Source organism: Dipteris shenzhenensis, chromosome 4 (assembly GCF_047967505.1).
Source record: "Dipteris shenzhenensis isolate YYH24624 ecotype China chromosome 4, Dip_SZ_1.0, whole genome shotgun sequence".
Taxonomy (NCBI): Eukaryota; Viridiplantae; Streptophyta; class Polypodiopsida; order Gleicheniales; family Dipteridaceae; genus Dipteris; species Dipteris shenzhenensis.
In genome coordinates, this window is record NC_141599.1 from 7527158 (window position 1) to 7671336 (window position 144179).

General features: G+C 43.2%; 1 protein-coding gene and 2 pseudogenes across 2 annotated transcripts; 2 read left to right on the top strand and 1 right to left on the bottom strand.

The window, feature by feature from the left end:
- Window positions 1–7582: 7582 nt before the first annotated feature.
- LOC147902406 (uncharacterized) lies at window positions 7583–8152 on the bottom strand (annotated as a pseudogene).
- Window positions 8153–12255: 4103 nt separating this feature from the next.
- Window positions 12256–69094, top strand: LOC147902407 (indole-3-acetaldehyde oxidase-like). Of its 2 annotated transcripts, none has more exons than XM_087373462.1 (11): window positions 12256–12405; window positions 12505–14406; window positions 14654–14913; window positions 15248–15457; window positions 15562–15780; window positions 15885–16853; window positions 26728–26823; window positions 26912–27010; window positions 54844–55033; window positions 68604–68838; window positions 68930–69094. In XM_087373462.1, the coding sequence occupies exons 1-10, from the start codon at window positions 12261–12263 to the stop codon at window positions 68816–68818; spliced, it is 4305 nt and encodes a 1434-aa protein (XP_087229588.1). In that variant the 5' UTR covers window positions 12256–12260; the 3' UTR covers window positions 68819–68838; window positions 68930–69094. The 2 variants fall into 2 exon arrangements, with proteins under 2 accessions (XP_087229588.1, XP_087229587.1); XM_087373461.1 differs by having other exon boundaries at window positions 68933–69094.
- A 66241-nt stretch (window positions 69095–135335) lies between these two features.
- Window positions 135336–137656, top strand: LOC147902408 (dammaradiene synthase pseudogene; annotated as a pseudogene).
- The last annotated feature ends 6523 nt before the right edge of the window (window positions 137657–144179 follow it).

Below are 144179 nucleotides of genomic sequence, written 5' to 3' on the forward strand. Positions count from 1 at the left end.
CTTCCTTTTTTGCCTTATCTGCTAGGCTCCCCATGTCAACTAACAACTTAGCGAACAATTGTGTTTTGAATTTTGGTACCAGATTAAGAAGCTGATTCAATGTGATATTAATCTTCACCTTGAGCAGGCTGTGAAACAATTCTTCTTGTTCCCCTATAACGTCCTTTTCTGATTTCTTAAGCACACCAATCCTCGACTAAGCCTCTTTGCAATCCCCTTTCTTTTTCAAAATGTCTACTTTCTAGCTTTCATCTTGCATATCAGATACCTCAGGTTGTACTATGCTCTCTTTGCGGTCAGCATGATCTTCCTTTGGCTCTACCTCAATCACTACTAGATTTGCACACTGAGGTTATACTTTGTTCTCTATTGGTTGTACTGATTCACCCATTTTCACTTGGGCAGGTATAGGTTGTGTAGTGTCCATCAATGCCCACTTAACCTTTTTATCTGCATTTACCTTATCCAAGGCTTTAAGAACCTCATGTCGAACTTTCTTCTGCTCATCCCAATCAATTGGGTGTTTGCATTTGTTCGCCACTAGCACTTTTTCTTCCTTTGGAATTGCCCCTTTGGACCTTGTTACAGACAGTGTTGTCGGATCATTTTGTCCTTCCGACATGTCACTCTCTTGCCTACTGACATCCTGAGCAGTCACATAAAGCATCCAATACTGGCTCCATACCCTTCTTCTTTTATGCTTCTGTCTGCTTCAATTTTCCCGATCCTTCCTCTACCCCATTCTGCTTAAGCTTCTGCTTAAGCTGTATTATCATAGCATTGGCTTGAGCTAATGGTGGATGAGGTGGATTTTGCGTGTGTGATCATTTTTGGTATTGAACAATCAGGATGCCCCTCTCATTGAGATGTTTACACCAGAGTTCACATCCTAGACCTTGCCTGTGTCCAACTTTTCCACAATATGTGCAATTATGTGCATCATTACTTATATTGGCTTGTCGAGGATTATTTTCCCAATTATGATATGCTAGTCTTCTCATCTAGTTAGCATTCTCATTTACCCGTACTTGATTGGCTACAGGTGGTTGTGCCACTGCTACAGCAGCTTCCATGTGAGGAGTCAGCTGCCCCTTATAATTCGGATTGTACTAGCAATTGGCATTGTCATGATTCCGTTTGAGGCAAAACTCACATTGAGCTTTCTCAAATGAACCGGCTTCTGATAGCCCCATACTTTTCAAATGATTTTTTATCTTTTTCTCTAGCTTTTCATCCCCTGAGGAAGCTTTTGCCTTTTTCTTTGACTTGGAGCTCCCCTTGGACTTTCCCTTCTTGGATTCCTTTTTCCTTTTTCTCTTTGACTTCATGTCCTCATCATCTGAAGCATCCAAATCATCTTCCTTGGATTCAGAATCCACATCATCCTCTTCACTATCAGTATCAGAGTCCATCTGAATCTGTGTTTGAATTTGAATCCTCTGCATCCTTCTTTTTCCCCTTCTTTGATTTGCTTTGGTTCATGCCAAATCTCCGTTCTACACATTGCGCAACTATGACCATGTTGTCAAAGTCGGCCCCTACCAATGTATCCCTTCCCGCCACAGCACTTCTCAATTCCTTATGTAACCCTTTGTAGAAGTAATCCCCCAATTGTTCCTCAGTCGGTCTTTGAGTGGTGGCTAGCCTCTAGTTCAAATTTCGAAACTTCTGGGCATAGTCTTCTACCAACAGATCCTTCTGTTTCAATTGTTTAAGTTTCTTGAGGATTGCTTCTGGTGTCTTCTCTTGTCGAAATCTTGACAGAAAAGCTTGTTTCAAAGCATCATAATCCGGAAAGTGATTCATACCATATTGAATGAACCAACTCATGGCCTTGCCTACCAAGGTTGCTACCAATTGTTCCTTCTTAACTGCATCGCCAAGCTTACCTTCGAAACCACTTGCTACCCATTGAGTCTCAAATCGCCCAATGTGACTATCAGGGCTTTTGTCTTGCCACTGAATTTAGCAGAGTAAACTCTGGGGTTCTGCATGTTGACTGTTGGATTGATTGGAACTACTGGTTTTGCTCTCTAGTTTGCTGGAGAGTGGATCAAACAATTGTCTTTGCACTCCTACATACGACCCAACTATTGCGTGGTACCCAAAAGTTGCCCGAATGAAGGTTTTTGATGGAGACCATGTGAGATTTTCTACATTAACTGCATCTTGGTATTCTGAACTTCCTCCAGAACTAGTGGAAGGGTCTTCATCACAAGCTGTGTTACCAGGAACCTAGTATTCATCTTCCAAACTTGGAGCAGTTTCATAGAGTTATGGCCTCTGCAAGAAGAGATTTTGAGCCTTCTAGGACCATCTCTGCATAGCATATTAGCATGCTATCTCTACCACCCCTCAAGCTTCATGTTGAAAGTTGACCTTGAAATGGTGTGGATGATAAGGTTTACATCACTATGGATGCTAAGTCATTTTTTAAAAAATTGGATACCATTAAAATAATGCAACATAATTCCCTCTAGTTTTTTATTTTATTTATGATGCACAAGGCAAAAGAAAAATGTCTTTTCAAAGTAATGCAAAGTTGGGGTAAAAAGACAAGAGGTTAGGAAAAGCATCAAGAAATGATGGCTTTTGGTGCTACTACCATTTGTTCTAAATGAGGAATGGGTGTAAAGAAATAGAGATTCCACTCCTAGAGGCAAGAGGTGATAAAGAAAGGTAGCTGCAATGGGCAATAGGAGGCTAGGAGGCAAGAAAGGCACTAACAACTTTCAATAAAGATTTTATATGTTTAAGAAAAGGAGGAGAAAAGTTAGACTTTTTGGTTAGATTAATTGAGCTTTAATTAAATTTATGAATTGATAATGTCTCTATAATCGATGGTTTGCTCGTTTTTTGTTGCTTGATTTAATTACTTTGCTCGGTTCTTCTCGCTCGCTTTTTCGTAATCCTCGTTTTCTACCATGGCTTTGAATTCTTGAAATCTGGAAAACACTTTAGATTTTCTTTCAAAAGTAGACCCAACAATATCTGCTGTAGTCGTTGCTGAAAGTCAAGTAGTAAAGTGAACCATTGATGTTGCAGGTCTGGGTATAACCCCATACATCTATATGTATCAAATCAAGAATACCTTGTGCTTGAGGGGTGCTTCTGCCAAAGTTGGTTCGCTTTTGTTTGTCGAAGCCGCATGCTTCGCAAACTTTTCCAAGAAACTGTAGCTTTGGAATCTCGATTTCCATATTATGATTCCTGAGATCTAGCAAGCTCTTGAAATTGACATGACCATATCTCTTGTGCCATTTTGCGGATAGTGGCATTTGTTGCAGTTGAGCTGACATGGCATGCTTATCTGGTACAGTAGCTAGCATTCTATACAAACGTCCTTCCTTGACTCATTTTCCTACTAGCTAAAATCTTCTGGATTTGTCTCTAATAGTGCATTCATCTTCATCCAAGATGACTCGGTAGTTGTATTTCGTCATTTGACCTACTGAGGACAAGAGGTTCTTGCTAAGCTTCGGAATGTAGAGTACATCTTTCACAATCCTTTCGTACCAGTGAAATTGTTCATAGGGATAATGCCTGTCCCTTGAACAGGATTTGGTGTATTATCTACTATTTGTATAGATGACATTCTTTTGACCTTCTAATGGTTTCAACTCTGTGAACCATTCCTGATGATTTGTCATATGAGATGATGCACCGCTATCGATGTACCAAGGATCTTGATCTGCTTGGTTGACTTGATAGTTGAAATCCTCTTTTGGATTGCAATCAATGTCTAGGTACACTATATTAGTCTTTTGCATTTTCCTCGTTTGCAAGAAACATATTCCCATGTTCATTTGCAAAATGACTGTGATTAGAATGTTCACCACAACGATGATTTCCTATTCCATGGAAATTCCCTCAATTGCTACTAGATTGACTGCCTTGGTTGTACTACTTCTTGCGGCAATCTCTTTCATAGTGTCCAAACTTATGACAGTAGTTGCACTAGATGTTTGACACGTTGGTGGATGCATTCCCTCATCATTGGAATCTTCCTCAGCTGGAATGATTTCCTCTTTGCTAATTCTGATGTTGCTAAGGATGATGTTGGTGCTGATGCTGACTTTGCTGATGCCTTTGTTGCTGATGATGACCACTTGTCTGGAATGGTCTACCTCTACCTCTCCTTCTATCTAAACCTATGAATGCCTAATCATTAGAATGACCTTTGCATCCATGAATGGTCTGAGTCCTGAGTTCTTCACCAAGACTAACTGACTAAAGTCCTTCTAGTGTCGGAATTTGCCATTGGATAGCAATACTCTAGACTAGAGTCTTTATCCCTCTCCTAGTCCATTTAGGATGACTTCAACCATTTCTACGGGATTCATGGTCTCTCCTACTGCCGCGAGTTGATTGTTGTAGTCTTTGATCCGGAGTACATAAGCATTATCGGTTTCACTGCTGTTGTGGAAACTCTGGTTGATTTGATATTTTAGTGTGAGAATCCTGGAACTATTCTTGGACTCATAAAGAATTGCGAACATATCCCATGCTTCTTTGGATGTCTTAATGGTGTTGAGCTATCCTAGCATGGCATCTTGCATATTCTGCTTGATCAGATGATATGCATACTTATCTTTCTTATCTCGTTCTGCCTATGCTCAGGCAACAGCAGGGTCTACTATTGGTGCAGAAACTATTTCTATAGCTAGAGATCCCACTGTAGATCCCGTTGTTGGTGCTATGACAATAGGTGGAGTAGAGCTACTACTGGCTAGATCATCCAATGGTCTAGGTGTAGATCCATCGACATACTTCCATTTTTCCTAAAGTACAAGAATGGTTTCCATTTGGTATTTCCATGGGCCATAATTGGTGTTGTCTAGCTTAGCAGGTGCCTCCAGATTGAGGCTGCTAGTCATAGACATGGTGCAAGGAATGTACTCAAAGTGTTGTGAAAAATCACTGTCTGAATCAACTGCAAAAACACTGACTGTAGTGAGTGAAATCTGAACTGTCAGTCAAGGTAGAACTGCAATATATATAATCCGATCTGAATTACAAGGCTTGTGGCAAATGATGCCAAGAATAGCCAAGAGGCTTTACAAGGCTAGAATAAAGTGCACAATGCTATGAAATAGCCAAATAGGTTTTATAATGATGGCATGGGTGTGTGAAATCAAATCATGTGCTATCTGCCCAATTGATCAATCAGCAATGCCACTGAACATTTTGAAGTCTGCTCTCACTAAACTGATGAACGTCAAGTTTCAGGTAATGTGATGATGTGAAACCGTATGTGAGTGTAGGGACTGACTCCGAGTAGGAACTAGTCAAGAATTTCGGGCATGGCTTGGATTGGCAACTTGAAGAAATTCAAAGTGTCTCCTCTATGGCGATCTAGTCTACTCTGATCTAGATCTATACCAATCGTAGATCGATGAAACAACAGCAAATAATTCATTTTCTTTAGTTCTTTTTATGTGCTGGGTCAGATGCATCGATGTAGAGGCTGATGTGCATGTAGGAAGTGGATTTGTTGACGAGGCTCAGAAGTGAGTGATACTTGCATCGAAATGCACACATGATATAATGAGCGCATAGAACACAAAAAAGTGAGCGATTTTCCTTTTTGGAATGCCCTCAAATTCTTCTTGGATCAAGAGATACGACTTGATCTAGGCGGAGGGACAAAAGGAGTGCAAATGTGCTCAATGATGACATGGCAGTCAAGGTCACATGCAAGGGTTTGCATGTGGAGAGGTGTGCCAGTGAAGCACTATATGATGTGGTAGGTAGGTGCACATGTAGTGTGTGCACAGTGTGCCTGTGAGGGGGTGACTATGCCTAGCAGGGGGTTAGTGCCATGTGGCATTGTGATGATGTGATAGTGCTGAGGTGGTAAGATGACGTGGTAGTCAGTGGTGACATGAAACGAGGCCCGGATGCTCACGTGGCAGGCAGTGACATGGTAGGATAAGGTGACACGTGGATGCTGATGTGGTACCTGTGGATAAGGCTACCACATGGCCATCTATTGACCAACCCTGACTAACCGAATCGTGGTTAGTTTAACAACTATAGTAATGCCTTATCTGCCACGTGGCCTCGGCTCTAGACCTTAAAATTTGTTGTTGATGCAGAGTACTAATGAAGCGGCTACGCTTTGGAGGTCGATGTGAGCCGATATGGCGATGGCATAGCACTGGTTGGAGCTTGCCCGTGGCTAGAGTAGAGTCGGTAGTGCAGGAGGCTAGTACTTTGTAGCTTTGGAGAAGCTTGAGCGTCATGCGTCAAGGCTAAGTAGAGATAGTGGAGCATATCGCCAACGCCGGTGGAGGTGCTTGGGCGCAGTCCGTGGAGTAGAGGCATTGGAGACCCATCCGTTGATGAAGGAGCGCATGCAGGAGACTATCATGGAGGGCTCTGCAGTGTAGCTGGAGGAGAGCAGCAGCCCGTGAAGGTTGCCTTGGAAGTGGATGCCTCTCTGTGGAGCATTTGTGGATGAAGGAGCTCAGTGGGAGAGGTCACGATGGAGCCGCCTTATTGTGAACATTGGAGGCTAGGCTTAGGAGATGCGGGTTATATAAGATGCCATGAGGAGGCCGTTTGTCGTAGGAGATGGCTATGGACTGCATAGGAAGTCTCAGGGCTCGTTGCAAGTTGGAGAAGAAGGCAGCCAGTCGGGCTACTAGGCACTAAAGCTCGATGGAGAAGTAGCTAAGTAGAGGCAACTCATAGCTACTAACCATTGCTAGCAAAAGGTTCTTGATGAAGCTATCCTCTGTGGGAAGCTATGGCAGTTGTGGGAGGCCACCTTGGAGAATAGTCTACTATTTGAAATTGAAGAGTCAAAGCTTCTTCCAATGTTTGATAAAAAGGTCTTCTCGTTGTTGCTATTAGGAGCTTGCAGGGTGTAGAAACACAGAAGCCAGAGAACCAATAGGGGGAGTAATCCAAAATGGTTGAAAGAAAACTCTCTCTTTCACACAATCTCTCGACAGAAGAGATGTATCTCAGATCTCTCTTTCTCTCAATGAACTAAGAATTCCTCTCAATAGAACAGAATCCCTCTCAATGAAATGAATAGAAATCTATCAATCCTCACAAAGAAATCACTCATGAATCTCTCATAAAATGTATGGATGGAAATGTCTCTCATGAACGGAAATTCTCTATCACTCTACGGAAGTGAATGGAATACTCAATCTCTCGATCTAACCCTTTTCTTTATAGCACTCTATAAGTGTTAGTATTATTCACATATGATCACATGATGTTGAGTGTGGTCTCTCAACATTGTTGACAAGCATTGTTAACCATCACATGTAACGCTGCCATAACTAGCATACATCAAACTGTGTCACACTATTAACTAGCATGTCCAAGACTTTCATACACAGAAAATTAAGTCTAACTAGCACACATCAAATATTGTCATACATTGCTAGCTAGAACACTTCTAAAACTATCATACACTGTTAACTTTTAACTATCATATGGATCACTAGCTCATTTTGTCAAAAATAAAATTAATATAAAAGATACACTACTAACTAGCACCTTGCTAAGTAGATAACTTACAAACAAGGCATCAAAAGTAGTTTTAATGCTAACAAGATTCATATCAAATCCCAAAGGGCATGCTATTATAGATTGCTTCGTAACTTTCAGGGGTGATTGTGTACACTTGCCTTCTTTTTGGCATGCACTCCATGGGTACATTGATGCAACGTATAAGATTTAAAAGTACGTGGACAAGGGGCTACTTGTTATCTAGTTTGAAGGAGTAGGAATCCAGTTGCTTGTAGTACAGCCCTTTCACAACATAGGAACCTTTATTGATCACATTCTTCCATTCATCAATGTACCCCTTTTCTACCTTCTCCTTTACTTCCATGCACTTAATAAGATAAAAGTCTACATCCTCAATATTGGTTGCTGCATCTGGATTTATAGCAAAAGTGTCAACAACACACAAAGCACTACTTAACACATCATAGTGCCCTTCATACATGACACTGTCATATCCATTCACCTCATTTGCATTGACCTGAGCATCATTAGGTAGTGGCACCATAGTGTGATAAGTCCAGGGCTACACGTGGGACTTGTTAATGCAATGGTTCCATTGTGAATTCCTGAATGCTTCACATAAACATGTCAATGATCTTGTTGTCAAGATAGTTGGATCCATTGGGCTATGACCACAAAATGAATGAGTGATACTTTGAAATACTCTCATAATTCCACTTCACGTCTCTGTTCACATCTACCTGTTTAATCTCCCAAACACACAATTGCAATCCCTTTCGTTTGAATGATATGCTATGTTTCTCTTTGAGAAGAAGTCTCATAGAAAAGTAATCACATCAGCTACACACTTCAAGATGGGACTAGTGGGCTTTAACTGCTCATTTGTCAATGTTCTCCTTACCACAACTCTAGCACCATCATACTCTCCCTTGCCATGCATTGATCCAAACAAGAACGATCTCATCTCCACCCCTATTAGTCCGGCATATCTTGCAACAGAATAGAACGGCCTGGCAGCCTTAAACTGTGAGGCTACACCATCTGACCAAACCCACTGTATTTTTGGAGCAACACCCTATTTTTGTAGCCAATCATAATGCAACATAAAGCAATACTGGACAAACAATGTGTTGTGCACCCTGTCATCTGGCATGAAGAAATTGACTATTTTTTTTATTTCCCCTACTTGGAGATAGTACATTATGTGTACAAAAATTGTTATCTAACTTGACTGACAGTGCATGGATTGTATCTCATTTTGCTCCTCGAATGCATAATTCTCTGCAAGATCTACAACAACAATTGAAACAACCACAACATCAAGAAATTGTGTGTGTAGTTCTTGAATCGTTCGGCTTGCCAGTGGGCCACTTAGCTATCTGTGATAAAGACCTTGAGCTTGGACTTGCTTAGTATCTAACCATGCTACTTATCATACAATGCTTACTATGTCACCACGCTATGTAATATGTATCATATCGTGCTTGTTATTACACCATGCTAGTTATCATAATTTAGGGCCAACCATTTTTGCTATAAGACCATGCTAGTTAGCATAATCTAGATCCAATCATGCTTGTTATAAGACCATGATAGTTAGCATAATCTAGGTCCAACCATGCTTGTTATAAGGCCATTCTAATCAGCATAAACTGGTTCAAACCATGCTTGTTCTCAAACCATGATTATTGTGTGACCATGCTATTCATCATTTCATGCTACTTAGTAGATAATATAGTAAATGGATCATGCTAGTTAGCATTATATAGTTATTGGGCCATGCTAATATCAAACCATGCTACTTAGCAATGTCTACTTAGAAGGATCAATTGCTAGTTATCAGACCCTTCTAGTTAGCACAATGTAGTTAATGGGCCATGCTAGTTATCAGACCATGCTACTAAGCAGCATCAAGTGCTAGTTATCAGACCCTACTAGTTAGCATAATGTAGGTCAGACCATGCTTATAATTAGACCATGCTAGTTAGCATCACAAATTATCAAACCATGCTACTTAGCAACCAATACTTGGAAGTGTCAAACACTAGTTATCAGACTGTTCTTGTTATAATACCAATCTAGATAGCATAATGTAGTGACTACCACATGCTAGTTTACATACCCTCCCTATTAGTACACCATGCAACTTGGCATTATGTGGCTACTGGAATATGCTAGTTCCCAATTGTGATCCAAGATATCACAATATGCTATGCTATTTATTATAAAAAGTAGCATGAGTTAGTTCTACAAAATAGCATAGAGTTCAGAGTAGCAGAACATGTTCAGGCTTAATTTTACGACATGAAGGACTAAGTAGCATGCGTTACTCCTACTAAGTAGCACAGAGTTTAGAGTAGCAATATACATGTATATATGGTGACAGAAGCATATGCACGTAATAGAACATGTGTAACTCACAATGCGCATTAGCTAATCACATCACGTGCAAATGAAGTTAGTTTAAAGAGATTGATTATCTGAGGCTCATCGAGTACGTGCATTGGGTGTTGTATGTAAATTTTTGTCCCCATGCACTTTTTACAAGCATCCTTCTTGTTAGAGGATGCATGCATCTTATCTTTCCAACATGTGGATCTTTCATTTCGTATGTCATTGCCCTGCATCTTATTTTCTTTTGGCATGTAGCCAATGAGAATAGTTTATCACAGCATCATGTTCCACCCATGTTTTTGCCTTGTACAAGTGATGGGGGACTCCAAGGTCCCTTGAGATTTTTGCAATAGGCATGTTTTCCTTTGAATTGAGCATCATGGATAGTGTTGTATTCTTGAAGAAGAATGCCTCTCTACAATCTGATTGCTTGACAAGAGCTAATGTGTTTACACACATTGGAAACAATAGCAATTTGAATAGTAGCCTCCTCTAGTGTAGATTTTTCCTCTCACGATAGGGTGTTTATTAATTAGACTTTAGATTTCACGTCTCTCTTCTGTGACAGTACCGGTAGTCCTGTCCTTAAAAACTTTGACAACTATAGGTGGAGGGTTTTAGCTCACAACCCTTGCTATTAATCGAAGCAAGCATCTCAATCTGCTCTTGACCACTCTCGCTGAAAGTATCGGATTTCTCTGAGCTGTTGTACTCCAAGCTGCGCGAAGCGACCCGTCTCAACCTGCCTCTGCCCAACCGTCTCGTTGTTCCTCTCAAGTGTAGAATCCTCCTTTGAACCAAGGTCAGCAAGATCGAAGTCACGAGAGGCTTTCGCCGTAAATCCTCCTTTGAACCAAGGTCAGCAAGATCGAAGTCACGAGAGGCTTTCGCCATAGGATAGTAATTCAAGCCTGCGTATGTTGGGATATTGTCTTTGTCCTTAGGCATGTGACTCTTTGAAGCCCATGTTGCTACGATCAGTGTCACACTCATTCCGTCGGCCCTCGTCCGCTACAGTAACTTCAAGCCCTGAATGGCAAGAAACTTCTCGTACCTGTATGACTGGGGGCTAAGGGCGTCGCTTGGGCTCTGACATTTCCCCCCCCTTGAACTGGGGATCTTCGCCTGAACATCATTTTCTAGAACAGTATCATCCTTGTTCTTTGTGTAGCCCTTGACACTAGGAACATGGGAGCCAACATTAGTGGATACCTTCTCGTCGTCGTATTCCTTGGGACTGATCAAACTAGAACCATCTTCGCTCGGGCGTACGTGTCCGAAGAAACCTTTCTGCTGCATGGGAGGATAAGTGTTTCTTCCTTCGACCACTTCTTCGCTGCTGTAAGTCGCATTCTTTGGCTCTCCACTATAGATATTGTAACCTTCCCCCTAGAACTTAGGCTCCTCGATTTCGTCACGCTCACGATTTAAATCAGAAATTCTCATTTACTTGAGCTCCTGGCCGACCTCTTCAAGGTTGTGATCCTAGTCTTCTCTATGGCATTGAGCCATGTAGCTAAGGAGAGAGACTTTCGGTGTGGGATTGACAGATGGAAGCAACAATAATCTATAGATTACATATAGTTGGCTGACTAAGGTTGGCTGAAGTTCAAGAAAGATGAGTTCGCTTGCTAAGGGGGATATCAAGAAGATGAATAGCTCTCGACATCAGGGAAGAAACTACACGAGTGACATTGGGCAGGGAATGGCTATGAAGAGATAGAGTTACAACGCCATCAAACACAGGCCATGGACGCGTCCACTGAAACCAAAAACTCCTTGCCATGCACATTACCGCTCCCCCTGCCATGCACAATAGCTCAACCTCTAAACATAGAGAAGAGACGTGGCTTTGGATTGACTATGGTGGCAGACATGCAGTGGTGCAACAAGTGCACCAATCACGCATTTCCCAACAAACGAAGCAACAAAAAAATGGGGAATTTCTGCTTTGCACAAAATGGATCGATGCTAGTAGGGCTGGAGCACTCCTAGTGGCATGGCAGTTCGACATCCCCGGACGAAGCCTTAATGCTGAGCTTCCGGCTTCCCCTAAGAGAGGACTGCCAACCCAGCAGGCTAAAAAGTGAAGATTCAAGCCCAGCGTTGGAATGCTGGACTGGTGCAGCCGGTTGATGGCTTGAGAGACTACTACCTCTCTCACCACAGGCGCGTATGCAGAGGCATCGGAGGCAGTTTGAAGTGGTTGCAGACGGTGCAACCGAGATGGGAGATCTTGTGTGTGTTATTACAAGACGCAAGTGCCGTGAGACGATCTCTTGGCCACGTGGTGTTGTGTGTGCCACCTCCATTTGATCTCTTGGGCTAACTTAGCCAACTGATAGGCAGAGCTGCAGAAACCAGCCATCGCGACCATGCACCATGCTTCGTCCCGCCCCCTCGTCTTCTCCCTCAATGGCTCCCCCGTTCGCCTCCCCTCCCTCGACCCCTCCCTCACCTTGCTCTCTTACCTCCGCCTCCACACTCGCTTCACCGGCACCAAGCTCTCCTGTGCTGAAGGTTGCTCCACCTCTCCCATATTCCTCGTCCCAATTCTTCTCACTCTCAGCTCAACAGTTACGCTTCTGATCATCTCTTTCATGTTTCGTTTCCTTGCAGGTGGATGTGGCGCTTGCCTCGTCCTCGTCTCCAGATATGACGTTTCCTCCCGCCTCATTGAGGAATTCACCGTCAATTCTTGCCTCACCTTGCTTTGCTCCCTCGATGGCTGCGCTGTGACCACCATCGAGGGGCTCGGTAGCTCGCAGACCGGATTCCATGCCGTGCAAGAGAGAATTGCCGGGTTCCATGGCTCGCAATGCGGTTTCTGCACCCCTGGAATGTGCATGTCCATGTACAGCTGCCTGCGCCGTGCTCAATCTAAGCAATCCGATGGAATTATAACCAACGATCACTCCACTACCTTGTGTACTACGCTGCCCAACCTGTCTGTGGAAGACGCACAGAAGGCCATCGTCGGAAACTTGTGCAGATGCACGGGCTACAGGCCGATACTCGACGCGTGCAAAAGCTTCGCTGGAGACGTCGACGTAGAAGACCTCGGCATAAACACATTCTGGACATCGGCTAAAGAGGCCGATGTTAGCCTTCTGCCTGCGTACGCTGTGGGGAGAGATCCTGCCTTCCCGCAATTTCTTATCGAGGAGCTGAATTCCAGAGCACAATTGGCTTCCTGCGACGATGGACCGGCTCTCAAGCCAGCTCCCCTGACTGTTAAGTACATGGAAGCAGCTCCAAACGGCGAAGAAAGGCTCTGGATTGAAACTCCCACGTTAGAATCCGTTTTCGAAGCTTTGCGACTGCATCAGGGGAGAACTGAATTGAAGCTGGTAGTCGGAAACACTAGTGCCGGGTACTACAAGGATCAGAAGCCTAAGGTATACATCGACATCAGCCATGTTCCGGAGTTGCTAATACTTCGAGAGACGAACAATTCGATAGAGGTAGGATGTGCTGTGAGTATCGCGAAGCTGATCGATGCACTGGAAAACAAGTCGCGTTCTGCACAAGCTGCCAATGCTTCAGTGTTTCGTGGAATCGCTTCGCACCTGAAAAAAGTGGCCAATCCTCATGTGCGCAATCGCGCCAGCATCGGCGGTAACCTGATCATGGCTCAACAGTATTCCTTCGACTCGGATGTAGCGACACTCTTCTTAGCTGTGGGTGTGACTCTCAAGCTGAGAGGTGCCAATGGAAATCTCTCCTTTCTGAGAATGGCGGATTTCTTAGAGAAGGGTTCGCTAGAGCCAGGTGTAGTATTGGAGTCGATTTCTATACCTTTATGGCGTAATGAGCAGAGTTGCCAGGACCTCTGCTCCAACACAGATGAACCGCTGCCTAACGGCCACGCCAACGGCGATCAAACACGCGAAAGATTGGCAGATTCAGTTCTTGTTGACAGAAATCCTCAGGATAATTTCTCCACGACGCGCTCGTTCAAAAGTTTCAGGGCCGCCCCGCGTCAACTGGGAAATTCTTTGGCACTTCTCAACGCTGCTTTCCTTGCAGACGTCTCTGCAAATCAATCCTGTACAAAGCATTCGATCATCGACGTAAAACTGGCGTTTGGAGCATTTGGACAGAAGCATGCCATTCGAGCACGAACAGTAGAAAGATTCCTTATTGGTAAAACGATGAGTTCGGACGTTCTTCTCGAAGCCATCGAGATGTTAAAGACTGAGATAGCAGCTCCTTTGAAAGGAACAAGGAAAGCGAGTTTCAGGTCTAGTCTGGCCGTTGGCTTCTTATTTGATTTTTTCCGACCAATGTTACCGGAGATGCCGACGCGCTCCTTGGTCAATGGTGCACTCAATGTTTCCCACGGAGATGATTCCAACGCAGTGGAGTTGAACGGCAGCAATGCGTCAAAGTGTGTTCCTGAAGCCTCCCAAACCTGCACGGACCGGATTTACATATCCGGGAAACAAATTGTACCAGCTTGTGACGAGAACTCGGTTGGGAAGCCGATACAAAAGTCAGAGGCTAAAATTCAAGCAGCAGGTGGATACGGCCTATGTTTTCTTTACTCTAAGGCTTAGCTCTCTTCGGGGCTTTTATGGCTCTTCCTTTCCTTCGAAAACAATAAGCAATCACTCTGTTTTCCTCCAATGTATCCCACTCTGGTGTTTGGATCGCTTATCAGCATCTTTGATGCAGGACTTTCCTGTTCGCTAATGTAGAACCAGATTATCAGCTTGTTTGCGCATTGTTTCATCGATAGTTGACGATGTGATTGATTTTTATCCAGGAGAGGCAGTCTACGTTGATGACATTCCTTCTCCAGATCATTGTCTCTTTGCAGCATTTGTTTCAAGCGAAAAAGCTTATGCGAATATCAAAATTTTTGATCCAAAACTCGCACTTGCATCTCCTGGTGTAGTAGCATATATATCTGCTGACGACATTCCCAAAGGAGGGGCAAATGTTGGAGTTGCAGCTTTTGGTGCACCAGAAAACCTTTTTGCAACAGATGTGACTGAGTACGTCGGCCATCCCCTGGGTGTCGTGGTATCCACTCGATCCATCTTCTCGTTCTCAATACGTATGGTAGAATTTCACGGCCGTCAATGGATTATAAATATGCGTTTTGAGCTTCTCGGCCTATATAAAACAAGAACGAAAAGAAATTAAGCACAGGCAAAAATACCAATTGGGAGGAAGGTGTGATACGTACGGAAATATTAGGAAAACATTTTCTGTACTGTAAATTATAAGAGGAAAGAACAATCTTGTTCCACATAATTTCCCTATATGCAGGACCTTTAATTTCTTAAACTGCTTAAATATCTCGCAAAATGCCAAAGGTCCAGAACAACGTTCGTGCTCTGGATTGGTTTTCCAGGTTGCAGATTCTCCACAACATGCAAAAGATGCTGCAGAAAGGGTAAAAGTGGAGTATGATTTGGATAACCTGGGATCACCTGTGCTGTCTATCGAAGATGCAGTGGAAAAGAATTCTTTCTTTCCACTATTACCTTTCGTTGCTTCAAAACAAGTAGGAGACATCGATAAGGGATTTTCTGCAGCAGATCACAGAATTGAAGAGGCTGAGGTAAATGAGTTCCTCAGAAGAAAGTGTCCACTCTGATTTCTTTTGGTAACTGCTTTTAAGCGTTCACTGGTTGGGGCAGAGCAACTAACACTTGATATTTATAGGTGAGGACAGGGTCACAATACTTTTTCTACATGGAGACCCAAACAGCGCTAGCCATTCCAGACGAAGATGACTGCATGCTGCTTTATAGCTCATGTCAAAGCCCTGATTTTTTACAAACGCGTATCTCTGTTTGTCTTGGTCTTCCAGCTCATAACATCAGGATAATAACAAGAAGAGTAGGGGGTGGTTTTGGAGGGAAAGCCTTCAGGAACATTACGGTAATGAGAAATTTACCTCTCTTAAATAAGACGTCTAATCTTAGTATTATTTTTCGAGAGACTCTCCAACAGGGTCTCCTCTTATTTGACTTTTGGAGTCTCAGGTGGCAGCAGCATGCGCGGTCGCAGCATATAAGCTAAGACGTCCTGTGCGGATGTATCTGGACCGTAACACTGACATGAGCATGATGGGTGGACGACACCCAACCAGAACAATTTATTCGGTTGGCTTCAGATCTGATGGCACGGTGACTGGTCTTCAAGCTAAGGTTTTTATTGATGCCGGCTGGTCAGAAGACCTCAGTCCGTTCATGCCCGTGGCCATTCATGGGGGACTGCAAAAATACAACTGGGGATCCCTAAATGTTCAGTACAAAGTATGCAAAACAAATCTATCCAGCAAAACAGCTATGCGAGCACCAGGTCATCTTCAAGGATCATTCATTGCTGATAGTGTGCTTGAGCATGTTGCAGCCACCTTGGGTTTAGATGTGCACACAGTGATTGAAAGGAACATGCACACACTTGACAGTCTCAAAGTTTTCTACAGTAATTGTAATATTGATAGCTCTGAAGGCCACACTCTACCCTCAATTTGGAGTACGCTGTCAAAGCGTATGGAAGCAAGAGAAAAAACTGTTTGTAATTTCAATCTTACCAACACATGGTTCAAAAGGGGATTATCAATGATACCATGCATATACAATGTAGAGCAAACGCCCAAACCTGCAAGAGTAAGTATCTTTGGGGATGGTTCTGTGGTGGTTGAGGTTGGAGGAATTGAGATAGGGCAAGGCTTATGGACCAAAGTGAAGCAGACAGCTATATATGGACTAGGCCAGCTGTGGCCAACAGATAGAGCACTCTCAGAGTCATTGAAGGTACGTGTGGTGCAGGCAGATAGCATTAGCCTGCCACATGGGGGAATGACAGCAGGCAGCACTGCCTCTGAAGGAAGTTGTGAAGCTGTAAGGCGCGCATGTCAAATACTTGTCAGCAGGCTTATGCCACTGAAGGCAAAGAAGGAACAAGAGTCCTCAGGTGGCATTTCTTGGAACGAGCTGATCAAGGCGGTATGTTTGAAAGTTGCTATTAAACCTAGTAAACTTTTGCACTATGTTATTATTAATCATCTTGTGTCATAGATTCCCCATATAAGTTCTTGAAAGAAAACAGGGTGGAGGCTCACCAGACTGTGATGCCCTGCCCTCCACACACATACCAAGGTAGGAATAGATGAACGCACAATCTTAATTACTGCAATGGAAAATGCCAACACTGGAAGTACCAAAACTGAAATGCAGCACCAACTGCAACATCAACAATGAAACCAATACATAGCAAATCCTATTAAGGAGGTGTAGGGGTGAACCCACCTCGGGGCTTCTCATAGCGGCCAGGCCTCAGTCTCATCCTCTATGGCACTGACACGTCACACAGTATACACACATGCATATATCACATAAGTTAGACCATTGATTTTGTGCCATGTGGCACCCATCCCCTCCATCCATGGTGGGAGTATGCCATGTCGTGTAGTCATTAAAAATCTCTGACCACTAGTCCATGACATAATATCATCAGTGTCTAACCTAGGACCTCAAGTTTGACTACCACTCTTTTGACCTTCAAATAGTCCTAACCCCAAAGCACCCCAAGGGTGATTTAAAATGAAGTAAAATCCATAATTCGCCCCTAGCTTTTCCAATACTTTCGGTGGATGAACAATGGATTAGGCTTTGTACCCATCAGGTTGGAAAAATTCTCGCTTCTTGGTTAGGATATTTGCCACCTGATCTTTTTGGATGTATTGCATCAAGTATTTTCTCCTTTCAGGCTTATTGAGAAGATTGTCATGCATCAGATTTCAGGTGGACTCCAAGCTGAAATGCACTTTGCACAAAGGCTAGTGCATTGGAAGCACGAAACACCTTGCATGATATGATGACGGTTGTACCTTACATATTCAATTGACTACTGGATTTGATAGAGGTGTCATTTATTGATGGTAGGGATAGATATGATGGTGGTTGTACCTTACATGTTCAACTATTGTTAGAGCTATGATGCCTAGAGTTATGACAAAGGATAAGCAAGCCTATAACAATGGAAACCTGACATCTAAGGAGAATACACTTATGTGAATGCTGGAAATGCAGCCCAGACATGCTACGCCTCTCCCTAGTACACAGCCGAATCATACTTCAAGGCCATAGAAGATGCCTCCATATGCAAGAAAAAAATCTTGTTGTTTTAGGTGATTACAGCTGCAAATTTTGTGGGGATGGTGGCTCAAATAAAAACAGCAGCCCACTTGATGGAAATGTTTGTATTGTCTTCTTACTACAAGAGTAACATGGACAGCTGACCATTTTCGGCCTAAAGCAAATGAAGATCAAACAGGATCTGGCATTTACCTGTTCCATCCAATTCTTGCTCGGTCTACCAAAATAGGTTCAAACAATATGTTTGATTATTTTTTTGTCAGGGGGTTGGACTTTGGTCTACCCAATAACAAGGAAACATTGTGGGACCATGCTTACATGACTCTAGCAGGCCTGATTGGGTCTTTGTCATATTCTTTGGTTGTTCGGAGGCTAGGTGCACAATGACTCCTAGCAGGCCTGATTGGTCTCTCTCATATTCTTTGGTTGTTCGGAGGCTAGGTGCACAATGTTTCTTTTTTTTTTTTTTTGGTGGGAACTAGGTGCACAATGTTTCAACAAAGACATCATCTTTGGAAGACATCCGAAAGACATGTATGCTAGCATCCAACTATTGGAGCCCTATGTTATCTCATATGGGAGAACTCTAGATCCATGGAATGTTGGGGAATTACAACAGCTTGTGGAGCTGTTTGAGACAGCTGTAATGAAGATGATTTTCAGTTCTTCACATTTGGTAAGGACAGCATAACCAAAGATGCAAGGCAAAGACAGCTCATTGAAGCTACCTTGTGGGGTATATGGCAAAGCAATCAATGTGTCCCATGTGGAGAAAAGTGGACAGCAAAGCACAATGGGGTGTGCAAAATAAAAACCATGGGGACATCCGAAACTTACGTGATTATGGAGCTTTGTGATGATGAGCATGCCAAGATGGATTATCACCCACATGACCCAGCGATGCCACAACACCCAAGACAAATGTATATAGCACATTTCCTTTTGACGCTGGTGGCATGCATGAAGGAATATGTCCTGTTTACCTCAGGGTGCTAGCCATCACTTGCAATTTTGAGGACAATTATTTTTGAGGGATGGATTGTAATGAAGGCCAAGTTTGGGCCAAGTTAGTGAGGGTTAGGGCTAATTTGACTAACTGAAGTTTAGGCCTAGAGAGGGTAAAAAAGGAGATATATTGGAGGGGCCTATATAAGTCCACCTCCCCACCCTTTGTAGACACTTTTGATGTGACATCTAATCCTATCTCTCTCCCTCAAACCCCCCCCCCCCCCCCGCCTTCCTCCCTCCGCCCTCAACCTTGCCTTCAGCAGCTCCAACCTCAGCCTCACCATCAGCTCCTGCTCTGTCACACCATCTCTGCTTCACACCCACACTGCAGTTGCGCCCTTTGGCTGCTGCGCCATCTCTGTTGCCACGCGTCACCACGCTACTGCTACTGCTGCCTCCGCGGGTCGCCTTGCTGCTGCTGTTCATTGCACCTATGGGGCCTTGCTGCCACCGGGCCTCCGCTAGGCCAGACGCCTAGTTGCAGGCACCTACGCCAGGGCTTCCAGCCTTTGTGAGCTGCTAGCTTGCGTCAGGGGCTCCAAGCCCCCCCATGAGCTGTGCCAAGGGCTCCAGACCCCCCTCCATGAGCTGCTATCTGTGCTAGAGGCTCCAGGTCCCCCCGTAAGCCCTATTGCCGATGCCAAGGACTCGAGACCCCCCGTGAGTCGTTGTTGTCTACACCAAGGACCCCAGGCCCTCCCTCGAACTGTTGTACCTACACCAAGGGACCTTGTGAGCCTATGGTCGATCACATTTGACAAGGGCCTGAAAAAGACCTGCAAACGGAAACAAACGGGGGGGAAATCAGACCTGAAAAACGGGAAAAATTCAGACCAACAAACATGGGCTCCAAGTGAAGAGATTCAAAGCCGCAAGAAGGGGTTAAGACACCATCAAAGTTGCCAATATGGGGACAACGGAGAGCTCACCGGATCAGAAAACAAGAGGTGAGAAGGACCGGAAGTATAGCCTCATTTGGACGAAGGTGGAGAAGATTGAAGACCCAAGTGTTAAGGCTTGCATATCAACACTCAAGGAAGTATGCAATGTTGGGGTAAAGGCACATTGCCACCCATTAAAAGTTATGACCCCTATGATTGTCTTAAGACAGTCATAGGGTGAATCCCTAATCCTAATAAAACCTTAGAGTTTGTGGTGTGGCTCAACACTTTTTACACACCCACACTTCTTGTGTCTCCCTCTCCTAACGTTCCACCTCCTCTCTTTCCCTCACAAGTGGTATCAGAGCCACTCTCTCACTCCGGTCTACCCCTCCCTCTACCCCTTCCTCTCCCCTCGGGCCTCGTGCCCTCAACAGCGAGCAGGGCGTGGCAGCAAGCCAGGGCACCCGCCGCGCGCAGCAGGTGCGCGAGCACCCATAGCTGCAGCAGCAGCTAGCTGCTACCCGCTACCCGGCGGCCGCAGCCTACCAGGCGGGCGCAGCCAGCGTGCAGCACCGGCCGCGCGCAGCCAGTCGACCGACTGCAAGGCAGCAACCGCGACCAGCCGTACCGGCTGTACGGACGCCGCGACAGGTACAGCCAGCCGTACCGGCTGTACGAAAGCCGTACCGGCTGTACGGACGCGTGCATGTACAAGCAGCCGTACAGGCTGTACCCTCAGCCAGAATTTCGACGATTTTTTTTGGGGATCCGTGCCCTCGTAGGTACAGGGTACAGCAGGTACTCTTCGCAGGTACAGAAGGTACAGCAGGCACATATTTTTTTTTTTGGGAAGAAGGAAAAGAGTGAGAGCACTCTGTCCTTTTGCGTGATACTTGCAAGTACACGTAGGTACAGAAGTACAACGAGGTTTTTTCTAGATGCATTCCTGGAATTTTTCAGTCCTAAAACTGTGTGTTTGAGGTACAGCAAGTACACTCGTGTCCCTCGTGCTTGGGGTGACTACCACAGTGTGTGGTGGTTGCACAGTTATTTTTCGGGAAGGTCAGATGCCTTGATTTTGCAGAGGTCTTTTATGCTTTTGCTGAGTGCAAATCTCAGTTTTCGGGTGACAATTTCATAGGGCTTTTGCCTGGAAGTGTATGCAGTGTATGCCTTGAGGCAGTGTGGAGCCAGGGTGCCCACATTGGTCTCGTTTTCCGTAGTGTATCAGTGACATTTCTTTGCAGGTCACAATTTGTGTACGACACTTTGAAAATCTCAGTTGAGCCACGCTTGGCCAGGGTGCATCGAGTTTACTCGGTCCCTAACTGTCCATCGTTGACAGTGCTCAAAAGATCTTCTTTTCGGTGTTTGTACGTTGGGATCTGTGTTGCCACTGTGCACACAGGCAGTTTATGCATTAGTTTGTCAGGTGAAAGTGCCAAGAGAGCGCTGTATTTTGTATGCTACCTCAGTGTTGAGGTGTTTTTTCACTTGGTACAGGTGTCAAATCAAGGGGCTTTTGCCCAGATTTTGCTTGTGAGCACTTGAGTTACTGTTTGAGAACTTCAGATGCCTTTTACCCTTGGCAGAAGGGTGATTGTTTGGGATTTGTCCCATACTTTGTTGCAGGTTTTGTGACAGGCTGAGGTGTTTGGAGCCTTTTTCAGTGGACAAAACAGTGTATGACAAGTGGTTTATGCATATAAAATCAGTGCAATACCTCATCTGAGGTGGGAGAAGTGATCAGGACATCAGTGTTTTGTGTTTCGTCAGATGATGATGCACTTGTAAAGCACTTGTGGAACAGCTGCAGCATTCTGTAGTTATGTTTTATGCCTATTTGAGCACGGTACAGTGTGTCAGAAGGTACAGTGACTGGAGGGAAAATTTTCTGTTTTGCTGCAGATTTTTTGACAGTAAAAAACAGCACTATTGTGAGTGCTCCTGGCTCTTGATAGAGCAGGTTTTCTGAGAAATCAGAATTTTATTTAGTCTTTTTTTTTTTTTTTTTTGACTTACAGGGAGTCAGGCACTTTCCGTATCTGATATGGCATCAGGGGGAAGTGAATCTTCAATACTGAACATAAAGAAATTGGAAGGGGCACACAATTATGCATTATGGGCAGAACAGTGTTTGAATGTACTTCTGCTAAAGAAGATTTCTAAGCCCATAAAGGTGAAGGGTGTCAAGCCATCTGGGATGGCAGATGATGAGTGGGAGGAGCTTGATTTGTCCGCAAGGGCGGCTATCATGCTTACTCTCACTGACTCTCTTGTGTTCAATGTTCAGGTAGAAAAGACCTCTTATGGCCTATGGCAGAGGCTAGAAGAGTTGTATGCCCAAAAGAGTTCAGCCAGTAAGGTTTATTGGTTGAAGAAGCTTGTCGACCTTCGCATGAAGGAAGGTACAGCTATGACCTCACACTTGAGTGAGTTCAATGCCATCTTTACACAGCTTATTGCACAGGGGAAAGTCTATTAACGTCCACGGAAGACCAACAGGTCTATGGGACAACAAATACATCAATTTAGGGAGGGCACATCGCAGCTACCATAAAGTGCAAAAGCATCTCTATTTATTTAGAGTAGCTACATCTAATAAAGCATTAAAAACATGTAATCATCCATACATCAGTTTAAGACTCAGAGTATTTTGGCATGGATTTGAATTCTTTGATATTTGCCATGCCTTCATTGTATATTGTCCATTTTCCATTCTTCCTTGCAGCTTTAACCTTGGCTAATTTAGTCGCCTTGTTCTTCAGCTGAGCTCATGTGAGCTCCTTAGCTATCCATACCTTTGTCCCTTTCAAATTATGTGATTGGAGAAGAATCTTGGTTCGTAGTTTACGTGACTTGAAAGTGATGATAGCATTTCCCTTGGAGTGTTTGATATTAGTTGCTACCTCATCATTATCATCTTCATCATCATCCTTCCATTCTCAAGGCACAAGCCTTCATGAGGCTAGTGTCACATGCACCCCTGGACTTGGGTGCAAAGTGACACACTGGTTACATTGACAAGTGCGTAATAGTTCCCTAATAGGAGATTTTGTCGTATGTTGTGACACTTTTGAGACAGTCAGGCACAAGCTACGCAAGTCATTCTCTCAGCCTTAGGTCAAGTCAGAAGATCAGTCCTTGTTCACTAATGCCCACTAGAGAACCGTAGGGTAGTGTTTCTGTCTTAGGTTTAGGGATAGGTTTAGGTCCAGCCTAGGATAGGAGCCCTTTTGGTCCCCCTTAGGGCTGGAACAAGTGAAGAGAATGGCAAGGGAAGGGCTTCCTTTATAGGCTACCCTGCACCCCTCCCTAGGCTGCCTTTATGGGGCCTAGGGCTGCATTTATGGGGCCTAGGGCTGCCTTTATGGGGCCTAGGGCTGGCATTTATGGAGCCTAGGGCTGCCATTTATGGTTGCAGACAACCAACCCCAAAAGCCTTATAAATAGGGGGCCTCCAGGCCCTCTTTCCTCATTCAGTTCTCCAGCCTCCTACAGCTCCTCCTCAGCCCCCTCTGAAGAGCCTAACACTAACCACCAATGGCCCTCTGACCAGCCTCAGCCTTTGGCATCAATTCAGCCCTTTGGGAAGGTGTTCATGCAGCGCATCAGACAGGAAGTCGGGACAGCGAATGGAGTAAGGTTTGGGGTCTATTTCAGCAGCTCTTTTCAGTTATATTACAGTTTTACACAGCTCATTCTCAGCTCTTATCTCTCAGCTCTTTTATAGGATCTATCACTCCTAGCTTTCACTCTCTCACTCACGCAGTAACCCTACATCCTGGTGAACAGCACAAGCCTCTCCCTTGCCTTGCGGAAGCATCATACATCGTTAGTGTGGACAGCATCAAAGTCTAGGTATTGGTCGGCGTTGCCTCTCAGGTCTATGGGTATGCTATACGTGTGCACAGTGAGCTCTTTAGAAGTGTGTTTCCATGCTCTCTCGAAGAGTGTTCTTTGTTTTTCTTAGTTCTCCAAGTATAAAGCAAATTCTCCCCTAGTTGGGGGAGGGGGCCCTCAGTGTGGGTACAGGGACCTAATCGGTTGTCAACTCTTCTCTCTCTCTACCCTCATCTCCTTTTTCTCTCTATGGTAAACAACGCTAATTCCTTGCTAAAGGTTTAAAGAAGGTCTTGCTGTGAATTACACGATCAGATTACCCTTGCATGTTACAGCTAGTCCTAAACTCTAGCCTCGTCAACTCCTGGGCGACTTTATTTTATAAGAGTTGACTTTGGTAATATGGCCTAGTAGAACTAGAACCAATAGGCCATACTAGGGGATAAAGCAAACACAATAGAAATATCGTCTGGACGATGGTCTACATACTAGTCACTGGCAAAGCCCACAACTTTGACTATCTCTAGGGTCGTATGAAAGCCAAAAGCAGGATCTCCAATCAAAACTTGCCACATGATTGCCCACTGAAGCTCTCCATTGTCCCACAAGAGATTTATGATCTGAATTGGGCCTGAGTAAGCACCCATTTGCTTGATACATTCATGTTGTTCCCCATCTACTAGAGGCCAACTCTAGACGGATAGTTGCATCCATCTGAGCAATCCTCCTACCATTCCATTTGAAGTGACTAGTCAGTTGAAGTCTGCGTTCTTTAAGAAGATGCTTACAATCATCCCAAGAGCCCAAAGAAGAAGTAGGAATCTCTATCCCACATGAACCACTACGAGGCACCAAGAAATCTATAACCCTCATCCAAAATATAATCATTCCACATCATCGGTTTGCTTGTCAATCTCATCGTGTAAAACTGAGGGAAACCCTCCTAATGAGCACCCAAAGCTCTGCCAAGCTTTGACACAATAGCCATAAAAAGTGAAGGAGGAACCTTGATGTTTTCATAAGGAAAAATCCACCTCGTATTGTCCATGTGCAGAGGGAGTGCGAGATCTAATGCATTCATGAAATACATATTTCTAGGTCTACTAACCTGGTAGAACTCCCTTGACCACAAGCTGCAAGGCAAAGCTCCATACTACTCTAGGGGCTGTATTTCTCAGTTTAAGAGTCCTATCAAGAAATGTCTTTAGAGCGGACTTGATGGGTCTATCGATAAGAGAGCTAGAGTGGCTTGGGAGACCTTGATTCTTCTAACCCAAGAGGAGGGTTAAACATTATTGGAGCTAAGCTACTGAGATGAAGACATGTCTAGGCCAACCTAACAGCCAAAACAGGTAATTGAAAGACCTCTCTGGATCCAAGTGAAGCCAAAACCAGCCTTGCAGGGGAATCCTCATCACTAATCCAAGAGCCAAGGATTTAGACCAGTTAATATGTTTCCTTGCTGCAAGGCAAAACAAATCCAAAGCTGCCTTGAAAGCTATAAGGGTTTGAGGAGAGACATCCAAATAAACTGCTGTGTCATCTGCAAGTTTACTATCTAGAAGCTTCTGAGGGGGAGTGTCAAGCCAAGGATGTCCACCTGAGATATGAGGAAAAGACTCATAGCCTCTACCACAAACAAATATATGAAAGGAGCAAGACAGCAAGACTCATATGGTAATCTGAAACTCTCTCCTCTAGCACCTTTGATAAGAACCTATCTATGGGCTGATATGTAAAGAGAGGATGCCTCTCTAATTCATAAATCGAAAAAATAAAATTGCAATGGCGCTTCCTCTATGAAACGCTAATCTATAATTTCATAAGCTTTCTCAAAATCCAGAAGTAGAATAGCAAGGTCTCTAACCACTTTGTCGTGCTCACTATGTGGCCTCCCAAAATGAGAAGATATTATTAAAGATGATGCACAAGCTAGTATGTGCGTCATGTATTAAGTTAGGAAGTACTGTCGCAGAGCAACGAGGATCTGGATGGGAGCTCTCAGGATCATGACCCGTATGTAGAGTCTTAAGAGGGACTACACTTGGGGGATGGTGGCCTGGTTGACTGAGGGAGGACACGCGTTTTAAATTGATGAGATCTCCCTAGCCTACCTAATACAAAGTCAGAGCATTTAGAGGATAGCGCTCCATGAGGCAGTCCCTCTTGACAACCTAGCTCCCCTTTCTTCTCCGGAGGACAACGTTTGGGAGGTGGTAGCGAGTATCACTGCGTGGAACATTTGGGTGGCTCGCAGTAGTCTCGTGATGGGTGAGCATCCCGGTTCCACCCTCTGCTACCATGGTCGCCATCGGCAGGATATCACCTACACTCTACGCTCCACCTAGGAACGTGGGACTCTAGGCTCTAGAGCGACTATTGAGAGGCGTGCTCGATTCTGCAAGGCTTGGCCTATAGGAAATTTCTACATCTTCACTCCGCGAGGGATTCGCTGGTTGTATAGTCCCCCCACTTGGCTATTAGCCCCAGTACCAGAGATCCCCTAGGTAGTGAGCTGGGTTTCTCTGGAATAGGCCGGTTTTTCTTTCAGCCTTTTTCGGTTTTGCCATACTCAGCACATCCGGGGCTGCTTTTTTGTATGAAGTCTTTCAAGAATTAATAGAAGGTTCCTTTCTTAGGGGAAAAAAAAAAGTTAGGAAGTAGAGACTGCAAATGAAGGTGGTTGCCTTTGCTAGAATTTCCTCTTTGTCATACATGGAGTCTTTTTTATTTGGCCTTCTAGCTTTGTCATGATTGAATCTGCCTATGTGTAAGGACATGTGTCTATGCATTGGTCCACCACTACATACTTATGATGGTGATGGTGATGTTTGTCTAGTCCTTGCTATGCATCGTAGAGTTTAATGTTTTTCAATTTTGTGGGTGACTATCACCAAGGTCCAACTGCATTGTTTGTTATTTGGGTATATAGCTCATTCATAAAGGAACCTAAGAATTTGTTGATGTCATATTTCTTGATTTTGTAGGCGAAGTTTGCTCAAATTGATTTGTCAGCACAGATTCGGTGGTTTCCAGAGGAAAGCACGAAAAGATATCTCAACTATGGTGCAGCAGCAAGTGAGGTATGAGGTTTGAGGATCTTCTTAGAGGGATATCATCAAATTTTATCAATGATGCTGCATTAGATTATGTGTTCAATTTCTGCTGCAGGTTGAGGTCAATGTTCTTACAGGAGAAACAAGGTTAATCCAAACTGATCTTATCTATGACTGTGGAAAAAGCTTGAATCCTGCGGTTGACATTGGACAGGTGGTCTTATTTTCCTTTTTTCTTTGGAGGATGCCACAAATGTTCTATTCAGCTTATTTGAGTTTTGATATGTTGCCATTCAATCAGTGTTTTACAATCAAGCTCCATGCAAATATTGTATGAGCAAGATTTAATAACTTACATTTTGGAAAAGATTTCATAATATGCCCTGCAAGATTGCTTGAATCAACACAGGGTAGCACATTCAGAAATACCTTGCTTGCAATCAACACAGAGTAGCACATTCAGAAGTTTCTAGATATTTTACCAAACTAAGGTGCTACATACAGCAGGTGCCTGCCTTAACGACCGTTTGAAACTCTCTCTCAACAGCACAGCACAGCACATAGCAGTAAGGGGCGGCCCCTAGTACCAGCTCGCGGCAGCGGGAGCGCTAGCAGCAGCAGCTTGTCTCGAACTCAGGCCACGCAGGAGGGGGCATTATCAGCCTAAGAGAGGTACAAGAGCAACTTATCTTCAGCCCCCAGGCTGAGCTGAGCCCGGGGCTCAGTCTGGGGTGTTAGAGACAGCAAGAGGGCCCCCAGTTATTCACAAGCCATCATGGAGTCCCCAAAGATGAAGACATTTGTTTCAAACCCTATCAGAAAACCCTCCTACTCCAACATCGCAGCAACACCGAGCCCATACACATTGCATTACAAGCGAAGGTTGGCTCAGACCCACAGGAGCAGATATATTTTCTACAACAGGAAGTAAGGGAGCTTAGACTTATGGTTGCAGCTCTCGGGAAGAAAGTGAAGGAGATGGAGAACAATGGCAAACAAGACATCATACAGGAAGTACTACAGATACACAAGGAAGAAGCACCTGCACCACAGTTGGTAACCAAAGTCCATGACATGGTTACAATGAGGTCAAATCGATCAAAGAGGAAATCTCAGCAACGAAGGACAGCAAAATCAACAAAAGTGAAGTATATGGAGAGGTGTAAGAACAAGAAAAAAGGGCAGCTAATACTAGATGTCTACGCATTGGCTGAAGATTGGCATGAAGGGAGCCTGGCAGAAAAATTTGATAATATTATAGCAGCAACCCCTCAGATTGAATGGTACTCAATTACTAGAAAGCAAGAATTAGGATTCTCATGCAAACAAACAAGTTGACAGGCTCCAAGGTATGGATATTAGAGGAGCTCACCGCGATTCAACTCAAGATGAAGTCCATAGAATTTATCAAAGTGCAAGACGCTCACAAAGAAGGGAAGTGGGCTGTCTACAAAGATGGAAAAGCACTTATCAAAGATTTTAAATCCAAACCCAAGGACTCTCAGTTTTAAACTGATGTAATACAGGCTAACTATCGCACCTAGTATAATGTAGCTTATCTACAATAACTATGGAAGTGGTTGCATGCACTCCCAAGAGACTCTCAGTCTATGACTGATGTTTGGTGTTTACCCTTTTGGTGTGTGTGCTTTGTCTCATAGTCCCGCGAGGGCTTTTGAAGACGTTAATCTGTGTCTGTCTCTCTCTCTCTCTCAGTTATAGACTTTTGTTACATACTTCTATGCTTAACCACGTATCGCTCTTAGAGGATCGAGCAGCCCAGATCACACGCACTCTCCATGAGGCCGTCCTACATACTTTCTTACACACCACTCGATCCATGCACCCTCCCACCTTGGCTTAGTACTCTGCAATAGTAGTGTAAGGCTTTACTCGACAACCCCGACTTGAAACCAAGCATCACCTTCTGACTGGAACAGAGATGATACATGAGTACCACCTTCTGGTTTGCCGGAAGAAGCAGGCTTTCGTCCACCTTAACGAGGAGGAGTAAATAAACATTTTGTTTAGTAACAACTCTAAAGACTTTTGGCAAAGGTTCCTTGAGTGGCGAGCCCCATCTCACAGACATCAAAACTTGGCACTCCTATGCATGCACGCTAAACTATGTCCCCGTCGACCTGCCAGCACCTGATCTCTCACAAGTACCATGCCCCACTTCATGCACACTTTTCATAGCCAGAGGTATCAAACACACAGCCCTAAAGCTTCACAATGGTCGATCCAAAGATCATGAGGGCCTATGCACTGAATTCATTGCATATGGAATAAATACCTTGGCCCTGATCTTAGCGAAGCTTTTCAATGAAGCAGTTTGCACAAGCTTCCCACTCATGGACCCTCAACACCATCACTCCCATTCACAAGGCAGGAGATCCCATGAGCTCAAAAAACTGGACCGTTATGATTGGACATGAGATGTGTGAGATCTATGCATCAGTACTTGACATAGAGGTTATCCTAGTCGCTGAGCTTCAGGGACTTAGAGCCGTGGGACAAGTGGGCTTTTGGATAGATCATGGGACCAGTGGGTGTCATTGAGGAGGACATGGCACAGAGACAGAGGATCTATTGCTGCTTTGTTGATTTCCACAAGGCTTTTGATATAGTGCCGAGAGCGTGACTCATCAGACATCTACAATAGTTGGGATATGATTAGGAGATTACCTGGGCAGTCATGGCACTTTATGAGAGAGTCTCGGATAGGGTTCGGATAGGTGCAGGGTAGATAGAGGAGACCACAAGTACCATTGGGATCAAACAAGGTTACCCGTTATCTACTAGTCCTTGACAACAAGGTAAGAAAACTGTTTCTTGAGTTTTCTTATACTTTCCCATGTAGTGGTTTCTGCTGAACGATTTGTCCACTAAGCTCCACTTTACTAAATATTCTTGAATACCTGTATAACATGTGTCCTTTTCTTTAAGATGAAGAATTCTTTGTGGTTCATGTGAAAGCATTGGAGGTTTAATTCTATAAGTTCTTCTTCTATCAGACTTTCACATTCAAGCAATCCCTTTTTTTAAAATGAATAGCGTGAAATATTTGATACACTTTACTAGCTCTATCTAGAGCATTCTTAATATTCTTCCGGGCATGCCTCAACATTTGATGCATCTACTAGAGATAGTCTTTGGCCACTTGTACACTTTCTTTCTCAAGACCTATACATGGTGGAGCTCTAGGCTCAAATCCGTACATTAGGTGAATGCTTAAGTTCTTAACGCTATCATTAGCAAACTCTAAAATGGAATGTACTCTTTTTAATTTGTTTGCTGTTATGCAACATATCTTTCAATGGTCCAATGTTTGATTGACCCATTATTGCTGCCACATTTTCCTTGGTATGAGCCTTGTAGGCTAGATTTAGTCCCTTGAGGACATTTAGTACTGTGAATCCTATCTAGGGTTAGGACTTTTAGTCTGAAGATAGCCCATACAGCATATGGCTGTATTTTGTACTTTCACGCATTATCATTCCTGCAAGTGCACTTGTTTTGTCCTCCTTGTACTGCCACTCAACAGGGGTACAGAGCAGCTCCATTGTCATGGAATCTCCCATCACTATCAGCTCTCATGCTTAGCCTTGCGCTCTGCAAGTTGACATTCTGGTGGAAGGTGTTGCTGTTGCTGTTTCGCCTCCATTCTAGAGGAGCTTCTGTACATTTAGACTTCAAAAACAGCTGCCATACCTCCCATCATTGGACTCTCCCAAGGCTATCTTCCTTTCTTGCAAAAGGAGTGCTGCCACACCACGGGTGTATTCCGCCATTTTTTGTGCTCCTCATCTCAAAAAAGGGGCAGCAACTCTCTGTACCACACCCCATTTTGGGTCTATTTCCTATTGTTCCTACCCTTTGTGGCTACATTCGCAGGTCTTCTTACTGCTCTTGGTAAAAATGCCACCAGTTTTTGAGTCGTGCTCCAAAATTGCTGCTATCTGTGGAGGTTTTGTTGTAGTTGCTATGCCTACTGAATCACACCGCCATCTGCATCACGAGTTTCTGTGTGGTCATTTTTTTGAGTGGAGCTACTATCTACTGCAGGCCTCCTTCAAACACAGAAGCATCATCTGTTTTCTCCAACCCTACCCCTCTGTCGCCGCCTGTCCATACAGTCAGTACAGATTGTACAGAATTTGATAGCTCTTCTTGACAGCTCGACAGTTCCAGTACAGTTCCAATCCGTTCGCCATTTCTGGTCCAATTTGTACACATGCATCTTGCATCTGTACATTGTTAACTTCGTGATTTTCAAAACTATCAGATTTTTGTCTCTTTTGACTGCAAGTTGTAGTAGGGATTTGACTGGTACAGTTGCATTTGGGGTTCCCTTGCATTTTCCCTTTATGTTGGCACATTTGCCCTCTAGAAATTTGGGGCTTTTGTATCTTGTACTCTGGCATTGGATCCTCCTACCTCGAGGTTTTCTTTTCAATAAATATTGTCAAAATCATGGGTAGAGTTGTGCATTTGGAGTAGTGGTTCATCCAGAAACTTTCTGTCAGATTTCGCCTGACCTTTGTGTCTATTTGCAGTCATCTCTTGCCTAACATTTGCAGACATTTGAATTTAGATTTTGTGACAGCAACTGCCTTTGGTGCAATTAGGAGAGACCTCTAGCAGAGTTAGCGTGGGATCCAAGGGAGTCGTCTTGGCTAGCTTCCACTACTTCAGATTCTTTTTTCCCCTTTTTTGAATATTGGAGAAGGACTGGATGTAGGATTCAGTAGAGAAACACACACCATATATCAATTTGGAGGCATCTGCTAAGCTAGAAAACTACAATTATGGCACATGGAAATACCAAATGGAGATGATTCTTGTACTTCAAGACAAATGGGAGTATGTCGATGGGTCTACACCAAGACCATTGGACAATCTAGCCAGCAGTAGCTCTACTAAAACCTATTGCCACAGCACCAACAGCAAGTTCTACAATGGGATTTACAGCTACACTAACAATGTCCGCACCTGTAGTAGCAGATCCTGCCATTTTTTGAGCATGGGCAGAATGGGACAAGAAAGACAAGTATGCATATCAATTGATTAAGAAGAATATGCAAGATTTCATGCTAGGACAGCTCAACATAGTCAAGACATCAAAAGAAGCATGGAATATGTTCGCAGCTATCTAGGAGTCCAAGAACACTTCCAAGATTCTCACAGTGAGAAAGCAAATCAACCAGAGTTTCCGCAACAACAGTGAAACTGGTGATGCTTACATACTCAGGATCAAAGATTACAACAATCAACTCACAATAGCAAGAGAGACCATGAATCTGGCAGAAATGGTTCAAGTCATCCCGAATGGACTTGGAGAGGGATACGAGAATCTAGTCTAGAGTATTGCCATCCAACGACAAGTTCTAACATTGGAAGAGCTCCAATCAATTTTACTTGGTGAAGAACTTAGGATGCAAGCCATTCACGCACGCAAAGGTCATTCCAATGATCAAGCATGCATAGTTTCAGATAGAAGTAGACATAGAGGTAGACCATTTTAGCGAAGTGGTAATCATCAGCAACAAAGTTAGCATCAAAGTCAGAATCAACATTAGCATCATCCTTAGCAACATTAGCATCAGAAAAGAGGAAGCCATTACAATTGAGGAAGATTCCAAGGATAAGGAAATGCATCCACCAACGTGTCAAATATTCAGTGCAACTACTTAGTTGTTTAGCACTGGCAAGCACAGGGGATTACTGAGTAGCTTATGTTGAGATTTTGTGGCGAATCAATAGAGTTAATAAAGTTTCATACTTTCTTTGGCTTACCATTCACAAGGGCATTCTAGTGGGCTCATGGTTATAGTAGATGGGGAGACCCTCTCTTTGTATGAGATGCTAGCATGCAAAGAGGTATCCTACAAGCATTGCTTGTGGTTGTTCTCTTATATTACATGACATGGGGAGCAGCTCTTTGGGGCAGAGGGTCAGGTGCTATGAGTATGAGGCTGGTCACCACGCTCTCTTCATGCAGCATCATCTGAAACGTGGTCCTACAGATCATAGCATCATAGATCCATAGGATTTGTTTTTCATACGTATCCCAACTCAGGTTACTCTGCCTTCGTAGATTCGGCTTGGGAGGTGGTTTCTGTTGGGATAACTATGGTCAAGGGCTTGCTCTATGGTGCATGTGTGCATCTAGGGGAGTCACACGTGTATGTGTGTGTATTGTAGAGGCACATCTAGTGCTATGATGTATCTAGTGTGTGACCTAAGTGATGATGTAAGCACAAAGGCCCCCACATGGGAGGTTCCTTCGATTTAGGCCAAGCCCACTGATGTAGGGGCTGATTGCCACTGATGTAGGGAGGGTGCCTATGATCTAGGCCACTGACACGACCCCGCAGGATCTGACCTTATCACTGACCTAGAATCTCATCCTCAATACAACCAGAATCATAGCGTAGGTGCCTCGATCCTTTCGACCACCCCCGAGCACGTGGGCTACAGCTTGACTCATCCATAGGCTCATATCTAACCCATGCATCCCATACCACCTGAGCCCGTTCAGAGGACCTTCGATACACCACCTATGATCCGCCATGTAGATGGCCAGAGTCCCGGCTTGGGTCCAAGCCCCATCCATCAGTTAAGGAGCGCTCAACTGATCTACACAATAGCACTAGCCCTCCCTCTATATAAAAGGAAACCCGCTATAGATAGGCTACGAATAGCTCCCTCCATATAAAGCGAGGAGTATATATGAATCAATCTCTATATATAGCAATCTCGGCTAAAAATAGCCATCCAACCCTATGCTATCCCGTAACCCATGTTCACTTGCTATCCAACCCTAGGTACACCATGCACATGACATACTCCCCTTCCTCTAAGAACTCACTCCTGAGTTCACTAGAAAGCCCGAAAACTCTCTGTGAAGATGAGTCAATGCCCATAACTATACTCTGACTATCAGTTTGAGTGTGCTATACTTTCCATGAGATTCCAATCAAAGAGAATCCAAGGCCAAAGCCATAATCTTTGATAACCAACCCAAGGAAAGTAAATCTCGCAATCTAAACAAGGTTACGTATCATCGAGTATTCTCCTCAAGAAATCAAGTAACACATGAATCCACAGAGTTAGTTCCATTGACATATCCATATAAAAGCATGGTAAAATCCGTACCTCAAGGTAAAAGATTCTATCAACCTTATCTATTGAGTTCCAATTGGGAATTTGCAAAAAAATATTCACCATGCTGAATACCCTTGAACTCAAAAATCTTAGGTTGAGATAGAGGAATCATTGTTCAAACAATCCCATCAATTGAGCCCCTCGAGGTCAATTTTTGGGTTGCAGTTTCTATCAACCCTCATGTCCTGAATTAACAGAATACCCTTGTAATTCAAATTCTTGGGTTGAAATACATGACAGACTTTCCATCGCAGAACAAATAGATATCCGTTCATAACTCATGATGGAAGAATCTTCATGGAAGTATCAATGGGCAAAATCCTGACCAAAGATATGGCCCCTTGATCTATCCTCGAAATGACCCCTACATGAGGATAATCAGTAAAAATTCAATTGGCTATATCCAGTCAATGGTACTGTTATAGACATGTATATAGTCAACCATCATAGGAATAACATCCTTTGTGATCCAAAGACTACGGAAATATACAATCCAAAATCTCTAAAAATAAGATCCACTATCGGATATCCTGTATAAACTTGTGCACAATAAACCACTCCTATCACAGGATCATCCAATTCTTAGGATCTCTTATCTAGGAACACCAGGTTCCAAACAAGGCATTGACAGACCATCATCAGAAGAGATGTGGTAACCCTCCCCCAGATTGAGTCTTTACTATGGAGCTCCAGGGTTGAACCCAAAAAATACATGGCTTCTCTCAGGGTAAAGAATCTTAGTCAGCCCTCGTAAAAAATCTAATCAGGCTGCCCCTAATTCAATTCAGCCTACTTGTATTTCACCCTAGAGGTCCTTGGGTATTATTTCACGCTGGGTTATACCACCACATCAGAGAATCTTAAATGTAACATACCTTAGTGTCCCATACCACCAAAGTATACTACAAATAAAAAATCAGTGGACAATATGAGTAAATCAGGTAGCCAATCCCTCTTCAACTCAAATGATCCCAGATTGAGTCAGGGTGGCTAATCCATTCTCAATCCTTTTCTTAGTGTGATTATATCACCCCCTTGTGTTACAATACCCCAACCAATAGGTCAAAGAAGAAAACCAATAGGTAGCATCCCTAACAACTCTTGAATCTTGACTATCGATGACCTCGGACTAAAAGAGTGAGAATCAGAATGACCCCGCCTTTGGACATGATTCAAAGAAGGTATCCAACAAGACTCATCTTGGTCTAATGAATAAGAACCTTCATATGTCGAAACGGTAACTCGAAGAAACGCCATAACTCACAATCACATCGAGATCAAAACTTCAAATAGAAACCAAACAGGAATCTATGCACCAAGATTCGAGAAAGGGAAATCCAATTGTCTTAGTTAAGTCCAGTTTAAGATGTAACAAAGTCTCAGGCATCCTCAATGTACCATATATCTAAAAAACTGCAAGATATATGAAACAAAAGTACACGTTATATAATTTGAAATCAAATTATAAAGCCACTAGTTACAAATCAAACCCAAATTAACCAAAACCTGGTCAATTTAATAATAAGACAGTTTACAATTCATACAAAATTGGGAAACATCTTGAACCAAACATGGTTCAAAAGATCCAGTCTGGCAAAAAATAATTGGGTGTCGGTCAAAATTGAGGATTTCAACCTCTTCATCGCTTCTCTCAATAACTCGGAAGCGGTACAAAGACTCTAAAACAAGCTGTCTACATTTAGAACAGCATGAGCCTTCTTCAATATATTTCTGGTACTGAGGGGTTTTATAGTAGTGAAGAGCTGCCCAGAGTTCATCCATCAAGGAATCCATCTCTCGTAGCAGGTCATGAGGTCTATGAGGATTAATCTCCGATGTAGCCTCATCCTCCATCTCAATAAAATAGTAATCCAATGTACGTGTCTCATTACTTTGATGTCCTTCCATGGCTGAAAAATATCTCACACGGGAGAGGGACTAGAAGAAAAACAGCTGCATCCGAACACGTCCTCTTCACATGTAGCAAAAGATAATATGGTGCTGCGTTGAATCAAGGAAGAAGGTGGGTAGAGGACAGCAAGAAAGATGGTAGAATCTGATAGGCTGATCTCATATGGAAAGAGGGTGGGAAATTCGCCTTCATGCGCTGAAGTGCTGAAGTGAGAGAGAGAGAGAGAGAGAGAGAGAGAGAGAGAGAGAGAGGAATCCCGGGTATATATATAGCCAGGAAGAGCCATCAAATGCTAGGCGAATTTAGGGTGGGTGCTTGATTTAGAGCAAGTGCTTTCCTTGCTAGAGAAAAACAAAAAAGCAACCTGCTTTTTAACCAAAAAACAGTCTCGCTTTTAATAGTTCCTGTCCCGCTTTTCTCCAACCAGCCAAAAATAGCCAAAACGCGCTAAAATTAGGCCATACGCTCCTTTCCAAAGCCAAGCGCCTGCCCCAATCATATCGCCCTTGTCTCTGATGCCCAAATCTCCTAGACAAGCCGCTCTCCGGCTTATGAACGCCCTCTCTTTCCTCCTTCTCAACTACAGGAAATCTAGGTCTCTAGGGTAGGAATCTCATCCTTGAGAACCTAGAGGGAATTCTTTCCCTAACCAGCCCACTCTTCCCCACACAGCCAATCACATCAACAACCCAAGCATGGGAAGTTATAGGTCAAAAAAAACACATACTCATATCTCTTGCTGAAACATCAAGTCTTCTCATTGCCTACCCTTCTCAGGGAATCTCGATTTCCAAACACACAGCAACCGAGAGAGAGCACACAGCCTATGGACTTCTATTTCTTCCACAAATCTCCCAATCATGAGCGCACATCATCAGCCAACGATTAAGCCCATACATGAGCGGAAATTCAGATTTGCAAGAGCAATCTCAAAAAGCATACCCAGAAGACATCTTTTGTACATAGCTCGCATTGAATTCAATTGTGATAGGACGGCTCTGATACCAAATGACACGACCCCGTAGGATCTGACCCTATCACTGACCTAGAATCGCGTCCTCAATACAACCAGAATCATAGCACAGGTGCCTCGATCCTTCCGACCACCCTTGAGCACGTGGGCTACAACTCGACTCATCCAAGGCGTCCCATACCACCTGAGCCCATCCAGAGGACCTTCAATACACCACCTATGATCCGCCATGTAGATGGCCAGAGTCTCGGCCTGGGTCCAAGCCCCATTCATCAGTTGAGGAGCGCTCAACTGATCTACACAATAGCACTGGCCCTCCCTCTATATAAAAGGAAACCCGCTATAGATAGCACAATGCTATGAATAGCTTCCTCCATATAAAGCGAGCACTATATATGAATCAATCTCTATATATAGCAATCTCGGCTAAAAATAGCCATCCAGCCCTATGCTATCCCGTAACCCACGTACACCTGCTATCCAACCCTAGGTACACCATGCACATGACAGCCACCCTCTTCCCATTTCTATAAGAGAGAGTCACCTCTCTCATAGTCAATAGAACACTCATTTCTATATCTCATGTGCTCTCACTCCTTGCCATGATGCATCTCTTTTATCCCACTAACCTCTTCATTTGGTATCAGAGCAAGGTCGATCCTACCTAGCTCCTAGAGTCACCTAGAACCCAAGATTTCATCTTCTTCATCACCTTCATTTTGTTTGAGCTCTCTTATGGCCTGACCATTGGAGGCGCCATATCTCAACATCCGACCGTTAACTTTTAGAACGCTTCATGCTGTAGCTTTATTCAGTTAAGGCGCATGTCTTCACCGTTGGGATCTACGCAATTAGGCTTCTGCTGCCTGTTCTGACACTCAGACTTCTCGACGAAATTTCGCGCAATTCAGCCTGTTGGAGCCATATCTCGTCAATTCCTCTGAGGGCATGCTGGGTGTCACTCTTGGGAAGGTGCTGATGAATTTGGTGGGCAATGGTCCATAGAATGCTGAGAACAGAGCAAAAGACCAGTCGAAAAACGTGGGATTCCCACAAACAATGCAGCCCGTTTTTTCGCCTATCCTCTCATGAGGATCTTCTTTGATGTTAGGCCTTTCATTTGTCTCTGAAAGCCCCTTGAATGCCCCTCTCTATAGCCTCAATTGCACCCTCCAGCTTCAGATTGTTCGGTTTGGGGGAAACAGTCAAAATATGGTCAAACTTTGACCATCCCAGAGGTTTGACCAGTCAAAAATTTTATTCTATAGCTGTTTGAGCTGGCTGCACTAATAGATCTCTGTTTGACTAAGTATTGACTCCGAAATGGACTCCACAAATGTCATGGTACTTGTCATTTATGGTGGTGATGTTTACATTGTCTATGTTTGAGTGCCATTTGAAAAGGGATAGTTATCATTTTGAAGATAGGTGACTTGTGTTGAGAGATACTGGTTGTAAGAGTATAGACACTGCCCTTGAATTATATATCAAGTGGTAAGACCTACTCAATATCATGTCTTCAGAAGGTGAGGAGTTGCCCAAAGGTACTTGTTCATAAGTGACATATATAGAAAATCATCACTCTACCCTGACCTTGATGTCTAAAAAGATTGTATTAAGTGATGAGCTTAGATGTGGCCATAGCTTTGGACAGAAATATATTATTTTGGTGTCTTCTATATCTGGCTGGTTCATTGTCTATTGATGAATCTGCACGTCTATTTGATGCACATTAAGTTAAGAAGTCTGTGATTCCACACACCCCACACCACACTGTGTGAGCTCTTGGGCTATTCTATCAGTCTACCCCTTGATGAAGAAGCAATGACCATATGATCTATAAAGCCTATTATTGAGCCATTGGATGGCCCTTGATTCTAGTCAGCTAAGATGACATCCAAATCTCCACTTCAATCAAAACTGCAAGCCATCAATCATTATCCCGGCAATGTGATCTTGTCACCACACAGGCTCGTTGTCATGGTTGAACCACAACTGCCTCTACACCCGTATCTCTACGTCTCCCAATTCAGATTTATGAACTTTGGTTGAACTCTTCAATGCCCTCTTTCTATGCTTCTAAAAGAGGATTCTCTTCCCTCTGGACCTTCTTCAAAGCTGTCTTGAGTTCTAGTTTGCTTGCGTTGATGTTCAAAAAAAAACTATTGCCCCTTTTATCTTGGAAGCGTCTCCATGATACATTCTCATTTTTATTTTTATTTTTAAACGATCTTCATGTTTACAAAGTATTCTCTATGTGCACACATTGTTGTTTGTGGAGAAATGGAGTCTCTATCCATTCGTAAAACTCAAGGCATTAATATAAAGAAAAGGCAACTTACTCCAAGAATTCAAGGCATGGTGGTGTTATCACTACACATATGATCAAGATGATATGTTGTGGTACCAAGATAAAACTTGGACACTTCAAGAAGATTATGGAGAATAAGAAGTTCACCATCTTGAAAAAAAGGGAAGTACAATGGATAGTCCAATATGAAAAGGTCCTTGCTATCACAGCATTGGGACTTGGTGCCTCATACTTTCATCACATAGATGGGTGTGAGACTTCACATGAAGTTTGGGTACAACTTGAAAAGGTATTTAGTGCATAAATTTTACTCAAAAGTCTTCTAGATGAAGAGTATAGTAACACTTTTGCATCCAACTTGGTGGATATTGAAGCTTCTCTTTTGGAAGAGGAGAGAAATGGCTCCTACTACAACTCCAAGGAAAATGAAGCATATCTGGTTGAAGAAAACTCCATCAGCAAAAGAAACATCCAACTTTGTGGTAGAAGACAAGGACTTCGCCTTTTGAGCAACTTGTCTTTGAATTTTTGTTTATCATCACTTGGTTAAATTTTGAGGTTCTCTGCCTGGAGTTGTACTCCAAAAAGAATGTCATGTCTTTTGTAAATCACCTTTGGTCACCATACGATGTAGGTCATGTGATATGTGTTTGGTCTATCCTAGTTTTGTAAACCTTGACCCTTGGGCACCTTTGCTAGCATGAGATCCTAGACATAGAATTATCCTTGACCACCATGAGATGGCATGAGAAACTATGAGTCTAGATGTATCCTTAACATTGCAAGAGGAAAACCCTTGAGGGGGGGTATGTTGGGATAACTATGGTCAAGGGCTTGCTCTATGGTGCATGTGTGCATCTAGGGGAGTCACACATGTGTGTGTGTGTGTTGTAGAGGCATATCTAGTGCTATGATGTGTCTAGTGTGTGACCTAAGTGATGATGTAAGCACAAAGGCCCCCACATGGGAGGTTCCTTTGATTTAGGCCAGTCCCACTGATGTAGGGGCTGATTGCCACTGATGTAGGGAAGGTGCCTATGATCTAGGCCACCCTCTTCCCATTTCTATGAGAGAGAGTCACCTCTCTCACAATCAATAGAACACTCATTTCTATATCTCATGTGTTCTCACTCCTTGCCATGATGCATCTCTTTTATCCTACTAACCTCTTCAATTTTCAGTATTACATTTGATGGACGTGGTTTTCAAGATGTGCACATGTTTTACGCAGCCATTCGTACATTGTGGTTGATATACTGGCTTCTATTGGGGGGGATCTTATTTTCACCATTAGGAGTCAGTGAGAGAGATTATTGGGTCCTCTGCAATAGCTCAAGAGAGATTGAGCTCATTCACGAGGACCTGAGATTGCTCTCTATTTTTTCATTTGAACCACTTGGGATGTCATGGCAATTTAGACCACCCCCTTGGCTTTCTATAATATTTGTAGAGGCAAGGGATCGAGTTGTTACACTCACACCTCCTACATAATTTATTTTGAATGGAATAAATTGCCACTTTTTATGAAGACTCAATTATTGTAGGCACTCATCTATGGCATAAGAATTTGGGCATCTCAACTATGGTAGCTTGGTTAAGATGCATTCATAGGACATGGTGGTAGATCTTCAAAAAATGCATGCACTTTCAAAGCACATTTGTGAGATATGCTTATTGGGGAAGATGCACAGTTCTTCTTTCCCAAGGATGGGACGGTCGGTGCATCCCACAAATTGCATCTGATACATAGTTGTGTATGTGGTCCCATGAGGACAGCATCATTGGGGAATTTTATTATTTTCTCACATTTGCGGCGACTTCACCCGCTATACTTGGATCTGTCCCTTGAGATCTAAACCTGATGTCTTTGCTTGCTTCAAGTGAATACTTGCCATTATTGAAAATGAGAGTGGCCACAAGTTGGTCACACTTCACACCAACAGGGGGGGTGGGAGAGAATGTCCCGTGAGTTTGCTGATTTTTTAGCAGCTCATGGACTCATCAATTAATCCACCTCTCATACACACTGGAGCAGAAAGGAGTTGCAGAGTGGATGCCATCATGTGAGCAAACTACTTGCTGAGTAGAGCACTGTGACATGAAGTTGGGGGTAATAAACTTCACGCACCTCTTCACTTCCTGCTGCTTTCGAACTGACTGACAAAGATATTTATCATTGATAATGGGACATTAGAAAGAAGCTTTTATGCCAAGATACCACACCATACTTTCCTCCCTCAGATGAGAATGAAGATGGTAACATCCCAAGTGATGTTGTAATCAAGCATAGGGGGAAGGAAAGGATCAGCAGAGGCCATAATCTCAGCGAGCCGGTCTGCGCCAAAGAGAAGAGCGATACGTTGTTGAAAGAAGATCTTGTAGCTCAACATGACATGAACTAATATATATCGAGGAGTTTGAAGGGGCTGATTAGGTCCGATGGGTAGATTCCGAGGAAACATTGCACCTCCTTCATAGACACCTTTACACTTAGCTCAAAACACTCTACAAACTGTCATTAGACACAGAGGCCTATAACTTCCAGTAGAGACATGATATCAGAGATTCAAGCACACAAAGGGATACGCCTTAATATGGGCTTCGCGCTGATATAAGTTTCATTGAAAACAGACAGACGGTTGAAGAGATATGGAGAGTTTACTGGAAGGGGGTAAAAACTGTCATGAAAACAGACTGTCAGACACAGAGACTCATAACATTTTGCAGCAGTATATGATTCAAGATCTAAGCACCTAGAGACATGCGCCTTAAAGAGAGCTTCGCGCTGATATATGTTTCATAAGAAAGAGAAGCGGCCAAAAAGTTATGGACAGTTTACTAGACGGGGGTAAAAACTGTCATGAAAACAAACTGTCAGACACAGAGAATCATAACTTTTTGCAGCAGTATCTGATTCAAGATCTGATCACATAAAAACATGTGCCTTAAAGAGAGCTTCGCGCTGATATAAATTTCATTAAAATCGGACTATCGAGCAGAAAGTTATGAGCAAAATACTAACAGGGGGTCAAACTGTCATGAAAACTGTCCTCCACCCATGCTAATTTCGCCTGAGCAGGATGCTCCCTCAAGACTCCACCTTCACCAACGATCCACCCCTCATAGATTTTACCTAGAAGAGGGGAAGAAGTTTGCATGGTGGCTCAGGAAACAGATGGACCATGTGTGCACAGTGAGCAGCCGAATAGAAAGAACTTTTAAGGCTTTGAAAGAAAGAAAAGGGAAGAGACACTCAAGAGAGAGAGAACCTGAAGTGACCTTCATTACAAATAGAGTGAGAATCCACTCCAACACTACAAACACAAGGCAGAAGAAGAGGTTTCATACATACAAGAGGGAGCAGAAGCTCCAAGACTACTCATAGAGAGAGAATAAACTAGAGAGAGATGGACTCAAGAGTCTACATAAGAGAATATCTACAAGAGGGAGAGAAGGCTCATGGAAGAGGCTTGGGGAGACTAGAGCTATAGCAACATGAGGCCTAATGGTGGAAGAGATTGATGAACAAGGGAGAGGAGGGCTTCTTTTATAGAGATTTTGTTATCCTCCTTCATCCATTTACAATTGCTGCCTATAGATTCCTTTCCCCATCAATCACATAAGCACGTATGTCTCCATCCATGTACTTTTTGGCTACTCTTGCCATGTGTCCCATCACAAGATGCTCAAGACTCTTAAAATATTGAGAAAGTCAAGAGTCTCCTCACATGGAGCCCATAGGGACCCTCTCTTTTCCACATGTCCACATCCTCCTTATTCCACATAGGAGTTCTAGAAGGATTTCTCTTGACTTCACACTCCTCCACATGCCTTCCACACACTTGGCATGTGGCCTCTCTTATATTATTGGAACACATGGACATGAGCGCACCTCTTTATATGACTCACTCTTCCTATTTTCTAAAAAACTCCATAATATCCCATACACAAATAACTCTCACCCCATACCAAGGTATTTATAATTCATGGCTATGGTATTTACAATGAGCCATTCCACTCATCCTCTCCATCCCATACAATATCATAGAAAATAGAAATAAGTGAGAGCCGCTAGGCTATCACTTGATACTCAAACTCTTATCAAACATAGAGAAAAACAATACCAATGCCAAATTAGAAATATCAATTTTTGGCGTCACAACACCAATGAAAGTGTTGAAGATCATTATACCCTATGAGGCATGGACAGGCTGTAAGCATTACATATACGGGTCTGTGGTTGTTTGGCATATGCTCATGTACAAATTCAGCTCCAGCACAAGTTGGAGGATAAGGCAGTAAAGTGTATTTTCATTGGCTATAGCTCAGAAAGTAAAGGCTACAAATTGTACTAGTTACCACTGGAAAAGTCATTGTCAGCAGAGATGTTGTCTTTGTAGAGCAATCAGCTTTGCCTTGGCTGGACTTTCAAAAACAGCCTGATGTTAGTGCCTCAGGTATCTTTGACACATTGCTGCCCCTTTTCAAGTCCGATACAGATTCAGACTAGAAATTGGAGACATTAAATCTCCCTGCTGCAAGTCATTCTTAGCTGCAGAGTGCTGAAAACATTCAACCTCATATGCCTTCTATTTAGGACAGTGTTTCTGAGCAAGAGGTATTCGAGGAAAGGGCTGTTATTAGGCAGCACAAAACATTCCAGCAAGCACTGTAATGAAGAGCCTTTATGCCACAAGAATGATTTTGAGATGAAGGAGTTTATGGATTCTATGAACTCAAGTTGGCCTCCATTCACCATAATGGCACATGGGGGTTGTGTGATTTGCCTCTTGGCAGCCATTAAGTTGGTCTACAAATTGAAATGGAAAGCTGATGGCAGCATTGACTGCTACAAAGCCTGTCTTGTTGCCAAGGATTATGCTTAGCACAAGGCATTGACTTTGAAAAAACTTTTTCCCCCACTTCATGCATCACTATTATGCATTGTGTCGTTGTTGCAATTGCAGCTCATAGGCATTGGGATGTGCATCAACTCAACATTAAGACTGCCTTTCTCCATGGTGACTTGCTTGAAGAGGTATTTGTTAGTCAAACTCATGGTTTTAACGTTAAGGGATCTAAAAATAGCGTATGCTGGCTGCACCTTATATGGATTGAAGTAGGCACCCTGGGTGTGGTATGCCAAGATTCAAGCGCATTTGATTCACCTTGGTTTTCAAATATCCCTATGGAAGCAACACCGTATGTCCAAAAGTTGACAAAACATGTGTGCCTTAGGATCTATGGAGCACTCTAAGGTGGATGGAACCTATGTGGAGACATGATGAAGAGAGTGCTCATGATATGTACCTCAAGTCAATTAGGTTCCAAGATAGATTAGCTTGGACTCATAAAGAGAATCTTGAGATAGTGCAAAGTGCTTGATTGATATTACTTCAAATGAACCTCCCTTTTATAGGTGAGGGTACTTACATCCATTTGCTTGCTCACATGTGGGATATTTCCTCCATGCCATGTGGCAACTTTCCCTTTACTCATACCTTTGCTCTACAAGTGCTCATGGCACCACAACTCTCAATACCTCCCCTTGGTGCCATAATCCTTTGGCTACTGCAAGGTGGTCAGATGTGAGTTACATTCCATCACCTCCCCTTAGTGCATGCATTGCTACTTAAGGTGGTCAAGTATGGCTTTTACATGTCAATACCTCCCGTGGGTGCTTTTATAGCCACTCTCAGGTGGTCAGGTTTGATTTACAACATTTAGGCAAGGTTGGCAAGGTTTTGGTTTCTCAATACATTCCATTGATGTCACCTTTTGGCTCATAGCTTGATGACAATGGCATTCTCTTCTTTGCTTGGTGTAGCTTCATGCATGATGCTTTGTTCTTCCATGTGCCTTGGTGCTTTGTGTGTGGATGCCATGCTTCCTGCTATGGTCATCTCATGCACTTGTGCTTTTGGCATGCTTATGACAATGATATGTGCATTCATGCTTTGCTTTTTCATTTGTTGCAAAGGTATTACCAATTGATTTCTTTCAATATTGGCAGTGTCTAATTGCATAGTCTAATTGCATACAATGATTTTGACATGACAGGCGCGTAGAGCTAAAAAAGACGATCACTTTTCATTTTTGGAGCATGTGCAGATTCCTCCTGGATTGCAAGTTATGGCTTGTCAAAGATTCTGTGAAGAAGAGAGCCTTTGATGATGTGGCAGAGGCTGTTCCCATGCTACACTCACACTGTGCTTAACAAGGGGCTCTGTGCTTCGGAGGCACTTAACTAATCCTACCCCTAACCATGGGCCTTAACCATGGTTTAATTTAACCACACCAACCTTATCGGCCACGTGGCATAGACTAGAGCACTGACCAAACCAATCTAACCCAGGGTTGCTTTGAGCTAACCCAAGTCAAAGACCTATCTACCACGTGTCAAATTATGGTGAACCTTAGGGGAACTTTCTAGAAAACACTCCGTGATGGCGTTGAAGCGGCGACGCGGTGGAGATCATCTCTGCTACACGAGGCAATTGCAAGCATCTTCGGAGTTGTAGACTCGTTGGTGCACTCGGTGAGGCTTTGAGACATTGGCAGTGCATTGCACGAGCACTGTTTCGCTGGAGCGATGTAGATGTAGTCACCTGCAACCTTTGTTTCCTGTTTGTTGGAGCGCAGCCTGAGACAGCTTCTCCTTTCCCACAGCCTCATGCATTCTCTGTGAATTCCTGCTCTGGGTCAACTTCTTCTTCAAAAGACATACTATCTCTTCATTCTCCACACCTCCTTTGCTATAGGCCATGGGCTCCTTCCTTGTACAGGCCGAAGGGCCGTCGGGAGTCTGGTTGAGACTGCGGAGATGCAGGTGCGCCTTGCAGGAGAAGGCCTTCAACAGCCGCTGGAGTTAGACGGCGGTGGTGGGAGCCTTAAGCTCAGTAGAGTTCGGAGTTGTAGCAGCCCGTTTGGGAGCCGATTGCTTAGTTGATGGAGAGTTGTCCCGTATGCAAGCCGTTCTTGCTATGCTGGGATGTAGGAGCCGCTGTTTTGTGCGCTTTGAGTTGTTGATGGAGAGTCGTGAGGGGCTGCTAGCAGGAGTCGGAGTCTTGGCTCTTTTCGTTGGCTGGCACAAGGGGGGCACCGAGACCTCAAGAGCTGCACATCTGTGAGCCTTGCAAATGGAGTCGCTCTTTCAGGGTCGTGGGAGCCCGTATGTTGTCGAAGAGGCTGTTGAATGAGAGAGTTGGAGTCTGCATGGACTGTCGACTATCGAGGCTTGGCTCTACCATGGAGTTGATGGATTTAGTGGCTGATAGCAAGGTTGAAAGCTCTCAATGATATTTCTTTCTTTCATTAGAAGAAATCTCTCTCACATGAATCCTCACAAAGAAAATACTCAAGGGACTCTCTTGCTCTCACAGAATAAGGAACACTCAAGCTCACAATGAATCTCTCATGAAGTGGATGGACGAAAAATTTCTCTCTCAAGGGACGGAAATTTGTTCTCAATCTAAAACTATAACTAACCTAGGAGAAAAAACATGAGCTCCAAAGACATGCCTACAACTAATCTAGGAGACTAGACCTAGGCTCTGATACCATGACAAAACATGTGTGCCTTAGGATCTATGGAGCACTCTAAGGTGGATGGAACCTATGTGGAGACATGATGAAGAGAGTGCTCATGACATGTACCTCAAGTCAATTAGGTTCCAAGATAGATTAGCTTGGACTCATAAAGAGAATCTTGAGATAGTGCAGAGTGCTTGATTGATATTACTTCAAATGAACCTCCCTTTTATAGGTGAGGGTACTTACATCCATTTGCTTGCTCACATGTGGGATATTTCCTCCATGCCATGTGGCAACTTTCCCTTTACTCATACCTTTGCTCTACAAGTGCTCATGGCACCACAACTCTCAACAAAAGTGTGGCAGATTTGCTCATTCTTATTCTTATGTGGATGACATGCTTACCACCAGGCCATCTACTCAACAAATTGCACCTTCAAGGCTGATTTGCAGCAGTCTTTTGCGATGACAGATATGGGTCAGTTGCACTATTTGTCTTGGCATTCAATTTTCTCACTTTGGGGGGGGATTTAGGATGAGCCAGTCTGAATATATTGGACAGCTCTTGTAGTGCTTTCAGTTTTGAGGATTGTGAGCCGGTTTCGACACCTTTGGAGCCTGGCTTCTGTTTGTCCTTTGAGGATGGCAGTGACCATTTGATGCCACTCTCTATCAAGAGGCTGTTGGTTGCATGATTTATTTGTGTCATATTCAGCCTGATCTCCAATTTTCCAATTAAGCAGGTTTATGCACAAACCTAGTTCACAGCATTGGCATTGGCAAGTCGTGAAACCTGTCTTCCATTATTTGAAGGGCATATAGAATTTGGGAGTTGTGTATGATGACGAGTCTTCATTGTTCATGCATTTGGGAGTTGTGTATGATGACAAGTCTTCACTATTCATGCATGCTTTCATGGATAGTGATTGGGCCGATTGTTATGACACATAATGTCGCACATGGACAACTGTTTTATGCTTGGGACTTCATGCATTTCTTGGTTCAGCAAGAAGCAGCCCATAGCTGCTACATCTAGTTGTGAGGCTGCTGAGTATAGGGCATCCTTTACAACTAGTGTGGAATGTGTCCGTCTTCATTTTCTACTTGTAGATCTTGATGTTTTTAGACATCTTCTAGTATCATCTACACTAATAGCCATGTTGAAGGCTTGCTTTTCTAGGTTAAACATGAGCGTATTTGATTATGCGCAATCGGATGGTTAGATAGAATTGTTGGGTGGGAGTGCAACGAGTATGAAACAAATCAAGTGTACTTGAATGAAGGATAATGCATGAAAGTTCAACATACATCCATATACTATATGGCCTATCTTAGGACTACGTGTTTTAAGTGTCTTCAAAGTGGATAGGCCTAACAGTGCTAACAATACTAAATGTCATAAAGGGACTAAATCTAACCTACAATGCTCATACTAAGGAAAATGTGGCAACAAACACCCCTCCATGGTATGGCTAAAGTATCAAGAAAACGTCGCAGGAATACCTAGAAACTAAATCATGGATGCACATGTAGGATATATCAACCTACGATAGCATAGGGATAGGAGTTTCACGTAACAAAAGGTACCAAGTATCAAGCTTGCCAAAAAGCCTCAAACTTGAGTCACGGCGGTGAAGCCTTTGTTGAGAGACCTACCAAGTTATTATGCATCGGGACACAGGATAGTTGTATGTCTCCAACTGAGAGTCGCTCCCTGACATAATGATAGTGAACCTCTATGTACTTAGTATGTGCATGAAACATGGGATTGTTCGCAATAGCCAAGGCACTCTGGATCATGACTTCTATGTGGTTGTGATAGATCAATAATAAAATCCCTAGAGATGCTTTTTCATTTACTAGATGGAATCTCTAATGGATGCAGCAAACTGCCTAACATAAGGTGTTTTGCCTAAACATCATAATTCTTTTGAATTCCTGAATGCCTTGCACTGGAACTATCATTACACTCATATAACAATTTAAATAGTAAATGAGGGAGGGAGGAGGAAACTAGCCAAGATGCACACTCATGCTTTTATGAATTTGTTTGAAAAGTATGCAATCATATGGATCGTTTACATTTGCACTATGATGAGAAAGGAGAAAGAAATAAAGAAAGAAAAGACCGAAGGGTCTATGAGACTAAAACTTTCATTTCTTCTATTCTAGTTGATGTGACAGCCTTTAGCTTCAACTCTTGTGCTTGCTCCCACGCTCACCGCACCTACAGTGGTATCAGAGCGGGCATTACTCACCCCCCTAGCACTCCTCGGCCTCCCCGAGCCTCTCCATTTCTCTTCGGGAGCTGGTCACTTGCTGGCCGACTCTTTCTACAGCTCGTTTTTGGGTTTGTGAGCAGTTCTAGGGACTTCAAGGAGCTTCTCGTCGTAGTAACTTGGCTTCTCCAGATTTCCTTTGATAGGCGACTTCCCAGGTGGCTGTTTACAGCACTTCAAAGTTCTCCACCAGCTGGTTTAGGCCTTGTACCTCTGTCTTTTCACCTCGGATCACTTCTACAGCAAGCGTCTTCAAATTGCGACCTGTCTAGTGCACTCTCCAGGGTTCATCTTTAGTTCGAAGCTTTTTGAGGCAGTTCCAGCCACCCTGTAGCTGCTCCCTCACTTCGACATGCTGCTGCTGCTAGGTACGCGACTAGCTGGATACACATTTCCAGCTTGCAATTTGCCCAAAGCTCTACTTCGTGGCATTTCCAGGTGGCGAATCCTGATCTACAGCAGGCATCTACTCCACGTGAGTTCTCCAAGAGCCTCTCTCGTGTGGTCCAGCCTGTTCTCAATAAGATCTGCTAAGTTTCAGCCCCCTTTGCTGAACCTACTGCATTTTGACAGTTTTTGACTATCAAACCCTAATTTCCAACAGGGAAATTTAGGGCTTTTGACATTTGGACCTTCAACTTGTCAATTCAACACTTTGGGCAAGCTTGGCAACTGAAATCCTTCCAAAAATTAAAGTTTTCAGTCCAATTCAGGTTCAGGACTGTCACATTGTGCCACATCATCACTCAAGGTTCTCAAATTTGGGGCTTTTGTGTTTGGAGCCCAATTTCAGCTGGTAACTCTGTTCCTATACCTTGCTGTACATATTTTCAGTCTATTTGCTCTCTCTATCTTTGCATTTGAGCAAGAAAAGGCACCGTGTTGCCTTGAGGCCCCGTGCTGCCTCCTGGAAATATCTATTGTTGGCTTACAAGTATTTGGGATAGCAAGATATATTTTTGCAGTTGAAAGCCTTGAGGCTATTCTTTGGTCACTTTGTCAGTGCATTTCTACTTGTACTATTTGCAATGGCTGGGAACAATCATGATTTATTTGGCATTCTTCATGAAGATGATAAGTTGGATGGCACCAACTATCCGATGTGGTCTTATCTCATGAACATATTCTTGTTGCAAGGCACTTTTGGAATATTCTTTCTGGGGTTGATCTGAGGCCAGCCTTTCTACAGTGGCTGTCCCTACTACTAGTCCCTCTACAGAGGGTACCCCTCCTGATGCTTTATCCTCTAGCACCCCCGTTGTTGCTCCTCCAACTCAGGAACAATCAAGATGGGATGCAAGAGATGCAAATGCACATTCCTGTATTGCTTTGTCATGCAAGAGAATCATTATTCCACACATCCGATCATGTAAGACAGCAAAGGATGCTTGGGACAAATTGGCTTCTCTTTATCAAATTTGCAATGAGGCACGTGTTGCATATTTGAGAAGGCAATTGCAGGAGTTCAGCATGAATGAAGGTGACTCTATGGATGCATACTTGACAAAGATCAAGGACCTCATGGAACAACTTGCGAATATTGATGAGGTGGTGCCAATTTCTCAGCTTGTCAGTACCACATTGAATGGACTACCAGATACATATCAAGGGTTTTTTACAACCCTTCTATTAGTGGCCATGGGTAATCCAGACCACTACTCATTTGATCAGTTAGTCACTTTGCTTTTGCAGGAAGAGCAAAGTCATGCTAATAGGCAAGCTACTATTCCTGATCATGCATTTGCTTCATAGCGGACATAAAAAGGCAAGGCTTCCAAGCCTATGGGCAAGCCTAAATATGCGCCTAACAGTGGCAATTCCTCCAATGCATCTAAAAATACAGCAAATAAGTCAAAGAAGAAAATATGCAACTATTGTCGCAAGCTAGGGAATGAAATTTCAGAATGCAGGAAGCGCATTGCTTCGGGAGAAAAAGAAAGTAGGATTGACAGTCAATGCCTCACATGCAATTGAATCCCACGAGCCAGCAGATGCCTCACATGCACATGCTCTCCAGGATGATTGGACATGGGCTGTCCATTGCTCCTTTGATCCCTCCAAAGTTGATGCATTCTTTATTGCTTATGATGCTCAGTCTTGGAATTTTGATAGTGGTGCTTCCAAGCACGTCACATCTTGCAGACAGTTGTTTCATTCCTTAGCTAATGCACCTCGAGGGGGACTGTCACATGTGCTAATAATGCCTCGTATGCTGTAAAAGGAATTGCAGATGTGCAGCTCACATCCATTTCAAGCCATCCTATCACTTTGACAAATGTTCTTTTTGTGCCTAGAATTGAAGTCAACTTGATTTCAATTTCAGCAATTGCCACTTCAGGTTTCAGAGTGGTCTTTTATGGATACAGATGCCTGGTATATGATCTTCGTGATGACAATGCCATAGTTCTCACTAGCACTTTGAAAAAGGGGCTTTATCACCTTGATGATCACTCAATTGCACTCTCTATTGAAGCATTTGCTATTTCAGATTCACAACTTGCTGAAACCCATCTTTGGCATGAGAGAATGGGTCATCTCAATTATAGAGCTCTTGCCAAGTTACATTCACAGGGCATGGCAAATGATGTACCTCAAACTCACACAGTTTCCAAACATGTGTGTGAGGGTTGTCTTTTGGGTAAGATGCATCGGTTTCCTTTTCAAAAGAATTGTCCAAAATTCTCACAAAGGAAATTGCAGCTAGCGCACAGTGATGTCTATGGCCCAATGAGGACAAATGCCATTGGGGGGTACAAATATTTCATGACTCTAATTGATGACTTCACAAGATATTGCTGGGTATATGCTTTAAAAGTCAAATCAGAAGTGTTCTCATGCTTTCAGAGGTGGCTGAATATGGTTGAGAATGAATCAGGATGCAAGCTTGTCACCGTCAACATAGATAGGGGGGAGAGTATATGTCAAAGGAGTTTGATGCATTTTTGTCTTCACGAGGCATTGTTCACTCATGCACTACTCCTTACACTCCTCAGCATAATCCTGTTCCTGAAAGGAAGAATAGGTCCACTATGGAGATGGCCAGATGCATGCTTAAGGCCAAGTCCTTGCCCAATAAATTTTGGCTTGATGTAGTGATGTGTGCCAACTATGTGCTGAATAGATCACCTACAAGGACATTGAAGACTGTTACACCTTATGAAGCATGGAAAGGCAGGAAGCCTTCACTTTCACACATGAGAGTTTTTGGGTCTCTTGCATATGTTCATGTACCATCTCAGCTGAGACATAAACTTGATGATAAGGCTATCAAATGCATATTTATTGGTTACAGCCAAGAGAGTAGAGGGTATCAGTTATACCAACCAAATACTGGGAACACTATTGTCAGTAGAGATGTAATCTTTGCTGAACATTCGGCTTCTCCTCTTGTGGACTGCAAAGCTAAGCCAGAAGTTGACATGTTTGATGCCTTTGACTCTTGGTTACCTCTGCTTCCCTCAGAGGGAGACTTTGACCAGCAACATGAGCCTCCTGCAGGTCTTCCAACAAACAATGATCAGCCAGCACCCCATGCTGATTTGCAGGTTTCTCTGCCAGCACAAAATGATCCCACTATTCATGATGCAGTGATTAAAGAAAGAGTTGTCAATAGACAGAAAAAGGCAAGTCCCAGATGGCTTCTTAACACATTGAGGGACAGTAAACATGATCAGCCTCTTGCTGCCCGGACAAGATCAAGGAATAGACAGATGCATAGTCACTTTCTTGAGTTTGCACTCCTTGCTACAGCTTGCAATGAAGAGCCTTTGTGCCATAAAGATGCATTTGACAGCAAAGAGTGGATGGATGCAATGAGAGCTGAGCTACAATCTATTGCCAAAAATGACACATGGGAATTAGTAGATCTCCCTACCGGCAAGCATGCCATTGGTACCCGGTGGGTCTACAAGTTAAGAAAGAAATCTGATGGCAGCATAGATCAACACAAAGCCCATCTTGTTGCAAAAGGGTATGCCCAACAACAAGGCATTGACTTTGAGAAGACCTTTGCCCCCACTTTCAGGATTACTACTATTAGATGTGTTATTGCCATTGCAGCCCATCACCATTGGTAAGTGCACCAGCTTGACATCAAGACTGCCTTTCTTCATGGGGATCTGTAGGAAGAAGTTTATGTGACACCACCTCCTGGCTTTGAGGTTGTTGGTTCTGAATACAAGGTATGCCGGCTGAGAAAAGCTCTTTATGATATGCTAAAATTCATGCACACTTGTTGTCCCTTGGTTTTCAGAATAGCCCCACAGAGCCCACTCTTTATATCCGTGGGAGTGGATCTGATTTTTTAGTGCTGATTTTATATGTGGATGACATGTTGATCATGGGCCCTGCTACTCAGCATATTGCAGCTTTCAAGGCTGATTTGCAGCAAGCTTTTGAAACGTCAGACATGGGACAGCTGCACTATTATTTGGGCATTCAGTTTGCTCATGTTGAGGGGGGTATCATGATGTCACAGTCCAAGTATATTGGACAGCTCCTTGATCGTTTTCAGTTTAAGGATTGCAAGCCAATCTCTACTCCAGTGGATGCTGGCTTCAAATTTTCAGGTCATGATGGGAGCCCACCATGTGATATCACTCTTTACCAGCAGGCTATTGGATGTCTCATTTACTTATGCCACACCAGACCTGGCTTACAGTATGCATAATCCTAGCTCAGCAAGGTCACATGCCCAATTCACAGCATTGGCAGGTAGTGAAGAGAGTCTTCAGATATCTCAGAGGCACTTAGGATTTAGCCCTCTTCTATGGTGATCAGGGATTACTTACCATGCATGCTTACACAGATAGTGACTGGGCAGGATGTTCCGACACTAGAGTGTCACATACCGGCAACTGTTTTTTGCTTGGCAGTTCATGTATCTCTTGGCTTAGCAAGAAGCAACCAACAGTTGTCACATCCAGCTATGAGGCTGAGTATAAGGCAGCCTTTACCGCTACAATAGAGTGTCTGGCTTCGCCAGTTACTTACAGATCTTGGTATTCACCAGCCATCCTCCACTATGGTCTGCATTGATAGCCAGAGTGCTTTGGCCATTGCGCGTAATCGAGTGTTTCATGCGTGTACCAAGCACATTGAAGTTCACTATCATTATGTTTGAGAGCGGTTGTCAGTAGGGCACATAGAGTTATCCTACCTTTCCACAGAGGACAACATAGTAGATATGTTTACAAAGGCACTTCCTTGTCCCAAGTTCGAAGTCTTCTGATAGGCTTTACACTTGGTTCCCTTTGTTACATGATCTGACATACCTTGTACATTCATAGGTGGCTATATCCTTTTGGATGAACATGTGCCACCATGACTAAAAAATACCAAGTATTCTGAGACGTTTCCAGAATACTTCAGCCCATACCATTGAGGGGGGTTTGTAGGCCATCTTCTCCCGGTCATAGTGATGCCCTATGGGCCCTGGTATGTATCCTATAGGCATAGTTATAGGCACTTTAGTCCTAGGGTCTATCTTCATGTACTTTGTACTTTCATTTCTTCTATTCTAGTTGGCGTGACAGCCTTCAGCTTTGACTCTTGTGTTGTGGGCCCTGGTATGGGTCCTAGGGTCTATCTTCATGTACTTTGTACTTTCATTTCTTCTATTCTAGTTGGTGTGACAGCCTTCAGCTTCGACTCTTGTGCTTGCTCCCACGCTCACCGCACCTACAAATTTTATGGGATATAGTGATTTTAAAATGGGTTGGTGTCATGATGAGTGGATAAGTCAATTTGATATGGCATTTGTAGTTGCAACAAAGCATTTCTCCTACCAGGGTCATGTTTTTTTAAAGGTTTATTTGGCATCCAAGTTTGCTATACTCACAGATAAAATTGATATCATATTTATGTGTAGATTGAAGGCTCATTTGTGCAAGGAATTGGATTTTTCATGACTGAGGAGCATGAAGTGGATAGCAATGGAAAAGTAATTACAAATGGCACTTGGACATACAAGCCTCCAGCAATCGATAATATACCACAACATTTCTTAGTAGAGATCTTGAATGGAGTGGCTCATCAAAATCGTATACTTTCATCCAAAGGTCTCTTTTCTCTATGTGTGTGCGTGTGTGTGCACGCGCCCCCCCCCCTCTTTAAAAAAACCACACATGTAGGCAAAGGTACATGTATGAATGGCACACGTGCAAATACACATGCATCCATGCACACACATTAAAATGAATAAAAAGTGGTATGCATATACATTGGTGTATTGCAAATGGTGTGCATACAAAGATATCTATGTATTTTTATATGTTTTTGTGGTGGGTGTCTGTCCCTCTATCATACACATGGATAAACCATTCATACACACACATTATTCCCTTTGTGTAACTTCATTAAGTAAAAGTACTCATGCTAGATTTCAGGCTGCAGATAATGATGAATGAGGATTGAGATTGCCTACCTTTCTGTTTTTAGCCTCAGTGTGGCCTAAGACTAAGTTTGTGTATAGTTTTTGTAATGCTAGGAGATATTTTGCTCAGTGGCTAGAAGAACCTAGTTAACCACCACCACTCTAGATGCCAAGTCAAGTTTAGCTGAGCTCCAGAAAAGGAGCTTTCTTCTGATGCTCTCCAACATTGGAGCAAACTGTTGTGAAGGAGAGATGCCCACCCCAACCTGGCAGCCCAAATATCTGACGAAGACACCCCTTTGTAACCAAGTGAAACCAATATCATTATCCCAATCCGGGGTGCCATCATCGCAAATCCAAAAACCATTGGATTTATGCCAATTAATGTGTGCACCTACAGCCGTGCAAAATAAATCCAAGGCTGTCTGGAAGGAAGTGAGTGTCCTGGGGGAGGCATCCAAAAAAACAGCCGTGTCATCTGCCAACTCACTATCGAGGAGCTCTTCTTCCCAGTGGAGAGGAAGCCTCAGCCCATAAATATCAGCTTGAGATCTAAGGTAGATACTCATAGCTTCCGCCACAAACAGAAAAAGAAAAGGGGCAAGAGGACATCCCTGGCGGACTGATCTATAGATCTGAAATCTGTCCCCTCTTACCCTCCCAATAAGCACCTGGGCTATGGGCTGATCTGTACAGAGAGGATACTCCTCTAATCCATGCATCTGAAAAACCAAAGCGAGATAGAGTACCCTCTAAAAAATCCCAGTCTACTCTGTCGTAAGCTTTCTCAGAGTCCAAGAGTAGAATGGCCAACCTCTGGCGGCTCTGCATGGCCCATTCTGAGGCTTTCCAAAATGAGAAAATATCATCGAAAGTACTTCTGCCATGCACAAACCCTGTCTGCGTGTCATGAATCAATTCTGAAAGAAAAACCTGTAGCCGCAGCTTGATGGCTTTCGCCAGAATCTTGTAAAAAGTGCCCAATAGAGTGATGGGTCTCCATTGTGACACTAGATTCCTATTACCCCCCTTTGGGATGAGATGAATGAGACCATCTGTAAGTGAGTCAGGCATCTCACCAGAGTCCCACATGCCCTGCAGGGCTGATGTAATGTGATCACCAATCTGCTCCCAAGAAGTAATAAAAAAAGAAGGGGTAAGTCCATCCGAACCTGGGCACTTGCCCTTGTGAAGGGCAAGTAATGCAGTCTTGAATTCTGCATTGGTGAAAGGTGCATTAAGAGGAACATACATCTCATCCCTTACCAATACAGGGATACACTACCAAACAACCTCTCTGGCATCATCTATGGCCCTGTGCCCGGATTTGCAGTAAAAAGGGATGCAAAAAAATCTGAAGCTACACGCATGACGACATCAAGATCTGATTGTAACACCCCGTCTGAGTCAACAAGCTGCGAGACACTATCTGTACTATGTCTAGGCCCATGAGTAGAGAAAGTGTTTGTTAACCCTGCCACCCATTTGAATCCAAAAGGATTCCCGTGCATGAAAGGCATACTCTGCTCTCTGATCCAACATCTCTGATCCAACAATATCTGTATATGAGCCCTTGCTGCAGCAAGGTGCTCCTGAATCCAAGCATCTGTGGGCCTCTTCTGCTCTTCCCTCTAAAGGGACGCTAACTGCTGGCGTATACAAATCTCATGTCTCTTGGAATCAGCGACTGTATGATAATAGTTACTAATTCCGAATAAGGCTGCAGCTACCTGAGATGGGCGGGCAACTCCACCCTGTATGTGAGTAACCCAAATCTGTAAAATATCCTCTGTGAGGCTCTTCTCTGCATAAAAATCATCCAGAATCCTGACACTGGCAGAGCGTCCTCTCTGATGAGGCTCAAGAATGTGCAACACCACTGGAAAATGATTTATAGGTGGTAACCCGAGTGGAAATGCATACAGATCCGCCTCTGTCAAGTGTCCAATCGTCTACATAAAATCTGTCAATACGTGCATGGATGGGCATGTGTACTATCCTGTTCGACCAAGAGTATAGGAGTGATTATGGCATAACATGAAAGGCATCATCAAACCAAGTGTCCCTACCACTGTACTGAAAGAGAAAGGCATCCCAAGGTGCCCTCTCCAAAGAATGAATTCCACCCTGTCTGCCTCCCTTTTTGTCTCATGGCAACTCAACCATGTTGAAATCGCAACCAATGATCCAAGAATCTGCAATGGGGGCCCAAGAGAGTAACTCCTTCCAAAAGGAGACTCGCTCCCCTCTATTGTTGGGGGCATACAGATTGAGAAGACCAATCTTATGCCCTCCAATCAAAATAATGATCCATTGAGCTCTAGAGGGGGAGATAATACCATGACCAGCAACCAAGGGTAGAATAGAAGGAGAGACCGAAATGCAAGTACCTCCCCTTGTGCTCATAGCAGGCGACCAGAAGGTATGTCCTGAAAGAAGTTTGCCAGACTTAAAGCAATCATCGGCATCCAACTTGTGTTCTTGGATAAAAAGGATATCAATAGCACCTCCAGTGACACCTGGATGAAGCTGATTCTGGATTAGCTACCTACGGTGATGGTGTGGAACTCCACCTAGGCCTTGTATGTTCCAGCTAACTATCCTCATGGATAAGAGGATACTGGGTGGAAAGGCTTACCCGACCTAGTAGAGAAGACCAGCTTTCCCTAGGCCGAAACACTCCTGCTGAGGGCAGGAAACTCAACAGGTGAAAGGATCCCCATACCTGCTGAGGGGGAGGCCTTATCAAAAGGAATCCCAATGACCGGGACCCCTAAGGTGGAGGGCACAAACTCCTCCTCATCCATGAAAGTCACCGAATCTGCTAGTGCCAAAAAAAAGTTCCTGAGAAGCAGGTCTGGCCGAGGAGTGCGAAGAAGACCTGCACTCGTGGAAGATGGAGAAGGACCTGCCAGGCCTTTATCTACAAAACTAGAGCTGGGGGCTGAGGAGGCCTGTGGCTAGGCTGAAGAGGAATCTGGAGTCCTCATCTGTGCATACATTCCCTCGGTCGACCTGACTAGTGCAGGAATAGTCTGTGGGGAAGAAGTATCGGTAGCCCCTCATGATCAGAAAACAAAGTGACTGGGGCTGGTACTGGTGCATCTAAAGGCCCAACCTGATGTGGAACTGTAGTGTCTGGGGCTATAGCAACAACTACCTCTAGAGTCTGGATGGCGTCTGTCTGAACCGGATCAAAGGTCTCCTCCTGAGGTAAGGGAGCCGCTCTGATCTCGCTCTCCATCGTGGTACTGGGTGTGTTGCAGGCTTTGGGCGCCTTGCTGCCCCTGGTGGTCCTGGGAGGCACAAAGCAGGGCGCCCTGTTGCTCCTGGTGGTCCTGGAGTGCGTGGTACAGGGCGTTGGGGGCAGGTGCAGTCGGGACAATACGTGAAGGAGCCACACCATAAGACCTCTTGTGTCTTTTTCTCTTCCTTGGGCAATCTCTAGCAAAGTGCCCAAGGGTCCTGCAAATCCTACATTGGTCCTGTCTACGTGCAATCTCGACTCTCTATTGAAAGAGAGAGCCATCTAGACGTTGAAGCATGATGTGGTCATCTAAGATGTTAGGATTAGAGACAATGACCCTAACTCAAGGCACCTCGTCCGCTTTGACTGTCTCTGCTAAGGAAGAAGGCATGCCAAGAAGGGGGGGGATCTCAGTGACCACTTCGAATGTGGCTCCGCGAATGTGGCTCCGATAGTATCAAGAAGTCGATGGTACACCTGAGGAAGACCAGGAAATCTAATGAACATTGATGTGATGTGACGTGACTGTCCTCCTTGACCGGATCGAAGCCCAAGGTATAGGGCAAAAGAAAAATCCTCCTTGAGCCCAGAGGATTACCTTTGAGAACTAGCGCTGTGGACTTGTGGGAGTCGAAAACCACTTGGAAGAATCCACGTCCCAAAAGTCGAATATCCCTTAGGTGTGGGGCGAGATCTCCTGGTAACGCTGCCAGCATCCAGTCTCTAGCCTATGATCTGGAAGGGTGTGACCCAAAGATGTGGGTGAAAAGTGATGTAGAGCCCTCTGGTTCCACATCTTTCTTGAGCTGATGCAACGCCAATTCAAACACTGAAGAAGCTCCGTCCGTGAAACTGCTGCCCAGGACGCCCTGGAATAGAAGAGGAGGCCGGGGGGGGGGGCTGCGGGGGGGAAAGAGGAGAGCGAGGGTAGCTTGCGGGGGGGAGAAGGGGGCGGGGGAAGGTTGCGGGGGTAGGCTGCAGGGGGTAGAAGGAGGTAGGCTGCGGGTAGAAGGGGGCAGGGGAAGCCTGCGGGGGGTAGAAGGGGTGGGGAAAGCCAGCAGCAGGGGGGAGGAGGGGGGCAAGGGAGAGGAGGCAGGAGGAGGCGGAGGGGAGCTGCGGGTTAGGAAGGGAGGGGGCAGGGGTGGGGGAGGGGGCTGGCAGGGAGGGAGAGGGTGGGTGGGGGAGAGGAAAAGAGGGGGAGGGGGCGGGGGCGGGCGGGCGAGGGGGCTGGCAGGGGGGAGAGGGAAGGCGGGTAGGCAGGCAGGGGGGGAGAGGGTGGGCGGGGGAGGAGGGAGGGGGCGGGGGTGGAGGAGGGGGGCAGGGGGGCTGGCGGGTGGAGGAGAGGGAGGGCGGGGAGGAGGAAGGGGAGTGGGAGGGTGAGGGATGAGGGAGAGGGGGCTGGCAAGGAGAGAGGGAGAGGAGGAGCAGCAAGGGGAGGGAGAGGGGGGGCAGCGAGGGTGAGGGAGAGGGAGAGGGGGCTGGCTGAGAGAGGAGAGGGGGGGGCAGCAGCTCACGGGGAGAGGAGCGGCTCAGCAGTTCTCAGTCTATATTTCTGGATGTGCCCAGTGAAAGAACTAGTATGAAAATGATATATAGCTGTAGAAATTCTTTTATCACGATGTTTTGAGGTCCATTCCTCGGATGTGTTGAAGGGCCTGCATCCATTCATGGTTCATCACCTGGCATCCCATGATTGCCTGCTCCTGCCACCAGTGTGATTTCACATTGGTAGGCTTCTTTCCTGTAGAAAAAAACCATCTAATAGAATCTTTGAGAAAGTACAAATTCAACAATCCACGAGGCACTAAAATGAAAAAATTTGCTGCCTGTCCTGCAGCCCACCTCTTAGAGTCTCAGCTCACTGCCTAGAGTACCCCACAAGTGGGCACCAACAGCCAGGGTGGACGGGTGTATAACCGATGGATACCTCATTCCATGAGAATATAAAGCCTGTAGGCTTTGCAGAAACCCTCACACCTTTCTGCAAAACTGTAGGCCTTGCAGAAACACACACACCTTGCAGAAACCTCGTTTAATGAGCATATATAATGTAGGCCGCGTTTCATGAGAATATAAAACATGTAGGCTATGCAGAAACTCTCTTCCTAGAGTCCTTTGTATCCCATTCCCAGATGAGATGAGGTTGGTGGCAGGTCCCCCCCCCCCGCCCTACTCCGCCTGAATAACAATTCTGCTTCAGGACATTCATATATACCAGGTTGTGATGCTGAAAATTACCTCTCAAAGGTTGTCCTTTGGCAAGGGCTCTGGGCAACATTGCAAAACCAGATCAATTTGGTATGACCTTAGGTGGGGATCTGCTGTTCTACCAAGTGGCACTCCCTGGGTAGGCTCTAGGTTGAGGCCCCTGGAGTCGAACTATACTTGTCTGTTGATCTGAGTGGCATATGAAAAGGCCTACACTTTAGCATCCCATCTTGGATGACCAAACCAAGGGTCCGACTCAATCTCTTGATGCGGATGGCCCTCCTAGAGCCACAAGTGCCACTGAAAGAACTCATCCACTACGGGGATGTGGGTCAATGGCTGGGTTGTGGGAGAATGGCCTAGACCTTACTCCATCTCCCAACCACTCTGATCCACTTTCCAATCCAAAGAGGTCAAGGAACCATTATTCTGAGGATCTGGGTCGAAGTGCAAGTACACAATAGAGAGTAAGAATTTCAATTCTACTATAAATCTGAGTAAAATGTTTCTGTTTGTGATGCAAGTATGCAACATGTACTTTCTGAGGCTAAGATAACACTGTGCGATTACCTCAAAAACACTTTTGACAGATTTTCTACTGGCAATCTTTTATGTTCTGTTGGCAAGCGGATTGTAAAGAATGACTTTACATGTCCAATATGCTTCCAACGTTGCCTCCACCCAACTCTTCGCATTGGAAAGAGTTCAATCTGCAACCATTTTTGGACTGGCTTGATCGACATGCTGAAATGGTGCTCACCTGCCATGGCTTGAGCAGGCCAAAAGGAATGCTGCATCCAATAGCTTGTCTCCTGCCACTCCTCACAAGAAGGCGAGTAAGCTTCAAGAAACTACTTCTGTTTCTGTAGGTTAGAGCTGACAATGAAAACAATAGCTTTTTGTTTTCCTCCTGCTGGACATGGACTAGGAATAATGTAGCATGACTAATCGTCCACCATTGCTTTATGTTTGACCCATTTTATGCAGTAAGAGAGTGGTGGCATCTTTGCCCAATCTTGAGTTTAGAATTTTCAATTGGATCAAGTCAATTTCATCAGTAGTGTCAAATAGTCTAACCTTTTTTATACCAACTACAAAATGTAAAGAATTCCAGATGAATGATGATTATGAGGAAGGAGATTTGAAGGCTGCCTTGGAAAACTTATCTGATTCCTCAAATGTAGCATATGCTGGACCAAGGGCTGTGAGCATTGAAGATCTAAGATAATTATAGATAGGAGGGGTGACTATTATATAGTGCTTCATGTGGGTTTGACCAGTTGTATGACTACAAATCCTTTAGAAGTGGTATTGTCAAGCTGATTATAGATCATATATGAGCCGTACCATTGAGCTGGGGGCTCTGCATGCCCTCGAACCCTGTTGGGTGCAGGAAGCAATGGAACAGGAGTGGAGTGCGGGAAGCAAACAAAAAGCTGGAGCAAAACGTAGTACTGCTCAAATGGATAAGAGGAAAATACAAAGGGTGGCCTATAGGCCCCCCAAGTCAACCATATGGTGGACCAGAGAAGTCAACTCATAGAGTTGACCTGACCTATAAGGCACATACCAGGTTTAAGTGCTCACAAAACCCCCTCCATCGTATGGCTGAAGTATCCTAGAAATATCTCAAGAATACTTGGAAACTACATCATGGTTGCACATATTTGTCCCAGAGGGGTATAGCAACCTATGATATGTACAGAGTGATCCCTCACGTAATAAAAGGAGCCAAGTGTAAAGCACGTCGAAATGCCTCAAACTTGGGCCGTGGTAAAGCTTTCATGAAAAGATCTGCCAAGTCCTCCTCTTTGGGAACATAGGACAACTGGATGTCTCCACCAGATAGTCGCTCTTGAACATAGTGATAGTAGACTTCAATATGCTTTGTGCGCGCATGAAACACTGGGTTTCTAGCAACCGCCAAAGCACTCTGGTTGTAGGTGTAGATCATAGTAGAGTCGGGCTGAATGATATCAAGATCTGCAAGTAACTTGTGAAGCCAAATGCGCTCTATTGTAGCTGTGAAAGCTTCTCTGTACTCAGCCTCATGCAATTGGATGTGGCAACTATAGGCTCCTTCTTGCTGAACCAAGAGATGCATGAAGCTCCAAGCATAAAACTGTTGCTGCTGTGTGACACCCTAGTGTCGTAACATCCTACCCAGCCGTTATCCGTAAATGCATGCAAAATAAGTAGGGCCTTTGAACCATAGAGTAAACCCAAACTATGCGTGGCCTTCAAGTATTGCAAGACCCTCTTCACTGCTTGCCACCATATGCAAATTGTATGCCCAAATAATAGTGTAACCGACCCATATCTATCATGGCAAAAGACTGCTGTAAATCAGCCTTGAAATCTGCAATTGTATCCATATCTGGCCCAGTGATAAGCATGACATCCACATATAAAGTCAGAATTAAAAATTCTGATGCACTCTTTTGGACATAAAGAGTGGCCTCAGTTGGAGCCATGGACTGTCAAAAATGCATGTATCTTCGCATACCATGCCCGGGGTGCCTGCGTCAAGCCATATAGGGATTTTTTGAGCCGGAAAACTATATTTTCAGAACCTAATTGTTCAAAACCAGGTGGCTGAGTGACATAGACCTCTTCCTGAAGATCACCATGGAGGAAGGAGTCTTGATGTCCAGCTGATTAACCTCCCAATGCCAATAGATGCCATGCAATAACACACCTGATAGTAGTAATGCGTGAGGTGGGAGCAAAGGTCTCCTCAAATTCAATGCCGCGTTGTTGTGCATATCCCTTTGCAACCAAGTGGGCTTTGAGGCAGTCAACACTACCATCGGCTTTCCTTTTCACCTTGTAGACCCACTTTGTACCTATGGCACGCTTGCCTGCTGGCAAGTCACACAACTACCAAGTGTTGTTTGCATGAATGGATTCAAGCTCAGCCTTCATGGCATCCATCCACTCCTTGCTGTCAAAGGCATCCTTGTGACATAAAGGTTCCTATTTGCAAGTAGTAGCAACCAAAGCTACAGCCAAATAGTTGCCATGCATCTCTTTATGCGCACCTCTAGTGCAGGCTCGCAAAGGCACAACTTGTTTGCTATCCCTAAGTGTGTCCACAAGCCATCTCAGGACTGATTTTTTTTTTAAACGACAACACTCTCCTGTGCAACTGCCTGCTCAATAGCATGATCATCAACTAAAGGCTATTGGAGGAGGATGTGCACTGGTAGAAGTGTATGGCACAACACTTTGCACTGAATGCTTTGTATTTGTGGGCGAATGAAAGAGAGGCAACAATTTGAGCGAATACAACATCCCTACTGACAATGACCTTGCCCGTGCTTAGCTGATACAACCTATATCCCTTGCTCTTTGTGCTATAACCAATGAATATGCATTTTACAGCTTTGTCTTCAAGCTTGTGCCTCAGCTGAGATGGCACATGAGCATAAGCCAATGACCCAAACACCCGCATATGAGAAATTTAAGGTTTGCGACTGTGTCATGCCTTGTAAGGTGTGATAGTCTTCAATGCCTTTGTGGGTGCCCGATTGAGCACATAGTTGGAGCACATGATAGCATCCAACCAAAACTTATTCGGCAAAGACTTTCCTTTGAGCATGCACGTGCCAATTTTTCCTATCTCCCAGCCCGTTCTACTGCGGAGTATAAGGCACTGTACATTGATGAATAATACCTCAAGCTACCAAAAATTCAAAGAATGACATGTACTCCCCTCCCCCTCCGTCAGTGTGTAGAGTAAGGAGCTTGTGCCTTGATTCTTTTTCAGCCATGGCAAGCCAATGTCTAAAGCATGGGAACACATTAGATTTGGCCTTCATGCCATATATCCAAGCGAATCTGATGTAGTCATCCACAAAGGTAGAAAAGTAAAGGTAGCCCCCAAGAGATGTTGTCCACACTGGCCCGCACACATCAGTACGCACAAGGTGAAGCCTCCTAGATGCATTAATTGTCCCATCCTTAGGAAATGAGAAACGGTGCATTTTTCCCAACAAGCATCCCTCACAAACATGTTTAACCAATGCATGCATGGGTGGGAGAGCAACCACCATGTTTTGTGAATGATTTTAACCAAGCTTTTGTAGTTGAGGTGACCCAACCGCGCATGCCATAAGTGGGATTCTGAAATTATAGATTCAGCCACTAAATTCGCCTCTATAGCAGGCTGTTTGTCATAAACATCAAGATGATATAGCCTAGAAGAAAGAGACCTAGTAAGTACTATCATGTCATCGTACTAGTTATACACGGCACATCGATAACCATCAAAGAGAACCTGAAAGCCATTCAAGGATATGGCTGCAATGGATGAGGTTCTTCTGGATATCTTGGACAAACAAAACGTCCATGAGCGTGATCGTATCACTTGAAACTAAAGTGACCTAGACCTGGCCAATCCCTTTTCATGGGATATGATGCTTTGTTGGCACATGTCACTGTGCCACCATGTGGAGCAGCCCCCAATGTCTCAAAGAGTGATCTGAAAGAAGTGATGTGCTTGGAAGCACCACTGTCGAAGCACCAATCTGACTTAGAAGCTAAGATAGACAAGGCTGTAGCATGGTTCTCTGGATGGTATTGGCATGTCACCATGAAAGCCCACTCATGGTGAGCAATGTTTGCTGCCTCATGACCATGATTTGGGGCAGTAGCAGTAGTAGTGACAGCAAGTCCCTGTTGCTGCTTTTTCTTTTCAAAAGCGATGCGCTTGCGACATTCAGAGATGTCATGTCATGGCTTCCTACAATAATTACGGCATTTGCTGTTTTTCCTCCAGCAGTAGATGAGCCTCCAGAAGGCTTGCGTGTGTTGTAATTTTGCCCGTTCTTTCCCTTATTTTTGTGATTAGCGACAAAAGCCTAATTTGCAATTTGAGAGGCAGCACGATTTGTGCGATTCTGCTCCTCTGGTAGGAGAAGGGAAACAAACTGGTCAAAAGTATAAGTGCTGGGATTGCCCATGGCAACCAACCTTAATGTAGTAGCAAACCCCTGGTAGGACTCAAGGAGTCCATTGAGTGTCATGGACACTACCTGAGCATCTGAAATAATTTCATCCACATTAATGAGCGGCTCTTCAAAATCCTTGATTTTGGTGATGTATGCATCCATGCTGTCCCGCTCTTTGATTTTGACATTCTCCAATTGCCTGCATAAAAAGCAACACGTGCCTCATTGTGATCGTGGTAAAGGTTAGCCAAGATGTCCCATGCAGCCTTCGATATCTTGAAAGACCGAATGTGAGGAATGATGTGTCTCTTGACTGAAAAAGCAATGATAGAATGTGCTTGGGCATCTCTACCATCCCATCTGGCATGGTCAGGGTGTGAGAGGAGTGGCTGGAGTAGTAGGAGAAGAGTGAGTAGATCTAGAGGTGGCTGTAACAGCTGCACTAGCTATAGTAGTAGCCGGAGTGGGAGCCACAGAGGGAGGTCGAAGGTCTGATCCTGAGACAATACCTCAAAATTTTTTGGCAACCAGCAAATGTTTTACCATGTATGACCACATGGGATAATTGGGTCCATTGAGCTTGTCTTCAGCGGAGAACATACCATCCAACAATGAGCTAAATGCACATGCTATCCCCAAAAATATGACCTGCAAAACAATCTCTATCCGGTCAAAGGACCCCCTACCAAAGATAGCTGTCCTTCAATAATATCAGCCCAAAACAAGGGGCAAATGTCTGCAAATGTATCCAATGATCAATTGAGCTATAAATGTCCCAAATGGAGGCTGTGTCTCAAGTCTGACAGGACAACAAGCCAAGTTCAAGGGGCAAATGCATAATATACCCAAATTTAGCTGAATAAAGCAAATGTCACTGCAATGGACAGCAAATCTGGCAAAAGCCTCAAATTCTGAGAGGGCAAATATGCCAAAAAGAGGGCAAATTGAAAAAAGTCCCAAATTGTGCTGCAAGTTGCAAATGTGACTCAATGTGTTGTAATTCCAAGCCAAATGTGACTCAATGTGCTGCAATTCCAAGCCAATGTCAATGTTCCTGCATGCAATGTATACGAAATGCCCAAAAATGGCTGTACCAAGCCAATGTCACTGCAAATTTCAACAAAATTGACAAAACCCCCAATTTCTAGAAGGGCAAAACTGTCAAATTTGGAGCAAATGACCAAAAGTCCTAAATTGTGTTGAAATAAAGCAAATGTGACAAAATAACCTGCAAATCTAAGAATATCCTGCAATCTGTTAGCAATAGATCTAAAATCCCCAATGTCAGAGTGGAAATGAAGTCAAAATAGGGCAAAATACTGCAAAAGCCTCAAAATTTGACCAAAAGGAGCAAATGTCACTGCAAAATCTGCAAATGTGACACAAAAGCCCCAATTTCTAGAGCAAAATCACCTCAATGTCACTGCAATGTGTGCAAACGTGACATAAAAGAGGGTGAAAAGCTTCAAATCCAAGTGGACCAAGAAAATCTGAGTCAAGAGGGAGAGAATCCCAGCCAAATGGTGCTAGAGCAGGTTGGAGCACTTGGAGGAAGGCCCGAATGACTCAAAAGAGTTTAGAATTGACAAAAAACCTCCAAAAACAGTCCAAAAATGCTCGAAATCAACTTCTGACAAGTCATATAGATCTTGGCAGCATCGCGCACCTGTCTGTACGGACAAATTTTTCCAAGATGAAATGGTGTGGGTAGGGTTGTTTGTATGCGAGCAGCTCAAAAATTTCAAAAAACGTCAAAATCGTACCTCAAAAAGTCAAAAAACAGCCGTGGGACTGTTTTTAAGCTCAAAAAACAGGTTTCTGGCAATGAAATGAGGCACCGGACTGAGCTGGAGCAAAATGGCAAGTAGGAGCAACGGGAGAGCATGAGGGAGGTAGGTAGGAGTAGGAAGCAATGGAACAGGAGTGGAGTGCGGGAAGCAAACAACAAACGTAGTACTGCTCAAATGGATAATAGAAAAATACAAAGGGTGGCCTATATGGCCCCCAAGTCAACCATATGGTTGACCAGAGAAGTCAACTCATAGAGTTGACCTGACCTACAAGGCACATACCAGGGCTAACTGGTAACAAACCCTCGCCTATGTGGGCTGCCGCCCCCCAGACACGCCTGCTGCTTGGGGGGGCTAGCGTCCCTTCAAACCCCCCCTCGAGGCTGCTATCAAGCTCTATCCCAGTGGAGTAAATATCAAGTCCAATAGGCCATCTCATAACCATCTGGTCTACAAACAAAGACCCCTTCCAATGTCTACATTGGGGATCCGCCTGATATCGGCTGCCCATTATGGCTTCTCCTCATATGGGTGCCTTGACAACATTGGGCACCCAGAATACTCGCGGGTAACTTACATGAGAGGTGGACATTCAGGCTAGTTCTAGCACCTACCCACGGAAGTCCCGGAAAGAGAACTCAAAGTCAGCTTCAGACCTGAACTTACTCTCTGGATCCATGGTGTCTTTGCATTCCGGATCCAGTTTGGTCACATGTTCCAGATCCATTCTGGTCATACTTCCTGGTCTAGTGGTAACTGTGAATTTCAGATCCGTTGGTGTCCTGGACATTTCCAGATTCTGGATTCAGTTGTGACTGTGCAATCCGAACCAATCCAGACCCGTTAGTATCCTGGACATTCTGAATTCTGGATCTCATGTTGAATTTTCAGTGAACATACTAATTGCTTTAATTCAACAGCCTTTGCATGCTCTTCATAATATACTTCTTCTAATTTTTTAAGGCCATTAAATGACTGCATTGGGAAGTTCTTAGTTATCTTAAGTCATGGCATATTGGTTCTAAATTTGCTACAATTAATCTCTGCTTCTTGTTATAGCCTCTGGAGAACCTCCTCTACTCCTTGCTGGTTCAGTCCATTCTGCCATAAAACGTGCAATAGAAGCAACAAGGGAAGATCCTTTCGCTGGTGAGAGATACACTAAAGGGAGGTACTTGAGGCTAGATCCACCAGCGACAATGGAGAAGGTGAAGAACCTCTGTGGACTGGACAGCGTAGAGCAGTATTTGAAGTACCAGATAAGCAGAGCTTGACCATGCTTGTCCCTGAAAAGGTATAAACATGGAATTACATAGGTGTTTCAATCCAGTGTTCAAAAATGTTAGTGATCTATCTCACACGCCATACTTGGATCTTTTCTGAAGCAGCCTGCGTTATGAATCGGTCCTTCATGTCAGCAACATGACTCAGATTGTTGCACAGCCTGTGCATGGGAGTACAAAATCTTGTGCATCACTGCAGCAACGTGATAGTACCCTGTAACACTTTGATTCAGACATAGAGGAAGTGATGTGGCAATAAGCAGTGCCCAATTTATCCCAAATTCAAGAATGAAGGAATTTCCAAGCTCCTGAAGTGAAATGGACACCAAAAGCAGGTAATGATTGCCTCTACAAAAGATTTCATGTTAATAATATAGTTACTGGTTTCACAAAAAAAAAAAAAAAAAGTGTGTGTGTGTCCACTTTCTTGTCATATAATGAGGTTTTTTAATATTTGTAGTAGTTTATCCCTTTATTTGGGACTGCTTTTTGTAATATAAAGGCAACTAGTTTTCACCCAAAAAAAAAAAAGTTTGTATGTGTGTTTGTGTGATTTTGATCTTTTCTTTGTTTGGGTTCGTTATTGGGCACTCAGGACTTTATGGATAGACAGGAATTGTAAAGTCTTTGGTGATCCCACATTCTCTTTGTTTGCTTTCTTCAAGCGATCTTTGCAACGATCTTTCTTTGATTGCTTGTAGACTCGATACATGGATCATGATGTATATTTGGCATATATAGAGATTTTCAGCTGATGTATTTTAGTGCCTCGTTTTGAGGTGGCTATTCTTGTAATATAAACAATCCTGGCTTTCACTTTAAAAAAAAAAAAAAGTGTGTGTGTATGTGTGTGTGTGTGTGTGTGTGTGTCTCAGAGCCAAATTGCTAAGAGAAATGATGCACACAAACAGAGGCAAGCTGTGACCGTGAAGTAGTCCATGATCCATCAAGCATAAGCACTCTGCAAATTTCTGTTTTGATTCTCCTCTGATGTAAACTTTTGAAAAATTCTTTGGAAGAGCAACCTTTATCTGTGAAGGCTCTTTGTCTTGCTCTAATCTCCCATTTTGCCAGTTTCCTGTGATCATTTAGTTTAAGACAATGTCTGGCCTGGCATAGTGTTGTTTGCTCATGCATGGACAACGAACGATGATGACTGAGTTCAGTGAGGTCTTGACAAGTAGATTTGGCTTGAGCAATGGTTTCCCTCAGAGTCTTCATGTAAGACTTGCCATAAGCTCTAATCACCACTTGCATTTTAGAAATAAAAGAATCCCAGGCACCATCAACATGAAGATGGCTGCTAGAGGAAAGACAATGAGCTGCTTCAGTAACCATTGCCTTGAAATCAGCATGTTGCAAATAACTATTGTTTATGATTAGATGTCTCCTTTGTGGCAATCTATCATTTGGCATATTATAAAAAGATAAGCGCAGCCATAGCGGTGCATGGTCTGAATGCACAAAGGCATAGTCAATCCACATTTTGCATGTGAAATCCCCATTTTGTTGGGGAGCGACACTATACCATCGGTCGATCCAGGCATGCCTGATAAACTGAAAGAGCATTATGTTGAAAAGTGTAGCCCGGTGACAAAGGCTGCAATTCCTTCCAAAGGTCAACCAGATCCAAATGCAAAAGTAGTTGAGACCATGCATGCCTTTCAGGAGATAACATATGGTCATGTCTGGAGGTGTTGTCTCCCTGTTGTGGAGCATTATTGAAATCCCGACATATGTAGGCATGATATCTCCACGGATATTGTTGCATGGCATCCCAAATTGCAGTTCTTTCTCTAGAGGACTGAGGTGCATAAACTGAAGCAAATTCAAACACCTCTCCTCTAATAATGCATTGGAGAACAAGCCATCTGCCTTTGTTGTCATTTAATGCAATGGCTGGTTGAAGCTCATGTTTGATCAGAAGGACAACCCCTGAGAAAGAGTGCTCCCCAGCATAGAAAATGTCATATCCACAGTGGTGTCCTGTCTTGCCTGCATAGATATGTTGGTTGTGTTCTTGTAATGCCACTATGTCAGGCTGAAATCTGTTGATGTACAGCCACACAGATTTCCATTTCCTACTGTCACACATGCCGTGGACATTAAGTGTAAAACATTTGATGTGAGCAGTCATATATACAGGCATTTATAGTAATGTAACAACTATGTACAGTAGGAAAATTTATGCGGTCAGCCTTGCATTTCTATCTCAGGGTCGAGGCCTCGCCCCTGAGAAGAAGTAGCCGCCTGAGAAGTAGACAACAAAGCAGCAACCTCTTCTTCAGGGAAGAGTGTTCTGCTGGCTGTTACTGCAGCCCATGTAATCCCAATGCCTGAATTTATCTCTGGGGTATTTCCGCTAGAAGATGCACCATTCCAAGTGCGGGGGGGTGAAATTCTTCGAGCATAAATAACTTTTCTTGGGCTTTGCCAGCCATCAGTTGAAGGTTGCTTTCCTTTGGTCGAGGATTGAATAGCAGGAGGTGAATGTGAGGTGAGATTCCCATTGGGAGCCACTGGAGCTTTGCCTTTATCCTGACTCCCAGAAAGCTGTCTACCGCCTTTATTTTTGTTGGCAAGTGGAGTAGGAGCATCTTTAGTAGACATGTGAACTGGCAAGGTGGCATGAGGCATTTTATGTTGATTCATTGGACACTGTGAAGCCATGTGTCCAAACTTTTTGCATTCAAAATAGGCCCCTGCAAATAAATCCCATTTGAGTTTATAAAAAGCACTTCCCATGTTTACATTGTTCACCGTGACTGAATAAGAGTCCGGTGTGGGATTATCAGTATCCCAGAGAATACAAAATCTGTTTGAGTTGCCATTTGGCCGTGGTGGGCAGACCACTTTACCTAAAGATGCTGCAATTTTAGGCAAAAGTGAGGCCATACATTGGGGGAAATCAACAACTTCAACCCAAACTGGGCATCGGTGTCGGATTAAAGCCTGAAAGTCCCTTGTGGGAGACCATGGCAAGACATGCACCATTTGCTGCCCCAAAAAAAGAGGTGAATGTTCCAAAAGAATTTGTCTATGGATCTCATCCACCATGATGACCTCAAAAAAGCCCCTGGCTGCATAGTGTACTTTACGAACAAAAGAGCCAGCCAATGTGCGTGTCAGCCAGTTGCCTATCTTTGCAGCAGGTGGCATCCGGCCTGGAAAGAATAATATGACTGCATTCTTGGCATATTCTCTGACTGGATCCACAATTTCATCGACCTCAACCATGAGGCCAACTGAAGGAACCGAGTCTTTCCACTCTTTTCTCGTATCTGCAAATCCTTCATGCATTACATCATATACCAGTTGAGCCTCAAGAGTATCATGCATCGGGTCATGCTGACCCTCAACCTGCTTTTGCTTCTTGCAGGGAGCCGAGCGCTCCTTTTGAAACGTTTTTTCATATGAATACTCTGCCATGACCTTGTAAAAAAAGGGAGCTTGAGAATGAAGTACCTGTAAAAGGGTAGTGAAAGCCAAAAAAACCAGTCCCAAAGAAATATCATAGGAAGCCCACAAGAGAGGAGAAGGAGAGTATAACTGGTAAGGAGAGAGCAGAGGGATAAGTGAGATTTTGGTGGAAGACACAGGACTGCTAGGGAAGACACCGGAGCAAAAAAACCCCAAAAGACTGTACGGCAAGAGGTACCAAAACTGTACGGACGATGATGAGTTGTGCTGTAGTAGATACGGGCTGCACGGGGGGGGGAGTCTGACTGTACGAGAAGGCCGAACTGGTACGGAATCGTACAAACGTACGGACGTCGTACGGCGACCGTACAGATGTACGGACAAAAACTGCGCAGAGTTCCTGGCAAGAACAGGGATGCTGACAGAGGGCAGGCGAGCTGAAACGGTACGGAGATGACAAAAGTGTACGGAGGCACAAAAAAAGGCTTCGGAAGAGAGAACGATGTCGACGCACACACACACAGAGTTTGGAGCAGGATTACACAGGTTGCGTAGGGGCGAGCGGACTGAGCGTACGGTCTGTCCGTACTGACGTACGGTACCTTACGGTAGCCGTACAGGTGTACGGGCAGAAGGAGGAGCTGTACGGAACTCTGTCTCTTGACCAGATCTCCTCTCCAAGCTCACACACACACTCTCAACAGATTTTGCTTGCACGAAATTTACTGTTGCAACATGTTTCTCCAATCATTTCCCCTACTCAAGCTTTGGAATTGGAGGAACCCTTTACTGAGAGGGAACTGTCAGATGCGATCAAATCATGTGGCAGATGGAAATCCCCAGGATGGGATGGTTTAACAGTTGAGTTTTTTCTTGCATACTGGCCTATTTTGAAGCATTCATTGCTATATATGGTGAATGCTGCGTGGCAAAATCAAAAAATGCTGGATACATGGAAGAGAGGTCTTGTTAAACTCCTTCCCAAAAAACAAATTTGTGAGTCTTTGGCAGACTGGAGACCTATCACTCTTATGCCCGTAATTTACAAAGTCACTACCAAAATGATTGTTGATCGGCTAAAGGGGTTTTTACATGATGGGTTGCATCTTGCTCAATACGGCTTTGTCCCGCGTAGGCATATCACAAATAACATTGCTAATGCCTACATTGGAATTGAATATGCCAAATACACACAGCAGGATGTTTTGTTATTGCAAGTTGATATTGCCAAAGCCTTTGATACTGTTCAGTGGGATTTTATTTCATCGGCTATGCAGGCATTGGGTTTTGGCACAAAAATGCAGCAACTCATCAATTGGCTATATCAAGATAGTGAAGCTGCCTGCATACTTTCAGGAGATATTTCTCCATCCTGGACTCTTGCTTGCTCTGTCAGGCAAGGATGTCCCCTGAGTGCTTTACTGTTTGCCATAGCCACTCATCCACTGCTTCAATATCTGGATCACCTCTTGGACACTGACCAGTTGCACGGTTTGGAGATTCTTGGCAGTTGCAGCATGATTGCTCAGGCATATGCTGATGATTCATTCTTTACTCCAAAAAATACTCGGGCTGATCTGTCCATGATTATGCATGCTCTTTCTATATATGGATTGGCTGCTGGCCTTCGGGTAAATTTTCAGAAATCAAAATTGCTGCCGTTACATGCACAGGAATGGCACAACCTTCTGTGGCCTGGGAAAATTGTCCCCGCTTCTCAATTCATTCGACATCTTGGTTATCCTCTAGGCTGGGGACTCGGCTGGGGACTCACCCGTTCACAACAAATTGATTGGGTGCTAGTAAAGTTAAGGGCAAAACTTGAATATTGGAAGCTTGCAACTTGGCCATTACATGTTCGTCTGCGAATCACACAATCCATTTTGATAGCATACATACAATTTTATTTGCCTCTCACTATGTTCACTAAGGCAAATCTGGTTTCATTTATGTCAGCTATCATGGAAATTTTCTGGCGTTCAAAACATGGCAAGAAAAGTCTCAGATTACTCTCTATGCATCGTCTCTGTTCTCCAAAGATGCACGGGGGCCTGAACATTCTCAATATTCAAATGCATTTACTTGCTCACAGAGGGAAAATGATGATACAGTTTATGCAAGGAGATCAGCCTTGGGCTTTCATGATCCGCTCTCTCTTATTACATCTTCATACATCTGCCTTTGGGAATTGACAGCCTACTCAATGGGATTTTTTATTTGGCTCTATCCAAGGTAAGATCAGAGGATGCCCTTTTGTCTCTCGTCTACTTCTTGATTGGAAACACATTCTATCCCACTTGGAATGGCATGGAAGGGACTCTCTCTCGGGCAACTCTTTGAGGGTAGAGAATATTTTTTGGTCTAAAGTATTTCACCCTCCTTTGGCCATACAAGAGCCCCGATGTTCTTATTTTCTCTCCTTCAAAGGCATTTCATCTGTGGCAGATGTACTTCAGGATGATGGCACAGTTTTATCTTTTTCTATGACTGCTCGCAAATATGGCTTGGGAGCTCATTATCGTCCTTTATGGCATAGAATTTCAGCAATGCTCCAACCGTACTTGCCGGTACCTCATTTGGAACTCCAGCATCGGCTTGAGGATTGGATTTTACGCTCTTCTTCCTTATACGCCCGTCCTTTGAAGCTCTCACATATCACAGTGTCATCACTGTATAAAGTGTTATTACCTCCACCTTGGATTTCCCACAGAGCAAATACTGTTTGGCATATGGATCGTCCAATGAAGTGGTGGAGAAAAAGGCTGCGTCTCCTTTGGCATTACAAAGTCCCTCTTCGACAACAGCTTTTCCTATGGCGAGTTCTCCTTGGTATTTTTCCATCCGGACAGTTACTCACACACAGACATATTGCTTCAGCTGTTTGTCACAGATGCCAGCACTCTACTGAATCAGTGTTTCACATCTTTTGGTCCTGTCCAAATACTTCTGATCTCATTGCTCTCATCAGACAGAGGCTTCGACAGTGATTTCCTACTGTTACTTTTGGCAGATTTTTCTGGTTGTTTGGCTTTCATCCACAGAGAAGGGTTTTGATTTATTTTTTGTATGGGTGCGCTATTGGACACTATGGACTTTATGGATGGATAGAAATCATAGAGTCTTTGGTGATCCACTATTTTCATCCTTTCTTTTTTTTAAACGATCTCTGCAACAATCATTTTATGATTGCTTTCAGACTTGTTTGATTGATCAGGATGTGTATACAGCTTATACTGAGATCTTTAGTTGAGTAGTAGCTACTTCGTTTTTGAAGTAACTATGAATGTAATTATTCTACAGAAATAAAATATTTCTTCCCACAAAAAAAAAAAAAGTGTGTGTGTGTCTCATTTGCTTTGGCATTGCCCGTCTTCTCGGAACCTCCTTGGGAAAATTTCAGATCATCTTCGCCTCCGTTTCCCGAGTCACATATTTGGGAAACATTTTTGGTTATTTGGCAGATTTAGGAGGTCTTTATCTCAATACTCACTCTTTCTCTCATGGGTGAGATATTGGGCTCTTTGGACAATCTGGGAAGAGCATAATTTGGCATACTTGGGTCGCCAGTTTCACAAGTCATATGAATCTTTTAGATCCTCATTGCGGCAATCTTTATATGATGCCTTCCAGGAGGGTGATATACATGCTACCAGATTCTGTTAGATATCAATGCTCCACTCTCGTGTAACTACATGGAAACCAGCTAACTCTACTTGTAAACCCCCCCATATGAGGAGAAGGCATTCGAGTAGCTCGTTTATCCGATAGGTCTTGGTTTGGACATCAAATGGGGGCCATGTGTGGCCTGATGGCTGGACGGCTTTAGATAGAGTTGGCACACTGCCAACTAGGCTACATGCAAGTGTGGGAAGGCATCCCATGACTGACCGCACTGAGAGTAGATGGAGCATGTCTCAGGGTAGCCCACTCTTGGGTTGCGGGGCCCGTTTGGAGCCCCAGATGATCCCGGATGGCTCTGGGCCGAACGGATACCATAGGTTGGTTGCTCTATCCTGTGCCATGGTTCTATCATGTGGTCGATGGCCTATTTCGGGACCGACCTCTAGTCAGCCATTTTGGGCAGACTAGGTCAGTCTCTCAATTGGGTCTAACCGACTATGATTGATGGCTATATAAGAGCAAGCTCGTGAAGCCCATAATCATCACTGGCTACAGCAACCCTGATTCCTTAGCATCTAGCCTCCTTCCTCTACTATTTCTAGCATGCCATTGAAGCTTCTCACACAGGAGTGCACGACTGGGAGGCAGCGCCATCTATTGTATCAGTTTTACAGTAATCAAATTTTTGATTCTCCATACTATCTGCTTTTCTCTCTTGCATACGAGATCCTGTTATCTGTTGAGCATAGACGTCGTATTGTTTTCTTGCAGATTCGCTGGTTTAAACAGATCTAAAAATATTCAAAATATAGTTTAAAAATAGATGAAAATAATTTGATCAATCACATATAATTAAAAATAGATTTAAACAGGTCTCCATAGGTCTTAACAGATTTACACAGATCTGAAACATATTTAAAATCAAAATGAAAAACCAACTTAAATTGACTCGAACTAATCAACAGGTATAAACAGGTTTGCTATGGTATCATAATTCATATCTTCAATTGTAAGTAGTTTTGTTTATAAAAATTGATTTCTTTTCCAAATGTCCTTAAGGGATGTCTTATCATATGAGAGATACAGACCACAAATTGGTTTTGAATTATAGATTATCCAATTTTAAAAAACATATTGATTTACGAGGCACTAGATTGGTGGTCTAGGTTTGACTGAAAAAACTAATGTACATGCGACAAAATGGGTAACCAAAAATATTTTCTATTAGTGAAAGTATTGGATGAACATTGTGATAAACTCTACATCCCCCATGGCCCTCAAAAGTATTATCTATTACAAGTACTATGGATGAACATTGTGATGAACTCTACATCCCTCATGGCGATCACAAGAAAATTCAAACCACTTGGTATCTTGCTTGTCTCATCAAAGGGACTATCACCTTGTAGTCACCTTTCATTTCACCATGTGAAAAACAATAAGGCTTTCTAGGTCCAAATTTATGTTTAATTGGCTTTGAAATGAATACCTTCGTTTGCAATCTGCAAGAACCCATTGCCAAATCCAATTTACAATTTTGTCATGTTAGAAATATTAATTGGTGATACTGGTAGGTCTAAAAGCTTTGGATAGTGACCCAGATTCTTGAAACACTTGTAAGCCAAATCATTAACTATCAAAGTGTTGGAATCGTTAAGCATTTTGTTCTCACTTTAAAATTTGTCTAGACACTTGTAAAAAACTGGCTTGTCTGTTCCAAGTACTGTCCCTGCACCTTCCAATTGGCATATGGCCTCTTAGTTTGGATTCTTGATGTGGAGATGTTGCCTCTACTAGGCGCTCGACTTTCACTTGCCATACACAACTCTAGATGTAAACTATGCAATTATCCAAGCAACATTACAAGAACGTAGTTTCATCCTTTTTTATCCATACATGCTCATGGTGGTTGTCAAATTGCACCTCTGTCATCCAAGCTCTGTACCTTAGAATCAAGGCACTTGTCCGAGAACACAATGACACACCACTCAAATCTATTGTGATAGCTCTTTGATCATTCTCATCTTTGTTTGGCACAATATTTATATCCCTCACAACATGTTCCAAGGAAAGTGGGACTTACAATATCTCTTCCCAATTCTTCTTCATGTGGCATTGCAATTTCTTGTCATGGCATCTTTATTTCCTCTTGTGGCCTAGGAGACAAAAGTGTGGATAATTGTTCATCACATATTATGATGGGTATGTGTAGATCTTGAAGCCAATTATGAGGCATTATTTCTTTCAAGTACACCAAACGACATATTTGAGGTACCCAAACAATATGCATTCAACACCCTCTGCTGACCAGTCAACTGTAAGACATAAAACCAAAAGTAGCCACATAACTAATGGAAAAATAACAGGAACAAAACATCCAAGAAACAAAGTTTACAAATTCTATTTAACAATACTTTATCTATGGATTTGACTAAATAAAATCCAATATACTTAAGACAAAAAGAAAAAATTGGAACTAATGCATAAAAAAGAAAGGAGATCTTTCATTTTACAAGAACTTAAAATTGGAACTCATAGATGAAAAGAAAAGTAGATCTTCCATTATATATCCAATTTATAAAATAGAGTTTCAAGGTTACTTCATGAGGTGGGGATCTATCCAAATTGAAGAGCTAGTAAGGGGAAAAATTAATAGCTTTCACGCAAGAAACTATGGACCTCAGTTTTTTGCATGCAAGAGGTTTGGGGGATTTGGGGTTCGGGGCGACTGTTGTACGTGCTATGTAGTTTTCTTTCTTTGTAGGAGATGCTCGACTCAAGTGATCATGCGTCTTCTTCCTCTAGGACCTTGGAAATCCATGTCAATAATATTCTCTATGCCATATCCTGTAGCTATGAGATCTTAAGATCATGAGGTTATCAACCATTTTCGTCTCACTTGCACTTGTTGGGATTTTTGGGCAAGTTATATTCCTCAATGTAATCCTTTCCACAGGGATGTTATCATCAACATCATCAGTTTTCGGCTTCATCCCACCCTTCAAAATGGAAACATCAATGTATTCAACTATAGCATCAACTAGAGCATCGAGGATTGACAACTATGTCCTCTTTACTCTCTTGAGACTTGTGAAGACCAGGTATACCTTGTTTAGATGCACAAAATGTATCTTCTACTTTCTGACAAAATATGAAGAGAGGAGAGGAAAAGAGTGGAGATGAGGAGAGAGGGCACAGCTAGAAGCACTCCTCAAATGATTAACTGTACACTAGATTCAGTTGAAATGGTAAAATATATACAAACCCTTGTAGGGTTAGGGAATTCAACCCTTTCCTTTATACAAACCCTTGTAGGGTTAGGGTAAGGGAATTCAACCCTTTCCTTTATAGCACTCTATAGGGTTAGTGCTATGCACATGTCAAACATATGATGTTGAGATGGTTCCTCAACACCTTCCTGATGGGATATCTCAAGGTGTATGCCGCAGGCACACCTTGGTTTCTACGTGTGTGTGCTAGAGGCACAATTAGGTGCCCATAAGCACTGTTATGTGGTGGTAGAAGCCACATAGGATGATTGAGAGAATCTAGGAGCAGATTGAGGAGATGATTGTGGAGCTCAGAGGTCATCAGTGATGTCAGTGATCATGTAAGAGGTGCCTACTTAAGGACCTCACCTTTCTTCATTCCATAAGCAAGAATTCTCAGTTTGTGTTCACTCTATGCTTTCCTTTCATTTTACCAACATGGTATCAGAGTACTTTGATCCTCCTTGAGCCCACTTGTGCCACATGATCTTCTTCTTCTCCATCTTCTTCTTCTTCGTCTTCACCATTTCTTCCCAAATCTTGCTAAAGCTTGTTCTCCCTCAGTTCTTTGCCATTCTCCAAGCCCTTCTTGTTGGAGATACCCCTCATTTGGGCGAGCTTCCACCTACAAGCAATTGAAAAAAAAATGTATCTACTGGCTGCCATTCTCCAAACAGCGCATTTTTTTTATCATTCTTCTGTTGCAAAATACTTCTTGCCTGCTGCACCATTGCTCGAGCCCTCTTAGGAGTAGATGGGTGACCTCAAGACGAACATTTTGAGTCACTTTGCAAACCATTTGGTTCAATAACAAAGGAGAAAACATTAAAACACAGGTTCAGCCTGTAGCAACTCCCCTGGGCAATATCGTGCGCCATTTCACCCAACCTCTGTGCTAGATATTCTCTGGTATATGAGCTTTCTTTTGCTTTAAAAAGCCCTCTTTTCTTTGCTTTGAAGATTAAGATACAAGCCCTCCAAGTTCAAGCCTCTGTTTTGGACAGTTTTGACAAAGTTGTGAGTGTGATGCTACATTAGATGCTACTTTAGCATTTTTGAGGTTTTAAAGTTTTGAAAAGCATCAGTACAACTATGGCTACAACTTTCTTTTAAGTTGCTATACCTGGATTTGCTTGGAATACTTTCATTTAGTCACCTCTATGAAGCATGCAAGTGAAAACGTCATTGATTTGTAGTATGGATTTTGGTAGAAAGCCTTTGCTACTCTAAATGCTTGTACTTTGAAGCTTTTCAACTCTTTCTGGCCTTGTAAGAGAGTAGATGCTACCCATTCTGGGTTAGACCCTCTCATGGCTACCATCTTGAATATGGATAAGTTCAATGGTGAGGGCTTTCACACATGGCAGATGAAGGTTAAATTTGCATTGATGAGGGAAAACCTCTGGGGGCTTGTCGAACCGGCTTCAACTTCTTCTTCAATAGCCTCCAATGCTGGAGAATTCTCAGCTCCGACATACCCGACGAGATCCTACTAGAGAGGAGAAAGCCTATGGCATCATTGCTCTTGCCTGAGGAGATGACTATATTCATCACATCTCTGACTTAGAGTCTCCTTCAGAAGCTTGGCAGAAGCTTGACATTATTTTTGGTGCTAGCTCTCACATCTCAAAATTGTCACTTAAGATTTCTTTCTTCGAATTAAAGATGGCTAGTGGCACTCCTTTGGCTACCCATGTCAATTACATGTAGAGTCTCATGACTCAACTTGCTTCTATCAACTCTCCTATCACTACAGGCAGTGTTGCTCAAGAGTATGCCTGAAGATTATGATCATGTTGTTACCACTTTGAAAAATCTTCCTAATCCTAATCTTGAAGGTCTTATCTCTGCCCTTCAAGAAGAAGAAAGCCACATGGAACTCCAGAAGGGCAATGACACAGCCTATGCCATAAAAATCCAGAAGGGCAAGTTTTCACCTTACAATCATTGTGGGAAGACTAATCACCTCTCAAGAGACTGCTTCAAGATCAATCCATGCAAACACTGTGGCAAAAACAATCATCATGAAAAGTTTTGTAGAGCCAAAAATGAAGCAACTTCAAAGTCAAAAACTGCTAATCTACTTTCAGTTGATGTGCCTCCACAAAATGAGGCATCCTATGAAGATTATGCTTTTTGAATCATCTCCATGTATGCTCCAGATATCTCTTTTTGTTGAGTCAAGTTACTCAGCCTGGATAGTCCTCCAAAATGAATGAAATAAACTATTGTGTGTTTTGTAAACACCTCTAGTCACCATATGATGTAGGCCATGTGTATGTGTTTTTGCTCCATGGTACCTCCTGTAGACATTGTATGCATGTACATGCAAGGGAGATAACCATTGGAACGTCTTTTGTATCCCTTTTGTTTACTTCACACCCTTGGGAACCCCTTGCTAGCATGAGAACCTAGCCATAGATTTATCCTTGACCACCATGAGATGGCATGAGAAACTATGAGACTGGATGTATCCTTGACATAGCCTGAGGCATTCCCTTGAGGGAGGTATGATGGGATATCTCAAGGTGTATGCCCTAGGCACACCTTGGTTTCTATGTGTGTGTGCTAGAGGCACAGTTAAGTGCCCATAAGCACTATTAGGTGGTGGTAGAAGCCACATAGGATGATTGAGAGAATCTAGGAGCAGATTGAGGAGATGATTGTGGAGCTCAGAGGTCATCAGTGATGTCAATGATCATGTAAGAGGTGCCTACTTAAGGACCTCACCTTTCTTCATTCCATAAGAAGGAATTCTCAGTTTGTGTTCACTCCATGTTTTCCTTTCAGTTTACCAACACTTCCCTCAAGATCAACATTAGCAAGTAGGCCTTCCCTCAAAGGAGAAGAAGAGGGAGGTGAGAGGGAGGTGGAGAAGTGAGAGGAGGAGAAAAAGGAAAGAGGGGAAGAGAACATGGTATTCACGAAGGGCACTATGAGGGATCAAGAGACAACTTTAAAGAGGAGAAGGAGAGCTTGTATTCCAATGTGTGCAACCAACAAGTGACGAACAAAGTCAACCATTTGACCTTTTATACATGCCACCTTTTGAAGAGAGGGCCAACCCTATTCCCTTTATGTGACTCTCTTTCCTCTTTCTTTACAAGAATGTAGGGCCCATTTGGCTCCAAGGAACAATCCTAGCTCTATGGACTTGCCATGATCCATCTAATGTCATTGCCAACTAATGTAGTTAACATGACCTCCTTTCTATTCTCAATCTAAGCCCTTGGATTGTGCAAAGGGTAGTGTTATTGGAATGCTATCGATGAACATCATTCCTTGTGTACATTGGTGTGAAATTCTCCCATTCATAGTGCTTCATATGTCTTTATTGGATCCTTTGTTGTGGAATTGTTGCTAGGAGGATGGATATTTATTTTTGGGGGCAGTGGATTTTTCTATAATTGGCATGGCTTAGTAGGGCTGATTGCAATGGAGAGACATTGGGTGGATGGATTGGAGTTGAGTACTTGTGACCTTTCAAAGAAAGAGGAAGAAAATAAGGTGTAAGTTAGTAGGAAGAAGGTGTTAGTAGGTGTTGATGTAAGATCCTAGTGGTGTTAGTGCTAGTGGAGTAAGTACCAGTGTATTATCATGCTCCTTCTTAAGTCCCATATTGCTTTGAGTGGGGCATTTATTGGATTCTCTTTAGACTGTGTCTTTGACATGCCATGTTTGAATGTCCGGAGTTTTGCATGACATTTTTGTTGGTAAACCGAAAAGAAAGCATGGAGTGAACACAAACTCAGAATTCTTGCTTTTGGAATGAAGAAAGATGAGGTCCTTAAGTAGGCACCTCTTACATGATCACTGACATCACTGATGACCTCTGAGCTCCACAATCATCTCCTCAATCTACTCCTAGATTCTCTCAATCATCCTATGTGGCTTCTATCACCACCTAACTGTGCTTATGGGCACCTAACTGTGCCTCTAGCACACACACATAGAAACCAAGGTGTGCCTGAGGCATATACCTTGAGATATCCCAACAAATCCCCCCCTCAAGGGAATGCCTCAGGCTATATCAAGGATACAGCTAGCACAAGGTGTCACATGCCATCTCATGGTGGTCATGGATCTATCAATGGCTAGGATCTCAAGGTAGCAAGGGTTCCCATGGGTGTAAGGTAAACAAAAGGGATACAAAAGACCTTCCGATGGTTATCTCCCCTGCATGTACATGCACACAATGTCTACAGGAGGTACCATGGAGCAAAAAGACACATACACATGGCCTACATCATATGGTGACCAGAGGTGTTTACAAAACACACAATAGTTTATTTCATTTATTTTGGAGGACTATCTAGGCTGAGTACCTTGACTCAACAAAAAGAAAGATCTGGAACATACATAGAGATGATTCAAAAAGCATAATCTTCAAAGGATGCCTCATCTTGTGGAGGCACATCAACTGAAAGTAGATTGGTATTTTCTATCTTTGAAGTTGCTTCCTTTTTGGCTCTACAAAACTCTTCATGATGATTATTTTTGCCACAGTGTTTGCATGGATTGATCTTGAAGCAATCTTTTGAGAGGTGATTAGTCTTCCCACAATGATTGCAAGGTAAAAACTTGCCCTTCTGGATTTTTATGGCATAGGCTGTGTCATTGCCTCTCCGGAGTTCCATGTGCCTTCTTCTTGAAGAGTAGAGATAAGACCTTCAAGATTAGGATTAGGAAGATTTTTCAAAGTGGTAACAACATGATCATAATCTTCAGGCATGCTATGGTAGTTACTCTTGAGCAACACTACCATAGCATCATCTATAGTGATAGGAGAGTTGATAGAAGCAAGTTGAGTCATGACTCTCCACATGTAATTGACATGGGAAGCCAAAGGAGTGCCACTAACCATCTTCAATTCAAAGAAAGCAATCTTAAGTAATAATTTTGAGATGTGAGAGCTAGCACCAAAAATAATGTCAAGCTTCTGCCAAGCTTCTGAAGGAGACTCTAAGTCAGAGATGTGATGAATATAGTCATCTCCTAAAGCAAGAGCAATGATGCCATATGCTTTTTCCTCTCTAGCAGGATCCCTTGCCAAGCATGTCAAAGCTGAGGATTCTCCAGCATTGTAGGCTGTTGAATAAGAAGTTGAAGCCGGTTTGACAAGTCCCCAGAGGTTTTCCCTCATTAATGCAAACTTGACCTTCATTTGCCATGTGTGGAAGCCCTTCCCATTGAACTTATCTATATTCAATATGGTAGCCATGAGAGGTTCTAACCCAGGAATTGGGCAGTGTCTTCTCTCTTACAAGGCTAGAATAACAATTGAAAAGCTTCAAAATATAAGCATTTAATGTAGCAAAGTCTTGTGACCAAATTTTAATCAATGATGCTTTCACTTACATGCTTCATAGAGGTGGCTAAATGAAAGCTTTCCAATCAAATCCAGGTACAACAACTTAAAAGAAAGTTGTAGCCACAGTTGTACTTATGCTTTTCAAAACTTCAAAACCTCAGAAATGCTAAAGTAGCATCTAATGTAGCATCACTTTCACAACCTTGTCAAAACTATTAAAAATAGAGGCCTGAACTTGGAGGGCTTATATCTTACTCTCCAAAGCAAAGAAAAAGGGGCTTTTTGAAGCAAAAGAAAGCTCTTATACCAGAGAAGATCCACTAAGGAGGAGAGGCGCAATTCCATGTCAGGTCGCCATAGCTAGCTTCTTCAAAGTCGACTGGTTTTTTTCTGATTTCTCCTTGAATATGTAGCCATTGCTACTCAGATTTCAACAGTAGCTTTCCCTCAGTGTCATTGAGCACAAGCTGAGAGGAATTTGCAGATAGATAGGTAACAGCAGAATTGCACGAATTTTCATCGATTAGTGTGAGTGTTGGCATTCCACGTACAGTCAAAATTTCAGAGAAAGCTTGCAGCTGGAAGTTTTCCCATATAAGAGGAGTTTGCAGCTTAGAGGGTTTGGGCAAAGGTCGTTTGTAGGCAGAGAACAAAGCTCTCAAAGATTTGGGGAAGAAGGAGGAAAATGGAGAAGAAGAAGATGATGTGGCACAAATGGCTCAAGGGGGATCAAAGGGCTTTGATACCATGTTGGTAAACTGAAAAGAAAGCATGGAGTAACACAAACTCAGAATTCTTGCTTTTGGAATGAAGAAAGATGAGGTCCTTAAGTAGGCACCTCTTACATGATCACTGACATCACTGATGACCTCTGAGCTCCACAATCATCTCCTCGATCTGCTCCTAGATTCTCTCAATCATCCTATGTGGCTTCTATCACCACCTGAGTGTGCTTATGGGCACCTAACTGTGCCTCTAGCGCACACACATAGAAACCAAGGTGTGCCTAAGGCATATACCTTGAGATATCCCAACAATTTTGTCTTACGTCTTTGCATAGGAGTTCTTTCAAAACCCATTTTATGGATTATATTTCATTGAGGGTTTCTTGGAAGTATTTGAGCCCAATAAGGTTGTGGCACTATTTGGAGCTTTATTTTACCAGAGTCAAATCTATAGGAGTTTGATAATGCACCATATAGACTCCTAAAATGAGGACTATGGTTGAAGATGTTTGGAGGATCTCTGGTTTTAGGAAAGTTCTCTAAACTAAGACTGATTTTACAATGGGAGGCTCAATTGGTTAAGTGGGTACTAGTGTTAAGAATAAAAAAGAAGAAGAATAAGAAGAAATAAAAAGAAGAGGGAGAGTTGGAGTTATCTAATGAAGTGTGGTGTTAGTAAATGAAAGTGAAAACAAATCTTTGAGGCTCATAAGATACTCATCCTTGATGTCATTAGATTTACTTTGCACAATCAAACTCTTGCCTTGGAGCTATTGTTGGTGGTGAGAACCTCTTGTTGTTTTGAATGTGGAGAGGTGCCTTGGGATATCGAGGGTTGATGTGTCTTTCAATAGCCCTAGACCTTGATGAAGTAATCAATGTTGCATACCATTTGTTGGTGAGGATTTTACTCACTCAACAAAGGACTTTCCTTCTATGGTAGCGACATTTTGTTAAGGTCTCTGGTATTTTCTACTGTAGCACGTTTTTGTGGATCTACTCCTTTTTTAGGTTCTTGTGGGTCGATTGCTATGGAGTTGAAATGAATTCCATATACTGAAGGAAATGGATTTGTATTTCCTCATGGGAAAAACCATCAAGGCCTTGCACTATCATTGCCTTGCTCTTTGTGGACCTTGTAATAGGTTTTGTGTTACTAGTCCCTTTTTAGAAGTAGGTTCTTGTGTAGCTACTACTGGTAAATGCTTCATTGTTGTTATTGTAGACTCAAACCTGTTAGGTCTCTCCTTTCACTTTGTGGGTCTAGAGGGGTCAACTTGACTGTGATACAAGCACAAGAAGGTGGGATGCCATGTTGATGATGCTTAGAGATCCACATTGCCATCATAAGATCCTTGAGCTTTTAGTAGTTCCCTTTTGAACTCATCTTTTTGGCACCTTTGTTAACTACATCCTCTAGCTTATTTAATCTCCATTGTCTCACTATAATAAAATTATATATGTCCTCTTGAGAAAATGTGCGTAGGAATGTAGTGTCTCAGAGATCTTTTGTTTTCGAGCCCAAGCTGCTTCCAAGAAAGTTTCAAGTGAAACTAATTTGTCATTCTCATTGGAAGGTTCTTGTGTGACTTCCCTTGTGTTTGACATGGGGTGTGACATGTGTAGATGTTACAAAGCTTGATGCCAAATTTTATACTAAGGAAGGTTCTTGTGTAGCTCCCAAAGCAGATTCCATTATTTTCTTAGTAGGCTCTTGTGTCACTGTCTCTTTTTTGGAGATAGGTTCTTGTGCAACTGTGTAGTCTCAATGTTGACTCACGTGTCATGGGGATCTTGAAGGAATGCCAATGGAGCCTCCACTCTAAGCTACTCCTTGTGAGAGCAAAAAAGCAAGAACCAGATGCATGTGTCACTCAAACGGCTTCGGGATTGTTGTAATGTGTTTCCGAGAAGGGAGAAGAGAGGGGAGAAGGGAGGGAGAAGGAGAAGGGAAGAGGAGGGTGAAGGGGGATGGAGTGGCAAACACAAAGGCAATACAAGGGAAACAAAAGAACACCCAAAGACACTCTTGAAAGAGAAGAGGGAGCTTGTATTCCAAACTTGTGCATACAAAAATGAAGACGAAAGTCAACCATTTGGCCTTTTATACAAGTCACCTTTTGAAGGTAGGGTCAACCCTTTTCCTTTTTGCACTCTCCCTCTCTTTACATTCACAAGGATCTTGGGCCCATAGCGTGCCAATGAATATTATCTATCCTTTTCTTCCCTCTTTCTATTGCAGTTCTTATTGTTACACTCCTCCGTGTGTTGGAAATAGCACTTGTGTTAACCATATAATAGCGCTTGGGATAAACCTAGCATTAGGAGGTGCTCTTGCCCTAGTCCCACCTACCTATCCCATTCTGCCCGCACATCACCCTAAAGAGCTTCCAGGAGCGAGCCCATTTGCTTCATGTTAACACTCACATTCCTCGAAAAAGCCCACAAATACTCCGGTATCGGCATAGCAACTCATGCTCAATGCTTGACACATACTCCGCATGTAGCTGCTGCATGGGCTCTAAATGTGCTTCCGCCACTTGAACTCTGGCTTCAAGGATTGTCATCCGGTTCTCTAGTTGTCGCACCCATTCCTGTTGACCTCGCAGAGAATCATTTTCCATGCACAATTGCATGGCTTCTATCTCCAAACTAGTCACTCTAGTAGGTTCTCCCCCTGCACCAATTTGTGAAGCTATCTATGCGAGCAAATGCGAACAAAACTATAGCTGCACATGCATAGTATGTGAAGGAGTTGAGGGTGCAAGGGCAGATACCACGCCCTGGCTAAGGCTTCTTATTTCATTGTTTTGTAGCCACTCCACCAGAAGATCCCTCAGCTTCATCCTATGCAGACCCCTTAGGTGCAATAGTGAGCACCAAGGTAGCCGACCATCGAGGCATTGTAGACTCCAGATGTATGGGAAACAAAATCTCTAGGACATGCCCAATCTTGGAATTCATTGCCTAATTCTTATACACATGAGTTGCCACCCGTAAAGCCTTTGCATGAATCCGCTCCTTCATGAATCAAGCCCATGGCACCGCCCTCTCTTCAGCAACATCTATCATCCCTCGAGTCTGAGGAGTGATGGTGTATGTTTTAACCTGCAAGAACAACGATTCGAGTATCCAACAATATAGGTCCCTCATTTGAGCATCCAAACACCCACTTAGCTTGTATTCACCCCTAGTAGGAGCTCCAAACTCCACCTCCATCACTACTGGTGTACACGTTATTTGCGCATCCCTCCATCCATAGGCAAAAAGAGATGTTGATAAATCAATTGCACTGTCAGCTCCCGATGCTCATACAAGAACTCCACAACAGATCCTACCGCCAACTCCTGACAAAGCAGCACCAATGCTGATGGATGAACAACCACCCTCTGCCAATCAATACTCCTGAAACTATGAATCCATAGCCACTGGAGACGAGCATCAATCGACTAGGAGTCTATATACACCAATGGAAGAAGAGGAAGAAATTGAGCATGAGCCATCCCCATGGCGAGGCGAAGGAGAAGTAAAGAGATAACAATGAATGTTGATGAGAGCTAGAAGGCGAATGCACTCAAGAGAACTGCAAGTGCGATGAAGAGCAAGTAGCAAGCCACTAGTACATGCAAATAATGGTCAAGAGTTGTAATGCAGATTGCTAATATCTTGCCCTTACGATAGTGAGTTGCATGGTGGCTAGGCTAGGACCTCACAGAAGATTGTTGTCATCATGCCATGAACCCTTCTGCCACATGTCCTCATGTGATAGCTCAATCGCCTCCACCTCCACCCAGGAAATCTGCGCCTCATTAGAGATGGGGAATGGGCATTGAAGATTGCCGTCATGATTGTATGGATGAAGCTGAAACCCATTAATTGGATGTGGAAGTATGTGCCCTTGCAAATTCGCAAGATAAAATGATGTCGATCTACAATCGTGAAAAACCCAGAATGGACCCGACCATCGCAATTTCAACTTCCCCAACATTTTTCCAAGGCGAGTGTTGAACAGAAGAACCAATTGCCCGTGCTTAAAAGATTTCTTCTTGGGCACCAAATCCACCCTTCGCTTGCACCTGGCTTGAACCTCCAAGGTGAGATAATAGCTCTCTAGTTGCAAATTATCCAATTGGTCTAGAACATCCAACTGGAATACCATAGAGTCCTATGGAAGAAGCTTGTCCTCCACCATAATCCTCAGACTCGGAACAATATGCTTGGTCAGTGTGATTGCTTCTAATCCAAATGCCAATTTAAAAGGAGTCAACCCTGTGGCCACCTTGAATGATGTGCGGTATGCCCATAGTGCTGCCAGTAACTTCTCATCCCAATCCGTGCAGTGCTCATTCACCAGTAGCAACATGATCCTCTTGAAAGTATGATTGGTAGACTCTGCTAGTCCATTCACTTGTGGATAATAGGGGGAAGACTTCTTGTGAATCACCATATAAAAAGCATTCATCCAATTTGGACGCATAACCTTCCACATCCTGATTGCCTTGCTCCAAGATATGCAATCTCTCTAGAGTTTGTGGAATTGTTTTTTCTTGACAAAACCACCTCAAGAATGCATCGCGGGCCGCATCATATGTGGTGAAATGGTTCACTACATACTTTTCCAACTAGCATGCCGCCTTACTCGATAAGGTTGACTCAAAAACCACCTCTTGTTGGAGCAGTACGACAACTCTTAGATTGTTGATCCCATACACCTTTTCAAACATCTAAATATGCGCATCGGGGTCGTCTGACTTTTCCCCCAAAAACTTGGCATCCTTGATGTTACCTGTCACAACCACAGCAGCTGCCGTAGCCATCAGAGTGCCTCGAACATTTGGTGCTCCTCTAGATGGCCTTCCTTAACCGAAGAGATTGCAAGAAGCTGCCAAAACTATGGTTGGAGATGAAAATGCACTCAAAACCTAGAATGCATCAATCGAGACCCCTACCTGCAGCTTTGGCAGTGAAACTGACTGCCTAGGTGGAGTTTGACATTGATTGACCCCTCTCAGAGCTTCTTGCGAACTATCCTCTCCATGCTTAGGATCACTATTGTGCCATCACAGCCGCATCGTCGGCATCAAGGGATCAAGAGGTCCTTTTGAGCGCGTGCACATGCATGCCTATTGGGAAGATAACAACCGCAAAATGCACTGCCACGACCACTGGATGAGGTTCTTCACTGGAATTTCTGCACTTGCTCGACCGTAAGTAGGATGCTAGGGGTCAGATCGCACCGATGGAGTTCATCTTGAAATCCATGGATGTGCCTCCTCACCATAGCAATCTCCTCTAGAATCTCCTTCAGAGTGACTGCAACTGTGTGCAAACCTCCATGTGAAGTGCCTTCACAATTATGGCAAGGAGCGGATGACATGAGCACTCAATTGCCCGCTTGCGAATTCCTTGCGTGATGGTAAGAATGTGCATCGTGATAGCCAATGTGTACCATCATAAATACGTGTAGATGCTACAGGAAACAATAGACAAATGATACACGTAACATCCATGAGAATAGAATATAGATATAGAGAGAATGATAGAACACTAAAGAATACTGTAATTCGGAGCAATAGCTCGCACAACATCTGTGTACACAATGACCTCGGAATGCTACTAATAACATGAATACAGAACCATCTGATAGTTAGAGAAACAATCATTCAAGACTACAATTGCTTGGAGATCCGAACCGTCAACCCTTGTGGCTAACCTACCCTCACACACCCCTCTAGGTCTGCTAACCCACATTGTTATACAATAACATGAATTCCACCAACATCATGTGCGATGGGTGCCCTGACTCATAGGTCCTGCATCCTTCCCATACCAGCTCCACCACCACTCTTTCCCCCCTCTTTCCCTCCCTCTCTTCCTCCCCTCTATTTTCCTCTCTTTTGTGTATGCTTATGCTTATATGTTTATATGCTTATGCTCTCCTCCCCTCTCTTTTCCCTCTCTGTCTTCTGTCATTTCCTTTTCTTTTCTCCTCTCTATTCCTTCCACTCTTTCATCCTCTCTTCTCTCTTTTCTCCTCTCTTTTCTTCTTTTCCCCTCTCTTTTCATCCGCTCTCCTCCCTTTTCTTCTTTCCACCTCTCTTTTCATCCTCTTTTCTCTCTTTTCATAGGCATATGCATTTGTGTATGCTTATGCTCATATGCTTATGCTTATGCATGAGCATATGCAATAATCAACATCATGTCTCAATACAAACTTGGCATATATCGAATGCCAAAGTATAGTGGGATCTGACAATTATTAGGCATCCTTCCATTATTAGTAGCCAAATATTGAGTTTAGAGATTTGCTGCTACCAATGGATGGGGAACACATAGATATCGTCAATGGTTTCTCACTTGGTGGTCTATTGACATGACCATCCAGGAACATATCTAAAAATGCCTCTCTAATCCCTAGCAAGCTCTTTCCTCCTCGTATGAAATGTCCCAAGATATGTGAGCGAGATGATGGGTACATATCCAATCCTCTATGTCACTCATGCTACCTAGGCCATGCAATGACTCAAGCATGATCTCTAGACCCTCAACAAAACCATGGAGGATAGTTGGGATGGCATGTGCCCTAGGATGAATACTTGAGAGCTCCCTCTCAATGGATGATATGACCTCCAAGCAAAGGTCCATGCATGGCATAGGAGAGGAAGGGGTGTGGAAGCTAAAACAAAAGAGGGAACAAGGGAGGGTGAAGGTGAAGGGTTTGGGGATCAGAGGAAATGACGGGGGGGGCGAAGAAAAGGCGCTAGTGGCTAAGGGGAAGAAAAGGTGCTAGTGGCTAAGGGTGGCAGGAGGGAGGGGAAGGAAAAAGTGCTAGTATCCAGACACAAGGCAAGCAAGGAAATTCAAAGAGGGGAGATGTAGCAAGCATGAGGAGTGGTGATGGAGGCAAGCATCAAAATGCTAGAGATGGTCACAAGGAAACCAAGCTAGGGACTTAATGTTGGAGTTGAGAAAGGCATGAGAGCTAAGGCACAAGGACTTCACATCAAATGGAATGAACTAGCAAAGAGTGAGGCCCTCAAAAAGTGGAACCTTAAGGAGAGTATTGGGGATCACAAAGAAATATTTGTTTATGGCATTAATACCTCCACATGGCACAAGGCAAGACATCCTCTCAACATCACATCCAATTTGGATGTATAAGGACCTCGATCAAGGTTTGTGGACTGCCAACTCATGCTAGGATGTGCCACTTCATGGTCTGGGGAATGCCATGGAAGCAATAGGATGGCCATGAAAGCAAGTAGGTGCCATGCAAGCATATCAAATAGATATCTCGATCGAGGTATTGGAATCCATGTGGATACCTCGATCCAAGTATCCATTGCCACCTCAACACCCCCTATCCACCTCACCAAGCCATGCAAGCATGTGGCACCATGTATGAATGCCACATGGATACCTCCAACGAGGTATTCCATGCCACCTCAACATTGCCTTGTTCACCTCACCAAGTCATGTGTGTGCCATTTGTGCCATGTAGATACCTCAATCGAGGTATTTGCGCCCCCATATGGAACTTCAAGCTCCCTCATGGGATTTCAACTTCCCTCCTTTTTGTGTCATCTCTTGCATGGTAGTTAGAACTCCCTTATGGAGTTAGATGTCTCGATATTGGAAAATCCCTAAATAATATATCCTATTCATATACTTTTTAAGGAATTTGTAGCTTCCATATGGGACTTCAAGCTCCCTCATGGGATTTCAAGTTTGCTCATGGATTTCCTCCCTTTTGTGTCATCTCTTGCATGGTAGTTAGAACTCCCTTATGGTGATAAACCAATAGCCCTTGATGGTTTAAATCAAGATCCCACTGACCACTTGAAGTCTTAAACATGATATTTGAATCAATATCTTGCATAAATCTTTGTCTTGAACAGGAAATTTGAAGCCCCCACATATGACATTTTAAATGAATATCCAACGTGAATATTTGAAGTCTTAAAACATGACATTTGAATCAATACCCCACTTGAATATTTGAACCCATATTGAATCCTTAAACATGAATTTGAATCAATATCCCATGTGAATATTTGAAGTTTTTAACCTATATCTTATGTGAATATTTGAAGTCTTTAACCAATAGCCCTTGATGGATTGAATCAATATCTTGCACGAGTATTTGAAAAGATTCTTGTTGAACATGACATTTGAAGTCCCACATATGAGTTTGGTACTCCCATATAGGAGTGGGATCAGTATCCCACATATAATCTTTGAAGTCCTAAACACCAACTTGAAGTCCCACATACAAGTTTATAAGTCCAATTTAGGAGTAAATCAATATCCCACATGAAATATTTGAATTTCCAAATGGGATATTTAAAGTTATTTGGATTCTTTTTGAACATGACATTTGAAGTCCCATATATGAGTTTGGTACTCTCATATAAGTGTGGATAAATATCCCACATGTAATCTTTAAAGTCCTAAACATCATATTTAAAGTCCCATTACAAGTTTAGAAGTCCACTTTAGGAGAGAATCAATATCCCACATGCATTATTTGAATTTCCAAATAGGATATTCAAGTCTCATTTAGGCATTTGGAGGTTCTTTATGGAATTTGAAGTCCCACATGGGAGTTTTAGGGTCCCTTATGGGATTTGAAGTTTCATATAGGAGTTTCAGATTCTCATATGAAATGTGATCCATGTCCTACAAGGGATTTAAAGTTGCATATAGGAGTTTGGGATCCCTCATGGGATTGGAAGTCCTACATAGGAGTTATGGGGTCCCTTATGAGATTTTATCCATGTCCCACAAGGGATTTGAAGTCCCATAGAGAGGCTCACATGTACCTTATGGGATTTTATCATATCCCATAAGGTATTTGTAAAGTCCCTGACCAAAGGTAGTAGGTTTTCGGGTTTTCTTTAACCTGATCAGTAATAACATTTTTAACTAATTAATTCAAGATTTATGGAATTAAATACGATTTAAAAGACTTTTTTTTAAAAAAAAGGCTTTTAAAAAAATATGTCTCAATGTGAAATTGGGGTCTCTCGGCCAAAGTCCAATGGCCATAGGCATTTTGCCCATGACCATGCATTATAGCTCCCATCAATGACAAAGGTAATTGCATTCCATGGCCCAATGATTTTGGGATAGTTTGCAGCCATGGAATGCATGTCTTGTGTTGATCCATCTTATCATGAATGATGCACAAATATTGTTTTGGATTTAGCTGGAAGCATAATCTCCAACCATAGTGAACGTTGGTGTGTGGGATTTGTATTGGAACCATCCCACAAATGAGTGCCCTTGCCTTTTGGTAGGCCTCACACTCTACTGCATGCATTATGCATGATGCGGGAACCATGATACATCCCAATGTCATTATCCCAAGGTCTTTCCCCAACCAATGTACCAATAAAGGCCACCTCTTACTTTACTTGCACCATCAAATCCTACATTTTGATCTTTTCATTGGGGGGCTAGTGTGTGTGAGTCTTGAGATCTAATCCTTATTTACAGCTTTTTTTCATCACGAGAAACAAATCTAGAACAAGCGATAATGCATGGTATTTTTAGCTTGGCTGCTTATGTTCTCATGGCTAATATATCTAAGGCTACTTTTAAAATTCAATATAAACTATGGCCATTGGCTACTTTGAATCTACTCTAAGTAGCTCAAAATACATTCGTCCCGAGGTAGGAAGTGAATTGCTAGTTTGGAAAGAGAGAATTCCAAGAAATTCAAGGGCCACAAAGCTTTGGGCATTCAGTGAGTGTGTGAGCTATAATGATCAATCTCTCTTGCTCTACATGATTCCAACTTACAAGTCCCAAGCTCACAATTGACATTGAACAATGGATGAATGAAATTCATTTCAAACATTGGGATTTTTATCTCTGATTTAATGGAGCACCTCATTTTCACCTTCTTTTACAACTAACTGAACTTTGAAACACCTCACTACTCAACAATTTCCCATCAGCATGCAAGACTTGGAGACTAGAGTTGGACAATTTAAGTAGAGGTATGGGGATATCACAGGTTCTGAATCTCACCATAAGAAAAAGACTGTGGGGACTTCTAACTACCATATGCTATTTGGCAGAGTCGTGTGAATAGAGTTGAGTACTGATATTTTGCTCTATCGTGATATTAATAGGGTTGTACTTGATATGAGGCAGGGATGCGCTATCATGATGATCTCTTTGGATTCAAGTGAAGCCAGGAGTGAAATTGGAGTTCTGTGAGCTTGGATATCGTTAGTACACTAGTATGTTGGAACATGGTATGTCTATTTTCATGGTTGAGAGCAAACACAATCGGCATTAGAACCCCACAACTAGGGAAGAGAGCTTGCATGCAATGCGGCCCTCTAGATCTATAATCAGGGGACATTCAATCTTCTCATAGTCTTTAGGGTTTGGTTTTGGTCTTTGGCACTAATTTCCAAAACTCTCCAGATTGTGTTCTACTATTTTTCTATGCAGATAGGGCCCTAGACAGGGGCCCTAGACAGAGGAGCCTTACAGTGGTGGAAAGCTTTTGCAGAACCCTCATGATGGGGGGTAGCATGCTCAAGAAGAGAATTGAGCTTCTAGCAATAGCAAGCTGACGACGTGCCTCATCAACAAACAGCTCCAACACACCTTCTCAAGCATCCACAACGCTCTTTAACTATGCCTCCAACCACATACAAACAAAACTCCATAGTAGTAAGCCCTCGATAGTAAGTGGCTCATGTGCATAGTTGTAGTGCCTCACTACATTGCCTCACTACAACTGAATGACAAACTCCAGCCTCAAATGAATCTTCATACGCATCTCCCACATCCACAACCACTCCATCAACTCAACCGGTCTATGTAGTTGGGCATCAACAGCAGCTCCAAGTGCTTCGCTTGTGCAAGTTAGGTGCCTCAAACCTCTGGCTTCTCCAACAACTCTAGAGGCTCCAGCTTCAATGACATTCAACCTCAGCCACCGGCCCATGCACTTCGGCCTTGTCACAATGCAAAATTACCGCACTATTTATCGTAAGCAACAGACCAAGGATTATTCTACGATCTGTGCAAACAATCCCTTCTAGAAGCCACTTGTGGCAAAGAGAGTGGAACCCACATCCAAAAATTATTGCACAGTGTAAAACTTCTGAGAATAAGTAGATGGTTTCAACATCATTTGGAAAAAGAGCCCTCGATCTTGTGCCAATAAGACGTGACTTGTGCAATAGCTATTGCAGAGTCGCAAGCAATCGAAAGCCCACAGCAGTAGAGCAGAAGGAAAGTGGGGGAAGAGAAAATAATCTTCAAACCTAGCTGCCACCCTCTCGTCGAAAGGAAAATTTAGCAACTGGAAACACAGAAAGCTGCTCAGTTTCTATCTGGATTCATATACGTTAGAAAGACTAAAAACTTGCTGTAATGGCAACCATACTCTAGCACAACCACCATGTTACTAGCAAAAGCGAAAAGGTAAGTAATGGCGTGGCGAGGGCGATGCAAGCTGCTACCCAGAGAGACATAGGTACAATTTGCCAAAAAGCTCAAATTTGCCTCACTGGTGCACTCTAAGCTGGGTATAATTGGAGGGAGGTGAGTTATGGACAATTGTCTTAAATCTATAAGGCTCAAGGAGTCACAGTTCATGGAGTCCATATGATTTCTTGGAGTGCAGAATTAAGCCACCCACAAAGGCACGGCTGAGCCGAAAGGAGCAGTTGCATCAGGAGATGGGGAGTCCAAGCAAAAGGTGACAATGGTGAAATCCTAATCAATGTTTTCGTTCGATGCAGATCCCATGTGCAAGCGTAGCAGCTTTTCGATAGCTTTGAGACCCCCAAAATCTGTTCTCCCCAGGACTACGTGTCGAGTGACCAAAGTTGTGTTGCATAGTGATGGGGTGGAAGGGCTTTGTGGAAGGCGGGATGTGCGACACACCCATTGAATCTGATCAAGGTGAGGATGCAGTTGCATGGGGAAGGCTTGGCAGGCGAGCAAGAGGCACAACATCAACCTACAAGTACTAAGTACTAAGGCAGCAGGCTGTTCGCGCTGAAGCTCGAGTTGAGGGGATCACACATGAAGGAATTGGGAAGCTCGCAGGTTTCCATTTTCTAGGGAAGGGGGGCATAGAACTTAGAAGAACCTTCAACCAATTTCTAGAATACAGATTCCAAATGACTACTCAATGAAAGTACCTGGTTGCTGTTGAGTGACTTGAGTCTTGAGTCTTTAGTGACGAGTCGTGAGTCATCAAAACTGCAAACAAGTTGGGGATTTCTTTGAGCTGGAGATTGATGGTGATGGCAGGCTCACAAATGAGTACTCAGTGGCAAGTGTTCAAAATTTACAAGCAACATAGAGCTAAGAGCATGATGTGACAACAAGAGCAAAGTTTGAGAAAAGAGTGGAAGGAGAAACTCAAAAAAGAGAGTGGAGACCTAAAGGATAAGAGATGACAACCACACATCTAACAAGCAATCAACGATGATGATGGAATCTAAGTTGATCTATTTGATCAAGGGTTATTATGTAAGCCACATGGATTCATTTGTTTAAATTTTATTAATATTATATAAAAATAAGAATATATTATATAACCTTTAGTTTATAAAGTGCTTTATCAACATTAACCGGTATTCCAAAGAGAGCTTATTAATCTAACCTTGATTTTCAAGGTATATCTTTTAAATACCATTAAAGTCGAGATTGCCATAAAATTTCATCCTTTTTAATAACCTGCTTCTCACCACTTACGATGGTTTTTTGCCATTTTTACCAATTCAGAATACAGTAAAGGACAATTTTTTTCTAACACTGAGGAGCATACCGATACAATCATTGCAGGGATCTTTTTCTATGAGGGTATGGAGCTTTGGAGCAATGACTCCTCCTATGTGATGCGGATGCACTCCGAAGGTCTCACCTTCTACTCTGTCACACACTTCGCTGACTAGCACCCCTCCTAGTATTGGATAATCCCCTTCTCAGATTTCAACACACAAAAAAATCAAATCTCTTCTCCATCCTTGACCCAATGGACCTAGCAGCTTCTTTGATTCTCTTCGTGAAGTTTTTAGTCGATGGGATGATCTTCCTGTGGGTCTAGCTGATATTTTTGGTTGAGGAGGAATTTATGGGGCTAACATCGGTGAGATCTTGATCACCATGCAAGACAATCTATGGAGTGTCTAGAACTTGAGGAGAACTTGAGAGACCACAGCTGGATCAATCCAACACCAATATCTACTTATCATGATTGCGAGGGGTAGTCAGCACATTAAAACTTTGAGTCACCCATCAACAAATTGTGACTGCTCTTACACATCATCCTAGATGAAACAATATTTAAAAAATAACTTTTAATTTAGATATGAGAATAAACACACCCTACCTATTAATTTTAAAACAGTGTATAGAATTACCCCTGCTATAACTATATTTTTGTAAGTCTTGAGAAGTAAAATACCCCTCATTTTGAACTCTCATAGTATACTTACATTTCCTAGATGGACCCCCTGAGGTACCAGTATAGTTGTTCATAGCAATTGAGGAGATTTGCATGGAGGCAGTTCATGTACCTGCAGATGAACCTTGGATCATTAACAGTGGTGCATCACACCACATGACTAGTCGGAAGGATTGGTATACCTCTCTACAGCCGGTAGGGAATGACATCCTGGTAGCAGTCGTCAATGATGCAAAATGTTCAGCAAAAGGAAAAGGTACGATAGCTCTCAAGTCAGATGGAGTTGTAAAGAGGAAGATATCAAGAGGAACTTGTTGTCCATTTCTACAATCATGGATTGGGACCTCAAAGTTCAATTCGATAAGAATGGTGCACAGATTTAGGTCTTCAAGGGAAGGTTGTTGGTAAAGGTACACGGCGCAACAACATCTACGAATTCTCAGCTTTCAATGCTCGAGCCGATGTGAAGAACACTAAGCTATGGCATGAGAGGTTTGGTAATCTAAACCTTAGTTTTTTAAAGGAGATGCATAAAAGTGGAATGATTGCAGACCTACCAAAAATTTCAGATCTGCCCGATGTATGTGAAGCTTGCATGATGGGCAAGCAACATCGGTAGCCCTTTCCTAAAGAGGCCAGCAGGGTAAAGGCTCCTCTAGAGCTCGTTCACACGGACCTCTGCGGAAAGATGGAGATGGCGGAAGCTTTGGGCGGTTCCTACTACTTCACGATGCTGATCAATGACTATAGTAGAAGGATATGGATATACTTCCTAAAGACTAAAGACGAGGCTTTTAGTAAGTTCAAAGAATGGCACGTAATGGTCGAGAAAGAAATGGGGAGGAAGGTGAAAAAGTTGAGATCAGACAGAGATGGAGAGTTCACATCAACTGAATTCGAAAGTTACTACAAAAGTCACAGGATCAAGAGGCAGAAACCCTCGCCACATACTTCACAGCAAAATGGAGTAGCAGAATGCAAGATGCGCATCATCTATGAAATGGGCAGGAGTATGATGAAAGGGAAACATTTGCCAAAGACTTTCTAGGCTGAAGCATGTAACACTATAGTTTACATTCTGAATCGTAGCTACACAAAGGCTATGAACAGGATGACTCCACTGCAGGCCTTTTCTAGTAAGAAACCTTCAGCTGCACATTTCAAAGTTTTTGGATGTGACTGTTTTGTGCATGTCCCTGATGCTACCAGTACCAAATGGGAACCAAAGAGCCGGAAATGTATTTTCTTAGGCTACAGTGAAGAGGCAAAGGGTTACCATCTCTATAACCCTATTACCAAGAAGGTAATAGTAAGTCGTGATGTGGTCTTCTCTAAACAACTACATCAATTGGAGGAGGATGCTTCCTTCCCAGACAACCAGAACCAAGATATCCATCTAGTACAACCACCAATAGTAGACCGAACTCCCCCAATGGCGCTTGGAAGGATTCAAGATAAAGAAGAGGAAGAAGAGCCTGTAGAACCACAACGGCAATGGCCATTCCCGAAGTGGATAAAGCAACTTTTGGATGATAGAGAACCTCCAGCCATTGAGGAGGAACCATCCAAACACCACCGGTCCAAGAGATTAGAGGAGCAAAGAAGGGCGTAGGAACACTTGGTCAACTATGCTTTGATGACAGAGGTGATCCGTCCTGATGAACCCAAGTGCCTTGAAGAGGCATAGGGTGATGATAGGTGGATGGAGGCTATGCAGTCAGAGTACGGCTCCATAGTGAAGAACAACACTTGGGACCTTGTGGATTGATCACCAAAACACAAGGTAATCGGAACCAAGTGAGTGTACAAGACCAAGTACAAGTCCAACGGCATGTTGGATAAGTACAAGGCTTGGCTCATGGCAAAAGGATTCGCACAGTTATGTGGTTTTGATTATCAGGATACTTTTGCTCCCACAGCTTGACTAACCACAATCCACAGTGTTTTGGCTTTAGCAACACAGGGAAGTTGGCCCGTGTTTCAAATGGATGTAAAATCTGCCTTTCTGAATGGAGATCTTAAGGAGGAGGTATACGTGGAACAACCACTAGGTTTTGAGATCCCTGATTCAAAAGGTAAAGTCTACAAACTTAAGAAGGCACTTTACGAGCTGTGAAACAGGCCCCACGAGCATGGTACTAGTAGATTGATGCCTACTTTCTACAAAACAAGTTTAGGAGGAGCCCATCTGATGCAAATTTGTATATCTTTAGAGAAGGAGGTAGGTGTATAATTGTGGTCCTTTATGTGGATGACCTTGTCATAACAGGGAACCATGAAGAGAATATCTCGCAGACAAAGCATTTGCTAGGAAGAGAGTTTGAAATGATAGACCTCGGACTGATGCATTTCTGTTTGGGTATTGAATTTTGGCAAGAGCCAAAACAAATCTTCATTTCACAGCTGAAGTATGCTGGAGAGATACTAAAAGCATTTGGCATGGCTAAGTGCAAGACAGTTGGCACCCCTATGGAGGTTGACGTGAAGCTCTCAAATGAGGATTCATCACCACTGATGGACAAAGCGAAGTACAGAAGGCTTGTGGGCAGCTTGATTTACTTGTGCAACATGTGATCGGACATCAGCTTTGCGACTAGTGTACTAAGCAGGTTTTCCAATAAGCCTTGGGAGAACCATTGGAGGGCAGGGATGCAGGTGCTGAAATACATCAAAGGCACACTTGATTATGGCATCACCTATACCAAGGGCAACATCTTGACCGGATTCTATGACTCAGATTGGGTAGGAGACGTGGACAGCAGGAGATCAGTGACAGGTTACTATTTTTCACTTGGATCTGGAGTTGTGTCATGGGTCAGCAAGAAGCAACCTATAGTTGCTCTTTCTTCTACTGAGGCTGAGTACAAATCAGCATGCTTTGCTTCTTGCAAGGCAGTGTGGTTGAGGAGGATTTTGGGGGACATGGGTGTAGTGCAGAACAAGCTTACACAGTTATCATGTGACAATCAGAGTTGCATGGCGATTGCAAAGAACCCTATGTTCCACAATCGCACAAAACACATCGAGATGCGACCCTGATTCCTTAGCATCCAGCCTCCGTCCTCTACTGTTTCTAGCTTGCCATCAAAGCTTCTTTCATAGGAGCGCATGGTTGGGAGGTAGTGCCATCTATTGTATCAGTTCTATAGTAATCAAATTTTTGATTCTCCATACTATTTGTTTTTCTCTCTTGCATACGAGATCCTGTTATCTATTGAGCACAAACGTTGTATTGTTTTCTTACACAGATTATGGGTAGTTTGTGACTACATTAATCACTCGAGATGCTCCTCCAACATTTCAACTCATGCCAAACATGCTCATGCAGGAGCAATTGAGACGTGGTCTCGAAATAGGTTTGAAGAATCATGATACTACCTTCATAGCGAGTGGAGGTGTGAGAGGGTCGTACAGAGGAAAAGGCAAGAATTTTTTATTGTCGCCTCTCCCCTTCTCTCCCCCTTGTTTATGAGCCACATGTTTGGGGTGGGGGGGAGTCTTCTCTCTCCCTCTCTCTCTCTCTTCCCCCCTCACCTTCCCTCTCTCCTCCTCTCTACTCCCCACTCTCCCTCTCCCTCAAATCCCCTCTCCCTAATGTCCCTCTCCTTACTCCCCCCTCATTCTCTCCCCTCCTCTCCCTCCCCCTCTACCAACTTTGTCCTCACTCCCTCCATCTTTGCACTCTCCCTCTCCCTTTGCTGACTCTTAGCACCCCCCCCAAAACCTCACATGTGGGATGCGGGGCTTATCGGATTTTTAATAAAAAATTAATTAAAAAACCTCTCCTATTGTTGTAGTCTTGTTAGAATTTTTCCAAACATGGCATTAAAATGCCCCTCCTTTTAAATGCACGTGGTATACTAAAATATTTGGAGGTGAACCCCATGAGGAATGACTAGACAATCATGAAAGAATTAGCCAAAGGTCTACATAAGGTTCCCAAGAGCAAGAGAGGTGATATCTTGCATTAGTGGAAGGGCCGCATCTTAAAGTTCAAGTTTGGGAAGAAAGGATGGCTTACAATGACATGGGAAAAGACATGAAGATGCCTTCATCATTGAATCAATCTTGGATATGATCACACTATAAGTGTTTCTATGTATGTACCTTTTTCACTTGTAAGTGTAGAGAGTTCATTTGGAGATTTTGTGTTTGTTTTATAAGAGCTCTTATTCATGTCAGATGTATTTTCTTTAGACTGTGAGGAGTGGTACTAGTTGAGTCATTCATAAGCAAGTTCACTACAGTTTCATGAGGATATAGGTAAGCAAATGCATACTAGGGAGAAGTACGCCTCCTTGCAAAAGAATAATGTGTATTGGTATAATGCAACATTCGTCACTCCAAGGACAACATCAAGCTATGGAAGTCTTCAAAACATTACACCACCACAACTTCAAGACATGGATTACAGCATGGTGGACTCGAGGGCATTGCAGTCGTAAGAGGACAATATTGAAAAGGATGTGGGCATGGTTATGAAGTCCACATTTGGATCAAAATGGGCAAGGTTGTCTTTGTTTATGCCTTTGCACATTTTTGCATCTTGCTTGTAGAATATACATATGCATAGAAGAAATACCAAATTACATATGCATAGAAGAAATACCATTTGGTCTTGCAAGCATGTAGATGAAAATTCTCTTGAAGATTTACTTGGAAAATTTTGGGGAACCAAGTCAGGTGATGTATTTCAATGTCACGCATGTAAGGACATTATGCTTTTTAGTAGAGGCACTGGAAGGAAAAAAAGGCTAGTGGCTTCCACTAGACTCTAATGATGAAGACAATGTAGGGGTAAGTTTTTCTATTGATCTTGATTAAGGAGATGTCAAGAATGTGACTATCACATCGCAATGGACATTATTTGCCATTTCCTAGTTTTTATTTCAAGAAGTGGATGACATTCAAAATGACGTGTATTTTATTTTGATATTATTTTCCTCCCACAGAATATAAGGTATATATCTTGAAAAATATGGAAGATTTTAAGATTTGTACATATTTTTCATATTATGTGAGGCTCAAGGGGGGGGGGTCTTTTGCATGAGGGGGGGAACCAAAAAATATACTAAAATATGAAAACCCATCTCCATTCAAATTAAGGTAGCTTTTTCATGTGTTACTCAAATTTCAAGGTATAAAGGCATATTTGAAACTCTTTTAGTGTAGAACACAAGCATATTATTGAATAAATTTTACTCATGGCATATTGTTAAATTCACATCATACTGAAGATTTTGATATGTTTTCTTACTAGAGGGAGTTGGCACCCCAGGTTCTTAACATATAACCAAAAATCACAAAGTATATAAGCTCAAAGAGACAAGCATAATTTTGAATCAATTTCATTTTCTCCTTAATTTCTTAATTAATTTTGTAATTGACAATATTTACTAATTAACTTCTTTAAAAAAACTATGAATTGTTAATTAATCGTTAAAATAGTTTTTGTATAATTTTTGTTACTAAATACCTCCTTGATTACTATTAAATGATTTCTTAGCTACTTACTAATTAATTTCTTATTATTTATTAATTGAGTTTTCAATAAATTAAATAACCTATATATGATATTCCAAGAGTTGTTGCTATCAACATAGGGGTGGTGTAAAGATACACCATTTTATGAAAACAATGCATAAGATATATTCTCTTATGTCTCTAAATCTCTTTCAGTGTGATTAGACTTTGTTACACTACTATTGATGCACAGTTGAAACTTAATAGCCCATTGATGCCAAAAAATTTAGTTTGTAATTAAAAACTGAACAACCTGTTGATGCCTTTAAATCCCAATGGGAGAAAATCGCATGGATCAATGGACTATTAAGTCTTTAATATCCATAGTTGCCAGCTATAAAGCTCATAGGATCAAGACCAAGTATTTTCCCAAAGGCAACCACTTCATTTCTCACAAACAATGCCACATCTAAACCCTCATCTAGCATGAAATCCTATTTTAAAAGAAACAAAGATTAGTAATGGAAATGTAAATTAGAATCTAATTGCTTTTAAAATAATTTACTTGCCAAGAAACCAAAAATAGGCAACAAAATGAAATATGTGTGACTATTCTTCTAGATTATGTGTGTGTCTCCAATGGCTATGATACTTTGCACAAGTGCTAATGTAAGTGAGATTGAAGGCTCTACAATAAATCATACCCATCAGATAATATTTCATGGTTGGACATGCATATTTCCTAGTTTTTTAACCATGAATCATGCATGAGTCTTAAAAAATATGCATCAATGTACTTGTAGCCTTTGTATGCATCTTTGATGGGCATGATACTTTACACAAGCCTTACTCTAAGTACACAAGCCTTACTCTAAGTAAGATTAAGGCCAGTGCAAAGCATCATACCCATCGGATATCATTTGCATGGTTGGACATGCATGTTCCCTTATGTTCTTACCAAAACCCTAAACCCTAAAATATAAAATAAGTTACTTTTTTAAAGGTCTAAACCCAAAATCCTAATTTAATGAAAAACATAAAATTCCACAAGAGTTTTTTGAGAAACTCCCATTTTTTTATGTTAAATTGTTAAAAAATCAAAATGCAAACAATTGTTCTTTCAAAGCTCCATTTTGAGGTATAAAATGAAAAAGAAATCAAATGTGGAAAGAATTTTTTTGGGGGGAAATTTAAAAAAAAATCAAAATTTAAAAACATTTTTTGAAAATCCCTAAATTTTTACTAGTAATTTAGGAAATTTTTCAAAATGGGGCAAGTTTTTAAAACTCTCATTTTGGGGTATAGATTTGATTAAAAATTACAAATGTGAAAAATAAATAAAAATTAGAGAGGAGGGGAGGATAAAGGGGCTAGGAGAGAAATAGGTTTTGAAACATCACACACCACATGTGGGTACAATAAGGGGAAGAGGGAGGGAGTGAGGGGGGGGTAGGGAGAGGGAGAGGGGAAGTACCAAGCAAGATGTGTTAATAATGCAGGTTGATATTGCTAAAGCTTTCCACACTGGAATGGGTTTTGGTGATTTAAGAAAATGGGCCTTGCGTACAAACTTAATACCTTAAATCTAGATAGATCGAACTTTTGAGGATCTGGGATCATTCCCTCGATCCTCTTTGCCAAAGAGACCACATATTTATGGGAACTGGGACTCTCAGGCAATTTTAATTTCTTAACTAACGAGTAGTTTAAGAAATTATGTGTTGCACTATCATCGACCATTACTCTTACTTTTTGCCCCTTAATTTTTCCATGCATCCTCATTAAATCATGAGGACCAAAGGTGGGCTACCACATTGTCGATGATAGATAGCACATGTGGGTGCTATCCTCATGATAGACCTCTACCCCAGTGTACCTTTCAGTACCATTAAGTAGCAACACTTGCACCTCATGCACTTGTTTTTGTGGAGGTCTATTTGGGGCTTTAGCTCCGCTGGTTTATTTTTAGGGCAGTTCCAAGTAGCATGGTCTTCGCCCAAACATTTGAAACAAAGATTTTCTTGCCTCGCCCTTTTATAATCCTCTTTCTTCAAGCGAGGATAATTTTGTGTTTGAGGTTTCTTAAGTGGTGCCTGAGGAAAACCTATTTGCTCTGAAGTTCCAACTTTGAATTTCCCCAATGTATCATCATATATTTGGGTATACTTAATGGCTTCCTCAAAGGTTTTAGGAGAATTTCTTTTCACCTCAACCTTATAAGTGTCTTTGAGACCTCTCACGAAACCCCTTGTCTTTTGGAATTCATCCATTCTTTTCAACTTAAGGACTGCCTCTCTATAGTTTGCTATGTATTGAACTAGAGTGTTTTTACCCTCCCAAGCTTCCCATGCTCTTTCTAATTAATTTTCTAGTAAAAACTCTTTTAGGAAGGCTTGTTCAAACTCAGTCCAATATCTAGGAATTCTATCACTCTCCCTAAGGCTCATCCACCATTTATAGGCTTTATTTCCAAGGGAAAGACTTGCTTCCATGACTTGATTTTCAAGAGGTGTATTCCTGAGTCAGTGGAAGTCTTGCCAACTTTGCAAGAACATATTAATCAAATCTTTATTATGCTCCTTTTCTTCCCCATTTAAAATTGGCGGTTTTAAGTCCTTAATAATATTCGATGTTTCTCTAAGTCGAGAGGTAGCCCTCTCAAGTTGATTAGGAGGAATCGGTAATTTTTCAGTAATAGACACCGATTGAGAATCGGCTATCTTAGTTATAGCTTCGGCTAGGGTGTTTAATGTTTCAGTGATAACCCCTAAGTGTGTTTCTATATTTTGCATTCGAGTTTCAAGTTAAGTGAATTCCGCATACAGAATTCCATAATCACCATAATCAATATCCTCCATTTCCACATTATCCTCTTGTGTTTTAGTTTGTATCTCCTCATGTGTTTCCTCTCCAACTATTGCTTTTCCCTTTTTGGACCTTTCCTCTCTCTGCTCATACCATTCCTTTCTAAAGTGGTCATTATAAAGACGTATATTTTCTAGAAAATGTAAAGTGAAACGCTTTATTTCAAAGAGAAAAATATGATGACCACTTTCCTAGTATTTATTCAAGGTGCTAGATTCATCTTGAAAGTCATCTCGCTTTCTTTGATTATTGATCTCGCCTTCTCTTTCCTTGAACTCAATCCCCCAAATCTTCTTTTAACTCTAGCCTCTTGTGCTTTCTTCGATCTCAAAATCCTCGTTTCGATCTTCTTTAATTTCGGTGAGGCTAAGGGAATGATATGGGCATTAGGATTTTCTTTTGAGATATAGAGGAGGTTAAAAAGGCTATGGGAGACCTTGAATGACGTGGCCCTTTTTTTTTTCTTTTTCTTTTTTTTTCAAATAAAGGTTTTTAAACCTTTGTATGACGTGTTTTGAGGGTCCTAACATAGAGAAGAGTTGCGTGGTTTTCAAAGGTTTTACTACAGCACTAGATGTAGGCATGAATCGTAGAACTATTGGAGACTTCTGATCTCTCAGTCTGAGTCTCTAGACTGAATACAAAATAAACACAATGCCAAGAGTGGGCTGCAGAAGAGATACCAACTCCTAAATAGACTAACATGTCAAGAGACTAAAACTAAGGATGGCCGAACAGCAACATGTAAGGGCTCTAACTCTGAAAATACTTGAAGGTTGTCCCACTGCAATATGACAAGATTAAAGAGACTCCCGAGAAGCTTCAGCTGTGCATAATAAAGGTGTTTGAGGATCAATCAAGGCGGCTTCTAAAATTATGCAGCAGCAGTGAGGAATAATGGACTCAGGTCTTGGGAATGTGTAAGTGGGCCTGAGCATCTAGAGAAGCATGGCTTTGAGAGCACAACAATTGCAAATTGTGCTATGAGAAGGTGCAAAAAATCTTGCTATAGTCTCTACCCTTGGGAAGGCCAAGTTCATAGAAACTGTGCATCTACATCTCCGATACTTTTTGTGATGGCTCTGATACCAATGATATGACACCTCCAACCTCGAGGGCTGCAGCAGCATTTTTCCACCCAGCCATGGTCTAGACCTTCAGTTGTATGCTAGCTCACAAAAATATATGACAAGGGAGTATATGGAGATACATGACCCAACAACAAAATCACTAGCATCTGTCTCAACCACAAATGGTTCATTGGGATCCACTACTTTTAAGACAGAAGCTACCGCTATAGCTATCTTTAATTTTTCAAAACTTGTTTTTTGAGGTTCATCCCATATGAAGGTGCTTTCCTCCCCCTTAAGTTGGTCCGTCATCAGAATAGCAATCTTAGCGTAATCTTGGATGAATCTCCTATTGAATCCTGACAAACCTAAGAATATTTGTAATTTTTCTAGATTTGTAGGATGTGGCCATTCCAATATGGCCCTTACTTTGTCAGGGTCCATACGAACCCCTTCTTGGGATATTATATGTCCCAAGTATTTCACTTCTTTTGCAAAGAATTCACATTTGGATTCTTTGGCAAAGAGTGAATTATCTCTAAGTAGTTGGAATACTTTTCGCAAATGTTCCAAATGTTTTTTCCTTGTTTTACTATAAATAAGGATATCATCTAAAAATACTAAACGAATGGCTGGTGGCTTCCCCTATACTCTAATAATGAAGACAATATGGGGGTAAGTTTGTCTATTAATGTTGAAGATGGAGATGTCAAGAATGTGAATGTCACATCGTAATGGACTCTAAGGGATGTGTAAGAACACCTATTGGTCATGGTTGATGGCATGTCAGAGTCCTTCTACTTTACCTTAAATGGTGGTAAGATTAGCCGCTGTGTGAGAAGTGCATGCATAGTGCCAATTTCATTCCTCTTGCAACTTTAAAGATTGCTAACAATGTGTTTGACTAGTGTAACATTTAATTTTTTGTCTGTCAAATCCTAGTTATTGCTGCAAAAGATGATGGAGACTTAAATTAAAATGTTATTTCTTTTAATGTTTTCTCCTTTCAGTTCATGGTAAATGTTTTTCAAAAAATTTGGGGATTTTATGATTAATTTTTATTTTTAGAGTTTTGATATATATTAAGGGGTAAGAGCCCATTTTACATCACATTCTCACTTTCACATTTAGAGAGCCATAGAAACTCCTGTCCTCAAAAGTTACTCCCTCCATCAACTGCTATTTGCCATGGATTTAGCTAGAACTACATTCCATGACTTCATCTCACGAACTGCATTTGCAGATCATGAGGAAGAGCTATTTTTAGTGTTTGATAGGACTTTAGATGTCCTAGGCACATATATGCGAGCCAAGGATGACTTCTTAGATCTCATCCTTTACATGCAAGATAATTTCTCAAATTTTGCCTATATACTTGACCACTCTTCAAAGACATGGGTTCCCATAGATTACATAAAGTATGTGTTCGTAGAGGAACCCAAGTTTGTAAAGTGCTTGGCCCACTTTTGTGACAACCTTACAGACAAATGGTTTAGGACAGTCGAAGTTCAAGACATCCTAGACACGGGGATCATAGGAAATACAGGCACCAAATTCCTTTCATGGGAGATGACATTCATCTTCCTTCTCCAAGAAGGAAATTTAGAGGAAGAAGCCTCATCGTCTAGCACCCCCTCTAGTAGAACTGTTAATCTGGTCGTCGTCCCTAGACTAGACTCAGACATCTACATGGAAGAGAGTCTTGATGATCCAACAGAGGAGATGGAAGCAGCTCAAGCATTGAGTGTACTTCAAGAGCCCCCAGTACAACAAGAATCTGCATCAGATACTGTTAAACTAGACTTTGAATTATGGTCCTTGTCTCCGCTCATCATCGATGGAGAAGAGCACGTATTCCTCCATGACATAGAGATTCTTTTTGGACTACGAGAGGATGAGGCACTCGGAGTCCTATCGGGGTTCGATGTTCACACAAGTGTCAAAGATCCCAAGGTTTTAGGTACCGAAGACCAGACAATGGAAGACTTGTTGGGATAAGTGTGATCAAGGGCTTGCTCTATGGTGCATGTGTGCATCTAGGGGAGTCACATGTTTGTTTTTTTGTGTTGTAGAGGCACATCGAGTGCTATGATGTGTCTAGTGTGTGACCTAAGTGATGATATAAGCCAAAGGCCCCCACATGGGAGGTTCCTTTGATTTAGGCTAGTCCCACTGATGTAGGGGCTGATTGCCACTGATGTAGGGAAGGTGCCACCTTCTCCCCATTTCTATAAGAGAGAGTCATCTCTCTCACAATCAATAGAGAACAACATTTTTGGTTACATCTTGTGCTCTCACTCCTCTTCCAAGATGCATCTATTCTATCCCATGTGATTCTACATTTGGTATCAGAGTTTTAGGTTCTAGATCTAGTTTAGCCTAGCATTAGATGTTCTCTCTAGCATGAACTACTAGTTTTTCAAAGATTCCTCATCATCTCCATTTTCCTCTTTCCTTCCAAAATTTTGTGTGAGCCTATTCTCTACCTACAAGCAACCATTCTCCAAGCCCTTTGTGTCGTAGAGCCCTCTTTGTAGGGCGCCCCTTTAGCTTGAAGCTTGTCACGAAATTGCACCTCCATCGCCTGTGCCAACAAGAATACAGTCCGTCGATGTATCGCATAATGCCACCTCTGTGGTCACTCATTTGCAAATTCCTCTAAGCACGAGTTGGGCGACACTACAAGCAAGCTACTGATGAAGTTTGAGCTCGCTTGGTTAGGTATTGGAGGAGCAACAGACAAAAGACCAGTCGATTTTGCTAAGCTTCTATATGGCGACCTGGTGCAACATTATGCCTCTTCTTGCTGGTAGCCCTAGTCTGGTATACTAGTGTTACTTCTACATAAAAATCCCCTTGAATAGAGCTATGAGCTATGCGAATTGCACCCTCCAATCTACCTTGGTCTCTACTGACAGAATTCTACATATTTGGGTCAAAGGGTGTTGAGCAATCACCATAAGTTTGGGGCTTCCATTATTTACTGCAAACTTTCATTGTTTTGCTTGTACTTGAGTAGTAGAACTCAGTCATGGAGCTCATAAGTGTCCTTATACTTCGCATTTAGAATTATGACTATGTGATTCTCTTTTGATGAGTACTTGAATTGTAAACATGACTAAGCCCAAGCAAGTAGAGAAGTTTGATGACCCCTATCCTCGATGTACTCGAACTAGCCAAGAAGAAAGATAGCCTGTGAGGCCTTTTGTATATATAAACATATATTTAAATGGATATTTCAGTGGATACATGACTACATGTCTTTATTATTTGTTTTAAGTTATCATTGCTCGTCATGAATTCCATTGTATTTTTTTTAAGTCTTTGATAATATATTTTCTCCATCATTTTAATTGTGTTAATTTAATACATTTCTAGCCAATTTAGCATCATTTTCACCAATTCTGGGTATCGAAAGTTCATTTATGTCAAGTCTTGAAGGAATTTCACCGTAGTGCAGAAGGGAAAAGTGTCCGGCATGTCACTAGGACCCCAAAAAGCCCAAAACCCACCATGGCGTGAATTTGGGCATCAAGTCCAGAATGCCCAAATTCACGCCATGGCGGGTTTTGGGCTTTCTGGGGTTCTGGCAATGTCCAGAATGCCCAAATTCATGATGTGGTGGGTTTTAGGCTTTCTGGGGTCTTGGCGACGTGCCGGACACTTTTCCCTTCTGTGCGACAGTGAAATTCCTTTAAGATTTGATAGAATTCAAAACTTACATTAAAATGATCAGTTAATGCAATCATAGAAATGGAAAATACACAATAATGCGATAGTGTAGAGAATGTTGATATATTTTATTAAAAAAGATCGGCCCTGAGGCCCTAGATACAAGATAGTGCCTTCAAGGGTAGGGGGTGGTCTAAGTCCTAAGGTGGGCTGCAAGAGAATCTAGGGCTTCAAACTTGGATCACTTCGTAGCCGCTTTGCCAAAGCCATGTCCGTGTCCATGACCATGACACGCTTTGCATGGATGGCACACAAGTTGGCATCCTTGAACAGAGCAGTCATCACTTGCTCCGCAGCCTCTTGGAGCACCCCCATAGCTCCTGTGCTGAATCGCATGTCATCCTTGAATCCTTGTGCTATCTCTTGTACCACACATTGGAAGGGAGCACGTGGGATCAGGTTGTCGGTGGTCTTCTACATTTTCTTGATCTCCCTTAGGGCCCGCGTTCCTGGCTTTGCTCTATATGGCTTCTTGACTCTTGGTGGAGGCTATACATGTACCCCAACATGATCCCACAACCTCCTGTTTGCCTTGAATTTCTTCCGTTGCTCTTGTCTACATTCATCTTGCTCCGACGACTCCTCTTGCAGACATCTTGAGCTTTGTCCTTCTTTGGGATGGGGCTTCCTCGGTGTCTACTTTACCCTCTTCATGGGCATAGGGATCATCTCTATGTTTGGCTGTATCACCAGCAGAGGGAAGATGGTGCTCTTCCTGGCAGTCTGTTGGCCCTCAAGAAGCCTCTCTATGTTCGGGAGGTTACCGAACACATTTTGTTCGATCAGGAGAGGGCTCTCATGGGGATGGGAAGGCCGAGGGGAAGGCTAATGGGAAGGTTGAGGGGAAGGCTGAAGGTCAAGCTAAGAGGCTGAGGGGAAGGTTGAGGCTGAGGCTGAGGGGAGGGGTGAGGGGAAGGCTGAAGGGAAGGCTCATGCTCTTGGGGCTCATGCTGATGGGAAGGCTGGGGGAAAGGCTGAGGGGAAGGCTCATGCTCAGGAGAGTTGGGGGAGGGATCAAGAGAGTCCTGGGAGACCTCACGAGAGTTGGGGGAGGGCTTACGAGAGTCGAGGGAGGCGCCACCAGACCTGGATAGGTTCATGTGCGCAGATGCCATGGAGGTCGTGGAGCTAGAGGAGGAAGGGTGGAGGTGGCGTCCAGTGGGTCTAGCAATGTTCTTCACTCTTGCCATTGAATAATGAGAGTTAGGGTTTTTTTTAACGTTTTATATAGGCCCATCATGTTTTGACATCCCTTTTAATTATGTTTAGGGTTTCATCGTGCCCCTTACCCCCGCCCTAACCCCTTCAACCCCCCCACCCTCATCACCCTCCCTCCCCATTGCCCTCCCCCTACTTGCCCTGCCCACACCCATTGCCCTCCGGCCCCATACCCCCCATCCCCGGCTCCCCCCATCCTTGCTACCACTCCACCCCTCCCCTTGCCCCACCCCACGCCCCTCCCTTCTCTTCCCCCTCATTCACCATGTCCCCACTTTCCCCAACATTGTGTGAGTACAAAAATTGTGGTCAAAATAGGCAAGATATTAAAGAGAGTACACAAATTGTGGTCAAAATAAGCAATATATTTATTTCATATTTGTATACAATTACACCATAGCTTCTGTTGGTGGTTGGACCCATCTGTTCCCTTCTCTCACTCTAGCTTGCAACCAACATGTGACTCCTCGACTCCCCATGGATTCTTTCCAAGCACTATGCCTTCTATTCTTTGATACAATTTGAACTGCTTTTGCAAGTTCTAATGCCTTTTCCTTTTCAGACTTCAAAGTCCTTCCTAGTAAGCATCTAAAAAACTAGTCGAACATCTCATGCAATGCATTACTATGAGTGACACGACCACCATGCCTTGAGTTCTTGAAGTAGGCTACCTTAGCTCTATAGTGCGACTTCTCCATGCCTTGTGTATTCCAAATGGACAAAGGACCCCAATTTTGTACAAACCATGATCTGTGTGCGTAGAGAATATGCTACAAACATGATTAGAATCATTTCAGCAAAACAAAAACTATTGATAAAGCAAGTGCTAAATATTACACGGTGCCAAGATTACCATGTAATGCATAATGTGTGACTCCCCCCATGCTTTCATCATTAATCGCATAAACTCTTTCACAGCCATCCTGAACCTTTCATAATACATCTCATCGATTTGAACCTGGCGAAGCAATTTTATCAATGCATCTACCTTTGTCCATACTTTAGCTCTCAAAGTTGCTACTTGAGTTCGAGAAGCCTTATTGGTTGTGCATTCACACAATGCTTTCTAGTATTCCCAACCCAAACTACTTTGAGACACTGTATGTTTGTCTTTGTCGAGATTGTGGTTTGATAGGAATCTCCTTGACTTCCCTCCACCTATGGACACTTTTGTAGGAAGATTCTATGTTGCCCTAGATATTTTCTTATCCTCCTTAAGTTTGACATGTCCTCCATGGAATCCCATCTCTGACAGCAACTTCTCAGCTTCTGCAATGCACTGTGCGGATACTTCTTGCGGAATTAAATTCCAAGCATAAACAAGATGCAAATACAACAACTTATCAAGTATGTGCAGTTCTGCGTGTAAAGCACATATGTGTACTCTCTCAAGTGGGATGGGCAAGATGGGATCCCACTTTGGATCCATCTTGTCCCGATTGGGAGCTTGCGTTTGGCTACAAGATAGAATGCCATTCTCCCATTGTAAGCCAGCCTTTGGCTTATGTTGCGAACACATGCAATAGAGGCATGATGGTTCATTGCATTTGCCCCTATATCACAACCATGCAAGCACTTGAGGGTTTTTAAATCACTAGCAAGATGTCATTCAACTTGAAAGGTTCCATGGCCATTGACTGTCAATGTTTGCCCTTCCTCTTGTCTTTGGATCATCGATGGGATTCCTATTCTATCTAGAACCCACTTCAATGTCTCATGGGACTCTTTCAGAGTCTCAAATGCTGCAAGCCACCATATATCTTTCTCTAATTGCACTGAGAAATCTTGCTCTACTTATTCGTCTCCTTGAACAAAGCCTAAGGCTTTGTCCATAAGGCAGATGTTGACTCTCTCTAACTTGTGTTCTTTCACCAATTGAGCTTCATCCATTTTGATGACAAATATGAGTTTTGCATTGCAATCTGTACAACAAAAGAGAAAAATTGTTAGGATAAACATGATATAGGAAATGAACTAAATAAAGTGCTATATAATGGATTTCCTCTTATCATCTTCTCTCATGCCATAGAATTTGACCATTGCTTATTGCAGTTTCTCAACATCTAAGTAGACATTGTTGAAAGCATTCATCTCAAAGGTTTGCAAGCCAAATTTCTTTTTCCTCTTCCAAGTCATTGTGCCCCTTATGCAATGGTACCCTCCAAGCATTTCTCTTGCACATTGGTTTGTTTCTCGCGGTGCATGTCTCACAAACCAAGGTGTGGGTAGGGGCACTGTAGACTTCTTATACTTTCCCAAAATAGCAAACTTGAAAATTTAAAAAATAGATGTGTAAGCTTCATGACTTACACTAGCAGTATCACAAGCTGCAAGCATCTCCTTTGCATCCACAATATCCTTGAAGTCCTTCATCACCTCTTCAGCAACTTGCACATGTAGGCGCTTGTGTCTTGGGTCCCTTAGTATCCCAATGACATCGCTTGACTTCAATAAACTAGCTAGAGCATATGAACAGTCAATATCATCCCCGTCTGTTCTTCCCATCACATGTTCCATGAAGTTCCTAAAGAAGAACACAATAAAAACTTAGTCACAAACAGTGTAGCACAAAAGAGTTAATCTCATTGAAACATTTGATAACCAACCTTGTAGCCTAGACTCTCCTCTTTCTAGCACCACCAGTGGGTGCCAATGCATCCATGCTATGTAAGTACCTTCTTTTCCTCTCCTTCAATCCCAAAGGTGTCTCTTTCATCTTTTGCACTCATTCTTCTACCTTCTCTCATTCATTCTCTATGGCTTGTCGAACTTGATTATATATAGATCTTTCCAAGCCTTTTTTGGACTCACCTAGCTTAAAGAGTGACTCTTCTAATTTATGTCGCTCCAAGTCCAATGCTTTGGCTTTATCATGAAGATCCTAGTTCTTCCTTTGAAGATCTTCCTAAATGTGCTAGCATCTTTGCTTGGGCTCTGCACATCTCGCTTGCTTGCATAGCCATTGACTGAGCATTGTTTAACCAATTGCAATAACCAAGCAACCCCGCATGTCCATTTCCAACAAACCGAACTAGCTCATGCATTGTATGGAAAGGAGGGCTCGTTTGGTTGGCAAAATCTAAAGGATACAAGGATCCTTCTACCCAAAGGTCGAGATGCTTCTTTCCTTGTGAATGAAGACTGTGGATTTTGGAAGCTCCCCTCAATCCTAGACTATATGTGCTTGTAGATTCATCCTCTAAGTCTAAGTGAACCTGGTACTTGTTGGAGACATCCTCAAATGGTGCCATGACTAAAGGAGTGTAGAGAAGGAGAAGGTGTGGAGATGCAGGCTTGAAGGAGCAGCTCACAGGACTCACGTAGGAAGAGGGAGAGCGAGGAGGAGGAGGGATGGGGGAGGGATGACCAGTAGTTGAAGAGGAGGAAAGGGGGGCGACCAATAGTTGTGGAGGGTGAGGAGGAGTAGGCGTGGAGGAGGAGGGAGGGAGGAGGGAGGAGTAGGAGGGAGGGGGGAGGAGGAGCAGTGGTGGAGGAGGAGGGAGGGAGACAAGGGGAGGAGGAGCAGCAGTGGAGGAGGGAGGGAGGGGGAGGGCAGGAGGCGCAGGCATGGAGGAGGGAGGGAGGGAGGGGGAGGAGGAGGAAGGGGGAGGAGGGAGTGAGGAGGGGGAGGGGGAGGGGAGGAGAGGGAAGGGCGAGGAGGGAGGGAGGGAGAGGGAGGAGGGAGGGGGAGGAGGGAGTGAGGGAGGGGGGGGGAGGAGGGGGAGGGAGGGAGGGAGGAGAGAGAAGGAGGGAGTGAATTTAAAATTTGAATTTTGAATTTTGATTTTTTTGGTTCCCACCTAGGAGTAAGAGTTGTGTAAGAGGTGGGGTCACTTTTGGGCTTAACCCACCTAGGTGAGGGGGGGTTAGGACTTTTTGGGACCTACCTTGGCCCTTTCATTGGGACTAATCCATTTCTTATGAGGCCCTTTTGAGACCCCAATTCTCCCCTAATGCATACAACTAGCCATCGCCTACCAACATGCCAACCATTCATGATCATCACTATCCAGTGCTTAGCACATGGATGGGTTTAGGATGGGAGTCTATCTATTTGGATTATTCCCATCCTGGACAAAGTAGGTTGGGATTAGAATGGGAATAGCCACATTCTAGGATGATGGTAGAAAAAGTATGCAATAGCACTTTTATCGATACAAAAAGTACTGCACACGTGCTTTCTTGAGAGGAAAGAGGAAAGTGGCATGAACTTGGAAGTATAAGTGGTTAGTCTAAGCACTTTTCAATGACTTCTTTATCAAAAAAGAACGAAGATGGGATTTCTCAGTCATTGAGGTTGGAAGGAAGGTGATGTAGTGACTATGTGACAAAGGACAGAGTGGCACGAAGATGGGCTTTCCCAGTCATTGAGGTTGGAAGGAAGGTGATGTAGTGACTATGTGACAAAGGACTGATGGGCTTTGTAGTGACTCTGTGACAAAAGCAGTGTGATTTCTCAACCATTGAGGTTGGAAGGGAGGTGATGTAGTGACCTTGTAGTGACAATGTGACAAAGGACAGAGTGGCATGTGGCACTACATCACAACAAGGCAAAGCACCTACAGACATGCACACAGACGCGTTTTTTGAACTAAATAAAAAACTTACGGGCACATCTATTTGCGCATCTATTTTTGTATCTAGAGACCTGCATCTAACAACGCATCTATATAGTAGACACACACACATATAGATGCGCATTTAGATGCATAAATAGACGCTCTGCTTAAAAATTTTAAAAATAGACAGATGCATCATTAAATGCGTGTATGGACGCATTTTTAAACGGTTTTATAAATGTGTTTATAGACTCATAAATAGATGCTTCTCGAATATACAGATGCATATATAGATGCATTTATAGACACACTGATAGATGCGCTTTATAATATATATTTTTTAATTTACAGAATGCTGTGTATGTTGTGTATGCTCTATAGTTACAAGAATCCCATTTTTGCATTGTGTAATTCAATTCTTATAGCCAACCGCATTTTAATTACAATTCCAAATAAAACATTATAACTCCGAAACGCAATAAAATTAAAAGCTCAAAAAGTGCTTGTATGTACATATAGCACGAAGCTAAGCCACGTCATGTGGCTTCAAGTACAAAAAATAAGAGGAGTATATACAAGAGGCACGAAGCCAAGCCAGTGGCTTTAAGTACAAAAAAGAGTAGCTAGCACTACTTCTACAACTAATCTATGTTCTCCATGTCCTCGCTCCCTTCCACGCTCCCTTCTGCACTCCCTTCTGTGCCTCCTTCCTCGTCTTCTTCCTCGTCGTCTTGTGCATGGGCCTGTAAACAAGGGACAACATATATCAATGTATGAAAAATCAAATCTTTAGTTATAATATTGACATTATTTAATTACTTTCAAATACCTCGGGGGCCACTCTAGTAGCCTGGATATATTGCTCCTTAGTAATCAACCCGTCATGATAGAAGTGCTTCCATGTATCTCCTCTGCAATGGTGATAGTGGTAGGCTATCTCGATAGGAGTAGGGTATCTGCCCACGATATCAAGCTACAAGACGACACAATTTGTGGAGGGATAGGATATCAAGCTACAAGACCACACAATTTGTGGAGGGATTAGTACAAAGAAACAACCTCCTAATAAACTACATAAGAAATATAATTTGAGATCGATACTTACAAATTAGGGCTCCCATGAATCAACAGCCTCTGCTCCAAAATGCACGCTTTCATATTGCTCCATCTGGATCCTTCGTGCCTCCACGTGCTGTAGACTGGGGTCCTCCCTCGCTGACTTCATTGCTTTTTTCCACTCACGCTTGTGAGCGGTGTGGGGCAGGACCCTTGGTGGTTGACCTCCCTTGAGCCTGGCAAGCTCTGCTAGTGCCTGCCTCTTAAGCGAAGATCTTTTATTGCCAAGTATCATAACAATCTTTGACTTGGCCCATTTATCTATGAACTGGTGATTGGGGGGGTTAGGATACCTAGAGCAAATAACAGTGAGGGTCTCATTAGCCAACCTCTTTGGCTGGTCTTTGTAGTGGATAAAGCAATCTCTGTAATTGTTAGCAATTACAGAGCACATGAAGGCCATGATGTCCTTCCCCCGTGCATCCATTAAGATGCCTCCTGTCTGAGTGATGTCATAGAATATCGTACCATCACCCAGAGGCATGTCTAAATCATCTGAATCATCATCGTCCCCACCGCCACCCCTCCCAAAGCACTGTGCCATGCATCCCCCACTGCTCTCCCTACTACTACGCCTGCTACCATGTCGTGTCGAGCTAGTGCGCTAGCCACTCATAGCTAGAGACTGCATGGGACTACGTGGACCACTCATAGTTGGAGAACCGAGTCTCGACTGCACAGGAGTACGTCGATAGCTCTGCGAGACAGAAGGACCTCCGGACGGCATGGGGGAAGGGGCATAAGACGGCATGGCGGAAGAGGCATAAGATGGCATGGGAAATGGGTCTGCACTGTGTAGCCGGCTGGGCTGTGCTGACTCTGTTGGGGTGATCTCAACTGGTGTGGGGTGGTTTAGAGTCTGTAGTGCCGACTCCTTGGGGGTGTTTAGAGTACCCATCATATACTCGTATAACCCCACAGGACTAGGAGGGTGCCCTAAAAGGTTATATAAGTCCCTAAAAATAGACTCCCAGAGATCAGGTGAACCGAAGTGCTTCCTAGCCACATGATGAATTGGAAAAAAGAAAAAAAGATGATTACTGATGAGCTGAGAAGAAAGGGGAAGGGAAGAGAGGATAACTGTCGAAGTGCGTCTATAGACGCGTCTGACTAGCATGTCTATTTTTACATATAACAGCACGTCTATAAATGCGGCTGTCTATGTCTGCAAATAGGCTAGACGCGCGTCTAAACGCGCCTGTAGATGCGATTTTAGACGTGCTCTGAGACGCACCTATAGATGCGCTCTGACAGACAAACTTTTCTAAAAAGTAGAAAAGGACATGCGCCTGACACAAAAACGTAACACTGATACCCAAATCATGCATTTTTTGGATACGAGAAAGTACAAATCCAAAGAGAGCAAACTTCCAAAAAAGATCAACTGCAAAAAGACTTACCTTGGATAGAGGTATTAAAGGTTCTTCTCCTTTTTCAAAGTTGCTTCTCTTCCTTCTTCACCCTCTTCTCCTTTAAGCTTGGAAGTAAGTGTGGGTGCCTTCCTCTTAAGTGTAAGCTTGGAAGTAAGTGTGGGTGCCTTCCTCTTAAGCATTGAAATTGTGGATTTGCTAATAGCAAAGCAAGCAAGCCGCACGAAGTACAAGTAATGTGAAGAAAAGCAAAGCGAGCACCCTAAAAGCAGATTTAAAAGCCATCTATAGACGTGTCTAATAGCACGTCTATATACACATCTAAATACACAGATCAGATGTGGTTTTAGATGTGCTTGTAGACATGCACCACAGAACAAACAGACGTGGTTTTAGACATGCTTGTAGATGTGCACCACAGAATAGACAGATGTGGTTTTAGACGTGCCATAGAGTTTAAAATTACATATTTGAAGGAAATCAAAAATTTTTGGGGTTGTTTGTTTGTAGGATGTCTTCATCTTCAACAAGTAGCTCCATTGAGGATGAATCCCTTCGTATCCACCATCGCGAAATGTGGTTGGAGCAAAAAATCAAATGTATGTGTGATCGATGTCGAGGAAACATGTATCATGCATGCAGGATTACACTCAATCACATCTCAAAGTATGGAGAATGGGATGCGACCGTAAACATGGTAAGGGTTTGTAAGTTAAGGTTGATTGAGATACCTATGGGTGTTCGTATGTTTGAGCTATGATCCCGTTTTAATTTGATATAGGATGCAGTGCCACACCTGCATATGTTGCCCTATGCTCGCCATGAGGAGGTGAAGCATCGGCGATATGAGGTGGGATCTTTAGGAGGGACCGTTACAGATGCATGGAGTGATGGTGATAGTAGCCCTCCACCATTACCTCATGAAGCCGTGGAGGAGAAGGTGTTTGATGATATGGTGCAGGATTTATATGTCCATCAAGGGAGGGATGATAGCATGGAGCAGGATGATCTTTTTACTGCAGCATCGACTCCACTATTTGAGGGATGCACATTCTCTGTTCTACATGCCTCCCTTGAGTTACTAAACTTGCAAACCATCTATGGATGGAGCAATGCAAGTTTGAATGCATTACTCAAGTAAGCTTTAAAGTCTATTTTGCAAACATGGTGAATTATGCTAGTGGGTCAATTACTCAAATGCTTTTCCTCATTTATGGTCTTCACGTGCAGGCTATTGTGTAAAATGCTTCCAAGGGAGAATAAATTACCGACCTCAAGAGATATGGCAAGGCAACATGTGACCTCTCTTGGAGGATTAGATTACAAGCGCATCCATGCATGTGTCAATGATTGCATTTTGTTTCGTGGACTACATAAGGATGCAAGAGAGTGTCCTACTTGTGGAGAGGCAAGATATAGAGCAGATCTCAAAAGTTTGGACGTGCCTCGTAAGGTTCTATGACATTTTCCCATAATCCCTCGCATCCAACATATATTCAAGTGCAAATATATTGCAAAGCTCATGTCATGGCATTCCTCTGGCATTCCTCCCATCGATCAACCGATGGCAAGTGGAGAAATCCCGCAGACTCTCCTGTGTGGAAGCATATTGAAGACACATGGCCAAGCTTCAAGGAAGAACCTAGGAGCTTGAGACTTGGATTGGGTATGGATGGTGTGAACCCATTTGGTCTCAAAAGCACCTCTTATAGTGTATGGCTAGTGATATTGGTGAATTATAATCTTCCACCCTCTATGGCTATTAAGAAAGGACATGTTATGCTGTCCCTTCTAATTCCAGGGAAACATAAAGTCAAAAATCCTGATGTTTATTTGGATCCTTTGATTGATGAGCTAGAGATACTTTGGAGAGGTATCGAGCTGCATGATGTGAGCAGGCCTCCCTCATCATGAGACTTCAACTGCAAAGGAGTCTTGATGTGGACGATGCATGACTTCCCAGGCTATGGCGAGTGTTTAGGTAAGCATTGCACTTCTAATTATGAATAGGCAAAGGATGTGGCACCCTAAACCCACCTTCAACTCTTAATTGTGTCTATTGTTCAGGTCTCACTACATTGGGTTACCATGCATGTCTTGTTTGTGGTCCTTCGCTAGTTGCCTCACAGGCAGACGTATTGAATAAGGTCATCTATGAGAATCACCATCGATTTCTCCCACCTGATCATCCTAGATATGTTGCCCCTTGGAATGAAGTCCTCCCACAATCACTCACCGCGGGAGATTGGATGAGAATTTGGGACGGTTCCATGACTCCTCCACCACTTGGCATGAGCCGATAAGGGTTTGTAAATATTGTGTGCTATATTGGCTGGAAATAAAGATTGCCCGCTAACACCAACTTTTGTTTAGATACTCCATCTTTTATCGTTTACTATATTGGTCCCACCTCAAGATCAATCACCTGCTTGATCCCATGCATATCTTCAAGAATGTGGCATCTACCATTTGGGAGCATTTGAATGGGACCCGAGATTCCGCAGGCATAAGGGAGGATCTACGTACCACAGGGAGGATGCATGAAGCTTGGACACAAGAGAGACCAAATGGGTGTGTTTTTTTACCTCGTGCACCGTGGATGTTATCAAAGCTAGAGATGGCGACGGTGAAGCACGCTATTACTACAATTCGTACTCCCACTGGATGCATGAGGTGTTTGAAGGGAGCCTTTACAAAGAGCAAGAAAAGAGGTGTAGAGCAATTATATGGCTTGAAATCTCATGATTGGCACAAGATGCTCCAAGTAAGTATTTTATGTGCATAATATCTTTTTCCTTTCAAATTTGTGAGTGAATAATTATAAGCAACTAATCAACCACCTCCTCATGGGTTCAGTTCATACTAGCATTTCACGTAGTGCATTGAAGGACGTGAAAGATTGTATTTACAAGATGGGCAAGCTTGTGAGGTACTTTACATGATACAAAATATGATGCGTATCAATGCTCCATGCAAGTTTGAATGCATATTGCTAATATGATGTACTTTTTCATTTCTAGGTATGTGAGCTCAAAGGAAATAGATCCTACCACGCTTAAGAATGCTTGAGTTATGTCAGTGGAGGTGGTTTGTTTAGTGGAGGAGACATTTCCACGTTCTATTCTCACAAGCCAACTACATCTTATAGTGCATTTGGTGGATGAGATTGCTATATGCGGTACTATACATGCACGATGGTTGTTCTTCCTCGAGCGCTTCATGAAGACCTTGAAGGGCTTCATGAGACAAAATGCAAGACTCGAAGGTAGCATGGTCGAGGGTTGGTTGGTACAAGAGTCACTTGTATATATTTCTGAGTTTCTTGTTGATGTGGATAGCTCTCTCCCACGACTATGGAGAGATGATGAAGACCTAAGGATGAACTCTATTGTGCCTCAAGAGAAAGGACGCAACAAAGTAATAGACACAGAGTTGCATCATAGTATCAACCTCTATTTTATGCTTAATAGTGATGTGATGAAAAGACGGGTGACAAGATATGAGGATGCAAAAGCAAGAAGACAAGAAGAAAGGGCCCTCTTTCGTACACACCACGGATCTCGTGTGCCATACCCTCAGTATCTAAGAGCACTTCCAAAGGATATTCAAGACAAAGACCAAAGGCCACTCCTTCCACCTCACCCTCTGAGTTGGACTCCTCGGAGCTACACCCTATCTCTTCTTCTTCATCGGTTAAGTCAGAGCTTGAACTCTTTGATGTTGAAGACTCCTTCTTGACAACTTCCTTTTTGCCGCTTCTAATGTTGTAGCGCACCTTCTTATCATTTCCTTGCAAAATCAATTCTCTAGTATCACACTTTTGAATAGCCTTCACCTTGCGTAGCCAAGGCCTTCCCAAAATCAATGGATAGGCATGTGCATTTGGCTTGGTAGGGATCACCCAAAAAGTAGTCGGCACAGAAATTCCACATACATCCACTTCTAGATTCTTCACAACTCCCAAGGCCTTAGTCGTAGTGTTGTCAGTCAATTTGATGTGATAAGGAGAGGTAGTACTAGAGTATTTTAAATCAGCATTTATCATGGTCTTCTCACTCATGACATTAATCGATGCACCTCCATCAATGTACACATTAGAAATCACTTGACCATCAATGATCACATCAACCACAGCTACATCATCACCAACATCTATATCTACCTTTTGAACAATAGGAATGGCACTTTTCTTCGTTTTCTTCTTTGACACTCTTGTGCTTGCTAGTTTTCCCCATTCCTTCCGTAGTTTTGGAGACAAAGCAAGTAATTGACCAAAGGTGATAAGAGCTTCCTTTTCTTTAAGGTCGGACAACAAGTCATAGCTTCCAATTCCTTGTCCTAAAGGAAAGTCTGACTGGCTAATTCTCCTTCTAAATGCCTTCTTTTCCTTACTATGGTGTTCCTCTTCTTGATGTTCCTCATCTACTTCTTCCTTGCTTTCTTCTTCTTCTTTTGCTTTACCACGCCCCCGTTTAGCCATCATTACCTCTCTTTCCTCATCCCCTGAAGAAGCTTCTAACAAGGATACTTGTTTTTCTTCTTTCTTTCTCAATCTAGGACACTCGGGGGCGATAGTGACCTTTTTCATTACATTCATAGTAAGTGACCCCACTGTTGAGAGTTCACGCTCAACATCATGTGATCATGTGTGCATAGCACCATCACGTGATCATATGTGCATAGCACTAACCTTATAGAGTGCTATAAAGGAAAGGGTTAGATCCCCTAACCCTAACCCTAAAAGGGTTTGTATATATTCTATTTTTTCAACTCATTCTAGTGTACAGTTAGTCATTTGTGGTGTGCTCTCTAGCTGTTCCCTCTCTCCTCATCTCCACTCTTCTCCTCTCCCCTCTTGATATTTTGTCATGGTATCAGAGCATGGTTCTGCCTTCCGTTGAGGCGCCATCCTTCTTGTGAGAGTGATTGAGAGATTGAGAGATTGAGAGAGATTGAGTGTTCCATTCTCTTCCGTTGAGAGAAAATTCCGTCCATCGGAAGAAGATTTCCGTCATTTGTTCTTGAGAGATTTCCGTCATTTGAGAGAGTTATTCATTCCGTTCATTCTTTGTGAGGACTTCCATTATGAGTGAGAGAGAGATTGTCCATCCATTATCTTTGTGAGAAAGATAGGGAGAGTTCCGTGAGGTTGAGATTTGGAGGAGGAAATCTTGTCTTTGAGAGAAAAAGAGAGTTGTTGATGGAAAGAAAAGCCAGGGAGTAAGAGTCCTTTTTTTTTCAGAGTTTGAGGACTGGAGAGGGACCTACTACAGCTCCACTGCAAACGACGAACCTTTGAGCTTGAGCTTCCTCAAATGGATACAGTTTTGGCCGACTAAAAAGAGAGCCGTGTCAGTGATGCTAGCAGTCTTCCTGTCGCATCTGAGAGCAAGCTTGGTGACATGGTCGAATCGAGTGAAGAGGGCTGGCAGATGCGAAACAATCTCAGCATGCGCAAGGAGGGAAAGGCGTTGGCGTCCCTGCCCCTCCACCGAGTGCCAGCGCTTGCATACAAGAGAGCACTGATTGCGATCAGTGGCGCACATCTTTTGAAAGATGCAAGCTAAACACTCATCGGGGAGCAAAGCCGTATAGTCTGCAACACCTTCAGGCGTGTCAAGCTCTTCTTGTTCCGAAGAAGCATGAAGGTTGCAATCAAGCTACGCATTTTACGAATTTGACGGAAGTCATGAGAGTGTGTTGGATAACCGCTCACACCTCGACTGACGAGAGCCCAAAGCTCCAAACACAGAGCGACTCAACGACTCTCTCGCCACGAAGCTAGCGACTCAACGACTGATTTGCCTCAACGACGAAGGAGTTGGAGGTGGCGAAGGGCTTGGAGACGAGGCAAGAGGAGAAAGGCTCCTTCCACGCCCGCCTCCTACAACGGCTCGCCCACACACACAGCCAGCCAACGGACGACCTCCGACACCTTAACGATCAGTGCCCGACCGCCTCCATCAACGGAGAAGACGACGGAATCTCCAAGATTCCGTCAGAATCGTGGGTAGATTCCGGTGCCTCGCGTTTTGACACGTGGCAGATAGCGTTTTGCCACGTGGCAACCCTTATCTCTAATTGCCATGTCATCAGGTACCCGGAAGTGCCACGTCACCTCTGCCACGTCAGCTGACACGTCACCTCTGCCACGTCAGCTGACACATCACCTCTGCCACATCACCTCTGCCACGTCAGCACCGACTGCCACGTCATCACCGACTGCCACGTCACCTGCCACGTCATCAGTGACACGTCATCAAGCCACGTCACCTGCCACGTCATCAGGCCACGTCATCTGCCATGTCACTTGTGCCACGTCATCTGGCCACGTCATCAGTGCCATGTCATTAGTGCCACGTCATCAGTGACACCTCAGCACTGCCACCTCAGCACAGAGCTTCACTGGCACACCTCTTGCTAAGCACAGTGCCACATCATCACTGCATGTGACTCACAGTGACACATCATCATTGAGCACCATTTGCACTCCTTTTGCCCCTCCACCTAGATCAAGTCATATCTCTTGATCCAGGAAGAATTTGAGGGTGCTCCAAAAAGGAAAGTCGCTCGATTTTTCGTGCTCTACACGCTCGTTACATCACGCGCACATTTCGGCGCAAGTTACACTCACATTTGAGCCTCGCCGACAAAACCACTTCCTTCATGCACATTTGCCTCTACATCGACGCATCTGACCTAGCACTTAAAAAGAACAAAGGAAAAGGAATTATTTGCTGCTCTTTCATCGATCGACGGTTGGTTTAGATCTAGATCAGAGTAGACTAGATCGCCATAGAGGGGACGCTTTGAATTCCCCAAGTTGCCAATCTAAGCCATGCCCGAAATTCCCGACTAGTACCTACTCGGAGTCAGTCCATACGCTCACATCCGATTTCACATCATTACATTACTTGAAACCTTACGTTCATCAGTTCAGTGAGCAGACTTCAGAGTTCAGAGGCATTGCAGATTGATTCAGTGGGCAGATAGCACTTGATTTCACACACACATGCCACCATTGTAAAGCCTATTTGGCTATCTCACGGCATCGTGCACATCATTTTCAACCTTGTAAAGCCTCTTGGCTATTCCCGGCATCATTGCCACAAGCCTTGTAACACAGGTCAGATCTTATTTACTGCAGTTCTATCTTCACCGACGGTACAGAGATTTCACTTGGCATCTTCAGTGTATTTGCAGTTGATTCATACAGAGTTTTCCAGGACACTTTTTGAGTACATTGTTTGCACCATGTCGACTAGCAACCTCAATCTGGAGGCATCTGCTAAGTTAGACAACTCCAATTACGGTACATGGAAATACCGAATGGAGACCATTCTTGTGCTTCAGGACAAATGGGAGTATGTTGATGGATCCATACCTAGACCATTGGCCGATCCAGCCACCAGTAGCTCTACTCCATCTGTTGTCACAACACCAGCAACGGGATCTACATCGGGATCTACATCTACACAAACAGTTTCCGCACCAGTAGCAGATCCTGCCATTGCCCGAGCTCAAGCAGAATGTGCAAGATGTGACAGTGACTATGCTGGAGATCATGAGACCAGGAGATCGACACAGGGATATGCATTTTTCCTTGGTCAAGGTGCTATATCATGGTTGTCAAACAAACAGCCAACTGTTTCTTTGTCTTTGACTGAAGCAGAATATAGAGCACTCACTACAGGTGCATGTGAGGCTATATGGCTCAGAAGACTATTGTCAAAAACAGATTACTTTGATGAGTCAAAGCCAACAACAATATACTGTGATAATCAATCGGCTCAAGCATTGGCCAAAAATCCAGTATATCACTCCAGAACAAAGCACATTGATGTCAGAGAGCACTTCATCAGAGAAAGAGTGTTACTTGGTGACATCACACTGCAGCATTGTGATAGCAAAGAAAATGTTGCAGACATCTTTACCAAACCACTCGGTAAAGAGCTATTCGAGAAACACCGACTAGCTCTTGGTTTGATGCAGAGGAAGGACATTCCCATTAAAGGGGTGTGATGGAATGTAATGCTCAGTCCTTCTTCAATTCCCCAGAATCATCATCTTGAGGGAAGGCCTACTTCATGATGTTGATCTTGAGGGAAGGTGTTGAGAGTTCACGCTCAACATCATGTGATCATGTGTGCATAGCACCATCACGTGATCATATGTGCATAGCACTAACCTTATAGAGTGCTATAAAGGAAAGGGTTAGATCCCCTAACCCTAACCCTAAAAGGGTTTGTATATATTCTATTTTTTCAACTAATTCTAGTGTACAGTTAGTCATTTGTGGTGTGCTCTCTAGCTGTTCCCTCTCTCCTCATCTCCACTCTTCTCCTCTCCCCTCTTCATATTTTGTCACCCACTCCTATCTCGAGGCCTATCTTCACTCTTTGGTGCTCTAGGTTGTCGTGCATTAACCAAATGCAATTTCAAATCAGCAAACTCTGCCATCAATTGGGAGATATTATGATCTAACTCAGAGGACTTTGGTACCTGAGGAGTGCCCATTACCTCCACCTTAGAAGTTGAAGCTGTTGAAGATACAAAAGAGGATTTAATCTTTAGAGAAGCTTCTTTCTTGGTCACAATGCGAAGTGCCTCCATGTATGTTGTTGGATCTTTACTCATTACTTTTGAGCGAAGACGAGGCTCCAAAGCCATAACAAATTTGCTCATCTTTAAGTGCTCCATCCGTGAGAGACTTTGATGGGCCGATGATGCAAATGCCATAGCTCGCAAAGCTGCCCTTTCATACTTTGTCCATAAAGTTTCATATCGGATTGCCAACGCAGAGGCCAACTCACCCTCTCCTTGATAGAACCGGTCCAACTACAACATCAAAGCATTTGGCAACTCCACTACCCCAAATCTTTGCTTCATTACTGCCACAACTTGGTCCCAGTCCTCCTTGGTAGAGTCCAGCAAGGTCTCATGCCAATTGAAGGCTACACCTTCAAGAAAATCAGGCAAAATCTCTGCCCGATCCTTCATGGACCATCCAGAAAGCTGGCATCCTCGAACAAAATCCCGAAGATCAGACTCCGGGTCTTCCCCTTGGGTCCCTCAAAACACTGGAATCTTCACCATGATGAAACACAAAAAGGAAACACCAAGATCTAAATAATATCCCAAACAAGATCCGAACAAGATCCCACAGAGCCTTAGTATACCAAGACCAACTTATTATGCATAACCACTTGTTGAAAACCCTCCACAATGTGATCCTCAACAAAATCTTCAAAAATAAGTGACCAACCAGCACCATGAAAACATTGTGTATACATGCATTCTAGAATCACTCTTCTCACAATAGGAAGTGCACATAAAAGCTTCAAGATATTGTACTCTTCATCATTTGCATAGCAAAAGAAGTTGAAAGCATTAAGAATCACCACTCCACTGTTATAGCCGAAAACTACCCAAAGACTCAACTCTTCTTCACACCAAGCTGCCAGTGCATGGAACAATCCCCAATCTATCATTGTGCCTGTTGTCGGCATTGTCGATTCACCAACATATTCAACAGTGCAAACATAAAGGATATGATCATGGTGACTGTGCAAATAGCTTGAGCATCACCTTCACAATCTTCAAGTTCTCTTAAACGGGCCGCAATCTCTTCTAACGGAGTTCTTCTAGGCATCTTCTTTATCTCATCAAAACACATGCCTCTTCTAGGCATAACATGCAATCAAGTACACCTGAGACCATTTAGTAAGGTTGGATGAATCCAATACCAAACGTACCCGGCGTCTCCACCAAAAGATGTGACATGAAGTTGGGGGTAATAAACTTCACGCACCTCTTCACTTCCTGCTGCTTTCGAACTGACTGACAAAGATATTTATCATTGAGAATGGGACGTTAGAAAGAAGCTTTTATGCTAAGATACCACACCATACTTTCCTCCCTCAAATGAGAATGAAGATGGTAACATCCCAAGTGATGTTGTAATCAAGCATAGGGAGAAGGAAAGGATCAGCAAAGGCCATAATCTCAGCGAGCCGGTCTGCGCCAAAGAGAAGAGTGATACGTTGTTGAAAGAAGATCTTGCGATGCAACATGACATGAACTGATATATATCAAGGAGTTTGAAGGGGCTGATTAGGTCAGATGGGTAGATTCCGAGGAAACATTGCACCTCCTTCATAGACACCTTTACACTTAGCTCAAAACACTCTACAAACTATCATTAGACACAGAGGACTATAACTTTCAGTAGAGACATGATATCAAAGATTCAAGTACACAACGAGATGCGCCTTAGTATGGGCTTCACGTTGATATAAGTTTCATTGAAAACAGACAAACGGTTGAAGAGATATGGACAATTTACTAGAAGGGGGTAAAAACTATCATGAAAACAGACTGTCAGACATAGAGACTCATATTATTTTGCAGCAGTATCTGATTCAAGATCTAAGCACCTAAAGACATGTGCCTTAAAGAGAGCTTCGCGTTGATATATGTTTCACAAGAAGCAGAGAAGCGGCCAAAAAGTTATGGATTGTTTACTAGAAGGGGGTAAAAACTATCATGAAAGCAAACTATCAGACTTTTTGCAACAGTATCTGATTCAAGATCTGATCACATACAAACATGTGCCTTAAAGAGAGCTTCGCGCTGATATAAATTTTATTAAAATCAGACTATCGAGCAGAAAGTTATAAGCAAAATACTAATAGGGGGTCAAACTGTCATGAAAACTGCCCTCCACCCATGCTAATTTCGCCTGAGCAGAATGCTCCCTCAAGACTCCACCTTCATCAACGATCCACCCCTCATAGATTTTTCCTAGAAGAGAGGAAAAAGTTTGCATGGTGGCTCGAGAAATAGATGGACCATGTGTGCACAGTGAGCAGCCGAATAGAAAGAAATTTTAAGGCTTTGAAAGAAAGAAAAGGAAAGAGACACTCAAGAGAGAGAGAATTGGAAGTGACCTTCATTACAAACACTACAAACACAAGGGAGAAAAAGAGGTTTCATACATACAAGAGGGAGTAGAAGCTCCAAGACTACTCATAGAGAGAGAATAAACTAGAGAGAGATAGACTCAAGAGTCTACATAAGAGAATATCTACAAGAGGGAGAGAAGGCTCATGGAAGAGGCTTGGGGAGACTAGAGCTACAACAACATGAGGCCTAATGGTGGAAGAGATTGATGAACAAGGGAGAGGAGGGCTCCTTTTATAGAGATTTTGTTACCCTCCTTCACCCATTTATAATTGTTGCTTGTAGATTCTTTTCCCCATCAATCACATAAGCACGTATGTCACCATCCATGTCCTTTTTGGCTACTCTTGCCATGTGTCCCATCACAAGATGCTCAAGACTCTTAAAATATTGAGAAAGTCAAGAGTCTCCCCACATGGAGCCCATAGGGACCCTCTCTTTTCCACATGTCCACATCCTCCTTATTCCACATAGGAATTCTAGAAGGATTTCTCTTGACTTCACACTCCTCCACATGCCTTCCACACTCTTGGCATGTGGCCTCTCTTATATTATTGGAACACATGGACATGAGCCCACCTCTTTATATGACTCACTCTTCCTATTTTCTAAAAAACTCCATAATATCCCATACACAAATAACTCTCACCCCATACCAAGGTATTTATAATTCATACCTATGGTATTTACAATGAGCCATTCCACTCATCCTCTCCATCCCATACAATATCATTTTATATTTTCAATAATTTTGATTGCTTATTTAATTTATTTTTTCTTGGTGTAGTGCACTATGTTCAATGCTATATGGTGTGAGGGCAAGCATTTTCGAACACAATGGATTGATGATAAGAGAAACACACAAGATTGCGGTGTCATTGCTACTTTGAGGGAGCCAATGGAACCATGGATGATTATTGTGGCATAATCCAAGATATTATTAAGCTTGACTTTCGATGCTTCTTTGTGTATGTTTTGGATGTAAAGTGGTTTAAGGACGTGGTGGAAAGAGGCCCTAATGCAACAATCAAACGCTATGCAAGTGGCTTTGTAACTATTGACTCCACAAAGTTTTGGCAAAGTAGGAAGGACACACTAGTACTACCGCAACAATGTGAACAGGTACTATGCACACATATAAAAATACTCGCTTTTAAATATTTGATGCAAGAAAAATAACATGATTGTATTTGTGTTTGAATTAGGTTGTCTATTAACCAATTGTGGATAATAATAGATGGTGGCATGTCATACCTATTATGCCACGTTCCAAAGTGATGTATAGTACATTTACTAATATGGAGTGTATGGAGGATGATCATGGCCATGGACATGATGATGACCGTGATACGAGAGAGGAGGATGATCATGAGATAGGAGATACAGATATTGAGGCCATTACCCATGAGGATGAGCCTACCATTGGTGATGTTGATTTTGATGAGCACATGAGTAGCACAAGTAGTAATGGGTTGAATGTATTTGTAGATCTAAACACTTGTTTGGATTTTGAAGTAGATAGTTTGGTAAGGGTTGATCTCATTGAGGATGAGATTGAACCGTAGCTCATCATTGATATTGGCAAAACTATTTTACATATTGTCTCATTCTCCTCACCTCACTTAATTCTTGTATATGTGGGCTTGCAAAAAAGCATTGATGTTTTTGTTAAAATTATGTGCTTTGGTGATCATGGGCAATGTTTGGAAAGCAATGATGTACACCAAAATCTCACTTTCTATATTCTCTAGTTTGCATCTAAATACATGTCTAATTCCCAGTGTAAATACGTAAATAAATGCCCTAATACACGTGCAAATAGACGCGCTGATAAACGCAATGTTAGACGAGCCCGTATTTTCTCAGTTTAGATGCGCAAATAGACGTCTTAATACATGCGCAAATAGACACGTTGATAAACGCAATGTTAGACGAGCCCGTATTTTCTCAGTTTAAACGCGCAAATAGATGTGTTAATACACGTGCAAATAGACGAGATATTAGATGCCCTATTAGATGCGCCTGTAATTCCTCTACTCAAGCAACGCCTATAGACGCATCCACTATTTTGTGCGTCTACCAAGCGCGTCTATAGTTGCTTTGTGTTGTTGTGCATGATAGAGAGATAGGGCCTTAGCACATGGATGGGGCTAGCATGGGTTTAGGATGGGAATTATTTTGTCATCATTACTAAGGATGGATTTGGAATGGGAGTAGCCACTTTTTCTCCCATCGTGGACCATGGCCTTTAGACTCGGCAACCAGAATGGGTTTCTCGTTTTTACTGATTCAAAAACATGGAAGGATGACATGTGTCCTTGTCCACACGTGGTCCCCACCTCCTAAACAATTGAAATGAGGCCATGTGTCCTCTTCCACCTAAACCCATCCCTAGCTCCTTTTTTGTTAGCACATGGTACCTTTTCCCATTCCCATCGTATTCTTCCCATGTTAAGGGTCCCACTAATAATGAGCTTTACGAAAATTCTTAGAAAGCTGAAAAATAGGCTTCAAGGAGAAAAATTGCCATGCTCTATGGGATAGAAAGCCAAAAAATAGGCTTCGAGCAAAAGAATTGCCATGCTCTATGGGATAGAGAAGGTCCCTCCTAAATAACATTGCCAAAATTGGCGATGTTAAGCTGAAAACTATGCATCTCGCCCATTCTAGAGCTCCTTTGGCCATCAGCATTGCTACAATTAAGCAGAACTCTTTCAGCCAAGAAAAGGTGTTTTGTGCAGGTCATTGATTCTTGAGACGCGAGGGAACACCTGGAGATCTTTGTTTCTCCTCTTTATCTGCATACACCTAGGAATGTGATCTAAGAGGGCATTCCCACCTTCTACCAGTCCAGTGGAAATGCTTACACGAGTCTCTCTAGTGGACAGACATGGGAACGATCTGAAAGGAGGCTTGAACGCTCACACAACTAACAAGCCTGGCTGGATTCTGACAGCAGAAGAGAAGATACGATCATAGGACCGATGTTGGATAACATGATTGGATGTTTAGGGTTTAGGGTTTGATATTTCCACCATTGGTTGTATGACTACAATTTCACAAGATGACCTTTTACAATTGTATGAGAACAAAATGTTGGAATGTATGTATGGCTCATGTTATGAACTCATGTCTTTGCTATTAGGTTTATCTTTTCAGGATCATAGTTCACAAATCACAACAATTGCATCATCATCAAGAACACCATCTCGACCATCCACACAGGCTAAGTACCAAGCACAAGACGCACGCACACGCTCTAGTCAAGCGATGAAGTTCCTTATGGACATGGTTGATGCCACCACATAACTTATTTGGAGAGACCACACAAAGGCAATTGTCATTTCTAGTCCTTTCTGTAACCCTAAAGGCTTAAAATATGCAAGTGTAAAGTCCCTCATCTTGAATGAGGATATAATGGCTATATGGGATATGAGCTCTATCTCCATTCACCACGGATGATGGCCCATTGGGCACTATTATAGCCAAGCCATCAAAGAGAATGCAGGATATTCATAAAGAAAGCTCGTGGAGATATTCCCCTATACTTTGTGAAAGTGCTATATGCAAAGTTAGTGCTTGGTCATGAAGTGGACTTTTCCACTTTGCCTCAAGTGCTCAAGTATATGAGCAAAGTCCATTGTCAAGTGACTATCATATTTAAATATCTTTTCGACTATTTGCTTACCATTGGCAGGAGCAAAGGTAGCCCCGAAATGCTCGGGGAGAATGAGGAAAATCCTGTCTCCAATGGGGAGGTGGAATGCTAAGACGTGGCGTAGCTTTTCAGCTGGCAAAGGACTTTTCTGCGACTTTTGGAGCACCGAATTAGAGTGCATTCCCGCGCCATCGCCAGCGCTCAATAGCAGTGGTTCAACGCGAGGCCGACAGACGTTCCCATGTGTCTGATTCTCACCTCCGCCCAGCTGCAACCCTATTAATGAAACCCGTGTCAGAAGGCTCAGAAAGAACGAACCGGTCTGAGCAGCTAGTCCTCCTCCTAGCACCGAAATGCCCGGCTGAAGAGCCTGAAATTCCGTCTCCAGCGGGGCGGGAACGAGCATGGCATCTTCGATTCTAGGCATTTTCTGGCGTTCGCGCTCTTCCATCACGCCTAAATGCGCCAATCTTGATTCTCCGACATTACGCAGCGCTAAATGCTACAACCAAACCAAGGAAATGCGGTCAGCATGGTTGGTCTGCTGATTCCCTGAAGCCCCCTCATCATTCATGTTTACCATATTTAGCTTGCACTCTGTCTCACTATTCTCTCTTCAACACGATGCGTCTATACAACCAGGACCTTTCCTTCAAGCCAGAGGCGGTTCCACAAGCAGGAAATACCCCTGGATTGTCCTTGGACGCAGCTATCAAGCGCAGCCAAGAGTCCTTCTCTCCATGCAGTACCCCGAAGGATACTGGTGGCAAGAGCTGGAGAGCAACGTCTCCATAACAGCCGAAGCGATACTCCTCTACAAGGTGCTGCGTATAGATAAGTCACATCCTTTGAAGAAATCAGAGAAGTATATCCGAGAAAGGCAGCGCAGCAATGGTAGCTGGGAGTTGTATTATGGAGATGGTGGCGAATTGAGCGTCACCATAGAGGCTTACTTAGCGCTTCGCCTGATGAATGTTTCTACAGCCGATCCAGCTCTCCAGAGAGCGCGTCTTTTCATCCTCCAGCGTGGTGGCATCACCAAAGCGCGCGTTTTCACTCATCTCCATCTTGCGTTGATCGGTTGCTACGATTGGCGTGGTATCCCTTCCCTTCCTATCTGGGTGATGCTCCTCCCCAACTGGTTCCTCACGAACATCTATGAAATGACTAGCTGGTCGCGGAGTTGCACCGTACCTTTAATGATTATCTTCGATCGGAAGCCGGTTTTCTCGACCAATCCAGCAATCTCTCTCGACGACTTGTATGTGGAGGGAAGGAAGCACGCCAAGCTTCTACCACCATTTCGGCGTGACTTGACGGATGCCTTCATCTACCTCGATTGTGGTTTTAAGGTGGCGGAAAAATTGAAGCTGGTGCCGTTCCGACAGACAGCATTGAAAGCAGCGGAGAACAGGGTGACCGAGCGACAAGAAGAGACGGGTGATTGGGCGGGTATATTCCCAGCTATGTACTATTCGTTAGTCTCCTTGATCATGCTGGGTTACAGCGTTTCAGACCCAGTCTTCCACCGTGGCCTTGAAGCGCTCCGAACGAGCTCTTTACAGACTGAAGATGAGTACTGGGTGCAATCATGCGTCTGGGAGACGGCATTGGTCATGCGTTCTCTGGTGGATTCAGGCCTTCCACCTCACCATCCTGCTCTTCAACGAGCTGGAAACTGGCTTTTGCAGAAGCAGATTCTGCAGGAGGGCGATTGGACCGTTAAGAATCATGGTGCGAAGGCTGGAGGCTACACTGCCGTTGTAGTGATGGCTCTAAGCGCCGTAAAGCTACCCAACGAGGCCCTGAAGCAAGAGGCTATCGGACGAGCAGTGGAATGGATAAACAGCATGCAATGCAAAGCGGGAGGTTGGGGAGCATTCGACAAGGACAACAATCAGAATTGGCTAAATGCGACACCTTACGGACATCTAAAGGCGATGATCGACCCCAACACATCCGACGTGACCGCCAGGCTTAAGCCTCAACGGAATGATCAGGAGAGCTTCCCAATGAAGAAAAGATACCACATTGTGCTGTATGCTCTCAATACTGTGAAACTAAAAAAAAAACTGAAAAACTTTTGCCATTAATTTATATTAATATATAAATATACCTTTGATAAAAACATCCATCGTTCCTACTTACTCTAAAAGCCGATTTGAGGGTTGACTCTCACGTGCTTAGGGAGGTGGAGGACTCTTGGTGTGTATGCAAGGTCGGTTGGCTGAATCCTTTGAGGCGGCAAGCTCCAGGTAGTGCTGTAGTTCATATTGCATGTAGAGGAGGTTGTCATTTTGAGAGTGAGTTGTAAGCCTTTGTGGCTATTTATGATTTTTGTAAAGAGCAACAAGCCCCATAGGGATGTGCTCAACTTGATAGAAGTTTGAGGTGTTCTTTTGTGAGAGTTATTGAGTCATTTGTTGTATCAACTACTTCTCAGTTCATAAGCTTGTGTTTTCATTTATGAAATAATCAGTTTGATTAAGTTCATTACGTCGTGCATCAAATAGTTTGAGGCATTAAGCCATCAGCGGTATTAGAGCATGGTTATCATTACTCTATCTTCGTGATAATTCTTGTTGTGGTATATGCATGTCTTGGTCTTCTGCACTATGGTGGTTGGATACAAAAACCGTGAAGTGACAAAGGAGTAAACGACATGATCAAAGAACTTCCCTACACATACTTGTAGAATCTTGCTTCAGAGTTCTTCTCAACCCTCAAAGACTATGAGCATGGATCCATCCAAGAAGGATAAGGATTGAGCTATTCTGGTAACCTTTTATGGAAAAATTTTTGCATCATGGAAATTGGCCACACATTTGCTTTTCATGCAGAAAGGATTGTGGCGTGTAGTGGTTGGCACGAGAAAGAAGGCAAAAGAACGTTCTCTTGAAGCTGACAAGATACCTCTCTTGGAGCAAAAATACAAGAAAGCAATAGGCTTCATGGGAAGAGCTCTAGGGCCTGATTACTTTCATCTTCTTGATGTGAAAGCAACCGCAACTGAGAACTGGTAGACTCTGGAGACCCTTTTTGGTGTTCGTATGAAGCATTCAAAGTCTAATCTAAAGCAAGATTTATTTGACCTTAAGATGGATGAATCAGAGACATTACAAGTATTTATAAATCGCATACAAGAACTCCTCAGGCATCTTAGTGATCTTGGAGCATGTTGAGGACAGGCTTTGAGGACAAAGACATGAAGGCCATCTCATTGAGAAGTCTACCCACGGAGCAATATGGAGAAATAGTTCGTATATTACATCTTGATGATGACTTAGATTTTCTTGACTGTGTAGGGATGCTGATGAGTGAAGAAAAGCACAATTATAGTCCATTGTTTGGCAATGCTGCAATTGATGAGAAGAAGAAGAAGACTGCATGTGAAACTAGAAGATGCAACTACTATCGGAAAGAGAGACACTTAGAGAAATTGTGCTACACAAAACAACGAGACGAGCAGTTGAAGACGATCATGGACAAGGCATTAGTAGTGGAAGAAGAAAACAAGAAGGAGACATTGGTGTTGGTTGAGGTGGATTGTTCATGATCAAGATTTTGCTTTTTGAAGTCATGCCCTTTTGTGAGCAATCTTACTTAGCTCTTTGTGAGCAGTTGGTGATGACGCTCTTTGTGAGCACTGAACATTCAAGCTCTTTGTAAGCTAGTGAGTTTCTCTTTGTGAGAATTGGTTTTGATTTTGTACTCTTACCCATTTCACCTGAGGGTGGGATTGTGAGCAAGACATCCTCATGGGTAACTTAGGGTTAGTGGTCATAAAATTTGAGTGCTCATTCATTGAAATGAAGTATTAAGTAGTAGTTTGATTGGTCCATGCATGGGAGACCATGTGGATGGATTTGCATTGTTAGTAAGAAGTTAAGAAGGGTCTCCCTAGTCCTTGCTTACTCCAGAAGCTAGTTTGAAGGTCGACTCCCATGCACTCGGGGAGGTGGAGGACTCTTGGTGTGTATGCAAGGTCGATTGGCCAAATACAATGCAAGAGGACAAGCTCTAAGTGGTGCTATAGTTTATATTGCATGTAGAGGTCATCATTTTGAGAGTGAGTTGTAAGCCTTTGTGGTTGTTTATGATCATTGTAAAGAGCAACAAGCCCCATAGGGATGAGCTCAGTTTGATAGAAGTTTGGAGTGTTCTTTTGTGAGAGTTATTCACTCATTTGTTGTCTCAGTTGCTAAGTTCATGAGCTTGTGTTTTCAATTCTGAAACAATCAATTTGATTAAGTTCATTGCATGCATCAAATAATTTGAGGCATTAAGCCATCAACATGCACCCTTGGGATTTAGACATGCATTCAGAATGGTATACAACTCTAGCGCAAACCATGGAATGCCTTTGGAGGAGCATGATTCACGTATTACAAAAACTTGCCTTTAGTCCCATGGAGGCTTCTTCCCCAATTAATGATTCCTACTCACACCGACTCATCATCCCCTATGAAATCCAATATGTAGTTGGTTACCTGTAGGTTAGTGTGAGCAAATCTGTGTTTGTGGACTACTCTCAAAGCACTGGCAATAGCAGTAGCAATAGACAAAGCATGTTGATAGTACACAACCTTTTTGAAAACTCAGTGAATGGGAAGTTCTAGTCAAAGTGAGGTTCTTTTCTTGGATGTATGGACTTAACCCATCTCACATATGTTCCCTAGCACTGTGGGAGACACATCAGCATATTGTGCACACTTACTTCCGTTGAAAAATTGAGTGACAACCCAAAGCTTGTGGGTGTGTGAGCATCCTAATGCCCGACAGACACCTTTATGGACCACTGTTGTCACCCACAACTTGTATCTGAAAAGCCTTTCCTTCCACTCCCTTGCCCCCACTGGTTCATGCATGGTTAGCGCTTCCAATGGAAAGTGCATTGTGTAAGAGCAGATGTCAACATCTACTGTACATAGTTGTATCTGTGCTCTCCCTTAAAGCTTAGACCGGATTGGCATTTGCATCTAGCACACTAGCCATCTTGGTGAAATGGACTAAGGCACTAGCTACTGCCTTTCCTACCCTTTCTCCTTTATATTTTTTCTTTGAGTAGAAACTTGCAACACCTTCCATTTAGTCATAAAGAGTGCAAGCTTCTCCTCTCCATCGACAGGCAAGGTGACATTGATCACCTTAGCAAATATTTCCCATTGACCTATTGGATCTCCCAATACTTGAGGGAAAAGTTTCTCTACCATCAATTTTACGTCTAATCTTAACATTTGGCCATGTCCTTGTTGCCAATTCATGTAGAGATGGTTAAATACTCGGGTTTGCATTTGAAATATTTTGATCTTGCAATGGCTCGAATGTCTTCATCGCTCACAATTGGCTAGTTTCTTAGTCTGTACTAATGGCATGAGCTATTATAATTGAGCCTATATAACTAAATTAAATGCATACATCAAGGCAGCTTATGCTTGGATCTTTCTCTATGCCTTCTTGCTATGTCTTCTTCTTCTTCTTGCATCTTCACTGTCTCGTTCCCACACTCTCTGTTGGAGACTCACTATGCCCACCTGTGAGCCCCCGATTTGAGGGGACAAGGGGCAGTGAGAGGTAGGAGGGCTAGGAAAAAGAGAGACCCAAGCAACCAGCACATAGGCTGGTTGTTGCCTGCAATAGTAGAGGAATAGGGGGCAGCTTGTGCCTCCCTTGGAGGCATCTACAGCCCCATGGACTGGCTGCACAAGGCACCCTTTTATAGGGGCTTGTGGCAGGCCCAGTCGGCCCAACCAGGGCCACCGACCAGGGCCAACCCTGGTCGAATCTCTAGGGCATTCTGGTCGGCCACCAAACAGGGTACCGACCCTGCTGGTCGGCCAAGCTAAAGGCCCGAGAAGTGCCTATAAAAGGCCCACTCCTTCAATCATTCCAGCATCCAGTGCAGGACAGAAAGCCTCCTTCCTAGGCTGTGCCTCAGAGCTGGTTCAGTTTGACAAAGAGAGTTCCATCAGTTTTCCTCAGCACTTCCCTGAGTTTTGTATTGCTCCATTGGAGCCAGTTTCTGCCCACCTTCTGATGGATGAATATATTCTCTCTCTCTCCGTTTAAGTTATCTCTCAGTGAGTGTTTATTGCATCTGTGATCAGTTATCTGAGTTGAGTGTAGAAAAGAGTGGGAGAGATCTTGGGTGGAGGTTTGAGTGATTCATTCCCTCCTATTTTCAACATGGTATCAGAGCCATAGGCTCTCAACTCTTCTTCATCAAAGCACACTTTGAAGGAAGGAGTCCCTTGGTAGTAAGGCGATTCTGTTTTCAGCTCAGGCTAGCACAAGAGGTCAATACATCTTTTCTGTTTCAGTTTTTCAATTTGCTATTCACCGAGATGGATCAGTGTTCAGAAGCCTCTACACCCACTGCTCGTCCTTTCTCCTTATCCAGTCATCTTCCTTCTTCATTTATACCCAATTTTGGTGAAGCTGGAAAGCTTGATGGCACGAACTATCCAATTTGGAAAGTCAAGATCCGAAGCCATCTGTTGGCACAGAAGTTGTGGAAGATAGTGATTGGGACCGAGGAGAAGCCGGAGGACATTGTGGACAAAAGAGGTGAAGTTCTAGTTGAAGCAGATGCAGATGAACTCTGTGTATGGGAGGAGAGGGATGCTCAAGCCTTAGCAATGCTTATTGGCACGATAGCAGATGCTATGATTCCTCATATCCAGTTGGCAGAGATGTCTTTAGAGGCATGGGCCATATTGAAGGAGCTGTAGGAAACCGATAATACAACCCGTATCATTACTCTTCATTATCAGCTCTATAATCTTGATATGAATCAGGGTGATAGTGTGCATGACCATCTGACAAAGGTGAAAGTCGTGCGGGACCAGCTCGCAGCAGTTGGTCAGAAGGTGGACATGAGTCGATTGGCATTGCTCAGACTCCACAAGTTGCCACGGAGTTTCAAAAGTTTTATGACTATGGTCACTGCGGGTCAACGGACTAAGCCAATCACCTTTGAGGAGCTTGGCCCACTCCTGCTTCAGGAGGAGGCTCGAGAGAAACTCTTTACGCAAACCGATGAGAAGGCATTGGTGGCCAAAGACAAGCCTGGAAAAGGCAAGCCAAAGGATTCCAAGAAGTCAGAGGACGCTGATCATAAGAAGAAAATGAAGTGCTATTACTGTGAAAAGCTTGGCCACTCCACCAAAGAATGCCGAAAGAAGAAAGCAGATCAGAAGCGGAAGAGAGAAGCCAAGAACAAAGAAGAGCCTAAGAATGATTCTACCAATGTGACGACTGGATAGTTGTTTTTAATCAGTGAACATTGTTCAGCATATGCAGTCAGTGAAGGTAAAGAGGGTTGGTATGTTGATAACAGTGCTTCCAAGCACATGTCCAACAGAAGGACTTGGTTATGAACCATGGAAAGTACACACTCGGATTTACACACTCGGATTCCAAAGTTTATGTCGGGGATAGCCGGACGTGTCTTATGAAGGGCATCGGTAGCATTCCTTTCATTACAACGGCGGGTGAGGAGAAGGATATCTCTGGAGTACTTTATGTACCCAACCTTTGCAACAATTTACTGTCTGTAAGTCAGATGGACAAAAACAACATGGCAGTTCTCTTTCAAGATGGCACTTGAGGTCACCGTGACATCCAAAGCAAATGGACAGATGGTGGCTCAAGGCGTTGAAGAGAATGGACTACACCGTCTCAGTGCAATGTTAGTTCATGAAGACGATGGAAAGTCCAACCTTTGGCATGAGCGCTTCGGTCATGTCAACTATGGAATCTTGGCTGAAATGTCAAAGTCGAAGATGGTGGATGGACTTCCACCAATTACAGGCAAGGATGATGTCTGTAGGCCTTGTCTAGAAGGCAAGCAGCATAGGGATAAATTCCCACAAGCCCTCGTTTCGGGCCAGCAAACCACTTGAGTTGGTTCATGCCAACATTTGTGGTCCAATCTCTATAGCATCGTGGGCAAGATCCAGGTATTCACTTCTCTTTGTGGATGATTTCAGTAGAATGACCTAGGTATATTGTTTGGCGAAAAAGTCGAGAAGTTCAAGGATTGGAAGGCCAGAGTTGAAAAGGAGACAGGGGAAGATGTCAAGACATTTCGCACAGACGGGGGGGAGAATTCACCTCAAATGAGTTCAACACATTTTGTCGCAAGCACGGGATCAAGCGACAACTCACCACCACACATACTTCTCAGCAAAACGGGGTAGCCGAGAGGAAGCATAGAACCACCACAGAGACAGGGCTTGCTATGCTCCGAGGGAGGAACCTTTCTAAAGCCTATTGGAGTGAAGCTATCATAGCCGTACACATTCTCAACAGGACCAAGACGAAGGCCGTCAAGGACAAGACTCCACATGAGGCATTTTATGGTAAGAAGCCCTCTATTACTCATCTTCGCATTTTTGGTTCTAACGCATGGGTGCATGTGCACAAGGAAGATAGGACCAAGCTTGATTCCCGGAGCAGAAAATGTATCTTTGTTGGGTATAGCGAAGAATCCAAGGCCTATCGACTCTTCGACCCAGTAAAGAAGCAAATCCTCATCAGTCAGGATGTTGTCTTCGAGAAAAAGGAACTTGAACCCTAGGAGGAGCCGCAGATTGAGGAGGATGAGATTGTTCAACCCCCGAACCCACCCCGCCCCAGGTTGACCATCCAAGAGGTGGCCAAATCAGAAGCTGATGTTCCACAAGATCTCAGGAAGAGCAGGATGTTTCGGAAGAAGTTCCAGTTCCTCCTCCCACAAAGAAGCATAAAAAGTTGCCCCAATGGTACCTATGGACATTGGAAGAGTCTCGGGTCACCGAATTACCTGAGAGTAGCAGTTCCGGATTGTGGTAGTCTCAACGTCTTCAAAAGACCCCATCCATGAATTTTGCGTTAGTGGCTCAGCTTGACGAGCCAAGGACCTTTGAGGAGGCAAAGGACAATCCACAATGGGACGCTGCCATGAAGGTAGAGATGGATGCTATCCTGAAGAACAATACCTGGGACTTAGTGGCCAGGCCCCCGTGACGGAAAGCCATCAGCACTAAGTGGGTATACAAACTTAAATACAAATCAGACGGCAGCTTGGATAAGTATAAAGCAAGGTTAGTGGTCAAAGGTTTTGCTCAAACTAAAGGCTTGGATTTTGATGAAACTTTTGCTCCCACAGCCCACATGGTTACTATTCAGATAGTGATTGCCCTTGCTACCCAATTCCAGTGGCCTATTTTTCAAATGGATGTGAAGTCCGCATTCCTTAATGGAACCCTAGAGGAGGAGGTATACGTGGAGTAGCCACCGGGCTTTCAAGATCCAGGGTCCCCATTAAAGGTCTGCAGGTTGAAGAAGGTGTTATATGGGCTGAAACAGGCCCCCAGAGCTTGGTATCAAAGGATTGATGTATTCTTTTAGAAGATAGGGCTAAGTCGGAGTCCTTCTGAGGCAAACCTTTACTTGTTCATTGAGAAGGGATTGTGACTGGTACTCATCATCTATGTTGATGATCTTATCTTGACAAGTGATCATGTCAAGAAGATTTCACAGGTCAATGAGCTACTCATGTCT

Bases quoted from the DNA above. Each gene is read 5' to 3' on its own strand.
- LOC147902407 (XM_087373462.1), top strand. From the start codon at position 12,261: ATGCACCATGCTTCGTCCCGCCCCCTCGTCTTCTCCCTCAATGGCTCC. The intron at 14,407-14,653 runs GTGGATACGGCC...ATTTTTATCCAG, and splicing joins GGCTAAAATTCAAGCAGCAG to GAGAGGCAGTCTACGTTGAT. The intron at 27,011-54,843 runs GTGGTCTTATTT...ATTTATGTGTAG, and splicing joins CTGCGGTTGACATTGGACAG to ATTGAAGGCTCATTTGTGCA.